Source organism: Rhinolophus hipposideros (genome assembly GCF_964194185.1).
Source record: "Rhinolophus hipposideros genome assembly, chromosome: 6".
Classification (NCBI taxonomy): Eukaryota; Metazoa; Chordata; class Mammalia; order Chiroptera; family Rhinolophidae; genus Rhinolophus; species Rhinolophus hipposideros.
Window position 1 is genome coordinate 36,425,836 of NC_138052.1, and position 124,059 is coordinate 36,549,894.

The window sequence follows — 124,059 nt, forward strand, 5'->3', positions numbered from 1 at the left end:
CAACTCAACCTCATTTGACTATGGATTTTTTGTTGTTGTGGACTATGATACCTAGTGAGACTGGTATTCCCTGAGAGGCACTTCTTAAAATCTTGTCTAGCCTCTCATGGGTGGATATATACAAAATAAATATTTGGACCTATATTTTACCACATACACACACACACACTCACATGTTCCTCAAGGAAAATTATAAAAATATCTTACAGGGTAAAAAAGGCTTCCTTCCAACAATGACTTCTACATCTGGTCATGCTCAGAGTAGCACAGTCAGTATTTGTCACCAAGCTTTTCAAAGTTGTCCTAATGTATCATGTGTAGACGGAGGAGCAGGGGACCACAGATGGTCAGGAGTCATGAGCCGGGATAACTAAAGCACCAGGCCCACCATAGCACACACAATATAAACTAACATCTGACATTAACTCCTAGAGAGTCAAGATTTAAAAATAATGTCATATCTACATAGTACTCGATTAGCCTACAATTTTAGACATTTCCCAAATGACAACTAATTAACTCAAATTGTTTGGTACCATGTAATGACTTTTAAAAGGCTTAATTCATTGCAAATTTCACTTTTCAAACAGATCATACTGTGTTTCCCCGAAAATAAGACCTAGCCGGACAATTAGCTCTAATGTATTTTTTGGAGCAAAAATTAATATTAGACCCTTATTTATAGTAAAATAAGACTGGGTCTATATAATATAACATAACATAACATAATATAACATAACATAACATAACAACATAACATAATATAATAAATATAATATAAATATAATTATATACTGGGTCTTATATTAATTTTTGCTCCAAAAGATGCGTTATAACTGGTTGTCCAGCTAGGTCTTATTTTCGGGGAAATACGGTTTCATCATATATATCCTCAACAGTATTTATTGAGCTCTCTAAAAGGAATTAATTATAAGAGAGAAAAGGTTGTTCTCTGGGATTTCACCCCTAGAAGACTTCTGTAGGAAGCTTCAATCTATAATACCCATGATTCAGAAATATGGGTTGTGTCCCTTGTCAGGCCTGGGTTCTCTATTCCCTTTCAGCACCATAACAATCTTAAATTAGAGTGAGAGATGATGTTCCTCCTTGTTCATCCCTTCCACAATTTTCTACTTTCACTGAAAGATGCTCACAAGTTTATTTCAATCAAAGATTTTTCATTCTTTTTATTTTGATTTTCCCAACTATAGGAATCAGATTGTAAACTTACAAAAAGAGATAGAATTAAAGATGGATTATCACTTCTATATAGTTGTACACAATTCCCATCAGGTCATTGGTGCCTAGTCAATGTACTTTATATTATACATTAATATGTATTAGAACGTTTGCTATCATCTTGAGCTTTATTTTGTTTCCTTTTTTTTTCTGCAAGAACCAAAGAAACTGATCTTTTTGCTCATATTCATGACTAGGGTATGGAGTTTTCATGTATGAAATTACTTCTTGAATTTAAATTATAGTTTTTCCTAAATAATTTTAGCATCTTCCTATTTTTCAACGCAGGAGTATTCTCTCTGGAGACCCTTTACCATTGTAAAAGTAAAAGACAATAACATGTGTACCTCTATACTATAGGAAAACATACATTCCATCAAACACAAAAGAAATCATTCAGGGAAAATTCACCCTGAGACCATCTACTTTAGAAATCCAAACTGCTCTTGTTCTCTATTTGGCAAAAAAAAAAGAAAGAAAAGAAAAGAAAAGAAAAGAAAAAGTAAAGAAAAGAAAAGAAAAGAAGAGAAAAGAAAAGAAAAGAAAAGAAAAGAAAAGAAAAGAAAAGAAAAGAAAAAAGAAAAGAAAAGAAAAAAGAAAAGATCCTAGAAAACTCTTGTCTCCATTGGACTTCCTGATTTAGAAATTTGAAAGGGGCTCTAGATGGAAGATTGAGACCCCTGCGTCTGAGAGCTTGCTACATTGGAAGCAGAAAGACTAGATCAAAGAGGTTAGTTAGTTCATTTCATAGGATCGTCAGTCTTATAAATTATTTGTGATACTGTAAGAAACTTGACAATGGCTGTTGCTTTCTATATTCTTCCTTAACTGTCTACACAGTGGACTACTTCATATGGTCAGCAGACAGCCTGAGTGGTGTTAAGGCAAAATGGAACCACACAGGAAACTCAATTATATTCATGTCTTCCTTGATATCTACTATTTTATGTGATATTCTAATATTTCAACCAACAATCTCTTAAATATTTTGCCGGTTAAGGTCCTAACTAAACTGAATTGCTTAGGTCTAACAAGTTGACTTCAATTTTCAGATAAGATGTTTATGGCTGCAAGAGAGGTATTAAATGATTAATTGATTTTTATCCTTCACTTTCTTTGGAAATCACTTGAATGTTAATGTCTCCTTAGAGAAGTCTAAAAGACTGTGCAACTCTTAGTCTCGAGTTTACTTGAAATATAATATAGTCACTTAAAAGTCAGTGTTCGTTTTATTCTCCCATTTTCTGAAACAACACAATTAAAAATTAACTTCATCACCTGGGAGATTTTTTGACAAGAATTTGGTAACCATTTTGTGCTTGAGTCAGAGGCCTAGAATTTTTTTATATATCAAATAAATTTATAAGATTAGTTTAAGTTATATATCAATGGTAAACATTTAGAATAAACCCATTTTTGAAACATTTACGTATTGCACAGATTTGGAGACAATAAATCAAGAAAGGTTGATTCAGCGGACTAACTTATTAAGAGGCAGATATATCGTCAGGTCAAAATGTGCCAATCAGTTACACCAATCCATGTAGGCTCATTCTGGAAGCTTCTAGAGTACTTTCTAAATAGTCAAGACAAATAGTCAAGACTCCTTTATTTGCCTATATATAGCAGCTTTGAGCATTTAAAGGCATTGCCTGAATAACTCTTTCAACACCACACTCAAGCACATCCCATGCAAAAACTGTCATCCATATCCAGTCAAATAATTTCTGTGTATAATACAGAGGTTCCTCTTACCTTCTCTGAATGTCATTTCATCAACACTTGTTTCTTGTAGAGAAAGATCCGTGATAGCCTTATGAACAATAAAGAGATTCTCTTCTGGTTTTTCTGATAAAAAAACCAACAAGATTACTATTTTAATATTTAAGTAATTCAAGGTTAAATAAATTTTCAATTTAGACTCTAACTAGGTAGAGTCTTTGATTTTTAATTATGATCACTAAAAATAACTCACTCTCCCAGCTCATTTTTCATTGGTTCCTTTTATTTATAAATATAATGATAACTCTCTTTTAATACCTATATAAGGTATGGAACCATGAATTCAGATACTTTCAGGTATATTTAGGAGGAAAAGTTGAAATTTTGAATTCCTTTTGCTCAATTGATAAAGAGGCTATCGATAATAATAATAATAAATAAATAACAGTAGCTAACATTTAAGCAACATTTACTTAGTAACCTTTGCAACAACCCTACAAATGTTGGTACTATTATTCCGTTTTCTTCTACTGAGAAAATTAAGTCTTTAGGAGAATAGGAATGTTGCTAGGGTCACAGAGCTATCAAATAAATAAGCCTGTATTTGACCCGAGGCAGAGGTTTAGTCTTCATGCTCTGTAGTAGAAGAAGAGGTCACATTTGAACAGGAACAGGGGTGGGAAGATATAGAGCTCATTCCTATCATAAGTTTATCAAAAGATTCTGAGTTTATAAATCAAATTAAGCAAACTGAAGAGAAGAAAAATGTTTTACCTTTTAGACTTTTCTTATCCAAGGACCAGTTGAGCATCATGTTCCCTTGCAATTTTTCACTTTTCTTCTGATTTCCTTCTGTGGGTAAATCTTCAAGATTAGGTTCTATCCGGTAGAATGGTGGGGTGTCAGTCACATCACTGGCTTCCTCATTGGTTTTAGTGATTGGTTGTTGACCATTTTCAGGTGGTGTATCCCCATTACACTCAACCTGACTGAATGTCCCTGGGACATCTGTCATGATGAACACTTGAGTCCAATTTAGAGAGAGCTTTGGGGAAAGTGAGTGAACAGATCTTTGATAAGATATGCTCTCTTGTCTTCAAGTCCTATAGTTCCAACTCCAAGTCCAAGAATACAAACGATTGATTTTAGTACTTAGTAACAAGCTTATTTCCCTAAAAGTGCCCAGATAGAGCTTAGAACAAAAGCAGTAGGATTTGTCAGATTTGCCACCAGCCCATGAACAAGAATCGGGCCAATCACCACCTTCTTTGTTGCTTAGCTGTCCTCCTTGCAGAATTAATGGCAGCATTTTGATTTACATAAACAAACAATCTGAGGCAATCAGGCTTTTGTGTTAGCCTATAGAGGGGGACTTTCAGCTTGTCAGTCCCCCTCTGGGAACAGAGATTTTTGTCCCTTTTCATAATGGCCCTTTGTCATTTTCCTTGTAACAGGAGCCACAATTGTTCCACAGCTTTAATCCAGAGAGAATGACTACCTTGAGCCATATTAGTTCTGCATAACCAGCTTAACATTTCAAAACAGATTTTGTTCAAGTAAAACCTCAGCTATTTTTTAGGGGACAATGGCTTCGTTTCTTATTTATTAAAGAATAAAAACAGCTTATCAAAAACCTGTAAAGAGAACAACTTTATTGTAAGTGGTTCTGGCAGCAGATTCTATGGTGTGCTTTCAGGAGACCAGAGAAGGAACCTAAGAAAAAACAAAAAAGAATATTCTGCCATCTTGCTAATACTAAAAACATTAGAGTAATGCATTTGGTATATAGCTTCTTATCCTCTAGTTGACTTACATCTATTGAAGCCCAATCCATCCTTTAAAACCCTAATATAATTTCCTTCATGAAGCTTTGCCTCTCCCAATCAGAATTATTCTCTATATTCCCCACTGATATTGCATGATGCTAGTAAAATTATACAGGACCAACACAGTCTACCCTTGGGAGAAACAGGTGATTATGTAAAACATCTGTTACCTACCACACATTCCATTTTAAAGAAGATATCAATTCTTTTTATTTTTTGGATCTCATAGGTACAAAATGAACCCAGAGCCTTTGTCCATGCTGCTTCCCTGCTCAAAATGCCTTTCTTTTCCACAAGGCTAAACTCCTGGCCTAACCAGATCCTTTATGTCCTCAGTTCTGAGGCTGAAAATTCATTTTTTTAATGACATTTTCCCTGACCCACAGGATTAAGACAGGAATCCTGATAAACATTATCTTTGTCCTTTAGAATATTCTTCACAGTTGTGATTAAAGAAGTAATCGCATAATTATAATATCTGTGTAATGTCTCTTTTGCCAACTAGAATCTAAGCTTTACCTGGGCAAGGACCTTAGCTAATTTATTACATGTGTCCCCACCTTGTAGCATCTGCCTTGAACTAGGTAGGTACTCAATATAAATATATATATTTATTACTATTATTAAATGTATATATTATTAAATAAATTAATCAATTTTACTTCCAAGATAACACATTTTAGATCTTTTCTAAAGAGAAGAAGAGAAGTGGGACAGTAATTGTAAATTTATCACCTTTAAAATTGTAGCTAGGGCTGAGTTCATTAAGGTGTATATCAGAAATGACAAATAATAACACTGGTCTCAACCTTCTCTCAAGCACTTGGAAGACATCTCTCTTTAATAGATCCTAGAATTTTCTCCCTTGTCATCACTAGCTCTTCACTACCCGACATACTAATTATTTGTTGGGGTAGGAGAGGAAAAATAATTTTCACTCTACCCTTCTGAGTTCTTGGCTGAGACTTTGTAATGAAAGACAGATTGACAAAAGCAAAAGGAACAGACGTTTTTTTAACATGTGTACCTCTATACATAGAATATACCCAGGTAAACTTAGTAACTCTGAGATGGCCCAAGCTATGGACTTAAATACCACCTATATTTAGACAAAAGAAAGACAAAAGAAAGAAAGGTATGTATGGTGGGTGGGAGGCCCCTTGTGAGGGGTTATAAGGAAAAGCACAATAAACAAGGGTAAGCAGATTTGTTATGCTGATTTATTATGCAGATTTAAGTGAGTTCCTTCTCCACTGGTAAGATTCTCTTGTGATTTAGAGTTATCCTTTTCTTCCTGGTGCAGAGAGGGACACACACTTACAAATGGAGATTTTCTTTATAAATGTCAATTTCTTTTACAAAAGGGAAATTTCCCTACATCCTCAACTCTGTTTTCAGAGCTTCTCCAGTGTCTATTGTTTCTCACAAATAATTGGCTCATTGTAATCATTGTGCCAAAGAGATATATTTTGGGGTGGCATATTCTGTTACCCTTCGTTTGTTTGTTCTTAATTTCTTTAACAAACATTTGTAAAGCACCTATTATATGCCAGGCACTATTCAAATTGCTTCACAAATAGTAACACATTTGATCTTCATAACAGCCCTGTAAGGTAGGTGCCACTATTTATCCCCTTTTCACAGACTAGAAAAGCGAAGCACAGAAAGATTAAAGAACTTGTTCAAGGTCACACAGCTAGTAAGCCTACTAATGAAAGTTTGCATCATAGATCAAACTGAGTGCCATCCCTGGGATGTTTCCTCCAACCCTAGGTCCCCCTGGGTTCCAGCCTGATGAATTAACCACCGTGCCAGCAAGGTGTACAATAAGTAGTTATAGCCAGGAAAGGTCAGCAACGTGTCTGAGGTGGTATCAAGGCCTTCCCAAGACACCAGCTGCTAAGGACAGGATTGGGAAGGCCAGGGGGCCACCTTCCACCAGGAACAACAGGATTCATCCCTTAATTCAAACATCAGAATCTCGAGCTTGAAGGCCAGGTCAGTCAACCCACCAACCTGAAGTGAGAACAGCCCAAAATCTGGGGCAAGAAGAAAATATTGCATGGTATCAGATCGGAGGATGCAGAAACCAAGGCCAAAGTAGGAACACATGGGGGCATACTAGATTGTGAGATACTCAAGAGCAGGAAGTGGCACTAGCTCTACCAAATATCCAGCAATAAACATACAAATGTAGAAACGCTCACATTAGCCTTAAAGACCTGTCTTCAATCACTCTCAGTTCCCTTCAGACTTCTAAGCATTTCAATTCAGGGGCACAGCAGAGTTTAGAGAGTTTAATTTATCTCTCCTACACATAGATTTCTATGACCCTATAGCAACTTGCAATGTATACCTCTGGCTTCGTTTCTACAGGAGTTTAACTTTTTTTATTATCATTATCTTCTTTCTCACGCCATGCTTTGACATTTTTTCCTGTCACTAGAATTATTTCGGATTTTGAAAGATAGAAAAAGGATCCAGAGTTCCATCAGCATCAGCTAACCACTGTGTTCACCTCTATAAAAAGCAGTATTTTTATGCTGTCCTACAAAATAATGGAGGTCAGGTAAACGGTTTATAATGTGTATTATTTTTTGTACAAGTAGTTGCCAATGCAAGATACATTTAGCATCAAGATGAGTCTATCCAACTATATAAATAAAACATGGGGTATTTTATCCATAAAGAGGTAAATTGCCATTGTTTGTAACAGCCTATTACTTTTAAAGTATGTTATAATTTGTACTAATGATCCTTAATTCAAATACTATTACATAATCTCTACTCCATGAAACATGGCTTTTTTTTTAGATGATTTACTGGATTCGTTGTCTTTTTCCATAGTAAAAAGATATTTTTACTATTTACTAAAAAGACACTTTAGTATTTTTCTTAATAGTAAAGAACATTGTATAATTGTAGCCATTATCAAATCTATAACAAAATATGATAATGATAAGATCTTCACATGGGAATGTAAAGTATCAAAATAAAATTATGTAAATATCCACATTCCATTTGTCAAACGCCAAATGATTCATGTTAAGGCTATATTAGGTCCAGAAATAAGATTTAGAGAAATGTCATAATCACTTGACCTTTAATAATATCTGAAAAGACAAGCCACAAGTTAATGTTACAGTTCAGACAGCCAATGAGCACTGATTAAAAGCTAGAAATAAATTTACAAGATCAGTTTTTGATCCTGGCAGCTTGGAGTCAATATATAAACAGAGATTTCCATAGTTGAGACAGGCGTATTGCATCAATCAGGGTTGAAACAGAAAGATAGAACCACTAAGAGAACTATTAATAGATACATCGATCTATCTATCTATCATCTGTTTATCTATATCTATCTATCTATCTGAAGGGATTTGACCTTACAATATTGTGGGTGCTGCTTTAACTGTCGCTATAAGTCTATTGTCAAGTAAGGTGTCGCTTGAGTCTCTAGGGCAGGAAGTTGGAAGGGAAAACGGACATATGGGGCAAGAACAAGCTGGAACATACAAAGACAAACTGAAACCTGTGTTAGTTTTCACTGCCTCTGACCTTAGTGGTATGAGCATCCCCCAGAAGAAGTTGGGCCCCTCATCATGAGTCAGGAATCAAGAGGAACTGAAGGAGGATCCACGAGAAAGTGGACCACTTGCAGGCCCAGTGCTGCTCCATGCAGTGAGCCAGCAGATCAGCAACAGGGTGTGCGAACTATAAACCAGCTGCTGCTTCACTTCTGCCCTACAAATCTCACTCTTTTAGTCCACCTTTCTATTTTCTGAAAATATTGAGGAACGAGAATTCTGGGAAATGTAGTTTAGACTAGTCAAGTGGACAAATAACCTCATAACTCAGGACTTTCAACACCTCTCCGAGCCAGTCTGGCAACATATGCAAACTTTCAGCTCAAAATCCCACCAAATACCCATAGAATCTTCTGTAGGGAATAGAGGGTGTAACACTGAATGACCCTGAAAAGACAGAATAATCTGAAATGGTTCACTTAAGGGATTAACATTTAAATTGAAAGGACACCCCAGCAAAAATGAATCGTTACAGAAATGTAAAATGTTATAACAATAAAATCAATCAGTACCCATGTATTTTACTTCAAACAAACAGTAACTGCTTGCCACCTGGTATAAATTAGATTAAGTTGATTACCTTGTGCTATCTTAGTACCTTATGTTTATATTTATGCCTAGTGTGAAACAACAGCTGTCATTTTAGCAATATAAGATCTCAAAATAAAGGATGGTTTCTCTCAGGAAGCCAAAAATAAAGTCTATGGATAGTACATGACTTTTAAGAATTTACTGTAACAGAATTTGAAAATTCAACTACATCTAACAAGAAGCATGCTTTCCAACAATGGAGGTGAGTTGGGGGTGGCGGGGTGGGCTTGTCCATTGTCTCTCTAAAGACAAAGAGTTTCTTATACTCCCAGGAAAGCTATATCTTTTTGTGGTCCTAGAATATGGGGCCTAGTACTGGAAGAGAGGCTGAGAATTTGGTGAGGATTAGAGGGGAGTGTACTGCGAAAGAAGCCACAAAGTAAGTGGCTGTGGCCCCGACAGGCAGGGTTGGGGGATGGGGAGGACGAACACTAGCCGAGAATTAAGAGATCCCCTTAAATGGAGCATCAATGAGCATTATCAATGAGCTATAATGGTGAAGAGGATGGACTCAGGCATCAGATGACCGGGAATAAAATCCTTGTTCTGCTGGTTTGTGACCCTAGGCAAGTGTTTGAATCAGGGCTCTGTGGGTTGCAGATTACAGAAACTCAATTCAAAGAATCTTAAACTCTGTGAATTTAACACAGATCATTTAACCAGAAAGTCCAGAGTTGGCTTCATGCTTCTTTGGATCTATGGCTTTAAACAATGTTACAGGTAACCTTGCTATCTTGATTGTGAGGAAGGTAAATATTAGGAGGTACTCGGGTAGACCTGAGGGTTTAGTCTTTTTCTGGGTCCCATATCTCCAGCTGAGTGTCTTAGGCTGAATCATGACCACCCCCAAAGGTGTCCAAGTCCTAATTCCCCTAACCTGAGAATTGTTACCTTACATGTTAAAAGGGACTATGCAGATGTGATTAAATTAAGGATTTTAAAACGGGGAAATTATCCTGCATTATGGATCAAATCTATTGTAATAATGACAAGGGTCCTGATAAAAGGGAGGCAAGAAGGTCCAAGGGAGTAGACGTGACTTGACAGCAAGAAGTTGAAGTGATACAAGGAAGAGATCGTGAACTAAGAAACATGAGCAACCTGTAAAACCTGGAAAAGATGTGGGAACGGATTCTCCCCTGAAGCCTCTGAATGGCATACAGCCCTGCCTTGATTTGATTTTAAACTTCAAACCTCCAGAACTAAAAGGATAAATGTGTACTGTTTTAAGTCACTAAATTTGTGGTAGTTTGTAACAGCGGTAATTGGAAACTAATACACTAAGTTTCTTGCTTCTCTGTTTTCATTTTCTTTGACTGGCTAAAGACGGAAAATTCACTGTTTCCCACATTTGTGTGATAATGTAGTTTTGAATCTTAACTATCTCATATTGCTTCTTACTGGCCAAAAAGACCGCTCATAATAAGATTGTGTTGTCTTCTCTCTCATCTTTCCGACAGTACAAGTTTGACTGAAACATGTAACAGTTTCCTAAAAATTATAATAAAATTATAAACCATCATCCTGATATTTTTTCTACCAAGTGCTTTAAAATTCAGTTTTCAATAGGAAATGGTCTGAATCAAGATTCAAGGAGACAGTTTATAGCAACGGTGGTCAGCTTCACAATTAAGGATGAGCATATTCACACTGTGATTGCTCCTCCAGTGATCCAATCCCACATTTTAAGGTCTATAATCTGCATCTCACTCCTGGTGTCTATTTGGTATAAAATGTTTCACTAGTTGAAAGTGAAAGATATTCAATTCAAAACAAATTCCACAGACATTGGAATTATTCTGGCTTTCAGAAAGCTCTCTCTCTCTCTCTCTCTCTCTCTCTCTCTCTCTCTCTCTCTCTCTCTCTCTCTCTCTCTCCTATTCTATTTTCCTTTTATATATTGGCTTTTTTCACAGGCAATTCTCCCTAGGCCATAGCAAATATTCCTCTGGCAACCTTAATCTTGTGTTACCAAGATAAGTAGTGATGTAAAGGGAAGGAGCGTTTCTTTCCCATTAATTCCAGCTGAAGTCCTTGGGATGGCCTTCATTAGGCCAGTTTGGGACATGGGTAAATTCCTGAGCTATTTGTTGTGACTAGGGGAATAGACTCCTTCAACTGCCCCAGTCTGGAACACATGTCCACTACTGAGCAGAAAAATGGGCATAGAAATTTAGGACTGTGGAATGAACAAACCAACAAAAAGCTTAAGATAGCCTCCATACAAAGAGACTCAGATCCCTCATCTATAATAGGCATATTCTCATATATTATTCCTCTTAGAATTTTGCAAAAACTAAATGAGTTAATCCAGGGAAACTGCATAGATTGTTTCCAAGCCAAACTCTGAAATTTGACTTCTGAGATGGATGGAGTTAAATCACCAAAGGCTCTTGTTTACTCACTAGGAGTCAATGTGGGGCTGCGACATGCCTGCTCCCAAGACTGCACACGTACGTGGGGTTCAGATCTAATTTGGCTTCAGTCCTGTCTCTTCTGTAGTCTAGGGTGGTGGAAACCTTCAGTCATTGACACCCTTTAGAATGGCTTCTTGTAAGGGTCATTGCAAATAATGGTGGCATGTGTTCCATCTAATAACACACACCTGGGTGAGTACCATGGCTCCACCCTCCTTACCTTAGATTGGGATTAGTGTGTGAGCACAAGCCTATGGCTACCCCAGGGTACTGACTTGTTGGAAACTGATCCTAAAGGAGTACGAAATAATAGGGTGACTCTGTAGACCTTGACCCGTAGATCTATCTCTCACATGAATCCATGGAGCAGAGAATGAATCATGTTCATGAGACCATTGCAGAACAATGGCCCAGGTAAGAAAGAGAGGAGCCCCACAAAGTAAAATCATTTCACTCTCTTGGCCATCATTTTAAAAATACACTATCCTGGATACAGGAGGAAGTGTTCCCCACGGGCTGGGCTCTCGAGAGCTTTAAGCCAAGCAATTATAATTCTCTTATATACAATAGGATTTTCCTTAACATATTTTAATGGAAAAAAATTGTTTCTCTGTTCACAGAGACTTCATAAGTGTTACCTAGATAGAAGTGGAATTTGTGCAGGTGTTTATAAAACCACAGAAAGAGAATTTTGAACGGTATATGCATACGCACTCTGGTAATTTGAAAGCATTTTATAATCCTCCTTAAGAAGCAGAGCTGCATGAAAGTAATAATCACTGTCAGCAGCCTTCCTCCAAAATTATTTTGAATGTCACTAGGAGTTTAAGGTAACATGTTGTTTTTCAGAGAAGAGGAGAAAGGCAACATAATAATTAAACACATTTTTTCTTGAAGAAAAAAAAAGTTGTCTGATTTTGTAAGAAGATGAGAGTGATGTGACCATGAACGGATACAATTTATTCTAAGATGCCTCTGATCATTTAGCTCAGTAAACTTTGTCTTGGGGAAAGCAGGAAAGTTCACATGCTCTTAATGAGCGAAATGTATCTGCAGGTATATTAAAATCTCTTGTAAAGCCTTTGTATTGAATCCAAGAAAAGAATATTGGACAGCTGTACTCCTGACCTTTAGATGAGGAGAGCAATATCTTTAAAACTCCGTTTTTTTATTAGCTTACTCACCGCCAAGTACTTGAAGTCAGACAGGAAATGTACTTCAGGTGCTGTGCAAGTCAGAGAAACATGGGCAGCAGAGCAGCACACCCACTCAATGGGGTCTACACAATAAAGTAAATTTAGGCTCTCAAGTGGTTCATATAGGCCATTGTTAATAGTCTTCAAACCAATCTCCCACCTCCAGTCTCCAATCCTGTGTCCCCCACCTCCAAATTGAGAAAATATTGTAAATCCCATAGTACATTTTCTGGTTCGTAATACATGTTCAAATAAATGAATTTTGAAAAGATTCTCTATTTGCCACAATCTCCTACACACACACACACACACACACACACACACACACTCAGCTTTTGCCCATTGTTCCATTGTTGTCATATTAAATACAAACGCCTTACATGATCCAGCTACTTTTCAGGTTTATCACCCAAAAATGCCCACTTTTTCCTTTTTTTTTTTTTTTGGCTTTTGCCACAGAGACATGATTTCACAATGTCCATGTTTGGTTTATTCTTGCTCGCATGTCTGAAATACCTGCCTCCTCCCATCCTAGCATCCTCCTCACTCCCTCTACAAAAGTCAGAGCCACGTTTCAAGTAAGCCCCATCTCAAACATTATGTCCTCTACAAAGTATCGCATGGCACTTTTATCCAAAGGTTCTACTTGCCTTTCTCTTTTAGCCCCCTAAGCAATTGACCTTTTTGTTGTTTTAATGATAACTCATTATTTTGCCTGCACTATTACTTGTACAATTGCCGAACCTCACTGCCAGAAAACCTTATGTTGTAATTGAAGATTTCAATTCAACTCTCAGTTCTGCCACTGAAACGCTATATGAACTTGGGCGAATTACTTAATTTTCAGAAACTCAGGGAGTCTGGAGAATGCCTATTTCATGGAGGATTTGAAAAGACTAAATTGCATGACAAAATTTATGTGGATCACTTAGTACAGTGCCTGACACATTGTGAGAGCTGAGCAATAGCAATAATGCAATTTAAGAATATATTTTCAGGTCCTTGCAAGCCTTGTGTAATTCATTTTTGTACTTCTGTAGGAGTAAGCATAGCACCTGATTCATGGTCTGTGTTATGTACATATGCTTTTTGTTGGCACTAGAGGTTTCTGGCATTAGAATATGACAGGAAAATTCATGTGAACATATCCCTGATCCATTTTCCATCCTTCTTTTATAAATCTGTTTTTATCTGTTTAAATTAAATGTTAGGGATTCACTATCTAAGTATTGGGTTTCCTACAGTGTACAATTGTGGTATGAATTAACAAGACGCCACCTACTGGCAGATAGGCGTAGTTTAAGTTAGAAAATGAAGTGAACACAGCTCTATGGCCCCACAGCAGACTGTTCTTGAAGTGTTCTGATCTTCACCCATCCTCCTGGCTGTTCACTGGACAGATCTTCTCAGTAGAATACACACTTGCCCATACATTTTTCATATAGAGGGGTTTCCATGTCAGCCCTGACTAATTTGAAGATGAATATTCTGGGTCAGATTTGCCAAAACAGAAAGCCTCAGCAGGGGAGGAGCCTGTGCTCAGACAGGATGTGACTTGTTTGACCTGTTTAGAAACTCCAGATTCAGGACAGGTAGACCTCACTGCCCCCAGGTGGGCCCCTCACCAGCCTGTCTTGGAGAAATCACTGAACCCATAAAAGTCACAATTTCTGACCTGAAAAACTTAAATCATGATGGAAGCTATTCTCAGAGGCCTCTTCTGAGGATTAAATAAGATCCTATCCAGAGAGCTCGGTGGTTGGTGTCCAATATATGCTCTAGAAATGGACTCATTGCTGTGATTAGCAAAAGCAGGCTATGCTTGCTTTATTCAGTTGTCTTCAAATTAAATGTTGGGAATTGGTCTCAATTCTTCTGGGCACCTCATTTAAAAAACAGGTTTCTAGACCATACTTACAGATATTCTGATTTGGTCGAGGCCTGGAATATGCACTATAAAGAAGAACCTGCATGATTCTGGTACACATCCTCATAAGCAATACTATGCTTCCTAACCTCCAGCACACACCCAAACAAGGGAAAATAAAGGGTAGCAACTCTCCTGGAGGACAAAACTTTTTTTTCATTATTCATACTGCTTAAGAACTTAAAGCCTTAGGACAAATAAACTTCTGGGAATAACAGTAATGATAACAATAATCAACACACTCTAGCATTCATTATGCATCAAGATTGGTCAAAGAGCTGGTAATAGCCCTTCAGTACTCACAACAGTCCTTTGAGATAGGTGCTCTTGTTGTCGTCGTCTTACAGCTAAGAAAACTGAAGGACAGAAAGTTTAAGTAACTTGCCAAAGTCACTACCAAGGAAGTCTGGCTCCAGAGCCTATGCCCTTAAACATGAGGACCCTTAAACACCCTCTATTAAAACCAATCACATGGAATAAAGAGTTGTCCTTGAAAGCAAAGCCCAAGTTTCCCAGATAGCTTTTCTATTTAACGGAGACCCCAGGGGAGTAGGTGGCTAATATTGTAGTCACGGGCCATCTTTTAATGCATTCAAGCATCATATTTTTTTAGGTTTATTCTAAATAGGTTGGTCTCCACTTCTTTTGCTATTCAATATCCCAGTGTTCAATTTCACACATTCTTAATATTCTTTAGTCTTCTGTTCATGGATAAACTTTCGACAACCTTTACACTTGTTTGCATTTTTAATGTAGAAAACAAACTGCCTGATAAAGTCAACCCATCCTTATTAAAAGTCAAGATTCACAGAGACTGAAGGGATGAAGAGATCCTAGTAATATCTATCAAGGCTTGTTTTGAGAGAAAGAGCTAATGTGCACTGAAAAGCCTGAAGATTACAACTAGTTTTTACCATTTACACTAAAAAGTAATTTCATGGGTAGAATCTCCCAGGCTATGTTCTCATGAGATTCTCTAGCTGAATATAAAATGTATGCTAAGGGCTGACATTTGTGACCAATTTTATGGTGTCACTTGCCACTTCTTCCATCCAAAATCCGAGGGAGATGAGGAAAACAAGTAAGAGAATGACAGGAATCAGAACTTATAGTCATCCTTAAGGAGAAATTAGTGGAAGTTCAACAGTTATTTGTTACTTTTCTCACTTCTGAACCCTAATGCTCTCTGCACAGGCTTTTGGATAATAATAATATGTGTACAGATGGAACATTCCAGTGTTCACAGTCATTCACAAGCATTTGATGATTGAAGCAAACCATTTCAGACTGAGTCTAGTTATGAACTTTCAAAGGCAATACCAGCAGCCCAGGATCACAGACATCTTGTCACTGACTTGACATAGGCTTAGATAACCTAGAGTGAGCAAGGAACTGCCTCTTTGCATCACACACAGAGAACTAGCATGGTGCCTGATAACAAGCATGCATTTCATAAATGTTTGTTGAACGAATAAATAAAAAATCTTACTCACATCCCATTTTTTATAGATAAAAAATTTGAACCTCATAAAAGGGGAGTTTTATGAAGTAGAAATTAAAGCATGAGAGAGGCAAAGGAGTCAGGAAATAAAATAGAACTTTTTTTCTGCCAATTACCCTTGTATTTTTCCAGCTCTCTCTCATCCTTTCTCTGTATGTCGCTGAATCATTCTTATCCTCCCTTGATTCCTTATTCAATAAATTAACTGGCATTAATATATAAATAAAACATTTGTTTATATATTGAGTTGAGGAAAATTGGAATATTTAAACACGCTTCTTAAAAAAATAGGCTGACCTCAGTTAGGTTTGAGTGATTCTGTACGTCTCTATGATACTGAACTGTTTTTATTTGTCTCTCTTTGAGTTAGTAGTCCTCAGGAGTGAAGAGGTTCTCAACTCATAGTTTAACTGACCAGCAGTTTACCTTGCTAGTTAATTTACCTAGTTCTCTTCTCTAAAGAAGGAATAAACTTGACAAAATGTATATAAGTAGTTAATGGAAATGCCAGGATTACTACTGAGAGCTCCTGCCTCTTGATCATACAACCAAAGATGCTCAGGGATGAAGGTATCTTTGAGTTGAATAGTCCAATAGTTGAATCTCCTCTATAGCATCCACTCTAGGCATTTAACTATTCTTGTTTTGAACATCTTTAAATAATGAATAAGAAAAAAAAAACCACAGTCTGAAGAAACAAAAAGATCATGAGAACAAGACTTGGATATGACATATATTGAAATAAACAAAGATTTAATGATGTAATATCATCATTAATATGAGTATGTTAAGGGCTTTAATGGGAAAAGTATGCAACATGCAAGAACAGATGAGTGATAAAGCAGAGATATGGAAACTCTGAAAAAGAATATTTTTTTTTTCAAAAGAGAGAAAATAATAGAAATACAAATGAGGAATACCTTTAATGGGCTCTTCAATAGACATAGTATAGCTGAAGAAAGAATCAGCACACTTAAAGACAGGGCAAAAGAAACTTCCCAGACTGAAATGCAAAAAGTAAAAAATAATGAGAAAAAAAAAATAACACAACATCTAAGGACTGTGGAACAATTTTAAAAGTCATAACTTATGTGTTATTGAAATGCCAGGAGAAAAAAGAGAGAATCAATGAAACAGAAGAAATATTTGAAGTAATATAGCCAAGAACTTTCCAAAATTAATGACAGATACTGAACCATAGCTCCAGGAAGATCAGAAAATACCAAGCAGGATAAATAAAAAAAACAAAACAGAAACCTAGTTATATCTTATTCAAGCTTCAGAAAACAGAAAAAGAGAAAATTATGAAAGAAGTCAGAGGGAAAAAAACAACACCTTACCTATAGAGGAATAAGAATTACAGCAGACTTCTCATCAGAAACCATGCAAGTGAAGGGGACCACAGTTCTGCCACCCTAAAATTGCCTTTTGGGATATTGATTTTAAGTTGGCTATTAAGAAACAAAAGACTCAGAAAGGGCCGGCCCAGTGGCTCAGGTGGTTAGAGCTCAATGCTCCTAAGTCCTAAGGCTGCCAGTTCAATTCCCACATGGGCCAGTGGGCTCTCAACCACAAGGTTGCCAGTTCAATTCCTCGAGTCCCGCAACAGATGGTGGGCAGCGCCCCCTGCAACTAAAATTTGAACACGGCACCTTGAGCTGAGCTGCCGCTGAGCTCCCAGATGGCTCAGTTGGTTGGAATGCATCCTCTCAACTACAAGGTTGCCAGTTCGACTCCCTCAAGGGATGGTGGGCTGTGCTCCCTGCAACTAGAAAACGGCAACTGGACCTGGAGCTGAGCTGTGCCCTCCACAACTAAGATTGAAAAGACAACAACTTGAAGCTGAACGGCACCCTCCACAACTAAGATTGAAAGGACAACATACTTGACTTGGAAAAAAGGCCTGGAAGTACACACTGTTCCCCAATAAAGTCCTGTTTCCCTTACCCAATAAAATCTAAAAAAAAAAAAAAAAAAAAAAAAAGACTCAGAAAGACATTTGACCCTCCCCCTTTCTTGCCCAAGAGATTCAGATGGAAAGACCTGCTCCACGAAGAATATTTTATCATATCTCCCTTAGACTAATTGAATTAGGTATGATAGGAGGACTCCAAGCAGGGTCCTGTTGATTAGATTCCCCCTCGGGTTCCATTGTTTTCTGAGTTGCCTAGCACTCAGAGAGTGTTTTCCACTATCAGCTATCTGTAAATCACCCATTTTCACTTTTGAAATCTAAGCTCCCATTACTTCCTTTTCTCTTTCATCAAAAATGACATATATATATATATATATATATGATTTCATCAAAATTATATATATATATATATATATATATATATATATATATATATATATATATATATACCTAATTTTGCCTCACAGTATTTGGAATTTTCAGGCTTATGTGAATTCCTCGTGCACACGTATTAAAATTTGACTTTCTCCTGTTAATCTGCTGTCTGTCATTTGAATTATTAACCCAGCTAAAAGAACTTAGATGGTGGGAGGAAAAGTTGGGGTTTTTTTTAGCCTTCACCCAAGCAAGAAGAGAGTAAAGTAAAATATTAAGATTGTTGAAAGAAAAAAAATCCACCAAACTAGAATTCTGTATCCTGTGAAATTACCTTTCAAAAGTGAAGATTAAATAGAGACTTTTCTCACACAAACAAAAACCAAAGTACACCTGAAGCCTATGTAACTTTACTAACAATTGTTACCCCAATAAACTTTAAGAAAAAAGAAGAAAAAAACCTGAAGGACTTTATCACCAGCAGACATGTCCTATAAAAAATGTTAAACATGGAAGAATCTTGTGAAACAACATTAAGAAACTCCTCTTTGGATGACATTATTGTATTAAGCAGCCCTCATTCAGACACCTGTTCATCTTGCAATGGGGTACTTATCACCACATCAAATCCATTCTTCTCCATTCTTACCTTAGAAATTTTATGAAAGAAATTCCAATATGCCTAAAGAATATCAGACATACTCATAAAACAAAGTTTCTTGCTCAAGAATGAAATGATGTTCTTCTGTCATGAACTGATCATAGAAAACTTGCTGAATCTCCTTTTAGGATTTTATGAATCATCTCTTTAATAATTCATTCTGGAACCTTGTCCAACATTAATTTAGAGCTCACTCATCTGGAATGACAGAATATACCCTTTTTTTGTTTCTCTTTTTAAAATGTGAATTGACATTTGCATTTTCCTATCTTCCATTTTCCCTTTACTCTTGAAATTTCTTCACATATCACTGTTCTCATTTGCACCCTAGAATATCACACCCTAGGGTTTTATTTGCCCACAGCAGGAAACTTGAACTCATTTTTAGCAGCAAGATTATCTCTTATTTTATTCCATCTTCATATTTTATTCTTCCTTACCCATGTTTATTCTGTACAGTTTAGTGTAGAAGTCTGTCTCTTCCACAGAAAAGACAAAGCAAAGTAGGAATTAAGAGTTCTACTCTCCTACATCATCCATCATCCGCTTTACACACTTACTGTGAAATACTCCCGTTTTTCTTGATGATCATATTCTTGTCCTAAATGTAACTAAGATATTTTTGTCATCCTTGATTTTATCATAAGTTGCAACCCATTTCGGACCTTAGCCTTTCGAAACCTGATCTTCAGATCTGTGCTTCTCTTTCTGCTGTCACTTTACAGTTTTCAGCATTAGGAGCCCTTATTTCCATTTCTAAATCTGAGCTCATTGGAGAATCCAGTACACTTTCCATACTGCCACCCAGGTCAAATCTCTTTTTCCTCTATACAATGCAGATGAATGAAATTTACTTATGAATCTAGATCCCTCTTGAAAGAAAATCACTAGCAGAAGTTGAATATCTCTCTATTTAATAAAATGCCTATCATCAGGGTATTGAATTAAGGAAAAGCAGTGTCCTATTTCTTGTTAAAAAAAGGTGTGAAAATTTCTATTGCTATTCACTTATTTGAGATATTTAATAATAAAAAAAAGCCTAGAGAAATAAGTCAGACAGAAAAAGACAGAAGCTAGATGAAATCACATTTGTGGAATCTTAAAAAAAACAAACTCATAGAAACAGAGAGTAGAGTGGTAGGGAAAATGTGTTGATGTTAGTCAAACAGTTCAAACTTCCAGTTGTAAAATGAATATGTCCTGGGGATCTAATATACAGCATAGTAATTATAGTTAATAATATTTTATTACATACTTGAAAATTGGTAAGAGAGTAAATCTTAAGTGTCCTCATCACATACAAAAAAGGTAATTTTTTATGTGACATGATGCAGGTGATAGCTAGCGCTATGGTGGTAATCATTTTGTGATATATCAGTGTATCAAATGAACATGTTGTACACCTTAAACTTACACGATAAGCCAATTATATTTCAATAATGCTGGAGGGGCAAAGGGCTTGAAATAATAGTTGTACAATGTATAATACAATAATAGCATGTAACATAATAATATAACACATTCATTGTACTTTGGAAAAAGGCTTTGTTTTTCAAAAATCTGGGTTTGTATCAAACACTGACTAAACACAGGGGGAGTCTTTTAGTGGCTTTGTGACTTTGCTTTCATATCTGTAAAATTGGATTAGTAAATGAATATGCTGTTAATGCCAACCTCATCGTGTTCTTGTAAAAGTAAATAAAATACAATAGATGAAGTTGACCTTGGAGCCTCAAGGCAGTGAATCCCAAAACGTGGGACATGATGATTTTAGTTGGCAGTTAGGCATGCATATATTAAGTAACATTAAATCTCATAGTAAGAAAATTATTTCAATTATCTCTTAATACTTCTAATTTTGTAAAGAAAATCTCTGTTTGGTGCTAATATGGTTTCATGTCTTTCTAGCCCTTTCTAATCAAAGGGAGACTAGGTCACAGGCCTCCAGCACCCAACAGCATTAATTTAGAATTTAATTATATTATTTTGTTTTACTTTACTTATTTTTATGATTACCTTCTATTTATAACAAGCAATATTTGTTTTCAATTTCCCACTTCCTGTTCACATAAACTAATTTAAATAAAAATAAAAGTGATTTATATTAAATAACAAGTAAAAACTAGTACAAATGAGATGAGATGTGGCAAAAAATCACAAATCTAGTACATAAAAGGTAGAAAATGCTCTACAGTGCAAGATATATATTTTAATGTATTGTAATGTATTGTCCTGATACTGTCAATGATGTTATATTTATACTAATTATTACTAAGAAAAAACAAATTTTTGAAAAATTGGTGCATGGTACAAGTTCCTAAGCCTGCTTCCCAAAGCTTCTTATACAGAATTTTCAAAGGACTCATCAACAAATAATAAAGATGTGCTTGCATTTGATATCTGTTTTTATCTCTTTTAAGTTAGAGATAATATCGTACCTCCTTCACATGTCCTACAATAACTATTAGAGTGCTGAGTATACGAGTGTGCTAAGTAAATATTCAAATGTGTTGAACTGACTTATAAGTATCAGAACGTTTCTGTGTAAGACATCAGTGCCTCCCCAACTCTTCTTAAAGTGCTTCCAGATGTTAACTACCAGGGCAGTTTCCATACTTGATTCCCACTCTCAAATTTGAAGTTATAACTCAGTTAACGTAGAGATAAAAGAAACCTGTCTGGCTCACAGAATCTATAGCTACTTGTTGATTTAATAATGTCTGACAGTAAGCGTCCTGTAAGCAGGCTGTGTGATGTCCAAGACCAGATCAAAGAAATGTACTTTTCTCCATAGTTTACATATACTAAACCCTTTTACCACAGTATAATCTCATTTCTAATCCCTTCCCAATTCAGTCTCTGCTCCCAATCACCATGACAACGCAGGTCTCATAAAAAGAGCTTTTATCAAAAGAAGGTGAGACCTTTTGACTGATCTCATCTACATCCATATTTTCTAATTGTGGGATCCTGACATTTTAATATCGGTAATACCTAAATCCTATGTAACCAATAAGAAAAGGAAAATAATGTCTCAACATTCTAATCACAAAGAAAGTTTCTCACAGTCCTAAGCCAAAAAGGAATGCAAATGCTTCCAGGAACCTCATCCCAGAAGATATCTCAATATTCATGAGAAGCATTATTTACCATTAAAACATCTGAACAGGAAAATCTAAGGCTGCAGAGGAAGGCTAGCCAAAGGTAGATTTAAAATCCTCTGCCCTTGAAGCTGGGTTAGTAGAGCTCATACCAATCTCATTTGATTCACTTCTTCTTTAAGCCTTTGTAATCCTCTCAACTGTTTTCCTTTTTTTCTGACTCTTGGTCTTCAGGCCCTTAATAGAATGTGACATGGATGACAGACAGAATAACACATTGGGCTAGACTCCAAAATTCTGAAGTTTGTCTGGCGTGCCAGGTGGTTCATGGGAGCCTAGATATCTGAATCTTCTGAACGCTGGGCTGGCTGACGGCTAGCCAATAACAGCATTCTATCAATCTGCCATCTGCCCTCAAGAAGGAATCTGGTGTAACTTCTTTGTGAAAGACCAAGCTTCGTTTTGCCCTGTGTATATGATTTCTCCCACCATCCTCCCAACAACCCACCGAGATAGTCGTGCTATCTGCATTGCATCGAGTAGGAAACCTGAGCTTTGAAAGTTAACTATGTTACCCAAGGTTATGGAACTTGTCAAGGGCAGAGCAAGGTTAAAATCCAGAATTGTCTGACTATAAAATCTGTTCTCTTTCTATTCTGCCAGCCAGCTCTATAATAGTGTTATTCATAATGTCAATCTTAAGAATGTTTTAGAATGTTAAAAGAAGTATTTCAATTAACTTACTTCCAATATTAGCTTATCACTTGCCTTAAGAAGGAACTATTCTTCCTCATCAATCCAATCAGAAATTTAACTCTCAACAGATATTTAGTACCCTTTCTGGCAACTTTTGATGATAAAAGAGCTCCTCTGTTCAAATGCTGTTACTTGTTACTTCATACACACGTGGTTAGAATAAAAAATGGCTACTGTGCCCTTGTCCCCGCTGCAGAAAACACAGAAAATAAATGGACTCCCACATCTTCCTAATACATATAATCGGTCCATCATTCAGACTCCCAAGTTTTTGCTTACCTTCTGTTTTTCTATCTACCTTCTATCTTTTTTTCTTTATTACCACTAATAACTTTTGACTATTGCTTTTTTATCAAATTCAAGAAAGTTCTACCTTCTGGAGCTCATTAGCAGCACTTTCTACAGCACTTGGAAATGGAATAAGCATGTGCAGTCTGCAAATAACACCCCTTCTGTGTATGGGTAGCCAAGCCTTGGGGAAATATTCTATGTTCCCTTTAGCTTTCTCAAAGAAGACAAGCTTTCATCTAGATAAAAACAAAGGATGGGACAATTGGCTACCTGCTAAAAGCTTCTACATGGAAATCTGTGATTCCCAAATTTTCTGACCAGTAATGCAAGTTGGCATCTGTTTATAGCATACAGAGGCAGTATGGGGTATATGAATTTTATACCCATATTTTTTGTTTGTTTGTTTCTAAATAGTGTTTTCTTCCTTTATCATATCTTTAGGTAAAAACACTTTTTGTTTACTCTTTCCAGAACATACCTTCTTCTACATTTGTGCCACCCTTCCATGAATTCTTTCAACAAATCAATTGTTAGAACAGACCCCCAACAGGATTTCCAACCCCAAGAATGCTTTTATGAAGTTCTAGACATCATTTACTACAGTTTTCAGAAATGTAAACAAAATAATAAAAAGAAAGAAAGCCCACTGTTACTTTCATTTAGTAGGACAGCTTATTGCACCACTTTTCAGTTCCCTCAGAGAACAGACTTCCACATTTCTCTAAAGAGACAGCAATATGTGCTATTAGGTTGGTGCAAAAGTAATTTTGTTTAAAAGTTTAAAAATAATTGCAAAATCCGCAATTAGTTTTGCACCAACCTAATAAGCCATAAGCAGCCCACTGTATCCCCCACAGTGGTTTCTATTTTCCTGGTTGAACCTTGACCAATATAATAATATAATTTAATAAGAAGTGCGATTGAGAACCTAGGCTATCTGGCTTTGAGTCCCATGTTCTTCTACCAAGTAATGAATGACACACCTATGAGGGTAAGACCTTTCTGTCACCTTGGACATGCTGTGGGGACAAAGCCCCAAAAAGCAGTTTCCAGGCTCTCGGCCTCACATAGAAAGGTGCTGGCTCGGGTAGTAAACGGCCATTAACTGTAATCAGATGGCCATCAGCTGTGGCTAGTTGGCTGTCAGCTGTAACCCGTAAGCCATTGGCCACTAGTATAACTGCTTTGGCTACGCTAGCAGAAGAGAATGGGGGCTAGCAAGAGCGGATTGCAGAGAGGCAGATGCCGCCGGTGACAATATAGTGATATGACTCCCCTACTTATGGCTCTGTGGGTGTTCCTTTTTGGCCTTACCGTGTCCTGCGTTCTTATGTGGGGAGCAGGACCAGAGACCCTGCTGGACGTCCCACACGACACATGCATACTAAAATTTAGCTTAGTACTGGATGGCACCTGAGAAGTTATTCCAGTCCAGTGACCTCCTTTTATAGATGAGAAAACTGAGGCCCAGAATTTTTAAGAGACTTGCCGGAATCACTTACATAGAAAGTGGCATTTGACAACATGAATACAAATCTTTGAGTCACATAAGAAGAAATTACTTGATTAACCCAGTAAGTTCCATGTCTCCACACAGAAAGAAAGACTCCTGGGACTAAATGCAAGAGAACAAGTTAGGGTGCTACAAAAGGGAGGAGAAATCTGGATGTGCCTACGCATTATGGAGGAAATTAGGAGTAGAAGGGAGTTTTAAAGATTAATGCTGTCTCCTCCAAATTTTGCCAACATAATTCACACACACCACCACCACCACCACCACCATCACCACCACCACCAGTTGTTAATCTAAACCATGTCTATTTATGGGAATGAAATTATGGGTCTAACAAAGCTTCCTCCTTTAGAATTGAGAAAACAATCTGCTTTGAAGTGGTAAAGGAAACTGTGAGGCATGAAAAGGTGGGGATAATTCCCCATCTATGCTTAAGTAAGAGCTGGATCTTGCATCTACTACGTATCAGGTAAAGAGCTGATCAGTGTTGTGCACAAATAAAATTTTCCAAAGCAGTGACACTCAGGCGGGGACTACAGATTCTCGAAGGAAAGGGTGGACTCAGAGTAATTCCACGAGTTTTGCCAATTCACATAAGTTCCTAACATAGTACTTTCCATGGAATAATTATTATCAGGGGAGGCAATGAGAAAATAAAGTAAAATGGATCCTAATATTCCAAATGATTAGGAATTATTTTAAAGTGACTGTGCTGGCTTGGCCACATCTTCTCATCAAACTGGCTCCCTTCCCTTTACCACCTACCTCTTTTCTGGGTCACTGCATATCACAGCTGAAAGAGGCAGCTCTGGGGCCTCCTCTGGGACTGCCCCAGGCACCTGGGTGGGGAGACACAGAGGAGGCACTGCTACTTCTATATGAAACAGAGAAGTTGCAAATATGGTTCTGATCCCCATCTCACTTCTGTATGTGTCTTTAATTCTTTCAATTTCTACCACAAACAAAATAGAAAGAAAGAAACAAACAAAAAACTGAAAAAGCTTTGCAAACATCAGCCAAAATCACTTTGAGATTGAATTCTCAATTGAAGTAATTACTTTATTGCAAACAGCTATGCATTTTAGTAGGCAAGAGCTATGTGTCTGATTTAGAGATTGGGTTGAAAATCAAAGAAAATCTGGAAACCTCTACACCCAATGTGATGGTACTCAGAGAAGTGAGAAAGGGGATGGAGAGTCAGCGTAATGACTCATGATGCATGACAAAGAAGGCCAGGGTCCACATGGTTGGCAAGAATTCCCAAGAAACAGCTGTTGAATTGAACTTAAAACTAGCTAATAAGTGGAATTTCAATTTAATATTTAAATAGATGACTAAAATAATTCTAGGTAAAAGTGCATACTGTGAATAGAAAAAGAATTATAGAAGAGAAGAAGTCTGGAAATTCCACTGAAAAATTAAAGACAAACATAAACATTTTTGTGGAGTTAGATGACTAACTAAAACAAAATATCAATAAAAGTCATAAAGAGTGAAAAACCTTAGCAAAAAACAATAAAAAGGAGGACATATTGCACACTTTCAATGGGTCTCAGACATCACCCCTTTTACTACTCATAATAACCCGATGAGATAAATATTGTTATCTCTACTTTATGAATTAGGAGGCCATGTTTCTAGAAGATTCAGAATGTCCCTGAGGTCACAAAGATACTTAATGTTTCTGCAAATGTTGATGAGTATTCTACAAAAATAGTTCCATGGCAAATAATTTTTGAAAAACAGCTAGTACTATTTCTTTCTTCTAGAGATTAGGCTCTGAGAGCTCATGCAGAGATAAATATTTTAGCATCTCTTTAACACAAAACTTCTCTAATTTATAACATTAATGGAAATGTGTGTGTGTGTACATGTGTCTGTTCTTGCTACCTTCATAAGCACATGAAAGTTCCATAGGAAGCACTTTGGGAAAGATTGCAAAAGACCACAATAAAGCTAAACCAATAAGACTAAATTTAGTAGAAATCAATTTAAATCTGGTATTGGGTATTTTAAAAGTCTGATTACTCAAGAACAAAATTTAGTCCAACATTGTCTTTTAAAATGCCCAAGAGCAGGCCCACAAGTCAAAAGATGATGACCAAGTTAAAAGGTAATGAAATCCTAGTCTACATTAATAGAAGCATGCTGTCTATATCAAGGGAGAGTAAGGTGTATAACTGACTCAAGGTGAACACAAAATAGAATGTTGAAGGACAAACAGACACTGACAATGAAGTTGAAAGTCTGTGAATTATGTTACATGCGTGACATTACTGGGAAATTTGGGAATATTTTACTTGATGTAATTATTTGACTGAAGGTTTGGGGGTATTAAGATATGGTGATTATCTGCTTGTAGTTAACATATTGTCATAAAGATAATGGTGTAGATTTAACTGGTGCTTTTTTTCACAGTCTTGAACTGGGACTAAAAATGCATAGTTCTGAGGGATTACGTTTAGGTGTAACATAATAAAATGATTCGATAAGGTGTCTCATAAGAAAATGGGCTGATGAAAGATTAAACTTGCTAGATGGTCTCTTAGAAGTTGCCAAGGAACACTTAATAGGGGTTCATTCTGAAAATTCATTAGTGAAAAAAAGAAAAAAAATCTCAGAAATCTCATAGCTGTGTTTAAATAAAAAAAAATAGAAGTTTACTTACTGATGCTCAGAATTTAATAGAATTATCAAAGTACTGTTCTATTGACCCAGCACAGCGACTTCAGTCATTGATGACGCTGTGACTTGTGCTTCTCCTCTTTGCTGCTCTAATTGCTCTAGCCTGTCCCACAACTGACTTCTTTCCTTCTGATGGCTTCTTGTGCTTCAAGGAAGTATTAGTAGAACTTGTTTCATGGCTTCTCCTCACTGGTTTCTTTCTCTGTTGTTTGGCTTCTGACATCTCTGCTACCTGATGATTTTCTCTGTAACTTACTTTAAAACCTCCTAGGAGATCATCTTATTGGATTAGTCTGTCAATATCCAGTACGGTTAGATTTCTCTCCCAAGGCTGTTCGTCTCACAGATTGCTTTCTCCAGATAGCTGCCATTAGGAGAGCTACCCACTCACAGTCTACTCACCTATGACCAGAGTGATGTTGTCACATGATAGCAAACACAGCAACCTCTATGAAAGAAGTTCATAGGAGGAGATAGAAATGGCAGACCCTTTAAATAACCTATTCAATACCACCATCTCATAGGAAGGTTTTAGAAGGTGCTTCTCTTTTAAATGAGAGGTTAAATAAGATCTCCTCTATAGTCCTTTCCAATACTGGTATTCTATTGCATTAGAGCAGGTGTGTCCAAACTGTGGCCCACGGGCTAATGATCCATTGTTAATTGGCCCGCAGCAAATTCCAAAAATATATTTAGTTTACTTCAATAAACCAGGTGAGGCAATAGGTACTTCACCTCGAGTGAGTGGCCCGGCTGTTTGTGTATTTTACCATGTATGGCTCTTGGTGAAAAATGTTGAGAAAAGTTTGGATACCTCTGCATTAGAGCATAACTCGAAGCCATTATATTTTTTTCATATTGACAAACTAAATCTTAGGTCTTATGGAAATAATAGGGTGATTGGCACCATATTTAATACAGAGCATAATTGAATATAATATTACTTCTTCCAGTAAGTGACACAAAAAAGAGAAATGAGAATAAGGTGTAAATATACACAGACACAACAATCCATTCTACATGTTCCACCATGGCTCTTACTAGCTGAATTTAAGTAAATTTTAATCTCTCCAAAACTAAGTTTTCTCATCTGAAAAATAGAGATACTATCACCTGTCTTTCAGGGAGCAGGAATCAAATTTTATAACATAAGTATGATGATTCTTTATAAACTGAAAATAATTCTGTAATACCCTTAACCAATAATCCAGAAATGAGTAAAATCACAGACTCTCAGTATCTCTTGTTAGCAAAGTAGTTTCTGTCAAGATAACTGGAGAATACTTGTTTGGTGTTCAGAAGAAAATTGGGTATTTGAAATCTTCAAAGGGGCACAAACTTCAGGCGTCCACCAGCAGTGCTGCCTTGATTCTCACCTTCCTTTCTCCACATTCTACCATTGGATTTCCCTTAATGATTCATAAGTATAGAACCACAAATTATTCTATATTTTCTATTAATCTCTGCAAGCCAAATTGAGTCACAATTTAGACAATACATCCTAGGAGAACTACCCTAGAGACTGTCATGACACATTTGTTGCTCTCTGGCATAAGCAGAGATAATAATTAAGATCACATGACATATCTCTAAAAATAGATTTCCTGTGTGGTTTTTGTCACACACACACATCTAAGCTTTCCTTAATGTTTATTTTAGTGTAGTATATAGTATTTAGTCGCTGGGAATCAGTTCACTGTGTAGCTGGGAAGCTGCAGTACATTCTTGGTTAGTAAAATGACAAGTGAATGGGTTATTTAAATACATTTATGTTCATAACAATAACTTTGTTTGAGACCAATCTTCCTGTTGTGGCTAACTCATAAGGAACTTGTGATCTGAGTATGAGATGTCATGCATCTTGTTTTTCCCTCAGTGCATGATTCTCTTTAGATATTCACTCATTCATTTAGCATGTATTGAAGATCTACAATGTGCCAGGCACTATTCCTAAGCCTGAGGATACTACAGTCAACAAGACAGGTAAGTATCCTGCTCTCACCATTCTGTTTTAGGAAGGTAGACAGTAAACAAAACAACACATTAATAGGTAAATCTAGATGGAAATACATGTGACAAAGAAAAGAAGCTGGGTAAAATAATAAAGAAAAGCAACAGATTCAGGGACTAGGAAGAACTTATTTAGCTTGGATGATTATGGTAGGCTCTGAGAAGTGAAGAACTGAGTGACAAGAAGCCTGCCACTTGAATAATGGAAGAAGTTTACAGCAAAGGGAACCACAGTGGTAAGTAGGACATGTTTAAGGAAGAGAGGCCAGTGTGGCTGAAGCACGAGTATCAGACTGTGGTTGGAGCTGTGGTCAGTGTGATAGACAGGAGTCAGATTCTGCAAGGACATGTGCGGCTGTGATGAAGAGTTATTATTTAATCGAAGTTGAATGGGAAGCAACTGGAGAGTTTTTGGCAGTGAAGTGATAGGATCTAATTTACATTTTTAAGAAGCTACTCTGGTTATTTGGCAGATGGGAAAAGGAGTGGGGAAATCATTTAGTTTTTTTAAAATATTCAGTAATACAGATAAAAACATTGACAGCTTTGACTATTGTTGTGGGCAGGTGGGGAGAAGAAATGGTGACTGTGAGAGGTGGTCATATTCAGGATATATTTTGGAGGTGAAGCCAATGGGTTGTTTGTAATTGATGTGACATGTGAAACAAAAATGAGGAATCAAGGTAGCAATTTTTGTACGGGTTTCTGCGTTGCATCGGAGGAGTTCAAAATTGATATTAAAAATAAAGAGTATCCATGTAGCAGCACGTTTGAGAATGAGGAAGTGTCTACTACTTAGTAGAGAATTACAGAACAATGCAGTGGGAGACTCCTGCAGAAATAAAAGTAAATACTGTATCTGGTTCTATGATCATTGTTGGAAGACCAGGAATTCTGGTTTGTGGAATTTTCCAACTCCTCCTGTATTACAAAAGGTTATCATATTTTTGTCTTTACATTTTACACAATGTTTCAGGAAACACCATAACACTATAACCTAATTTCAATAAAATTTGGTAAGCATAGATGTGGACAATGAAAAGAGAAAAAAAGGTGGGGGGGAAGTATGTAAAGACAAAGAAGATGAAAGAAATAAGGGGGAAAAGCATGAAATATGCAGAAAAATACAAAGAAATTTCATTTCTAATCATCAGCTCCTGCGTACTTTTGAACTGAGGAAGTTTTGAACAGAGTGAGTTCAAAAGGTGGCCAAGACTGATAAAGTGTCTTTGTTAATAGAAAAATTTAAGCTCAGTCTACTCAAGGGAGGCATATTTAGAAGTCCTCTAATGAGCTTCTCAGTGAATCTGAACCTAATCTTTTGGTTCAATAAGTTAGTTCTCTTAGTGAAAGAGGAATCTAGTGAACTGCCTTATAAAATGCTGAAAGAAAAACTGCAGAGAATTAAGGCTCCAAAACACTGCATTTCAAGCCTTTCCTTTCTATTTGTTTCATCTTTGTTGGCTAATCTAAGAAGCATGCATCAAGCCAGGCAATGCAAAGTTCTGAATTCTTTGTGATGGGAATTTGAAATAATCACGTTGTGTCTGCCAAAGCTTTGTATATTTATGGCGGTGAACAGTAACCACCAAGAGAAAAAGTCTGCAACCGGTATATGTGTTACAGACATAATGCCAAGGACCCTTTGTACTTAGTGGAAGAACAGCATGGGATCTTAAGCTAAGTCCTTGAAGCACAAATATGATTACACAAGGTTTCCCTTGGAAAGCTTCTGCCTTGAACTTCATGGACCTTGGTATTTTGGTAAACCTAGTTTCATAGCCTTATAAATGATGCAAGGAAAAATTTCAATAAGAGCATCATGAAAGTGGACTTGGATTGCAGAAAATTTTATGAAGTTTTACTTCTATAAATCGCAAGATAACTGTGAGCATCTGACTTTACCAGCTCATTATATCTGAGAAATAGTGAGCTCTTTTTAGCCATGGAGTAAAGAGCAGAAGAAATTTAAATGTTCAAAACTCTAAACTCTGTTAACTCATTTTAAAACAGTTCCAGAAGATATTTTGTCAACATGAATAAATAAAACAAAGTGGTATTTGAGTTAAAATTTGGAGGTATTGCTTCACTAACTATTTATATAGAACTTTTCATGGTACATGGCCAAGGTAAATTGGATAATGGGGTCCGGGGGAGGGACTCATTATTTTTTGTGGTATCAAAACAGGGAACATCTTTTCCTTTTTTACTGGTATCAGCAAGCACCAGTGAGCTCCTCTAGAAACAATAGTTTCCATCAACGGAGGAAAAAGAACTAGTACATGTCGATGGTTAAGGGAAATCTATAAAAAAATAATAATAATGTCAAAAGCAAGATAATGCAGGATAGCTTAATTTATTTATGTATTTAGGTTACTATATTGGAAAGCCATATGGTATTGCAAAAAAGAAAAAAGAAAAAAAAAGCATAGAGATTCTTAGTAAAAAAGACATATTTGCAGCCATTCTCCATCACTTACCAGCCAGGTGCACTCTGGTCTGTTACTTCACCTTTCTCAGCCTCAGTGTCTGTAAGTGTAAAGTTAAGATTTAAAAATTAATCTCCTGAATTTTTTGGAAGACATAAATGAAATATCATCTTAGAAGCACCTGACACATGATAGGCAATACCTAGAAGACCTTCACATCAAATTCACAGTATCTTCACTAATATAGGTAGAAAAGTTTATCAATTTGTATTTAAAGGAACAACATCTATTTAAAAAATATAAGAACTAAAAGAATTCCATATTATTATTTTCCTTTAAAATATTCATCATCTGTAATTATACTGAGGCATTTTATTAGTGGCAATGAATAAAACACATCTTTATACAAGTGCATTTCTTGTTGCCTTAAAAGTTCAGGACAGAAGATAGTGGGAAACTTGCCCTTTTTTACAGACTCGGGGATAAAGGGAATGAGATAGAGGCTAACAAGACAGGGAATTTCTTCTCTCTCTCTAAGGCAGTTTTAGAGAAGAGATCAGAAATTCTACAGAAGAGCAACAAATACGGATTTATTTAAGGTGAAGTTTATTAGTTGGAAAGTAACAATTTTTGTATAGTAACACAATATTTTATTAGTAATTAATAATACAATATTGTATGTCAACTGTAATTGAAATTTTTTTTAATTAAAAAGAAGAAAGCAATGATCTGAGTTACAGGAACTCAAGCAGGCTTATTTATAAATAAAGAGAAATTTTAGAACAAGAAAATAATTTCTCAACTTTTACCCTGTTGAAAGAGTTGTGGAAATAGATGATGAAGGGTGGCAGTTTAAAATATAATTAACACTTATTAAATCTTTATTATGGACCAGGCGTTATACTGAGAGTTTATGTTAATGATCTCATTTCATCATCCAACAACTCTGTGAGGTATGTAACATCTTGATCTCCAATTTAAAGATAAGGAAATAGACCAGAATCATACAATTATTAGACAGGAAACACCATCACTGGATTCCAAAGTCCCAGCTCTGAACTATTTCACTCCACTTGTTGACAACACTGATAAATCTCATGAACTTCTGCTCTAACATTTCCACTTGCTAATCATGACCTCCTGGTGTTTAGCCATTTTTGATAAGACAGGATTCTTCAAAAGGAGCAGTATGACAAGGGATGCAGTCTGACAATTTATTGTCATTTTCTGAAAGAGCCCGTGAAAGTCTCCATTTGGGCTTCCTATTATTTTTAAGTGAATTTATGAAAAAAACTATTCCATTTTCTTTTCCTTTTGCAAATATCCCTAGGTATGAATTTCAGTAAACTGTCCAATTGATTTGCAGGAATTCCTTTTGCAAATGTAATCTCTTGCTTTCGATGAAGATATTAACTATTTTTTTATAGTTAGCATTTGTTAATGTTTACTGTGTGGCAGGCATTGTGCTAAGCTCTGTACATAATGTATACCATTTAATCCTCACAAATCTCTACAGGTAGATGCTACTATTATCTCCATGGCTGAAGAAACTGAGGCTCAGAGAAATCAAGTGTCTTATACAACATCACAAAGTTAGAAAAAAATAGGGACAGGATTTGATCCAGAGCTCTTTGATTGTAAACCCAGACTCTTAATCATTGTAAAATTGGATTCATGTCACATTTTATTAGCTATGTGCACATTGGGCAAGACAAATAACCTCCATAAACCATTGTCTCCTCATATGAAAAACAGGACTAATAATGTAACTAGCTCTCAGAGTTAGATGAGCAGATATTGGATAATGTTTGGATAATGAGCAGATATCAGATAGAGTTTGAACAGAGCTAGAACATACATAATAAGCATTAAATAAATGCTAAATAAAATTGTAATTCTACCCAACAATGTTATTTGAATAGAAATGATAAACTCTATATAAATGTGTTTAAGTATATCTTGGGTCCCATGAAGCACAAAGTTGCAATAATGACAGGACAGAGAAGCCTCCTGGAAAGACATCAATCGATCACACACTGTTAAAAAGCTACAATTGGTGGGGATTAATCTTGCTTGGATTTGTGCAGTGGCTTTAACCCTACTCTCCATGTGAACTGGTGTCTGAGTTCTATGGAAAGAGGGGTGTAAGAGTAAAAGTTCAGATAGTGTTTTTGTGCCCAAAAATATCTATTAGATTTTGTTGGATAGAAATGTGAATGCAAGGTATCACTTCTGTATGATCAAAGTAACATAGGAAGCAAAGAGATTCTCCCAAAAGTGTTTTTCTGGAAAGAAGTTAATAACGTGTGCACTCTTTCTCTTGCTTTGCTGTTTGGGTTGGCCACCTTATCAAACCACATCAAAGGACTGTCCTGGAGGTTTACACTGAGGGGAAAAAAAGGCAGGCCTTTCATTTAGCCCTACCCTTCTAAAATTGTTTGGTTTGGAATTTCTGGAAAAGATGTCAGATTAAAGCCATATTTATTCTATACTTTTTCTTAGAATCTACCAAATGTTCCAAAATTTTTTTAAATGAGGGACAACAGTACATCTGTAGATTCAGAAAAGAGCTACAAAACAAACAAGCAAAATTACAAACAAAAAATCATAAAGACACATTTACACAAAATCTACCAATTCCGTAAAATGTGGGCGAAATGAGAGAGAAAGCTATAAATTTATACATCTTAAAGTAAGCTAGACGATAGCTAATGACTCCTCCAATGACATTTTATATAAAATAAGGAGGAATAAGAGCATGGAAGGCCATTAAATCTTGGGGTATAGCCCTAGAAAAGTCAAAGTCAACATTAAATAAATAGCATAGGAAGAAATGCCACGGAGGCTAAACTATTTGAATTTGAAAAAACCATCTGGCAGTACCATGAGGAGAAGAATAAAAGGGGAACAAAGCCCAGATTTGCAGCTAAAAATGAATGAAACTGAGCAGAAATAAATCTAAAATGATCAATATTAAAACCATAATAAGCCAAGAGGCTCTATTGAATCCAAGATGACCAATGACAAGTTCATCTGCTCACCCTGAAAGGAAACGTGCTGCGAAGTCAGTAAACAATGTAGAGTCGATGAGAACTTATGAGGCAACATTCATCATTCAAAGCTGTCCATGGCCCCAGCTGCAGCCAGTGGTGCTTGTCTACACTGCTTTTAAAAGTACAAGTGCCCATTCATTTTCTCATTCAAGAGGAGTAATAAACATAAAGATGCCAAGATGAGACCCTTCAACCAGAAGCTACATTTTTTTTTAATGAATGAAAGGACAAGAACAGCAAAAAGTCAAGTTAAATACTATATACTAAGAAGTAGAAGAAGATTAAGCCATACTTCTCTATGCTCTTATGAAATTAATGGGATTATGAACTCGGAAAAGGGATTCAATGAGGGCTACAAGTGATTAAGAACACACCAAGGACACAAGTCACCTTGGGTAAGAGTCACTAGAAGCAACAAATTGTATCATTAAGACCTTTAGATACTGGAACTATCAGATAAAGAATAGAAAATAGCTGTGTACTAGGTATTTTTAAAAATAAAAGATTGAGATCACAATAGGAGATCCAAGATGGTGGAGTAGATAAATACTATGTGTGCTTCCTTCTGTGAACACATTAAAATTACAACTAAACTAGATATATTCTTAATAAAAACTTTTTATAAAGCCTCTCTAAGCCTGAAAAAATTAATTAATTAAAATTTATTAAAAATTAATTAATTAAAATTACAACTAAGTTATAGAGCAATCAACCTAAAAACCATCTGAACTCTGGCTGAACAGAAGTTTTCAAACTAAGGATGTAAAGAAGAAGCCATGTTGAGACTGGTAGGAGGGGTAGAGATATTAAACAACCCTAAACCCATGGCAGATGAAAACTGCGAGGGATATCTGGGCCACAGAGGTTCTCCCCACAGGAGCACCCCACACTAGCCTCTCCAGCCTGGAGTACTGGTGCCGGGAAGAGGAGCCCCCACAACATCTATGAAAAACACGGGATTCTGATGAGTGGGTGGAACTAAAGGCTGCAGGAAACCCAGACATCCTTTTAAACTCCCTGAGCAAAAACTTTCTCATTCCCAGGTACTCACCCTGGGCTCTGGCAGAGGAACAGTGTCTCAGAGGTTGGGTGGAGTGTCGGAGGCATACAGGGGAGCAGACTAAGTTGTATGACCTCAGAGAAAGGTCTGAAAGACATTTGCCAATTTTCCTGTGTGAGGTCTTCTTCCCGTGCAGCCAGCAGGCAGGCACCACCTTTCTTGTGACGAGCTTGCCCCCACCATAGCCAAATCTGAATCTGATTGGTCTGGTGAGCTCTGCTAGGACCCTGCCCCACCCAACTTTCCCAACTCCAGAAGCACTCTCTTGCAAGCAGCCAGCCCGTGAACACTGCACTCTTTCTTGGAAAACTATCAGAGTCTTCAGGCTTTAGGGAGGTGGTGACTAGCCTTGGTGTGCTCTCAAGCTTTTGCTGAGTAGCTCCAGGCTCAGCACTGGCACCAAAATAGAATCTACAGTTGTGGTGACCACAACTCTTCCCACTCTAGACTCTCTGAGATTCTGCCTCACCCAACTCCAGAATCCCATGAGGCTTAATCAGTGGCTGAATCTTAAGGGAGCTGGCCAGTGGCCACAGGCCTCAGGGTATCCTGGCTTTTTCAGAATAACCCCAGGCCCAGTACTAGTGGCAGTCATCCTTGGTTCACAGCGTGACCTCTCCCATGTGCCACCAATTTTATCACTGGCAGCTAGCAACTGTGGATCAATTTGTTTCTCTTTCCAGGTACTCCCCAGCTGGTCACAGGCAGTGGCTGACCTGGGCCTGCACAAGATCACCTCCCCTGAGGCCCCAGAATCAACATACTTGGAGGTTGGCTTCACAGCAAAACACTGCCTAATTGGTCAACAGGCACCAGAGCTCACTGGGGCAGTCCCACTCAGTGGGATAATCCACTGAACACAGCAGCCCATAAGCTGTGGATGTGGCTAAACTCCACAGCCAATCATCCTGAAGGCCAATGCCACTTACTGATGTGCCAATAGCAATCAAGGCTTAACTATAACAGGACAGCAAACACAACCCACACAAGAGACATGCCTGAAGCACCCAAAGCAGGAGACCAGACTGTGTCACAGCCCCACAAGGCACCTATTACATAAGGTCACCCGGCCAAGAGCGGGAGACATAGGAGATTTACTTGATACGTAGAAACAAACACAGAGAGGCAGCCAAAATGAGAAAACAAAGAAATACCTCCTGGATGAAAGAACAGGAGAAAACTCTAAAAAAAAGAGAACAAAACAAAATGAAGGTAAGCAACCTACCAGATACAGAGTTCAAAATAATGGTTAAAAGGATACTCAAGGAACTTAGTGAGAACTTCAACAGACAGATAGCAAGCATAGATAGCAGCAGTGAAGAAGTCATTAACTGAAATGAAGAATGCACTAGAAGGAATTACCAGCAGACTAGATGAAGCAGAGGATTGAATCAGTGATTTGGAAGACAAGGTAGCCCAAACCACCCAATCAGAACAGCAAAAAGAATTAAAAAAAAAAAAAAAGGATAATTTAAGAGACCTCTGGGATCAAGCATAACAATATTCGCATCACAGGTGTACCAGAAGGAGAAGAGAAAAAGCAAGGAATTGAGAATCTACTTGAAGAAATAAGGATTGAAAACTTTCCTAACCTAGCAAAAATAAACATACAAGTTCAGAAAGCTCAGAGAGACCCAAACAAGATGAACCCAAACAGGCCTAAATCAAGACACATTATGATTAAAATGGCAAAAGTTAAAGACGTAGAAAGAATCTAAAAGCAGCAAGAGAAAAGCAACTAGTAACTTATAAGGCAGCCCCCATAAGATTGTCAGCTGATTTCTCAACAGAATCTTTGCAGGACAGAATAGATTGACACAAAATATTCAACGTGATGAAAATCAAAGATCTAAAACAAAGAGTATTCTATCCAGCAAGGCTATCATTTAAAATAAAGACACAGAAAGAGCTTCCTAGACAGGAAAAAAGCTAAAGGATTACAAACCAGTATTACAAGGAAAGTTAGAGGGTCTTCTTTACAATGGGGGGAAAAAATCAAAATTATGAATAATAAAATGGCAATAACTACTTATCTATCAACAATTACTTTAAATGTAAATACATTAAACACTCCAATTGAAAGACATAGGAGGGCTGAATGGATAAGAAAACAAAACCCTTACATATGCTGCCTACGAGAGACTCATTTCAGATTAAAAGACACACACCAATGGTAAACAAAGGGATGAAAAAAGTTATTTCATGAAAATGGAAACAACAAGAACAAGAACAACAACAACAACAACAGAACAAGCTGAGATAGCAATGCTTATACCAGACAAAATAGACTTTAAAACAAAGCTATAACAAGAGACAAAGAAGACCCAATGATCTCACTTCTTAGCCAAAGAAACCCAAAACGCTACTTTGAGGGGACATGTGTATCCATATGTTCATTACAGCATTTTTTACAATTGCCAAGATGTGCAGGCAGCTTGTTGTCAATGTAGGAATGAATAAAGAGAAGATAGTACATATATACAATGGAATATTGCTCAGCCATGGAAGGAAATGGGTTCTTGCCATCTGTGGTGGCATGGATGGATCTGGAAGGTACGGGAGTGAGTGGAGTGTCAGACAGAGAAAGACAGATGCAATGTGATTTAGTTTACATGTGGAATCTAAAGAACACAATAAACAAACAACAAAAAAAAAAACAGAAACAAACTCATAGATACAGAAAACATTTTGATGGTTGCCAGATTTGGGAGGGGCAGGGAGGGCGTGAGGTGTTTGGGTAAAAAAAAAGGAAGGGATTAAGAAGTAGTTATGGGGATGTAGGGTATAGCTAAGGAAAACAGTCAGTAATATTGTAATAACTATGTATGGTGTCAGATGGTTACTAGATTTGTTGGGGTGATAGACGGGAGGGGGTTGGAGGGCAGGATGAAAAAGGTGACGGGATTAAGAAGTACAAACTGATAGTTACAAAATAGTCATGGGGATATAAAGTAAAGCATAGGAAATATAGTCAATGATATGGTAATAACTATGTATAGTGCCAGGTGGGTACTAGTCAGGGGAATCACTTAAATTATATTAATGTCTAACCACTATGCTGTAAACCTGAAATTAATAATTTCAACTGTAATTGAAAATTTTTAAAAGGGGGAAAAGAATAGAAAAAGAGGTCCAGATTTCCAAGTATAAAACAAATATGTCATGGGAATATAATGTACAGTATGGGGCATATAGTCAATAATATTGTGATACCACAGTACAATATCAGATGGTTGCTGAACTTTTCACGGCAATCTCTTCTTTAGGTATGTAAATGTTGAATAATTATGGTGTACCCCTAAAACTAATATAATATTGTATGCTAGCTATACTCATATTTTAATAAAAATCTTAAAAATATAATAAAATAAATTACTAAAAATAATTAATTAAATAAAAATAAAAGATTGATTTTTAAAAATGAGTAAGGAACAAATAAATAATTATGAAATGTTAAAAAGAACCAAGTAGAACATTGAGGGAATATAAGCACTGAAATTAAACATTCTGTGGATGGATTAAATAGGAGATTAGACACAGCTGAAAGGCAACATAAAGAAATGATCACGAATTGGTTAAATGTGAAGAAATCAAGATAAAAATACAGTAAAACTAGGAAATGGGAAATTAAAAAGATAGGTTAAAACACAGAAGCATAATACACAATCATTAAATATTTAGAAGAAAATAAAGAGATTGAATGAAAGGTGACATTCAAGAAATATAGCTGAAAAATTCCCAGAACTGATGAAAGAAGCCTTAGATAAGGAAAGAAAAATACATGCCAACCAGGATAAACAAAAGAAATCAACACCTAGACATATTGTAGTGAAAAGGTAGATTATCAAAGATAACAAGAGGATATTAAAATTATTCACTGAGGGAAAAAAATTGGAAAGAATCACAAGCTAATAGTAGACGTCCCAAGAGCAAAAATTGAATAAAGGAATTCATGAAATAAAGAAATCATGAAATAAAATCTTCATGTGTTGAGAGAAAATGTTACATGCCCATAATTATGAACTCAGAAAATCTTTATTTAAAAAAATATGAAATAAATATTTTCTCATTAAAAAAGAGTTCACCACTAGACTTTCACTAAAGAATCCTCTAAACAATCAATGTTAGGAAGAAAAATGATCTCAGAAAGATTGTTTGAGATGCAAGAAGAAATAGTAAGAAATTAATATAGATAAGGAAATACTGTCTTTATAAAATAATTATTATATTTAATTTGTATGATTAGAAGACAGAATTGAAGTACTACAAACAGTAGCATGCAAGTCAGTAGAAGGGTGATCAGAGTTTATAAGTAATATCTTTGCTTCCTTCAAAAGAGAAGGTTACTGTTTATATTAACTTCAGAACTTCCTAGGTTATTAAGTGCACACAGTATAAGTTTGAGACTGTCCATTAAAAGAATAAAAGTAGGATGTGTACCCTCCACTTCAATACAACAACATGAAAAACAAAAACAAATATCCATTCATTTAAAAAGGAGCATTTTAGAAAGCACAGAAAAATTAAATCAATAGCATAATATAAAATAGTAGGACCAGTACTAATAAATGAATAATCAAATAAATAAAATAAAACTAAAATATCCTAAATAAAAAGTAGACTTTTTAAGAATAGACATTTAAAAAATCCCTCTGTCCATAAGAGGCACCACTAAAAAAGTAAATATCAAAAAACATTGAAAGCATAGAAAATATGTCAGACAAATAATAACAATATAAATTCTTATACTATCTATATTAATATTAGAAATCTGAACATTAACACAAAAAGTATTATAGTGCCAGACATCTCTACATAATGATAAAAGTTTCCAGTCATTAGAAAGATACATAATTCTAACCTTATACATCTAATAAAATAGCTTTAGAACATATAAATCAAAGTTTTATTTAAACATAAGAAATTGATAAATCTTACCCAAAGTGGAAAACTTCAAACATCTGTCTCAATTTAATGGCTGAGGATAAAAAATTGAATTATGTATCATTCTGAGGCTGTAAATTGGAGAATACACATCTATTATCCAATTATATACACATGAAGCAACAACAAAAAATTGACCATGTAGAAAGCTAAAAGCAAATCTCAGGTAATTTTAAATGAGTATCATAAAACCTATTTGCATTGTAATTAATTAAAAGTAAGTAACAAAAAGTTAAATAAAATATATACATTTGGAAATATAAAACACAATTTATACAACTCTTTTGTAAAATAAGTAATCATAATGCAAATTTAAAATATTTAGAATTAAACAATAGTTTAAAAAATACATATCAAATATTTATCAAACCCTGTGAGATGCATCCAAACTAGTAATTAGAAAGAATTCTATGGCCTCAAATGATTACTTTAGAAAGTACAAATTCATTATAAGAAATTAAAAAGAATACAGTACACTAGATTCGAAAAGAGTGGGAGGAATGAGGAAATTTTTTTAAAAGAACAGAAATTAATAAAATCAAAAACAGAATACAATAAATTTAACAAAGATAAAAGGTTATTATTTAATAAAATAGACAGGCCTCTGCCAAGACCGAAGGAAGAAAACGAAAAGAGAAAAATAAACAATGTTAGGATTTTTAAAAGATAACATCACTAAAAATTTAGCAGAGATTAAAAATAAAATAAAATGATACTATGAACAATAATATGCTAAAAGCTTTGAAAACTTATGTAACATGAACAAAGTCCTAGAAATACATAAACTGTTAAAAATGTCTCAACAAACAATTATTGAATGATCCTATAATAAGTAGAGAAAATAAAATAAAAATTTAGAAATTTTCCTGCAAAGTAAATAGCAGAAACAGGTGATTTTACAGTTGAGTTCTACCAAGCCTTCAAGGAACACATCTTGACAATTGTTTTATTAAATTTATTGGGGTGACATTGGTTAGTAAAATTATATAGGTTTCAAGTGTACAATTCTATAACACATCATCTGTATATTACATTGTGTGCTCACCACCCGAGTCAGTTTTCCTTCTGTCACCATATATTTGACCCCTTTTACCTTCTTCCACCACCTCCCTCTTTGAAAAACTTCTCAGAAGAGAAAAAGAGCAAACAATCTTCAATTAATTCCTTTGACTAATATTACCCTGATTGTCCTTAGGGCTACAATGAAGAAAATGAGGACGATCAGATCAATACAAGAGCCAGTACTAGAAAGTCTGGAAAACCTTAAACCTCAAATGTGAGAGGGAGGATCCAGTGAGGATGGGGTGATTGGATATCTGCAACTAACATGGGCAAGTAATAAGAAAATCAACAAATCATTAATATGAGCAAGGACAACCATAATGAACAGAGACTCTCAAGAACGAGTGAATACGCTAATTAGGAGAAAAAATTAAGTATAATAAATAACTTCAAGGTGACATAATTAAATTTTTAAAGGCTTTTGATGTTAAAAACTTGATTCTGAATTTTACAAAAATAAGTGGATTGCTAAATAGAAAAATAGACCTTGATTTGTAAAGGAACACCTTTATAAACAAAGCAAAAATGAAGAATAAATAGGAATCAGGAGAAACAAAGAAAAAAAGACTTGGAGAAGAGAATACTCAGATTTTTAAACTATAAAAAGTGGGAATATAAGAAAAAGGAAAAAAGAGATAGAGCGGAGGCAATGAGCACAGAAAAAAAATAGAAGGAAACCATCACTGAGATGAAAAAGAATTTTTAAGATCGAAAGATCAATCTAGACAAGTTTAACAAAAACACCACTCACAATTCCAATCTGATTTATAGGCAAACATTTTTAATTTCAAGAATAAGTTATTCAAAAAATACTTCACAAGAGAAACGAACGACCTTTGGTTTGTTTATGCGCAAAACCAGAAACCAAAAGAGCAAATATTTATTACCATCTCGAGACAACACTGCAATCCTAAAATGCACTACTAGTACAGCGTTCATCTGAGATAGCAGAGACATTGTCATATACCAAAGGCTCAGAAAATATACCTCTGAAGAAATTTCAAACATCAAGTTGTGGAGCATTATATCTAGTATAATTCAGTTTATAAAAGTACATTAAATGTTGGGGTTTTTAGATATTAAAAACTACAACTTAATATATAAATTATAAATGTTTTTAAAATTTGTACAACTGAATATAAAAATGGCCAGATAAAGTCCTGTAAGAAAATTCACTAAAGTGTTAACAACAATACCTCTGAGGAAGTAAGAGTTAAGTGGGAACATTCTTAATTTGATTTAATAAAAACGTGAAAATGGTGTTGTCACTGCCAGGCTCTTAAACATTCTCATTTGAGGACATTCAGTAATCCATGCTTGACTCCTATCAAGCATGTTCCCCATTCTGGCACCTCACAAGGGGATTCTGCTCTTGTAAACCTGACATTTTCAAAAGCTTCTTTGTTTCCAAAATAAGCCCAAAGGCCACACATATTTCTATTGCTTTCAAAAATAACAGCTAAATTTTTGTCTCTTCCATGTTAGTGATGCATACACGACATTTTAAAAATTATTTTTAAGGCAAAATGTCATTAAGTATCTTTTGGACCATTTTGAATGTGAAATTCTGCCCCCTAAAATAGTAACAATCAAAAACCTCCAGTTACACAGAAGTAAAGCACATGGACTCTTTTTTTATATATATAATCCCTTGAATTATAAAATCAGCATAGATACTGCAAACATGAATACACATTAAAATACAAAGATTTTGCTAAAAGCGATGAACATCAACTCAGCACTAGCCTGGCAATAAACCGTTTCTAAATTCAATGTATCTTTTTAATAAGGGTTGGTTCATGTGCCATCTCTGATGACAGAGAGAGGGAAGCAACTCGTTCGTTATAACTGGCCTGCAAATTCTGAAAGAGATTCTAAATCTCTTGAATACAGTACAGTAACTCCTCCCTTAATGTGTCAATAGGTTCTTGGAAACTTGGACTTGAAGTGACCCGACTTACAACAAAACAAATTTTACCGTGGACCAATTGATATAAATAAGAGTCAAGTTCCTACACTATATTTCTTATCATAAAAATATCACCAAAGACCCAAAACACTTCCAATATTAAATATTGAAATAAATGTGAGCTATACATACATTTAAGAAAGATTAATGAAAACAAGTAAGATAATAATTTCTCAACTTGCTTATTCTAGTTCAAGGTCTATGCTAGCAGCTCAGGGCACAAGGCAGGAACCCACCCTGGACTGCATACCCTTCCATCACAGCACCACTTACTCAGACTGGGACAATTTAGACACACCAACTCTACTCATGTGCACAGCTTTGGGATGTGGGAGAGAATCTGGAGAAAATCCATGCAGATGGGGAGACTGTGTACACTCCACACAGACAGCTGGGAATCAATTATTTTTCATCAACATTATAATCTAAAGGACATTGAATGAAATGACATTATTCAAGGACCTACTCAAAACCCTCTGATTACCAACAGGTTTGGGCACTTGTTGGAGGCCCAGGTGAACCTGCCAGTTAGCATTATTTGATCCCAAGTGAGAGGAGAGAGAAGAGTTTCAGGCCACAAGAAACCAAGTGGGTCTCAATACTTGCTATGTACATGTACACTGGTAGGTACAGTGGGAAATAGAAATGAATAAATAAACAAATCTGCCTTCAAAGAATGTAACATTTTTAGAGGTATAAGATAACACAAATAACTATATAGCATAACAACGAGGAATATAATCAGTGCTAATAAGAAAGAGAAACATAAAGACCAAGAATGGGTAAAAGATGGAGAGCTCACACCCAATTGGAGAAATCAAGGCGAAAAGTGTAGGTATGGGTATGGTTGTGTATGCACAGGTATATTTGCACATGTGCAAAGTGATGGGGAAGGTGGCATCTGAGCCAATTTATAAATAATGGATTAAATTTCAGAAAATTAGAAATAAAAGGACCTACAGTCTGAGGGAAGAGCATAAACAAAACAATACTGTCAAGAAAGTTTGGGGGTGGAATAAGGGTGAAAAATTAAATATAATCCAAGATAATTTTGACTTTTAATTGATCAATCTACAAAGTATGTTAAAGCAGATAATCTTAAAATGATATATCTGAATACATTTTATTTTAACCTGAAATACACAGGTTTAAATTCATTCACCAACATTTTGGTTTAAGGCCAAGTACTCTTCTTTGACTACGGTTCCACTAATTGGAATTCCAATGTCATCATATTTGTATAAAGTGTTATCCAGAATAGCCAGTCCCAGTTTCTGTGAAAGGAGAAATAAAAGACTCTTGCAGAGAAATCTAAGGCCAGAATTTTGGATTTTCACTATTTTCTTCCACTCTTTTATATTGTCCTCCCCAATTTCAGCAACAATTTTAATTAACAAGTACAATTGGGAACAAAAAGCCAAAACTTGGATAGGATACACCTCAACTAGAGTGAGCAGAAGTTCATGAGCAGCACCAAATGTGAATTAACAAGGGAATAGAGAGCTCGAGTTAGTCTGGTGAGGCAGATAAGCAGAGGTCTGTTAAGAAAGCTTTCACCCCAGCTCAAAGACATGAAATGCATGTAGGGAAGCAGGGGAAAATAAGGCTGGAGAAGAAAATTACAACTGTGGAGGAGAGCATTTAGAGCTCTGCTTTATGCTCCATTTGATCAACAATGGAATATATTGGAAATGACGTGATCTGCAGTTCACTTTAGCCTTAGAAAGGTTAATCTAGCAATTGTGTAGGGTGAGTGGGAGTAGACAGTGTCTGAAAGAAGAGCATGGATTCTGCATGTAGGTCAGAAGTTGCAAACCAGTTGTCACTGAGCTAAATATGACTGACAAATGTATTTTCTTTGGCTTGCACTATGTTTCCTAAAATTCAAAATTTAGTTGTCTACATTTAGACCATGTACTAGTAGACCACGTACAACTCAAATAAACGAGTAGACCATGTGCAACTCAATTAAAACCAAAAAAATAAAAACAGATAAACTGGGAAACAATTCACTGGAGCTGAGTAGCAGCTGGCTCTCTGGCCAGGAACTCTTCAGTGAAACCTCTCATAGTTGTCCTTCCACTGAGGCTGAGTGTAATGCTTTTGTTTTTACCTGACCCACACAATTCATTTCTGTATTCTCCTTAACCTTTGTAGTCATAGAGACAGGAACGTTTGTTCATTCAAAACAGTTAAAATACAGAATATATAGGAGAGACTGGGAGAGATGGGATCAGAAAGTTAGATCAGGAGCAAGGCATTCTGGTTTGGGAAAACAGCTGAGTTATACAGACGTGATATTTGAAATTGTGACAGAAAGTGAGACTCACAAGGAAAAGAGTATGGGGGGGGAGTAGATATCAGGGGATTAAACTTTGGAATGGTTCCATTTAGGTGGCTGAATGAAGAATTAGAAAAGGAATAATCAAAAAGGAAGGAGTAGAGTATTTCAATAAAGAGTTTATCACAGATATCAAATGTTATAAAGAAGTTGAGGAAGGCACGGTTTAATAAAAAGCCACAGCATTTGTCTTTAGAAGGTTGTTAATGACAAGAATGTTTTATGTTTGAGTGATGAGTCAACAAATAGATCACAGAGGGTGAAGCAACTAGTAATTGGGTTAGACGAAAGTGGAGACAATGTATAGGTAGACCACTTTTCCAAGAAGACTGGTTGTCAAGAGAAGAAAAAAGATAACAGCCGCAGATTCAAGAAATCAGTGAAGAGAACATGTATATATACAGATGTACATACATATATGCATGTATGCTTATTTATATGTACATTATGTTAATATATATTACATATATACATATTATATACATATATGTAGATTTACACACATAGAGGTATATAAAATTATGACAAATTTCTCTAAGTCTGGAAATGGAGACTACAAGTTTTCTTGGAGTATGATTTTGTTGTTAAGGGAAGAATCACTAGAGTGGCTCTTCAATTAGCTAAATGTTAACACTTGTTACAATCTACTGTCCTAGGTGTAAAAACATAACAAAACTTTTCATCAGCTAATAATTACTGTTTGTTGTATGCAAAGTTGGACATTATTGGAAGAGAGGCAAGAAGCTGGGAATGAAACACTGATCTTTCTCTTTAGACTCTAAAATTAGCTATTTAATACCTCCAATGAATTGAGATTGCCCTTAATGACGCCCACTAACAGGGAAAGGTAATAAAGGAGATTTCACCGCAAGGAAAGTAGTCTCAACTGGTGGTCTTTGCTTAATACCAGAATCTTGCTAAACATGCAAAGAGGGGTTGCTTTAGTGTGAAAATTAGACCATAGCTCCTTCCAATTTAACCATCCAATCACAAAAGGGGTCTTGAAGACAAAATGAGCATATGAATGAAAACTAAGAAAAAAAAGAACCCCCCCCAAAAAAAAAACAAACAAAAAAATCCCTGCCACTTTGAGAGCTTACATTCTCTTGGCTAAATTAAATGGCAGATGACCTAACTGACTTCTTTCCAAGAAATACCAAGATTTTGAAGGCTTGGAAACTAGGAACTGTGTTAGTGCCTGGAATTCTACAGGGCAGGATTTCAGTAATGACATTTAAAGACAGCAACAGAAGCAGTGGTAACTAAACCTGGTCCTACTCATGGCTTTTTAAATTCGCCATTTCTCTTTTCAAGAAGTTTGGAAGCACAACCAAAGAAGGCCCTAAAGTCCTCAAGAATTTAGGAAGGAAGATGGAACAGGATCCCTGAATGACAGTCTCCTCCTACTTATTAAGTTGAATAAATCAGGGGCTCATAAAATTAATTTAAATATTTAAGAGACATAATCTTCCTTTTATTTTATGATGGTAAAGTAGACCTAACTGGTTACATTCAGAATAAAGGAAAAATGGAAAATATTTACAAGCCTGGAAGAAGAATCTGTAGGTAAGTAAAAAAGATGTGAGAGGTGTGGAAAACATGGATTTACTGCAGTCAATACCTTTCTCAGAAACAGAGCAAAGGTAAAGAGACACAGAAATTACTGGGGATAAAGGGATAAAGGAAACTCTTTTCAGGTGGTTTCCATTTCAATAGAGTAGAAGTCAGTGTTATTCGTTGAAAATGAAATGTTTAAGTTTGGATAGAGTGAAGATTTTACACAGCCACGATGGGAAATCTAATAAGAAGTTATTGGTAGGTAGCTATCTTCTAAAGACACTTAATATTTTTGACATTTCTCAATTTTTCTTGTCACTCAGAGTTCAACCCTTTACCCATACCAGGAAATAGCAGAAAATAGTGAGCGTCTATGGCAGTGTTTCTCAAGGAGTGGTTCCGTGGCTGTTTGTGTGAGAATTTCTTGTAGAGATTCTTTAAAAGAAAGATTCCTGAACCCTGCCCAGACTTATTCAACAGATTCTTTGGGATGTGATGACGGGGAACCTGCATTTTAATAAGTGTCTTAGGTGATTCTAGTGCATCAAGCCAGCAGTTGTCAGACAACTGTTATTTCTGAGCCACTGTCTTAGCTCATGTCTAGTCCAGTGAGGTTTATGCATGACTATTCACCCACATCCTGTTTTTAGTCACTGGCTCTGTCTATAGTTTTAAAGCTGAAATAAAAGTGTCACACACTGTGGAGAGGAAATGACAACGGTGTCTTCAAGCACTGTTGGTAAGAATCAGACACATACGCATTATCATCTCCCATGTTTTACCAATGTTTTGTTTTTTTTTAAAAAAAAACTACTTTAAAATTTACTTATGCATATTTCTAGATGGTCAAGAATGAGAGAGCTACTGTAATGAAGTAATTTTATAACACTAAACTGCCTTGTCTCGTCAATTAGTTTCTGTCTCATTTTCTCCACTATTTAGCTGATGTAGTGGTGAGATTTGAAGATTTATCAATGTATTAATTCTGGGCATTTGAGAGTAAGGCAATTACAGAATTTCACCCTCAAACCAGTGCAAATACTGTCCCTCTTCTCAATTCCTCTCTGGTATTACTGGTTCATTAGTGTTTGGAGATTTCAGGCAGGAAAAAGAAATGTGGTAAGAATGGAAGACATTTTTCTCAAATGGCCGCAAAGAAGGAAAATGATACTATCCAGACTTTTTTGCTCTTTAATGTGAGCACGAACAGTTTCATCAGTAATGAATTTGTAATCTGACTAGAATGTTCTCAGGTCATAATCACCAAATTTACACTTTTTTGTTTGTTTGTTTGTTTGTTTGTTTTTTAGTGTAGACGATCTTTATGGGCAAGGGTTACGAACCAAACTGACACTGTTGTAAAGAAAAGGCAAGCTTACTTCAAATTGAAGTGATTTGCTTAGATTAACAATTTTGTAATTTATCAAATGTCTGATTTAATGTCATAACATAAGTGAAGTTCTTTGTACTTCTTTACTGCAGGGTTTATGAACAATAATGATCACATTTCTAACTACAGTCTTAATTAGGTAGCCCTTATAGGGTCGTAAAGTATATTGCGTATCTTTACCTTAGAATTTATCATACCATAATATAAATATATGTATTCTAACAAAACTTTAAGTATTGAGATGAGGGACTTTTATTTGTTTTGAGTTTCTAACACAGTTTTCACTGATTAGAATTGGCTCAGAAATTGTTCATTGATTTTTTTAAATGATTAAAGAAACAAATAAAAATTGAATATATGTACTTTTTTGCCAACCAAAAGTCTTGTCTCTTTAATAAATACTTTATTTAGTAACTGCAGAAATATAAGAAAGAAGGAAAATTGTACATGCCATCAATGGTAAATTAAATTGTACACCTAGGAAAGACTATTAGACAACCTCACAAAAAATATCACACAGTGGTATTCTTTATCAAGGGAAATGTACTAGTAGTAGAGCTCTTCTTCACTGTTAGACAGATTTAAAAACTTGATTCTGTCAACATCATTATTGTTACTTGTAATCTGTCTTTTCTCTTTGGTTGGTTTTAAGATTTTTTTCACTGACTTAAGTGTTTCATGATTCTACTATAATGTGTGAGTGTCAGTTTATTTTCATTTACTCTGCTCAAGACATACATTTTCTGACTCATTAATTCATGGGTTTTTATCAATTCTGCTTAATTCTCAATCATCAGCTCCTCAAATATTACCTCCCTCTCATTTTCTCTTTCTCCCACTCATCTTTCATCTTTTAAGAATGTCCATTAGATGTGTGTTGGGTCTTTTCATTCCCTCTCCTTGTCTTTGACCTGTATATAATATTTTCATTCTCTCTCTCTCTCTCTCTCTTCAAGGTAATTTCCTATATCTTTCAGTTCACAAATTATCTCTGTATCTATGTGTGATATGCTATTCTACCCATCATGAAGATTTACTTTAAATGACAGTGTTTTTAAAATAAAATGTGTTTAAAGATCAAGATGGCAGAGTAAATAAACACTGTGCATGCTTCCTTCCATGAACACGATAAAATTACACCTAAATTATAGAATAATCAACCTGGAGAACCATCTGAAGTCTTACTGAACAGAAGTTTTATAACTACAGATATATAGAAGACATGATCAGACTGGTAGGAGAAATGTGGAAGCAGAGCGGTCTAGCCCCAAACTTCCGTGCGGTGGTTGAGAATCAGGACAGATACCTCAGCCTCAGAGGTTCCCCACAGAGAAGTGAAGGACCCCAGCCCCACACCAGCCTCCCCAGCCCAGGTATTGGTGCCGAGGAAAGGAGCTTCCAAAACATCTTGCTTTGAAAAACAGTGGGGATTCCGACCACTCAAATGGGACAGAAGGCTGCAGAAAACCCAGATATCCTCTTAAATGGACAGCACACAAACTCACACTCAGACACTCACCTTCTGCTCCAGCAGAGGGACGGTAACTCGGTGGGTGTAGGAGACATACCGGATGCAGACTGAGGTGTGTAACTTCAGAGCAAAGGTTGGAGGACAGTTGCCATTTTCCCTGTGTGGGGTCATGCTCCTGTGAGCCGGCAGGCAGGGCGCCATCTTTCTTGTGATGAGCCCATCCCCCCACAGGCCAATTCTAAATCTGATTGGTCTGGTAAACTCTGCTGGCAACACCCCCAACGCCAGAGGCACTTTCTTGCAAACAGCCAGCCATGCCCACATTGCAGTTTTTCTGAAAAACTGTCAGAGTCTATGAGCCCCAGGCCGGTAGCAACTGATCTTGGTGCGCTCTGAAACTTTTGCTGAGTAGCTTCAGGCTCAGCACTGGCACCAAACCAGAGTCTACATTAACCTGGTGAGCACAACTCTTCCCCCTCTAGTGACTCCTTGAGAGTCTGCCTCATCCAACTCTGTACTGCACAAGGCTTTATCAGTGGATGAACCTTAAGGGAGCCAGCAGGTGGCAGTAGGCCTCAGGGTGTCCTGGCTTTTTGTGGAGCTACCCCAGGCCTGGTACTAGTGGCAGCTGTCTTCAGTTCGCAGCGTGACCTCTCTCACGTGCCTTCAATTTTAGCTCAGGCAGCAATCAAGTGTGGATAACTTTGTGGATCTTTCCAGGTAGTTATACAATCTTGACCAGGTTCTTTAATTTCAAAGATCTTTAATATTACCATTTCTTTATATGAACATTTTAAATGGTAACATTCAGCATTTATTTTTACTGAGTTTAGAGAAAACTCAGTATCTTTATATTATCAAATTTGTGAGCTCCTCGATTGGTGCTATGAACAGACTCTAAGGTAGCACCCTGACCCCCACCTCTTAATGTTCATGTCTTTGTGCAATCCCTACTTCTTAAATGTGGGTGGTTCCCCTGACTTTTGTCTAACAAACAGAATATGACATAGTCGATAAAATGACACTCTGCAATTATGTTCTGCTATATGGCAAAAGTGATAGGATGCCAATCCTGGGGTTATACTGCATAATTTAAGACTCTGTCTTGCTTTCAGTCTCTCTTTGTATTGCCAGTTTTCAATAAGTAAGCTGTTATGAATCTTGTGCCCACAAGAAAATGACTCTGACAATAACCTGAGAGAGCTTAGTAGTAAATCTTTTTCCAGTCCGGCCTCCAGGCAAGAACTCAATCCTGGTAGACACCTTGATTGCAGCTTTGTGAAATACTGAGCAGACCCAGCTAAGCTTTGCCCATACTCCTGACCCACAGAAACTTTGAAACAATAAATACTTCTAAGCCCCTAAATTTGTAGTAATATCTTAAATAAAAACAGAAAACTGATACAAGTGCAAAGCCTCATTTAGTATAGGTAATGCTTTTGAAGAACCTCAAAGAGGGTTAAAGAGGAGTCAAGAAGTCACCCCAGATTTTAATTTTTTTTTTTTTAAACAACCATTTCATTTAAGGTTGGTAGGGAAAGAGACAGAGAAATAGAGACAGAAGGGGAGAAAAGAGAAAACATTTTGACAATAAATAATAACATACTTTTTTCAGAAAAGTATCAAATTTTTATTTTATTGCCCATAGTTCTGTTAGGTAATGGATATAAAATACAAATAATTTTGTGATCTGACGGATTCAACATAGTTATGATTTGTTTACTGTACATAGATTATATACATCCATAAATACTTATACTTTATGATCATACAAACTGTGTCCACATTTGATTTCTTCAGTTCAAACCAGGATTTTTCATACTGTTTGCATCATATAACTAAGACATAAAAGTAGAATGTTGTAAATAAAAGTTCGTTTCAAAAATAAAATAACAACTTGTTTGACATGGTGGTGTTCCTTTAGATACATGACAGAGTAATTCCCAATATGCTTGATTCAAATTTGGTTTATCAATGCTATACTAGAAAATGAATTTCATAACAAATTTTAAATGAATGCAATTCATCAATATTACATATTTGACAATTTAGGGGTTAAAAGAACTTCCCTTTTCAATTATTTTCTTAGTATATTGCATCAAAGTGCTGTGCATGCAGTCGCTGTGTACCAGATTAGAGAAATGAAATCTTCTCAAACCCCACTGAGGTTATACTCAGTGTGAAAAATTATGCTGTAAGAAATTTACCCACATTTCCACTAACAACAGCTAGTTTTCTTATAGCTTGACCTACCTTTGCTTCCTGTACTTTGGTTAATAGAGCTTTTCTTTTTTTCTAGAACATATATAACCCTTGAGTCTAATTCTTCATATCATTACAGTGGAATTTGCTATATCCCTGCCCTGTGCTTTTTTGGGTTTGATGTTTACTGTAAGAAAGAAATATTTCACTATATTTAACACTTAAGGTCACAAGAAATGCAAATGGCGTATGGTCTACTTTCCGAAATGATCTGGAGTAGTTCTCAAAACATTGCTCACATTGCAGAAGACTTTAAAGTCATCTCTACTCAGATAAATGTGATAGTTCTTTCTGCTGGACTCCGTGAAATAGTATTAACAGGAAATGCTGCATTCATGTAAGCAGATCTTTACCATGATAACTCTAGTCTACAATGCGAAATAAGCACTATTAGTCAAATCACAACTGGTTTGCAAGCCCTTGCTGAAAATAAATGTATTGTTAACCATGCATTTATTAATGTATCTATATCTGAAAAGTTGCTTATGGAGACCAGGAAAAAAAATGTTGCCTTAAATGTGTGTTTGTTTTCCTATTTACCAAAGACAATATCCTTATCCATGCAGTATCTACAATTGTATTTTAAGTAGTGGTGGTGGGCAAGGGGGAGGGGGAGTCCTGTGGTGATAACTCAGCAAAAGAGTAAACAATATCTAGAGAGACTATGAGGGTTGGCAAGAGCCAGGAAGAACTGGCTTCCAGTTTCAGCCCTGCTATTCACTGACCATGGGAACTTCTCCAGATTCCAGCTTCCTTATCTGTATGCCTAATACCTATTTCAGGGAACACAAGAAAAGAATCTTTAACCTACTAAGCATTCAGCAAATGGTAGACAGATTGCTACTGTTTCTGTGAAATGCACTGCCCACTGCTTTCCATATGAATGATTCTCAAGCAGAGACAACTGGATGCTTTTGAGTTCAAAAAATTAATAGAAAGCAAATCTCAATTAGAATTTTTTTATATTTAATTGTATCATTTATTTCTTACCCTACAGGCTTCCTTACCCTCTCCTCTTCTTTTTCCCTGAAAATTACTTGTTCTTTATTCTCTTTATTTAAGTGTAACAGTTCCATTCAAAGTTAACTATCAATTTCTCCCAAACACTCAGATAGAGAGAGAGAGAGAGCGCTTAAAATCAGTAAGGGCTAATTATTGTCCGGATTAGCTATTCTAGAATACAGGTAATGAGCATCTATATCACCAGAACAGAATAATCATGGACATTAATGGGTACTGAATAAAAATGTTATTGAATGGCTAAAAGTAATGTTACACTAACATAACAGGCAAACAAGTGGTGACGCAATAACTATTTGAAATATATAATATAAAGTGAAGAGTAATGTGAAAAGAATCTACAGGAGGAAAATCCTTTTTCTGACTCTCATTTTTCAAATTTTAGACATCTGTTTAAAAAAAATCACAAAGCTGTAAGATCTCGAGACTTCTAGACTTGTCATCAATGTTTAAACAGAAGAAAATATGAACTGAGTAAGAAAGACATTTCCACCCATTTTGTTTAGGCTGCCTATTAAAACAAACAAACAAACAAACAAAAATACTTTGTAATCTTCCTCAGCACCCATCTTAGACAATTATTTTTCCATGGATCTCATGAAGTGTATACCATCATACGAAATCTTATACTTTCTGCTTTATTATGACTATAGATGTGAAGAATGGCTTATGATCATCTTTGTTTATAATCCTTCATAGATTTTAACAGAAACATTCAAAACTGCCTATTATTATTAAGCCTCTTCAGAGGTTACTAAACTTAAGCTAACATAAACTTTTGAAACCTTCCAATTAACCTACAGAATATATTCCAAATAATTACATTATGTCACTTTTATTTAAACTTTTATTTATTTGATCCCAACAGTTCTCAATATTTTACATGGATTACCTAGAAAATAAATATTACTCTTGCCTTCACAAGGAGCATTAGTATGAGCAGGCACTTTTGTTAATTTGTTATATTATCTAACTTATAACTTTATGTCCCTAATGTCGGTTTAGAATTTGAGGGTAAGGGGGATCAAATATATGGTGATGGAAGGAGGACTGACTCTGGGTGGTGAACACACAATGGGATTTATAGATGATGTAATACAGAATTGTGCACCTGAAATCTACGTAATTTTACTAACAATTGTCACCCCAATAAATTTAAAAAAAAAGAATTTGAGATGTTCTGGTTAAAAAATGATTGAATATGCAAAAATAATGATAGAAAAATTTAAATAAAGGTCACTATTGCTATGAAATGGGATGTCAGATTTGCAATCCATCTGCATTTTCCCACTAAGCTGGGTGGAGTTGATCTAAACAAGTCTAGCGACTTTTATGAAATCAGCTCATACAAAAGGGCACCACAACCCATCAAAAGCGACTTTCTTCCTCTTCCACAGGGTGATGAAGGCCAGGGATGAATTTTAAGAGTTGTTTCCGGACACTGCCCCTTCTGCTTTTCCGAGGCAGGGTCCCAAACATGCTTGAGAAGTTGCTTTCCCACAAGGGAGACATGGACCCACTGCTGGCGGTACTAATGCTCCGGTTTCTCCTTGAAGATGACCTTTTCAGAAACTCATCCCCATCCTTGAGGACAAAGCACTCATCATCTGTGCTTGTCTGCCGGCTGAAAGCTCCCCTGCTCGAGTCCTCAGACACACATGTCTGGTAGCCGTCCTCACTGTCCATCGTCATGGAGCTCAGCCAGCTCTTACAGCTACTTTCACTGGATAATCGATTTCGTTCCAGGAGGGCTGGGCCTGGCCCAGGTAGGGTTCCAAACAACGCTGATTCATCTATGTCCATGTTTTCCAAACTTGGGCCATTAGCTGCGTCACCTAAAATACAGAAAATAAAGTCTACTGTGAAATGGATCTGGGCATCAACTCCTACAAGTACATACACCAAAATGTATCTTCAAAGGGCACAAGAAAGAGTGAGTGTGAATAATATTTTTCACTGAGCTTTGACTTGCATGGATAATGAGTGTGTGTATGAGTCCATTTGATACCTTGTAATAGGATTTTTCAAACTATTGTTCATGGACTACTTTCCATGTAAAAGGGTTTCCATGGTCATGAAAATGGAATAAATTGAATAAATGTAAACAAGATTGCTCATATGAGACCAGTTGAACTCATCTGACAGTATGCCAGTGTGACTTGTAAATTTCCAAAAATATCATTTCTTAAACTGAAGTGTCCCTGCAATCTTTTATTAAAATACTCACAGAAATGGGATTCTAAAGAATATTGTTGGGAAAATGTTGCCTTATGGATTCTCTCTATTTAGTTGCTCTGATTTTAAATTACTGTCTTTTTAAAATAATTCTAAAATTATTATAACATTTTTTGAAATGCATGAGAAACACAGTTATAAATCCTGTACCTATTGGCTCATTATAGAGAATTCAAAGGTGTTTACAGCAGAAAGGATATCTTCCAGCCTCAATATTCCAACTTTCTTTTAGAATACTTTTAATATTAAATGCTCTGGAATGGTATTGTACCCAGAAAACAGCCCTGTCCTCAAATTAGTAATAATTCATTTGAAAAAAAAATGAATTTTATCTTAGCTGAATTTTTCATCAACCTTTTATAACCTATATCTGAGCTCTCCAAATTCAAATTTTAATCACACACCAACATCCTGTCCATGCCCCACTTGCTTCTGTACTGAGTTGATTGGTATGCTGCTAAACGAAAGGAGAGTATTTGTAATACCGGACTGAGATGGACATACGGTTGGCTCTCATATCAACGGGTTTCGCATCTGCAGATTCAACCAACCTCGGACTGAAAATATTGAGGGGGGAAAAATCCCAGAAAGTTCCAAAAAAGCGAAACTTGAGTTTGCCACACCGCCCAGCACAACACTAAATCCACATGAATGAAGCAATGTATAGGCATACTCTGCTGTAGCCTATATGTAAATATAGGCTATCTGCAAATACTACAGCATTTTATTTAAAGGACTTAAACATCCTCAGATTTGGGTATCCACAGGAATCCTGGAACCAATCCCTCAAGGATGCCAAGGGAACTACTGTAATTAGAAGGTGACTCTGCTTCAGGAAAAGTAATAGAACATTGAACACTCAGAAATGATTTTACTTTGTGCTGACCATCTCTACTGCTGCTTTCCTCTGTCCTTGGTTGACAATATAAAAAGACTGTTTATTTTTCCATTTGATCTGCAAGGTTGATTATGGCCAGCCCTGCAGTGACTAATCATAATTTTTGCTAATACAACCGACTTTATTTCATCTGGAAACAAGTTGATTGAACATCAATTGCTTTGTGGAATCTCATGCCCTGAATATTTATTTAAGCCTAGAAAAAGTAAACTAAAAAATTATTTAACTCTCTCAGAAAATGTATCCAACAATGGCTTTATGAGGAGTCAGTTGCCTTGATCCTGAGCCAAGGACCTTGTCTATACAAGGGTTCATTCCCATAAAATCCCAGGACTGCTTACACTTATCAGGCCAAACCCCATCTGCACGCAAGAATGCTCCAAAAGTGGAGGCAAAGGTTTCCCAAACATCTTCAAGTCTAGAGAAATCCAAAAGATAGCTGGATTTTGAACCTCTGTCTTGCTAGCTATGCTCAGATTCCCAAAAAATCTATTATGAATGTTTAAAAATATTAACTTAAAAACATAAAAAGAGAAGCAACTCATACATAAGTTTTATTAAACAAACAAACAAAAAACAGGACCTCAACACAAACCTGTGAGCCATAAATTAGTGTCTAATTAAAAGTTAAATGTATCTTTTTTCTGTAAACAGATTATCACTTTTGACAAATATTTAGTTATAAATAGAGATGTTAGCTTGGTATTACCTGAAGATAATATATCTATATTTCATACCTACATAGCTAGTGGTTTCAGTGAATTATTTGTACAATAAGTTAATTCCACATAGCAAATGTCACATCAATAAATTTTAACTTAGTCCTTCCCTTTATAATGCACTCAATGGCAAGAGCCATGAATTTACCATTAAAATGATCACTCACATTTATGTCCTGGGTTTGGAGGCCACAAAAGAGATTTCTCTGCATTAATTAATGTAACTTACACAATTTGAACAAATGAGAAGAGCTCTACACAGGAAGCATGCTACTAAGCAGGCTAGTCTTAATACTTTCTGAGAACTACGCAGACCCTGAGCTATAAATATGCTCAGGGATGTCATTCATCAGCTAAAATCAGGCAATCATTCCTACTGCTCTTCTAAAATCTCAGGGTGCCACTTGCAAGTATGTGCACGCAGGTGCGTGTATGTGTATTTTCATGTGCATATGTGTTATGTGTGTGGAGGAGGGGATGTGACTTGACTTATCCCGCCTAGCAATACATAGGTCACTTCAAAGCTCACACCAAAGAAACACAGACTAGTATTCCTTATCCATGCTAGACAATTTTTCTTGTAATGATGATAATCTCAAAGGAACTTATAGGCAGAAATACTGAAAGGGTAAAATGTTAGTGTGGTTTCTAAACAGGAAATCACATTTACCATGAAGCAAGCGCTGTTCCTGTAACTGCAAAGATCTGAACTCCACCCATTTCTTCTTCAAGGTTTGCTGAGAAAAAAGAAAACAGTGTTAATTATTAGGAAACCCCAGTGAAGATAAAAATTTGTTTCTAGCTGTTAAGGTTTGTCATTAATTTTTTTTCTTTTCTTTCTAGCACTAACAACCCTACCATTCATTTGAAAGTTGTTTTTTTTTTCTTTTTCCTGTATGAAAGGAGGATACTGGAAATAAATACTACTTTCTCAAGAAATAATCTTGTAGCACCAAGAGTTGAAACAATGATATCATTTCAATAGAAACACTAAAAATAGACAATAGAAACCATGGCATTTATATATATATTTTTTTATTTTTAAAAATATTATAGAGCCAGATTGCTTGGATTTGTGTCCATTTACTATCTGTTTAGGCAAGCATTTACTCTGTAGACTTCCCCCATCTGCAAGACGTAGACAATAATAGAACCTAAACTCTGGAATTGTCATGAGGATTAAATGAGTTAGCAGATGTATAATGTTTAGAACAGTAGCTAGAGCTTAGGAAATGTTCAATAAATACTGTCCTCATCCTATAAGCCTGAGTCACTAAAACAGTCTTTTCTACTGGACATCTATTTATTTTCCACACTAAGAAAGGGAAGTCTACCTGCTTTGAATGGCTTCCTTGGAGAGCTAACCTTAGAACACTGCTAAGCACCTTGACTTCTTAACTGCTTCCTTCCTCATATGCTTTCTTTTCTTATATGCTTCCTTTTGCACATGGTGCCCAGCATATGAGAAGAGTGGCTCAGGGTGGGAATGGAGTGGCTGCTGTAATGCTCAAGACAGCACACGAGGCCTGGGTTAGCACATAGACTGGACTGAGGCGATGGGAATCGAAAGCCAGCCAGGCAGAAGGCATCTGACAAGGAACCTCCAAAGGCTCATTCTCCCTCCAGCTCTTTGTCCTCTACTCCACCCATTTCTTTGCCATTTCAGGTCCCCACAGCCAGCCCAGCAGGCAGACACAGCTCAGATTTGTCTGTGGACACTTATGCCAGAGGAAAAGCAGCCTAATTGGAAACAAGGAGTCCTTTGTATGAAATAATCTGGGAAGGGCTGACGAAAGCTAAGAAAGGGAGGAGGGGAAGTACATTTGGAAGAAGAAGGCCTAAAGAAAAGAAAATAATAAAATTACAAGAATGTTATTAAATGATTAAGGGAAAAAATGACTGGTTTCTCAATTCAGGGACTAAACAATCACTGGGCAGGGTTTTCTAATCATTGATAACAGGAACATTTAGCAGGAATCCTCATGGTTCTCAATATACTATACAAGCAATAAATCAAAACCATAAAATACTTGGCTCCATTAATTTCTTGTTCTTTCTCTACTTTAATATTGTCTATATGGCTATAAGACTGCTGGGTTACCTGAATCACAGTTCTTGTTATCTGTGTAAATCTGTGATCATGTGAAGTTCAAAGTTAGGGAACCCAAGGAGTATAGAACTAACAAGCATCTGGTCTTTATTCCAAGCCCATTTTTCTTTCTTAAAGAGGTTTACTTCCTACAAGACTATAGAGTCCAACAAGGGAGCATAAAGATAGGTTAACAGTCAAAACTAAATATAGTGAGGAGAGAAAGTTGCATTTCTGCACTTATCCAGAAATACAAAGGCAGGGCTTGGCAAATAGTTCATTTTTGTAAAAATAAAGGCTTTAAAATATCTGTTGATTTGGCCCATTCATCTAAGTATGTCGTCACTTAAACCAAGAAAACACCAGTGCAAAGAGCAGATGTGTCAGTGACTAAGAGTTTTCAGAGTAATATGTAAGCTTCCCTATTTTTCTCAGTGTTCTGTTTCTGCCTGTTAGTAACATCACAGTTGTGTATTTGGACAAATTTAATCCTACAAATTTAATGCCTACAGCAGTGCCTGGTACATAGCAGCTGCTCAGTAAATACTGGTAGAGTGAATATATGAAAGAACGGCTTCCTGAAACAACACTCAACTATCACAGATTGGATATTTTAGATTGGACATATTTCCAACATTTTTAATCTACACAAGACAGGCATCTAGCTAACCATTTCCATGGCACTTTACTACCTTTACAGTGCTTTCATGGATAATATGCTGTTTAATTTTCCTAACTGTCCTAAAAGATTCAGGTTAGAAAATAAAGGTTCAATGTAGCAAAATATTTCCCAAGGGCTACAAACCCAGTAAATAACAGAGCTAAATTAAAAAGTAACTCTCCCAGCTAGCCCATTGGATGGACAGTGTTCGTATTAAACATTTGAATCATAGGTCATGAGAAAGGGAATCCCTGAAAACACATGAGTCTTTTGAGGGACAGAATACACACTTATAGGACGCCAAACTAAATATCATTGTGTGAAGGGGAAGCCAGTCTAACCCTAGTTATAGGTCAGACCCAGTCATTTCAGACTCAAGAGATGAACTAGAAATCTCACAATTTCAAGATAAAAAAAAAGAACAGAAATGTAAGAAGGTAAGCAGAAATAAACCCAATGGTCTGCTAGACCAGGAGAAGCAGAAAGAGGTAGCTAGGAATTTGGATCCTATGAAGATACATAGTTTAAAGGCACTCAAGCAGCACAGGATAGAGATAAGTTTCCTACTTGAGAAAAGAGGCTTAGCTGAAGCTACCCCACCATGAAAAGGAGGAGGGAGAAAGAGGCTGATAGTGGCTATGACTCATGCAGAGCTTGTACTTAGAGGGGCAGCAGTATATAAACGCAGCCTTGTGACCTGAGCCAAGCTCCACACTGACCCTCCAGGGAAGGCAGCCAAGCTTCCAGGGCTGCTCTTGATTGGGAGCCTTGAAGTGAAGAAGGCAACTGCCCAACTATCACACTAAGTAGAAGGGAGAGGTCACAATCAAGGGAAGTGGGCAAATTATACTCCAAAACACCCACATAGTGACAAGAAAGACAATAAAATTGATCATCAGTACTTGGATTCTCTCCAAATAAAAGGAAAATAGAAAAGTGTCCAAAGAAGACTTTAAAACAATAATGTTTACCATCTTCTGAGAGAGAATGAGATCAATGCTAATAAGAACAAGAAATTTGAAACAGAAAAATAAAACAAGAACAGATAAACATGAAAAAGAGCTATTTGAAAATTTAAAAATTAACTTTTACAATTCAATAGAAAGAACACATTCTATATAGGGCACAGACAACATTATTGAATATATACTAAGAAATTCAAAAAGAACATAAAAAGATAAAGTAATAACAAAATATGAAAGAGCAGATAGGAAGCACAGAAGATAAATCAAGGGACTCTAAGATATGTCTCACTGGAACTCCAGAAGATAATTTAGGGATTGGAGAAGAAGGTATAGGTGATCTTTGAACAATGCAGAGGTTAGGTACACTGACCCCACTCTCCACAGTTGAAAATCTGCATATAACTTTTCTCCCCAAAACCTAACTGCTAATAACCTACTGTTGACTGGAAGCTTTACCGATAACATAGTCAATTAACACATATTTTGTTTTTTATATGTCTTATGAATTGTATTCTCAAAATAAAGTAAGCTAGAGAAAAGAAAATGTTATTAAGAAAATCATAACAGAAAATACATTTACAGTACTGTATTTATCGATGCCATAAATTTACATCATGTTTGCAAGATGAAAAAAATCTGTGTATAGTAGACCCATGCAGTTCAAATCCATGCTGTCCAAGGGTCAATTGTATATTCAGAGAGCAAGATGATGGTTTTCCAAAAACTAAAGAAAGTTACAAGTCTTTAGCTTGAAAGGGCAGTGCAAATGCTAAGTTCCAAGCAGTACAAATTTAAAAATGAATCGAGAGCTATCACATTGTGGTGAAACTAGAGATCAGTAAAGACAAAAGAACATCTTAAAAGCAACCAGCAAAAGATTAAAGATTGCCATAAACTATAAAGTACTGATTTTTTTAAAGACCCCAAAGTACAAAATCCTCTAGATAGAATTACCAAGAAAAAAAAGAAGAGAAGGCATGAAAAGTAATAGAAATAAAAATGGGGACATAATCACAGTTACGATAGAAAACAAAAAGCTGAGAATATAATTTTTATTATCAACTTCATGCAATAAATCTGAAAATTGAAAAGCTTTATTAACAAAAACACAATTCAATAAAACTGATTCAAAAAAATAAAACATAAAATAAAATAAAACCACAAAGCCTGAGCAATCTTATAACTAATAAAGAAACTGGAACAGAATTTAGAAGTATTCCCACCGAAAAAAGAACCTCAAACCCTGATGATTCAGATAGTGTTACAAGTATTCTACCAGAGAACAAAAAGGGGAAAATACTCTCCAGCTCATGCTAAAGTCCAGTAAACGTGATAAAGATAGTCTGAGAAAAGAAAAAAAGCACAGGCCATGTTACCTTTAAAATAAAGCTACCCTCAAAAATCCTAAAGAAAATGCGAGCAAATCAAAGCTACAAGTATATGAAAAATGATTATAAATTGTGAATAGGTTAGGCTTATTTTAAAAATGCAAAGGTGGTTTTACTTTAGAAAATGTTCAAATGTCACTCACCATATTGCAGATTTTTTTTAAATAAAAAAATGATAGGATAATCTTAACACGTGCAAAAAAAAAAAGTCTTTGGTAAAATTTAATACACAAGCACTATAAAGACACCAGCAAACTTAATATACAGAAGGGAGCCTCTTTAACCTGAAAAGTATATTCATATAGATAACTCAGTCCTAATAGGAAAAAATCAAAATCATTCCCTTTAAAGTCAAGAACAACACAAGAATGCCTATGATTATAGTTTCTATTCATCATTGTACTGTAAGCTCCAGCCAGTGAAGTAAGAAAAAAGAACTGAATGTCATTCTTAACAGGAGGTTATAATCTTTATAGAAAACTTAAATAATAAATAATTTATTAGAAATTATATAGTTGAGCAAGGTGTTTGAATATAACAGCATAGAAAATTTTATTTTACATATCTTTACATTAATCTCAAAGTATTAATTTTAACAAACTATAATAAGAACAAAAATCCTAAATTACAAAAGAATAAATCTAACAAAAGATTTATAGGCTCTATTTGCATATAAGCATAAGAATTTATTTCAAGACATAAAGAAAACAAAAACTGGTGAGATCATGTATTAATAAGAAAACTCAATACCATATGGATATCAAGTCTCCTCAAGTTGATCTATCTATATAAAATGTAATTATCAAACAAATCTCTATCATTTATTTATGGAACTTGACAATCTGATTCCAAAATTTATATAAGCAACCCAAAGACCAACAGTAACCTGGAAGGCTTGCCCAATCAGATATCAATATTTACCACAATTGTGTAATAACTAACTTTAAGATAAACAATTTGATAAATGGATCAGAACAGGGATCCTGTAAGAAAATCCACACATATGTAGAACTTGCTTAAAAATAGAGGTATCACTGCAGGTTAAGTGGAGAAAAGAAAGACTACATGGTACTAGAAGAACTAAGTATTCATATGGAAAGAATAAAAATAAAATTGGAATCCTTATCTCACACTAACACAAAAATTCTGGATGAATTAAAGACTTAAATGTAAAAATAAAAACTTCAAAACTTTTAGAAGAATATATAGAAAAAGCAGATTACTTACAAAAGATAAACAACAGCTCGCTCATAAGCAAAAATATCAAAAGAGCAATATATTCAAAGTGCTAAGGGAATAAAACATCAACTTAGCATAATTAAATTACCTAGCAATTATCTACTTTCAACAGTAACAGTGAAATAAAATATATCTTATTTGGCAAATAAAGACCCTCACTGAGGGATGTACTAAAACAAGGAAAGTAAACCCGGAGTTAAAGAACTAAGTACAAGAAAAACAGAGAGCATATCAATTCAACATGTTAGTATATTTGTGCACTACCAGCTAGTTAGAACAAAACCTATATTTTTTTTCATTTTACAATTTGATGAAAGTCTCTAAGTAAGCAATAATAAGGAAGACTGGAGCCTTAAGTAGATATGTAAAGCATGCCAAGGTCATTATGATGTCTGGGAGAGGATGGAGATATTGAAAGATGTATGAGTCTTGTGTATTTCACGGGAGATCCCAGGTGCATGAATGAAAAGTTATTCAAGTGATGGCCTTCCTCTACCCTTTCTGAGCCTCATAGACACATAGAAGGAGGAAGGGGAAAAGCCATTTGCATTGGTTTGTGGGATTTTATATACCTGCAAAGGTCATTGTGTGGCTCTTTGATACTTCAGCAGTTCAGATTCATCATGACATTTCATCTTCACAGGCTGTCTCAATGCCTCAAATAGATATTTATTCTACAGCTCACATGTTCAAGGATAAAAAATGTGCCTCACTGTATTAAATTAAATTACCTTTAAAACTTGCAGCTTTGCTTCAAGCTCTGTTCTTTTGAGAATCGTTGTTCCGTTAAGAGTCTCTATCCTGTTTTAAGAAAAAGAAAGGAAGGGAGGGAGATAGCATGAGTGACTCAGTCAAACAAGTACCATCCTTGTGGAGCACTAAAATCTGAGTACAGACTAGCCTTAAAAGCAACAAAAATGTTGTGATTTTCATGGCACTTCAAGTATCTGGACCTAGGCCAAATCTTCTGACAAGATTCAGAGAAAGAAAATGGAAAACAACAAACAAACAAAAAACTCCCCTTGGGAGGGTGACTGAAAGAAATGATTCTGGTTAATTTGTGAACTGTAGCTTATTTTATAGAAGCCACGTATGGTAATGATGGTTGTCCTCTGCTAGAATCTATTTTTGTGGGGTCTGCCTGAATCCCCTTTCATTTGGTGAATATTTATTGGGCATCCACCGGGTGCCAGACTGCAGACCTTGTGCTAAGCAGCAGGGTACAGCCATAAGAATAACAAGCACGAGGACTTTCAGACAGTGGAATCAACATGCTATTTCCTGAAACGGGAAAATCCTTTCCTCTGTAGGATTCCAGGAGTTTTACCTCTGCACATTGCCTTAATTTTGGAACTAGAACAAATAAAACCAGAACTCCTATGAGATAATCTTCATATGACTCTCTCATCTCAAAACCTTTTAAGTTCACAAACTTTAATCTTAGAATTATCAATTTAGTAGTGTTCTTTCTCCCTATACCAAATATCTTGCGAAAAATAAAAAAAATAAATAAAAAACTTGTTCTATCCTGAGTGATTTGATTTGTGTTGTGGGCACAAGTTAGAAGCCTTTATTTTGATTACTAAGCCATAAATCTGAATAAGATAAATTTCATGTGTGAGTCACACACCTAAGCATTTTTAAAATACTGGTTCAAATTCCTTCTGATAAATAAGCTGTCACTCTATTTATAAAGATGCAAGAATTTCTGAAGGCATGGTAAAAATAATAGCATTAAATTTTCCTCTATTTTTATTAGCATCATAGCCAAGATAACAAGATGACAGCAAGCAAAGCCATTATCTGTTTCTTCATTAGAGCGGTCTTGATTCTGAGCAATAGTGAGGATCCCTGTGAATTTGTTCCTTTGAGACTTTTCATGTTGACCTGACCAGTGCAAGCAATAGATGCGTATTGGCCAAATGGCAGGCCTAGATTGGCTGTTCTCTTCAGTATTTGTATACACTGTCTCCCATTTTCCTGATCTCTGGCTTTCCAACTATCTCCACCCATTGCCCCATGATTATCCAGCTGAGGTCTGCCTAGATGAAGGGACTGAGACTTAGTTAAGATCAACCATCTGGAAGTGATGGAGTACTGAGTCCAGCTCTATGGATCCTATGAATTCAGGGTAAAGAGAAGCTTCAATCTATAATATAAGAACCATATAGAATCCAAGAGAAAATGCCAGTAGTTAGACTCAGTCCTCAATTAACCCCAGTCATCTTTCAAAACTACACACACACACACACACACACACACACTTTGTAGTTTTAGACTAGAATCACTGAAGAGTGTGCAGCAGATTTTCTATTGGCAGCTAGCAATGAGCAGCTGTGGTATAACAGCTGAAGAAAAGAAATCCTGGCCTCCTAGCTCTGTCACTTACTAGACAGTTGATCTTAACTAAGTCTCATTTAAGCCTTGGTCACTTCAACTATAAATAGGAAGAAAATGAATCTCACGAGGTGGCTGTGAAGAATAAATGAGGTAATATAGGACTCACCTTAATCAGGGTACATTCTAAACTACCTAGCCTGGCTGATAGACCCATAATATGCCCCTGGCCAACTCTGTCTTCGTTCCTTATTATATTCCATCTAACTCACCAACCACTGATCACACTGCCTTCCTCTCTAACCCTTGGATGTCCAAGCCCATTTTGAGAAGAGAGTCTTCTCTCTTTATTTGAAATGTTCTCACCAAGGATTGATATAACTATCCTTCTCTTCATTTAGGCCTCAGCTCAAAGTTCACTTCTTCAGAGAGGACCACTTTAAATACACTAAAGTAGCAGCCCTCTTATTCAGTGTTCTATACCATTATTCCTTATGTTACTTTCTTCATAGCAGTTTTAAATAATTGAAATATCAAAATTATATTTTCAGGATCTTTTTTTTTTTGATAGTTGGTACATTTTCTGTGGGTTAATTCTTTTTTTTAATTTATTTATTGGGGTGACAATTGTTAATGAAATTACATAATTTCAGGTGTACAATTCTGTATTACATCATCTATAAATCCCATTGTGTGTTCACCACCCAGAGTCAGTTTTCCTTCCATCACCATATATTTGATCCCCCTTACCCTCATCTCCTTCCCCCCACCCCCCTTACCCTCTATGGCCATATCAGCCCGAACACGCCCGATCTCGTCAGGATCTTTTTTAAATCCATCTCCTTCTATGAATTAAGCACTCCAAGATTCGTCTCCCCTGAGCCTATCACAGTGCTGGAAACATAGTATTTGCTCAATAAATAGCATTTCAACGAATGAGTGAATTCCATCTTTTAACTAATTACTCAAGTCTTATTAGGTTCTAGAGATTATATAGTGGAAAAGTCAGTCAACTCTCCAATTGGGGAGATCAATGTCCCACTAGTAAGTTTGGAATAGTAGCAAGTGTGAGTGTATGTTTACAGGGTGGGGAGGGTTGGCAGACTTTGTTCTTTCTTCCAAATGGAAGACTAGAAGAGAACAACAATTGACTTGTGGTATAAGATGAAAAAACTCAGCCTTTTTGACCTTTTATTTGTTCTAACCACAAGATTAGATCACCCATGGAAATTGGACCAGTTTCTCTCAGTCCAAAGAGAATGTGTGCCAATTTAATTGAATTAAACATTAAATAATTTTTTAAAAATGCTCTCCCTCCCACTCAGACATTTGGACTCTTGATGTCCTCTAACTTCAGATGTTGACAACATGTTCAAGTTTGAGGAAACCTTGAGAAACAAAAGGAACTGATAAAAACGTCTGTACCCAATCCCAAAGCTATGCTGCACCACCTCCTTTCTTGTGATGCTGAACAAAAAGTCTATTCATTCACTCAACAGGCATTATGAGAGACCGTAACATTTTGTGAAGCCCCACGGAAAGCAGATGGATAGTTACGTTAGCAGGTTTCCTGATGATCTGATCAGGTCAACAACTTGCTTGTGGGTAAAGCCTTCTGTGCTCACACCATTGATATTTGCAAGGACATCACCTGGGAGATGCCAAGAAAAAATGAGTGTTAAAGCAATTGGTTAAATAATCCTTCCTGACATGCAAACAAAGGAAAACAAGCAAGCCTCAAAACTTAACAACATAAAGGTGCTAATAAAATTCAAAGCAGCAACCACACACATCCTGACCTTCATTATCAAAGAGTTTTATTTTTCTTGCTATTTAAATCATTTCTAACATGAGCAGAGTTGTAAGTTACCAGCTTGCAGGCCAGCGCAGTGTGCTGGGCTGTCCTCCTGGATTTTGCAGATCAGCGTGCACAGCTCTGAGGAGCAAGTGTTCTGGTTCTGGAGCCTGTAAGTCTGTAAAAATTAAAGTGGTACAGAATTACTATTCAAAAAACTCAAAATCTATTTGTCAAAAAATTAAATGGCATCAGTTACCTTAAATGGTATAACATTAAATGCAAACAACAATTTGCAAAGGCTTTCCTGAGTAGAAACTGAATCAAAGGTACCAATTTTGTAATCCTACCAGACAATCAGCAGCCAATCTCATTCATTAAAAAAAAAAAAAAAAAAAAAAAATCTGGCTTGAGAACAAAAGTAGGATGAGACTGGCTAAATATTTTATATTTTCAAGGCTTAGAAACCACCCGATGCTATCACGATTGCATGTTTATTAAGAATAATTAAGTTTTCCATTTCCCAATGGGATAAAATAATAGTGACCAAGAGTAAAGGGAAAGATCTCCATGAGGTTCTCTCACCCTCAAGGACTTATTACAGGAGAGTAGAAAACAGTACACTCCCGGCAATGGAGATATGCCAACAATAATTATTTTAAATCAGAGTTTTACAAATAATGACAATCTGCCCTGCATTGATTCAAAAGTACTATAATTGACTCAATTACCTTCATTTCTGAGCACTTGCTGGTATGCCTGCCCCGAATAACCCCTGGTTCATTAGCTACCCAACTAAATTAGAAGAAGTTATGCTTTGCCTCTTGCCTCAATTTGGCAAAATCAGTTTGTTTTTGTTCCTCAAATTGTACCAAGAGCACTGGATAAGTATTTGCTAGGTATAGGGCCCAATGACCTATAGCAAGCATATGTTGCTTTTTCACACATTTATGAGGTCTAGTTCCATTTGGAGTCAAAATCAGCATTCTGATTTGAAACATCTGATTCCTAAAATTAAACCCCATTCAAGTACTGCTTTCTTGTGGAGAAATTAATGTCTGGTGACCATTCCTTCCTATTTTACAGACTTGCAGGCTCCAGAACTAGAAGTCAGTCAAGTACAGCAACTTCTGGAAACTAGATTTTGTTAATCTGTAAGTGATTTCTATTTACTTTAGAAGACATTTAGAATCCCCATATCTTAAAAGTAAAAAGGACTTTTAAAGATCATGTACTATATTTCCCACCTATGTCAAAGACCCTTTTTAACAGCTTTTCTGTCAGGAAGTCTTCTTGCCACAGCCCAGACCTTTCCTGAGATGGAAGGGTGTTCTAGTTCATGTGGTACATGAACCAAAGCTATAACAGACACTCCTTTGGGAAACCACTGTTACAACAACTCTCATTAGCAGTGAAAATCTACCCTCCATGTCCAGTGATCAAAGTGAGTACAGTGAAGGATTTATGTACCCAGTATCTGAATAAGTGTTTGCAATGGGTGTAAAATTTGTGGGTTAGAGATAGAGAAGAAAAGGCAGAAGTTCCAAAGTTATGGAAAGAAATAATTAGTTGAATCAATTTCTCTCTCTCTCTCTCTGTCTCTCTCTCTCTCTCTCTCTCAATCTCTCTCTCTCTCCCAGTCTTCTAGCTCCCATTTTTTAATGACAGAACAATCCTTAGAGACACAAAAGTCACAATGCCCTTTCCCATGCCCAGTGAGCTTTATTCTAACATTTATCATTTGCTGATCTACTGGTACCAGGCACATTACTAAGTACTTTCTCTGTGTTATTATGTGAGATTCCTAAAATCCCATAAGGCAGCATCGAGAGGACGTGAACTCAGATGTGCATGAATCTAGAGTCTGTATTCTTATCACTCTGCATGATTCTCATTAGCAGCATAAAAGCAGCACCCAGGAAAAACCAGAAAGGACGGTGAACTTGTTCTCTTCCAGTGTACCCTTCACCTGATAGACCAGGACGCAAATACATTTAACAATGGGTGCATGATGTGGGTACATGAGGTTCTATCTGGTCTTCAAAATGCTCCCATAGCATCGCCTCCATTTGATGACTACTGCAAATCTTATGAGTACTAGAGGAGATTACGACATGGAGATGGTATTGGAAAGCATGCACCAAAAGGCGTTGTGTAGAGAGGAGAGGGTTCCTGCATTGCTGAGATAACACACACATGCTCCAGTTTAGAGGTGAAGCCTTTAGCTCATGTTGCTCTCCAAATGTGCATGGTGCTGTGGCCTGTGTCTACTAACGGTAGCTTTGACGCTTCCACGTAGAATAAGTGTTTATGGCATGGGGGAGAAATATGAGGAAGTAGTGACATATGTCATGGAAGAGTGAGAAAAAAATCCAAATTTGTCACTTTAAATAAGGGTACGTGAGTTGTCACAATTGTGTTTTCACTAGCAATGACTGTATCTCCTTGTGAATAATTCTCATTTAAAAAGAAGCAATCACAAAAAGTACAGTGTGTCTACAACAGAATAGGGAGTGCTTAATGTGAATGGATAATAATAAAGAGCACTATGCTCCTAAAACTTGATGGAAGAATTATAGATTACACCAAATTTAAAAGTAGAAGAGTTCAGAAAGTTGACGATATCTTCTTTTCTCCTGCAGCCTTCTCCCTGTTCATTGCAGATAGAGTTCCATTTTGTTTCTTTAAACATGAAGCATGTTTTACTTAGCTTCCTGTTCCTTATCTTAAAATACACTGTGACTTTCCAATTGTGGGGCTGATATGTAGAGACCAAAGTTTTCTGAAAGCAGCACCAAAGCTAGGATCTAAAAGCTGATGTGCAGTATAAGAATATGATCACATAAAATACATCTAAAAGAAACCCAAAAATGTCGTGAAAAAAACCAACAGTTAACACTACTGTTGCACTTAATTGTATTAGGCTTCATTGGACCTACCTCACCATCTTTACAAATACAGCCATGAAAAAGCAGACAGCAAGTAAGAAATGAAATTCTTGGGCTATTACATAGAAATCTATAAAGACTGTTAAAATTTTTCCTAGAGCATGAGTGACTATGAAAGTAGAGCAATGTTCTGAAATGTTTCAAGTAATAATTACAAAGTGCTGTCATTAATTAAAAAAGTACAAATTTCTCATTATATCCTATATGAAACCTTCAGTATTTTCAAAATGATCAGGAGTTATACATGAATACATACAGTCCTTACATACAAATACATACAAATTTTTTTAGAGGGTGCTAAAAAATGTATACACATTTTAAGAAAGGAAAACTGTATTAAAATTGTTATACTCAACATACACCGATAACAAAAGATGAATACAAGTCACGTTTGACTTCTGCAGTTACAAGAGGTGCTCAAAGTGGTTACCATCAGCATCCAGACACTTCTGAGTACAGCAAACTACTGCTTGGGCAACGTTGACCAAAGTGTCCACTTGTGTACATTTTTTGGCACCCCCGGTATATATGCTTTCAAGTATTTCTTGAATATCAAACTATAGATTTAAAATCTGACATACAGTATAAAAATAGATCATGCAAACACATCAGAAATGCAAATATATAAAAGGCACATCTATAAAGAAGAGTATCTTACTCTCTTATTTAAGCCCTGGCTAATATCAAGCATTACTGATCAATCTGAGACTGAAGCAACTAAGAACAAGGAGCTAAGCAAGTCTCAGGGGTTTTATTTTATGTGTTTTTTTTCCCTTGATGGTACCCAACACAATAAAAGACTAGCAAAACAACCACACATGGAATAAAAAGTCCCAGTCTCCACTGTTCTCTAATCTTGACTTCATTCTTTCTTTGCACATATAGTGACATTACCAGTGCCACTTTCTTTATTAAAAGTCTGGAAACATTTGAAACTGCCCACCTGAATTTCAAATCCAAATGTTCCATTATCCTGCTTTTCCACAGTAACAAGCTTTCTGCAATAAAAAAAAAAAAAAAGTTAAAAAACAAAATTAAAAAACTATAAATTAAGGTCAAAGTATTTGGCACAAACTTATTAAAATACCTATCCCAGATAAAAAGAGCTGACATTTATGTAAATTGTAGTATTAGGACTCTGTATGTGTGTGAGTGTGTGTGTATGTGTGTGTATTATCTACCAACAGTCTGGAGAGCTGTGTTCCTAAATATCTTTGTGAGAGACCAAAAAAAATAAATGAATCTTTACCTTTGAGACCAGGAAAAGTCACCTAAAGAACTTGATCTCGTCAAAGCAAGCTGAAAAATACAACAAGTACACAGTTATCCAAAGGTCCTTAAGACACATTTGTAAAATATTCTAAATCACAAAGGACTTTGCTTTTCATCACCTTCTTTGGCCCGTCTCCTGGGAAATAGTTACATAAGGGCAGTAATTTCCATTCTTTAGCAATAATAGCAAAGGAAAGCTGGCAAAGGGAATTTCAGGCATTCTGTTTAGAAGATTAAAAGAGGCTCTGATAATATACTGTAGCAAAAGAGTTAATGTAACGTAGCAAAATTCCAAAGCTTCCCAAAAGAACTACATATCTAATCTGTATTTAAAAGAGCCTCTGGGATTAACCATAGCAATTTAGAATCACACTGAAATACAAAGAAAAATACCACCTATGGAATGGCAGATAAAATCCAAATACTTGATAGCTGTTGAAGATGCTGATGAGATGACTATGCTTATTTTAGTAGTTCAATATGTTACTATTTTTAGCAGGCTAAAACAACCGCTAAAGAACCAACTCACATGCAGAAATGCAATTCAAGTGAAACCAAAGACTCAAAACCTCAGTTCTCTTTATAATTTATTTTTGTAATACTTTTGGAAAAGTGCAGTGAGAGTTCCAGCCAAGAAAAGAAAGGAACCTCACAATGGTATAAATGGTATAAATAATATTGCCTTCACTCCTTTCAATGTTTTGGAAAAGATCATACAAACATAAGTTTCTGCTATACATTCTATCACTGTAAATTGAGGTAGAGTTAACTGAAGGTGGCATCTTGTCTTTTAGGTAATTGCTGTGCATTTTTGTGTGTTGTGCTTTGTTTATTCATCTAGCAATTAACAAATGTTAATTAACCTTTCCTCAAGTGTTGGTCCAGGGGCCCAAAACATAGGCTTATGCCCATGGTGTTTACCTGTCAACCTAATATGCTTGTCATAGATCAGTGAATACATAAAATGTCACATCAGTGCAGTCAGTCCAAACAAATAAAAACAAAATAGAGGATGAAAACCAGAAGGAGAAAAACACGTAGAAGAAATTAATACACAAAAGAAATCCTCATTAAGGCATTTATTAGGAGAAAAGCCTACAACACTGTAAAAAATTTGAATTCACAAATTCCAAATGACAGCATTCTAACAAATTTTCTGGAATGGCTCAGTGTTCAGAATTCGGCTAACGGTCAGCTCAAGTAATGGAGAGCTGAACTCTTCCCACTAAGTTGATGTAAATTAATTACATTTTCATTTCTTGTCAGTTCTGGACCTTAAATCATTTATATCAACCTGAAGATAGCAATAGGAAGGCTCAGATCCAAAAAGATTCTCTAAAATTGCTAAAAAGCATTTATTTTTAACTTATAAGGACTGATCATGAAAGACCTACAGCAATTTGTATGATTGGTTTCAGCCTGATTTAGTCCTGATAAGTACCATTAACAAGGATGAGGATCACTCAGCTGTGCAGTAGGTTGCCTGCTGGGGGAAGGGAGCAATAAACTTGACATTCCCATGCATTCTCAATCTTTCCCTTATATTGTACTCACATTTTCTTAACCTATTTTCATGTTTTGCATTGCTTGGCTTTTATGCTCATTTCAGATTATAAAGTACATAGGTAGGTCATATCTAATTATGTTGTTTGTAATCATAACTAGGATTTGTATTTAAAAATATTACTCCTGCTATCAATATTCATCAGGTTATTCATATATTCATATATGTGGAGGCACATATGTATATTTAGATGAAAGGCATACTGGATCAAATACCTCACTTCTATACATAATTATCCATATCCTTGGGGCCTTTGGGGGAATGTATTTGTTTTACTTTCTACCCCAATGTCTAACATAGGGCCTGGAATAGAGCGGAAACTTAAAAATAGCTAAACAGAAAAACAGAAGCAAACTACTAGATAACAATACCAGCAAGTAAGTGGTGGTAGGAGACCCAAAGTAAAACATGCAAATTCAGAAGGAATATGTTAAGATATTCAACTTTGTCCTTCATTAAATTAAACATTCATAGTAAAAACTCAAGGGTAATTTTTAAGATTGTAAAATAAAATTTAGGCATCTTAAACATGTAGCGAGATTAAAAATGAAAACAAACAAGAACGAAAAAAAAAAATTTCAATCCAGAAAGAGCAAGAACCATAAAAAAAAGATTAATAGAAAACAGAGTTAGTAATGCCTTAATACATAACTGCTAAATGAGTGAATGGTAGTAAGAATTAATGAATTATTACAAGTCCGAGCTTGTTCTCAGCAATTTAAAATGCACTTTTGCTAGGCAAATAAGCATAACATTGATGGGCACCTCAAGATTTCACCTGGTGCGTCCTCAACCTACCTTCTAAATCAGGCATTAATATTCAAAACATAATTTTTGTAGCTATATCAAATCTAAAATATTTTAAATTCACAAGACAAACCCAAGACCTCTATAGAGAGGGAAATTCCCCCACCTCTCTCCTACTTACCTTTCTATCTATCTAATTAATTGACTAGTTGAAAATGAAAATATTTGCCTAGCACAATGTGAGACGCATAGCAGATAATGCCGATGGACTGACTGATTTGGGTCGTCAGTGACACACACACAAATTAGACTAAGTAAAATTATGAATTAGTTTTATAATTTATAAATGAGCAGTGGCCTGTCTTAGGCACCTAACATTTAAAAAAAAAACAATTTAAATAAATTAGGCACCATCAAAGTCTCTGACACGTGCCACATCTTGACACAAAGCCTACTTGTTTTTGGTCTGGGCTGTCAAGCAGGCAATGTGGAAAGGAATGTTCTCAGGGTTCCCGCCTTGCTTGCACCAAACTAGTTGCCTCAGTGAAGAGAAGTACGTCTAAGGTCTTACCAAAGGTCTTACACTTTGGAAAAAAAGTTTTTCTTGCAGCCCTTTCCCTAAAGTGAGCAGCCCTATTCTAGGATCTAACCAGGGGAGACTCTGCTCCCCGAGCCTTTAGTGGCGGCACCAAAACTCATGAATGAGGAACTGGTGTGCAATGACTAGCATATGCTGGCAACAGCTGTCTTTTATGACACATTATCTAATATGAGAAATTTGGGTTTAGCAATTTGGCAGGCCTGCAAACTACACATTTAGTTATGACTGTTGAGTACACAAGTCTCCTTAACCCCTTGCAAGCCACTAACATAAAGATGCCTGTTGTTTATGATGCCTCTTCTTTTGTTTTTAGTCAGATGACGTTATAATCAAGTATTAATATTCAAAACATATTTTTCCTGCTATGCAGTGATTCACAGTGTCCCTCTTTAGAGGGAAACCAAGACTAAATACTTCATCTGTCAGTTTGCAAAATATCGTGATAATCTGCAGCTCAGCCATATAGCCTGCCTGGCTCAGAGGAGCTCAAAGGTCAATACTGTAGCCACTTCTGCTGTTAAGTAACAGATTGACACTTCCTGGTCCCCCCTCTGTGTATGCATTTCCTGAAAGTATTGGGGAAGAGGGAAGAGATACTTAGGCAGGGGTGAGGTTTTTTTTTCGTTTTTGTTTCCAAAGTTTCCAAAGTCCCCAAATCATGTCCTCTACTCCCCTTCCAGTCCTTTGCCTCACTCTCCCCAGTTGTTTCATGAATACAGCTTTTTTCCTTTTCCCTTTTATATCAGGATTCTTAGCAGGGCTGCATAGGTGATTGTAAGACACAATAAAATAAAGGAGCTGAACTCAATTGCTTAATTTGTCAGTGCCCTTAAGGAACGTAAAGAGGGTTGCTGCTTCCCAGGGAAGTCGCACTGTGGGCTCATGAACTTCTTTTCCAAAAAAATTGTTGGAGATTGACTCCTAGCATGCCACAATATGGATTAGAGGATATTTTTCAAATTCTTTTGTGGTGAAATTAACACAATTTTCTGTCTAAAAGTAGTCATTAAATTAGCAAAACACCTTGTAGTTAGGAGCACTTAAGAGTTTTGGTAACAGATGGGTACATGGCCAGAAATAATAGAAAGGCTCCTGAAGGGCAGATTCCATCCCAGAAATACATGCATTACAGAGTTAAACACAATATTCCATAGCTGAGATTTTAAGTAATATTACCCTTCCAGAAATTGTCTATTTAGTAATACAGTTGACCCTTGAACAACATGAGTTTGAACTGTGCAGTTTCACTTATGTGGATTTTTTAAAAATAAATACACTGCACTGTAAACGTTTTTTCTCTTCCTTAAGATTTTCTAATTATTTTCTTTCCTCTAGCTTATTTTATTGTGAGAATCCAGTACATAATACATATAACATATTACAAAACCTGTTAATTGACTGTTTATGTTATTGGTAATGCTACTGATCAACAGCAGGCTATTAGTAGTTGTTTTGGAGGAGCCAAACTTTACCCATGGATTTTCAACTGCATGGGGTGTCAGCACCCCTAACCCCTGTGTTGTTCAAGGGTCAAAGGTATTTTGATGCCCAAAATGAAATCAGGCAAATGGAGTCCGTTTGTGCTGCCCCTGATGCACATTCAGGCTTCACACCTGTCAGGTCCCTGGTCTCATTACAGCATTTGGTAAAAACTTTTCCAAGAGCAACTTGCTGCCCTCAGAAGAGTGGGCAGGCAGTAGGGTACAGCCACTAGACCTTGGACATTACAACGTTTATAAAGACGATCTTTATTTTCCCCAGTCTCCTTCCTAGAGTGTTTTCCATTGCAGCTATTTTTTTTTTTATTCTAAAACTATGTTCAGAAGCAGGAGCTGTACTCAGTGTCTGTCACCTCCTACAAATGCAGGTATTTTGATAATATGCTCACACACAAATCTATTTTTAAATAATTCTTAGTGTGAACATCCAAATGATTCTGAAGATTAATCTGAAACTACTGGCTAACCAGATACAGCTTTGCAGAAACCAAAGCCAACAATAACAAGAAGTATGAATTGTTGACGTCAGCCCTGAAAGGGTTGAAAATAACAGTGGGCAGAGAAACACCTGCTCATGTGTTTGCCTTACACAGATCTTGTTGCCTGCAGTGCATTCAGTGCCAAATGACTGATTATTCTCTAAAAACCTGTCAAAAGAAATGAACATCCATTTGGAAAATTGTGAAATGTTGGGATAGACTTTCCCTCAAGTTTCGTTGATGATAATTGTATAGAATCAGAAGTATCACAAAAAAAGAGGTTTCATTTTGCCTTTTTTTCTTAAAGTAATTCTCATAATAGTAAGAAAAACCTGTCTGAATAGGAGGAGTCTACCGTAGGGAAGAATATGAGAAAAGGGGGGAAGAGAAGACCTAGAAAAGATGAGAACATTCAAATAATTAATTGCTGTGGGAATGTGTGTGTATATATGTGTTTATATATATGTATATATATATACATATATATATATATACATATACACATATATATATATTATGCACAGGTATAACACACACACACGTGTGTATGCATTTCATATGCCTAAAGCCCTCTCATTACCTTCTTCCAAAAACCTCCTAATGATTGCCTTTTTTCAGTTCATGCTATTTTCACTTGGGCTTAAAAACCAGGTGTCACTCCTGTGTCTTCATTGCCTTTCATATTGACGTCTTTTGGTCTCCTCTCCATTCTCTCTTTTTCCTCTTTCTCCAAGTACTGCAAAAGTTGCTCCCTCACCATAGTCTCTACCCACTTGCAGACACACCACATTTCTAGAATAAGTTTCCTAAAACCTGCTACTGCTCAAACATGCTCAGTCACTCCCTGTGCTGGACAAATTACTGCTTCCTTAGGGGAAATGTCCAAATGTTTCATAAAGCAGCCTGGCTCTGAGGCCTCCCCTCACTTCTCACACAGACACTGGTTCTTCTGATGCAATAATGTGCTATTACCTAAACCTTCCCGAACGGTCCCAAGATCTGTGCTTCAGCATTTATTAATTCCCTTGTTCTAGAATACCTTTCAATATCTGGAATCTCTCTCCAAGGTTGCATCCAAAGACATGTACTTGGATTCAAGCATTTATGTTTTTTACTTTGTATAACATCTATTCATTCTGCCTACTTAATTGTAAACCCAGTTAGGGCAGGAAGTGTGTTCTCATCTTTGTACCTCCTGCACTGCTCTACACCTGCACTGCTCTGAATAAAGATTTTGGTGCTTTCCAGAGTTGCTTTATTTTCATATTGGTAGTAAATTGATAGACAAATTCATCACTACATTAAACTTAACATCATAAAAGCAGTTTGGGATTGAAAAAGATTGATGATACAAACCATGGCAAATTATGGCCTTATCTTCATTATGAAAAATACCAAGGAATTAGCTATGCACATCACTGAGAAAATACCACAACTCTCCCACTATGCTCTAAGTGTCTAATCCTGAAATTAGAAGGCTTAAGTGGAGCACGAGGTATATGCAAGGTTTAAGAGCAAAAATTCATGCTTCAACGCAATTGTAAATATTTTCTGTACAAGTTCTGTATCTACATTCACATATGTATTAAGGCGTTATAGGAAGTTATATATAACTGAAGAGGTGTTACAGTTTTTTTGTTTGTTGTTTGGGGTTGTTTTTTGTTTTTTACAAATTGGAAGTCAAAGAATAAAACAATTCACAATAAACTCAGGTGGGCCTGGGTTTTTCCAAATGAGTTTTCCTCACTAGAGAAATACATTGCAGTAAAAATAATAGCATAATTATTGAGCATATACTACATATCAATCTCTGTGTTAAGCACTGCACAGTTTTCCTCACTTAAGCAGCAAAAGAGCCCCACAGGGTGTTTCTATTACTTTCACTTTAGAAAAAAGAAACCTGAATCTTAGAGAGACCTGCTCAAGATCCCACAGCTATCAAGTGGCCGTGTGGTGTTCAATCAGCACTCACTTATCCAATAAAAGTCTTCTCAATAGCATGAGGTATGGGCCCATGCCCCAAAGCTGAAAATAATTTAGCCCACAAAATTTGTCCTAAAAAAAAAAAAAAAACGTACTCTCAATTGATTATGAACTGAAATGACTATCAAACAGAGAGCGAGGCTGGGAAGGAAAGAATCAATGGGAGACATACTGGGTATGGGGGGGCGGGTAAAAATCAATAATTCTCAAACTGATTGTGTCTAATCACCATCTTCAAGTCTGATGTGCTTAATGATTTTCGTTTTACCTGAACACCTCTCCAAACAAGCAAAACAAGCTTTGTTTAAATTTTGCCTTGACAAATAAGTTTTAGCATGGTCTTAAATCTTTGAACTAGTACACGAGGTCTCTGGGCCCCTCACCTTCTCTCTCACCCATACTCTTCGTAATTAATTCCAAAGCCTCTAAAATAGGATTTGTAGTATGAAGGCAGACAAACGTATCACTCTGCTCTCAAGAGAACATAAACACTCTAAAAGGTACATAATAGCAATCATACCTGCTTTCGTCCCCGAGGCAAAGTAGCCACCGTGTCTGCCAGCATTTGAATCCTTCTATTATCATCCATCGAAAAGCTGCCTGGGAGCATGGAATAAGAGCTGTACGATGGACCAGAGCAGTAGTCCACCAAATTGCCATTGCTGCTCTGTTGCATGAGCCTTTGTAAAGACATGGTGAATAAAGATTACTCCAGCTGCCACATGGCTGAATGGCCTTGCAGGATGGGGGAAGCTAAAAGTATAGCCCTTTGACAAGTAATCAGAAGTAGAAAAGCAGAAAGAGCCCATGTGACTTCTGTGGTTTGAGGTATGTGTTACACAAACGCTATCTTTCAGTTCACTCCCATTTCTCAGTGCTGTTTTTCTTTGAGCCTCTGGGTGAACCTAAAGCTAGTTTTTACCATTAAAAAATAATCGACTTTTTTTTTTTTATTCTCATAAGAGCCAGAACTCTTATGCATTCATGTTCTATGGCAAGTTGTGTTCAAAACACCATCTGCCTTTTTTTTTTGAAAGGAAGAAAGAAAAACTTCCCCAAGTTCTGCCATTTGTTTCCCATCCATTTTCCTACTTAATATGAGCAGTGCTATGTAAAAGCCAGCGGGTGCGAACATTCAGTTCTCATGACTACAAGCAAAAATTACAGGGTCCGGTCACAATGTTCTCTCACAAAGTCCTTGTAATGTACTTTCCCCGAAGTACTCTGAAGCTCATTAATGTTCATCAAAAAGACATTATATCTGCCATTTGGGCTGTAATCATTCAGCATTCTCCTGGTTGCCCTTCTAAGACTTCATCATGGCTAAAATTATCCATCATCTTTACCAGGAACAAGGGGAGGGGAAGACCTACCCATTTAGAACATGAAGTTGGCCATATTTTAGAGTGGACTTTGCTGCGGCATCAGCAAGTGGTCCCAGGGGAGAAATGAAGAGGGCAAGAAGGTAACCAGTTAACCACGGTGGCACAAGAATGTTGCCAGTGGTTTCTGCATGTGAATATGGGCCAAGATCACCGTCATGAAGTACTCAAGATCACAGATGCTTTTTTGGGCAGGTTTGGAGGACATGCTGTTTTCAGAGAACTGGTTTCAGAGGAGGAGCAGGGGACACAAGTAGAAGGAAGAATCAAAACAGATATCAAAAATAATAATCAAAACAAAAATTAAAAAATCAAAAAGAGTTTTACGTGGTATAGAAAGTCAACTGTGATTTTCAAAATCATTTTGAAGGTGACTAGTGGAATTGAAAAGCATTAGAAAGTCTTTGAACTAAAATGGAAGTCAAGGTGAATTCAGCTCAAGCGGAACCTTGCCAAATGTAAAAGTAATAAAATCTTCTGAGTTAACAGTGCTTCCAGAGATGGAGCTACCTCAGGAATTTTTAAAACCCTATCACAGCATGACTCATTACTATTGGCATTGGATTATGACTTTAACAAAATGATATCTCCAAAAACATATAAAGATCCAAATCAGGGATTATAAATACATATGTCTTCAGGGACCAGGTGAGTAAAATAATATAACATAAATGTGTAAAACAAAAGGGAGTGGTAGAGACTTTGGCAACTAAAGAATATGTCAATTATAAAGACATTTGTGTAATACATGTTTATATGTGTGTAGAAAGAGCAAGAGAGAGACACTAATTTTAAAAACATCTCCAGGCTATGAGGTACATGACTTAAATCAACAGTATTAAGGACAGCAGTCTATTTATCCCCTAGGAATTTAATAAAGTTGTATAACATTTTAATATTTCAAAATGCCAAATAGAAATTATAGACTTGCCTGATGTTAAGCCACATAAACCAACTGACAAACAAGTTTTAGAGAAGATTGCTAAAATTGTATGGATTTAGTGCGTCATACTGATCTTAAGCTAATATAAATTATAGAAGTCTATTTTTTAAATAAGAAATTGGAAAACAAATTATTTTTACTTAATTTACAAAATGTGTTTAACAAGTAGAATCTTTCACATCATGAGATACATGACTGTAAAATCAGATATTCAGCCAGTACATACATACCAGCATAATCGCACTTGTTATATATTTATAATCTGGTCTATTTTGATTGGTCAGTTTCCTGTTCTGGTTGTCAGGACCTGTGTCATACCAGTTATTAAATTTTTTGAATAACACCCCCAATCAAAATTATCCTTTGTGATGAAATGTAGGGTAACACTAATCCTTTCATACAAATGTGACTTCAAGCCTCAAACACTTGACTCACAAAGGTGTTCTACTATTTGCAAGTTCTTTTTTCTGTAGAATTTACCTCAGGACAATTATAATAGCCTGAACTCTCTTTCCCTTCATCCTTTCCCTTATTTTATAAAGGTGATTCTGAAAATAAATCAGATCAACCTATGTACATACTCAAAAGATTTCAGGAGTACCTCATTGTCCATAAAATAAAATTAAAAAAAAAAAAAGAATTCCAAGTTCTTATTTAACTTTAGTCTGTGAAATTTCATATCACCTTTTTCAGATCTTTCTTTTTAGACTTAACATACTATGCTTAGATTATAATTAATTGTACACAGTCTGTTTCTACAATGTCTAATTTCCTCTAATTACCTTGAGACCAAGGGCCATCTCTTATCTTTAAATTATACACTCATTTCCTACATATAGAAAGTATCCAATAAATGTTTGTTAATAAAAGAAAGAGGGTGGAGCAGTAGATATTTAACAAAATGAATTGAACAATATTGTTTTAAAGTGTCAAAGAAGAAAAATTAAATTGTAGAAAATTTTTGTACCATGGACCCATACTCCAAAGTGCTATAATCATCTGTAGAGAGTGATGGGAGTGATGAAGACAGAATCTCTTTTAAAATCTGTCTACTGTGTATTTCAAAACTCATTATTGTGTAGCTCATTATTGTGGGGGACGGGATATTCTTCTGATCTGGGGCATTTTGTTCATAAATAAGCAAATACTCTTCTAATTAATTAATCTTTAGTACAAATTAGATGAACTCTGAAGAGTTGAAACATGGGGAATATTTGATGGAAGCAGGTGAGAGAGGTACGCATAGAGTGTGAAACATAGAAAGGTAGGAGAGTCTAGAAGACAACTTTGGCCAACTTTATAATCATCCACAAGACTCTTAGACAGCTGTAAGAAGGTAGATCGCAGGGGTTCTAGTGCCAAACTACTTGGATTCAAATACTGGTTCTGCTGCTTCAATGGCACAACCCTATGAAAGTCACTTAACCTCTCTGCTGTGGAGTGAATGGTTCCCCTCAAAAGTCATATGTCAAAGCCCTAAGCCCCAATGTGACTGTATTTGGAAATAAGGTCTATAAGGAGGTAATTAAGGTTAAATGAAGTCACAGGGTGGAGCCATGATCCAATAGGATTAGTGTCCTTATAAGAGACACTAGAGAGCTAGTGTGCTGGATCATGCTCTCACTCTCTGTCTCTCTGCCATCTGAGGACATAGCAAGAAAGGGCTGTCTGAAAACAAGCAAGAGGGTTCTCACCACGAACCCAATCGGCTAGCATCTTGATCTTGGACTTCCAGCCTCCAGAACTATAAGAAAATAAATGTATATTGTTTAAGTCATCCTGTCTATAGCATTTGTCATTATGGCATTATGGTATTCGTCCGAGTTGACTAATATACTCTCTAAATTTCAGCTTTCACATATCTAAAACAAAAACATATAAGGAGGAATAAATAAAATAGTCCACGCATAGCACTTGGTATAAGTAAACTATTGCTATGGAGTTTTGTTTTAAGTAATAAGAATTCAAAAGGAAAAACTTTAAAGAAAATGACTTTAATTCTATATGAACTGCCCTATCCATTACCATATGTTCATACATGCGACAAGGATGTTCTCACCCACCACAGAGTAGTCTAAAGGTAGAATACATGTGAAAATCTTTGCTGTAATGTACCAAGGCATGCCTGCAAAGCATTGTCAGAGCCAATGTCTGAAGTTTCTGGACTACCATTAGCCCAACCCATCTATTCATTAAAGTAAACACAGGGTAAGTGGTTGCTCAATAAATAAGGAACCATCTGCATCCTTCTGATTTTAAGATAGTTGTTGAGTATTTTGTTTGTTTTATTTTGGCTATTTGCCTTTATTTGCACAAGAACACTTTATTTGGCTTCCTGGAATATTACAGGGTTTTGTTTTGTTTTGTTTTGTTTTATTTTGGCTTTTGCCTTTATTGGCACAGGAAGTCTTTATTTGGTTCCGTAGACTGATGGAGAATATGGGTTAAAGTCACAGAGATAATATTTGAATATTTTATGCTTGAATTCATATAAGGTAAATATAATTTGGTAAGGTTATTCTCACATATGAAAGCCCGTTAACTGTGACAACTGCTGTGTCCTATTCTCACCTTATTCGGGCTGGTGAATGGGTGTCTACATCTTCCTCAAACACTCAGTGTGGGTTATTAGGATTCTGAGAGCATTCCCCAAAAAGAAGTAGTCTTCTTCAGAAAGGGGTAAAGTAAAATGCTACAATCAGGACTGGATCTGAAAAAGTATCAGCTCAGGAAAGGGAAATAAAAGAAACAGAGATCATGAAGTCCCTGTATTAGAAATCCTAATGTGAATACAAACCAAATATTAGCTCACAGTTGTGCCATACATATTTACAACAGCACATACACACAAAACTTTAAACCTAATAAAATAATAGTTAACAATAAATCATATCCATTATGTTTTTAATACAAGGAAACAATTTTCTGAACTGCTGAAGTTTAATTCAATCAAACCAAGAAGGTATGAATGGATTACAATATCACCCAAGAAATTAACCCACTAAATTCACCTGGGGCCTTAAGTAGATTATCTAGATCAGTTTTTCATGAATCCGCTTAGTAAACTATTTTCAAGCCTTCGTTTAAATGCTAAAGTAAATATTTTGATATTAATTTTGTGTATTTATCACATAGAAACATTATTAACTGCATTTTTTAAAAATGTGCTTACTTTTTTATCTACTTTGGGTTCAGGGAGAGTACTCTAAACATGATAGGCATAGGAAAGAGATGGATCTCTAAGAGGGCTGTTGAAGGTTTAAAGTAATAGGTGGGGCCCTTGGAGATGATATGGATGTGAGTAGGTTGTTAAAATGGCTTTTGTCTGTGGACTTGTCAATGTATTTATATTATGCAAAATGCTCTGCAGGTGCACAGGGGTTGTTTGAGACTTTAGGAGACAGTCTCTGCACTAATTTTAAAACTGCACTCCTCAGAATGCAAGGAGATCCTCTGAGTTACCTAGGGAAGAGAAGGAGAAAGAAGGCATGGGAGAAGGATTCTGAGAGCCCAAGCCATGGATTCAGCCACTAGCTCTGCTTTTAATTGTTTTATTGTTTTATATTATATTGTGTTCCTCCTCATACCACATGGTTTCCTTGGACTACAAAGTAAAGATGAATCAGAACAACAGGCTTATAAAAGACAAAAAAGAATCAACAAACCCTGTGAAAGAAAAGCAGCCTACTAAGTCTCTCTGTGGGAAAGCATCACTAATGAGTTCCCTAATCTCCACAGACATGGCTCTCTTTTGGAGGGATAACACCTTAATAGTAAAAATTCTCTTTAAGCATAAACACAAAGTTACTAGTACAATCAGTAGTCAAAGGATCCCTAATTCTGGATTTGTCTAAAACTCTTTTAAAGCAATTTTTCTTCATGAATTTATTAAGACAAAAGTGGAAAAAGTGTAACTGAAGTAAATTTTCACCCTAAGATAATTATTTTACGTTATGGAGATGACTTTCAAAAAAAGATTGAGGCTCTTAGAGAAATATTATTGATTGGCCACTTATTAGCAGAGTATTTTATTTACTTTGCTTGAGGACTATTATCTTACAAAAAAAGAAAGTAGCTATTTTTTTTTAAGTTACTTGATTAGTAAAGTATTTAGGAATATGTCCAACCAAGTATAAACATGAAGATCAAGAAATATATTTTTAGACATGGACAATAGTTTAGTGGTTACCAGAGGGTAAGGGGGTTGGGGGATAGGAGATGAGGGTAAGGGGGATCAAATATATGGTGATGGAAGGAGAACTGACTCTGGGTGGTGAACACACAATGGGATTTATAGATGATGTAATACAGAATTGTACTCCTGAAATTACGTAATTTCATTAATAATTGATACCCCAATAAATTTTTAAAAAGAAAGAAATATATTTTTTTCCATAACAACCATAAAATAAATAAATAATATCAGCCAAGCCTACTAATATAAATTTAATAAAGTGAGTTGTTTCCACTTGAATATAGGGGAACTTATTGAAATGAGTTCATTCAAATCCATTTAAGTCAAAGAGCAGGATCTTAAACATTTGGACAATAAAATAAAATAGTTATCAATAAGTTACTTGTGTGTGAGAGAGAGACAGAGACAGAGACAGATGAAGTAGAAATCATGAAGAGACCAAAAATTATAAAAAAAAATGGAGAAAGTAGTCAAAGGTCATGAGATATCCAGGTGTTTTTATCAGTTTTATATCAAATTTTCAAGATAGGGATGTCTTATACTAATTATCCCACCGCATAAAACACAGTAAAGCTAACTAATCTGATCCTAAACTAAATATAGAGGGAAGGAAGGAAGGAAGGAAGAAAGGAAGGAAGGAAGGAAGGAAGAAAGGAAGGAAAAAAGGAAAGAAGGAAAGAAGGAAAAAAGAAAGGAAGGAAGCAGAAGGAGGGAGGAAATTAAGACAATCTCATTTATTACTTCTGACACAAATGTCTTACTTTAAATAACAAACTGTGTCCATTATTGTATGAAAAATAATGTCTCTCAACCAAGTAGGGTGTATCCCAGGAATACAAAGGTAGTTCAACATTAGAATATAAAATATTAACACAAAGCACTAAATTTCTGAATGAAATAAAAAATTCAGTGCAATAAATGCTAAAGCTATCAAGATTCATCTTTGCTTTGAAAAATCCGAAATTAGCTAGAAATAGACGGAAAACTTTCTTAACATAATGAAGCGTATCTGCCAGAAACACCCACTAAGTATCATCCTTAAAGTTGACACGTGTTTCCATTATAGGAGAAGGAAGGCAGTGATGACAATAACCCTCACCATTTGTTACTGTTTTATTCCACGTCACAAATAGGAAGTATAGAATTTGTTAAGAAAGAGAAAAACATGTAAGGTTTGTTGGTGATATGGTTGCATAACTAGAATATCCAAGACAATCCACTAAATAACAGATTTCATAAAACAGTTTTCCTAAGTATAGGATTCAATGGACACATATAAAAATAAATAAATTTCTCAAATAGCAGCAACGGATGACAAGGACTGGTGATAATGGGGAAAATAAAACTATCAAAATAACCCAAAAGTCATAAAAAAGGAATGAACCTAGCTAGCATTTTTAAGATATTATGAACATTATAAACTCCAGACTAAGGAAAAGAAATACCATGTTCCCACGAGAAGAGTCCTTCTTGTAAAAGATGTCTATTATCCCCAAATTTTCTAAATTATTAATGTACTACGAATCAAAACACCCACAGATTTTATTTATTTGTTTGTCTGTTTGTTGATAAAATTTGAAATACATTCTTACACTCGTCTGAAAAATAAAGGGCACAAGACTAGCCAAGAATAATTTGAAAATAAAAGTGGTAGAGGATGGAGGTGAGGAAGGACATTGAGAAAATTACCTTATTTGGGTGTCAAAAAATATTATGAGAGTTGGAACTGTATTGTCAAATAGAATAGGTCAAGAAAAAGAATATTGTCAAATGAATAGAGAATCCCAAAACATATCCATGTCCAATCCATGGTAACCTGTTTGGAAAAAAAATTAAGTCATAGGCTCTTACTATAATATAATAATAGATTCCAGATGTTAAATGTCAAAATAATTATATATATATATATATATATATATATATATATATATATATATATATATATATATATATATATCAGAAAATACAGAATATTTTAGTATGATTAGGTTGGGAAGGACTTTCCTAACAATACATAAAAATCCAGAGAGCATTAACAACATAATTATTAAAAACTTCTGTTCAATGAAAGCAATATATATATAGGTTAAAGCTAAGTGACATATAGGAAGAAATTATTTGCAACACACATTTGATTAAAGACAATAATATACAGAGTTCTTAAAATTACGCTTTCCATAAAAGTATTTTTAAATGAGCAAAGGCTATGAGAAGATAATTTATAGAAGAAATATTAATCAATACGTTTATTTAAGGATGCTCCAACTTATCAGTAAGCAGGAAAGTAAAACTTGAACCAACAGTTAGATACTAATTTTTGTCCACCAAATGAACAAAAAATAAAAATTGGTGATATGCAGTATTGGTGAAGTTACAAGTAAATGGGCTCTTAGAAGTTTGTAGGAATATAAATCAATAAAGCTTCATTAGTGGATAATTTGACAATGTTGAAATTTAAAACATGCATACCTGGAATTCTACTTTTAAGAATTTACCTCAACTATATCGTGATGGAAGGAGAACTGATTCTGGGTGGTGAACACACAATGGTATTTATAGATGATGTAATACAGAATTGTACACCTGATATCTATGTAATTTTACTAACAAATGTCACCCCAATAAATTAAAAAAAAAGAATTTACCCTGCAGAAGCACTCTTATATGTGCAGAAAACAGTACAAAAATGCTTCTTGTGGCATTTTTTTACGTGTGAAAAATAGGAGTTTTAAATGTATATCAATTGAGAAGTGGCTAAATAATTTATGATAATTTAAGTCAGTTTAATACTCTGTACCCTTTAGAAGGTATAAAATAAACAGTTAGATGCACGAAGATCTTTAAGACAACATAAGGAAAAGATAGAACAAAATGCATAATATGATCCCATTTATGCTTTCTTTTGAAAGAAAGGTCACATATGTATATATACACTAACATGTATAGACATAAAAAAAGAGGACACAGATATATGTCAACCTGATAATAGTGATTGCCTTTGCAGGAGTTGTGGAAAAAAGAGGGAGGGGTGTGAAAGAAGATATTCAAAAATTATTTCATATATGGTTTGAATCTTTTATAATAGTATGCATTCATATATTATTTTATTAACTTTAAAAATACTAGTAATTCACAGAGAATTATTAAAAGCCAATCACATTTTGCTGATAAAAATATCTTATGACTTTATAAGTAGTCATATTTCTGTTCATGCTTACTAATGAAAATTTTCAGTCTATCCACTGGACATTTGGTGTTTGTTTATGGCATAAGATTTTTACTTTTTAATGGGATTTTTTTCATCTTTTTAGGTAATTCTTTCATATTTCTTCATTATTTTCTTTCAACCAAGTAAAATTCCTCCTCAAAAAGGACTGCTGAAAGTCTCCACAAAATAGTATAGGAAAGGAGAGTAACACAATCATAGGCTACTAATTTTTATGGAGGTAAAGGGCATTGGTTTGTCCTATTGAATTCCACTGTTTTTCAAAGCAGTTCTCAACTGCCTAATTCAGTTCTCCTTAGTCATTTATTACCCCTCCCTTCCCCCACCACATACCGAGTTCCATTTCAAAATTCAAGTCTCTTATCAAAATTTAAGATAAACAAGTGACGGCACTCTTTCCATTTCCCTTAGCTAATACCCTGTGTCACCCTCAGTGATCAGCTCTTACTTAACTTGCACAATGGGTCTGGGTAATGCCACCCCATAGAATTAGGAAGGGCTTTAAGGCTTTAGAAGGTAACTTCTTAGAAAGTGAGAAACCTGTTTGGGACTGGAATTTTGTGTAAATAGCTGGACCAACAAAACACCCACATGAGATCTAGGTGATTTCCCCCTGGCCTTTGAATCAAATCCAAACTCCTTGGCCTGTTGTTTGACGTCCTGAATGTTCTAGTAGAACCAATGACCTCAAAGTATACCACATCCTGGTCATGCTAGCCTTCCTTCTAAACCTCCAACAGAAAGCAGTTCCTCCTCAGGGCTTTTGTACTCACTTTTCCCTAAGCCGGAAACACTGCTCTCCCATCTTGTTCTCTCTCTCTCTCTCTCTCTCTCTCTCTCTCTCTCTCTCTCTCTCTCTCTCTCTCTCTCTCTCTCTCCATCTCTATCTCTCTTCAAATCTCTTCTCAAATATTACCTACTAGTTAGGTCCCAACTCTTCTTAAATAAACAGATAAAAGTGTTAAACAAGCCACATCCACATGGAACAGCTCAGGAGAGATCTTTTACCTTGGAGTTCCTGGATAGGTGCCCCTCCAATCTGCTCATCACCCAGAGCTGCCTGGATTGTTCCTACAACTTGTATGGGACTTGCCTTTGACAAAGTAAGAGGATCAGCAGAGGAAGATCAGTGGAAAGCAACTAGTGGAATGCTCCTCACCTTCTCCATTTTGTTCTCAGAGTCTAGAAAAGTGTGTGTGTGTGTGTGTGTGTACACAAACAGGTGCACTAGAAAAAACTACAGAGGAGCAATAACTTATTAGAATATTAGAATCCTCTATTTTATTTCTATCCCTACTTAAAATTTTTAAAATGGCACAAAATCTCAGTTTCTTTGAATTCAAATATAATTAATACAGGTAAAAATAGTACATTGGTAATTTCTATGTATCCATAACTTAGCACAGAACCTGACTGACATTGAGCATCAATAAATAGTTCTTAACTTCACTGAATTAAAATTAAAAAGTCAAATAAAGATACAATACAAGTAGTGAGGGTCTTCAGTAATGAATGGAATAAATTATATATAGAACTATCCATACATAACATAAATGTCCTTGAAGTCAGAAGAAGATCTTAGCTGAATTTACATTATTTTAGCCAGAAGGAACTTCAGGGTCCTCTCTTCTAACTTCCTTAATTTTTAGGTGAAAGAACTATGGTCTAGAAATTGTAACAGTTTTGCCATAGACACAGAGTAATTTAATGGCGGAGCTATGACTAGATTACTTGTTCTCCTTCAATTAAATTCTATAAGCATTTACTGAGTATATAATCATAGTAACAGCTAGTCAATGTGCTAAAAGTATTTAATCTCGTAAAACCATGAGAATACTATTCTATTTATCATTGTTTTCCAGATGAGGGTAGTGAGGCTAATATATTTGCTTAACATTACGCCGCTAATTCCTAGGACAGCCAAGATTAGAATCCCCATCATCCATCTCCAAGGATGACAAGTTTAACCACTGTGCAATATTTCCATAATTGTGCTAATACTGTGGACAACCCCTGCCCTCATGGAGATCAGAATCCAGTAGGAAAGATAGAGAGAGAGAGAAAACAAAAAGTCTCAATATGATAGCAATTAAAACAAATATTCTAACAAATACTCTGGATTTACCAAAGAGGGACAAAGTATTTTCTCTACTGTAGTTCAGCTCATACCAATAAGAAGTTTAAAATCCAGAAAAAAAGTGATAATGATCTGCATAAATTTAACCATAATAAAAAGAATAGTGCCAATTATTGCTTTCTATATGTTAAGGCTTTTGTGTCTCCCCAAAAATATGTTGAAGTCCTAACCCCTGGTACCTGTGAGCTTAACCTTACTTGGAAATAGGGTCTTTGCAGATGTAATCAAGTTAAGATGAGGTCTTAGAGTGGGCCTAATCTAAAATTATGACTGGTGTCTTTATAAGAAGAACAAAGTGCCATGTCGAAGACAGACATACAGGAAGAACACAATATGAGGACAGAGGCAGATTTGGGATTGTAAACTTTACTAACGCAAACCAAGAAACATCAAAGATCAGTGGCCACCACCAAGAAAGGAAGGATTCTACCTAAAGTCTCAGATGGAGTGTGGACCTGCTGACAACCTTGATTTCAGACTTCTAGAACTGTGAGGGAAAAAATGCTGTTGTTTTAAGCCACTAAATTTGTGGTAATTTGTCACATCAACCCTAGAAAACCCATACAATATACATTCTTCTTTACATTTAGAGATATTATGACAATAATAAAAGTGTAATGTGCGGTCAATCTCAAGAGCATGTGATTATTCAGCACCTCTTTGGTCTGGATATTGACGCAAAACATAGTGGAAGTTCTTTGAAATAACAAGTATTGAAATTTTATATACAAATACCGTGTTTTCCCGAAAATAAGACCTAGCCAGACAATCAGCTCTAATGCATCTTTTGGAGCAAAAATTAATATAAGACACGGTCTTATAGTAAAATAAGACTGGGTATAGTATAGTATAGTATAGTATAGTATAGTATAGTATAGTATAGTATAGTATAATATAATATAAAACTGGGTCTTGTATTCATTTTTGCTCCAAAAGATGCATTAGAACTGATTGTCCGGATAGGTCTTATTTTGGGGGAAACACGGTATATGACAACGAATATTGCTAAATTTAGAATCAGTGATACTTCCTCTTTAGCAAGCACTGTGAACATTCTATTTTACTAATAAGCTGAGGGGAGGGGCAAAAAGTTGTGAAATGAATTATTTAATCTAAGATAGTTGGACAGCTGGCCTCGTTCCCAAACCAGAAGCCTGGAGAAATTGCCATGAAGTCCAGACACTGTTTCCAGAGGCTGCCAGCTGGAAGTGCTTCCTCCTCACCAATGGAAAAATACCGAAGCTACTGCCTCCCTGGACACCTGACCATGTGGTCCTGACATTGTGAGCCAGAGGATGGCCCATTTCTCTTGTCAGATAAAAATTCTACTTAGGGGTACTTATTTCCAGTGAACAAATCCATCATTTACCATATGTTTGCCCATTTATATTTCTGATTGGAAAAAGCAGACTGTTGAGATAAGACCAAAGAAAAAAAGAGAAGATTGAGTAAAAGCAGCAACGATGTAGACTCCAGAAGTTCTTGTTTCCTTCCCTTGCTCTACCACCTCTAGCCTGAAGGTTTTGGCAAGGTCAGTGCCAGTTTGGGGTACATTTCCCAATATACCCAGTGCAGGGAGAAATGCCACATCATTGTGAATATCAAAATAAATGACATCAAAAATGAAAAAGATCTTTGATAATGTAAAGTCTTATAAAAAGTTAAGGGTTTTTAAAGTCCCCTATAGGATGCTAGAATTTGACACACAACCTATACTCTTCTGGTACCATGTTTCTAAAGACCATTATAATCCAATTCCATTACACACATCAAAACACTGGTGACATCGTGTTCTAAATCCAGAAAACGCTATAATTCCCACTACAGAATAAATTTCAGACTCCTTCCCATGGTTTGCAGCACCTCCCTTGGCCTGTGCCCAGCATTTTATAGCTGCATATCCCTGTGTGCGCTCTTACATGATTCCTGCTTGTGAAAGGAGTAAGGCCAACTGGTTCAGCTTGGGCAAGTCAGTTAACTATCTGTGCTTCATTTTCTTCAGCTACAAAATGGGACAAATTATATTACATATAATATCAACTATATTACATATCAATTATACTACATATAATATATATTGTAAAACATAACAGTACTTAGCACATAGTGATTGCTCAATAAATATTTCCTGCAATCATTCTTATGATCGCTCAGAGTTTGCCCTCAAGCTACCTTGGACTGCTGTGTTCCCTGAATACACATGGTTCTTTCCAACCTCTTCCCTTTGTCCACAACACATTGTTCACCTGTATTTACCGACCCCGTCTCTATCTATAGGAATCCTACCTATTCTCCCGGGCCCTACTTAAGTGTCACGTCCGTCATGAAGCCTTGCCTGATACCTCTAAGCGGATATGAGCATCACCCCCAGAGTATCCAAAGTACATCGTGGGGATCTCTCTTATGATGAATCACATTTGCCTTGCTAAAATTACCTCTCTTTTCTTTCTTAATAAATTGTGAGCTCACCTGCCCCACTCCCACTCCAAGACAGAATTATTTTCTCATTCATCTTTGTATCCCTCTAGCACTTAGAAGAATGACTTTCTCATAAAAGCTCCTCAGTAAGCAGTTGATGAATACATTCATAATCTGCTCAGAGCTCTGGCAGTCGATTTATTCTCCCAGCGATTCTTTACTTTGGGCAATGTAGCTATTTGATGAATAATATTTACTGTGTTTTTAATATTTAAATGTAATTTATGTTTACTGGATTGTTGGGCTTAATTGTAATGAATATGAAATCATTTGTATCTTGAAAGGAAAACCTAATACAATAACAATATACATTTGATACTTTATTTGTTTGATATAAGATGCCATTAATTTCAATATGCACCATTAATTTATTAACTACTTTTCAAGAAAAACTTCCACATTAAATGTACCCGCAGATGGTAAGAGGCATTCTAATTTCAGAAATGTAATGTGTGAAGAAGGTGTGTGTCAGAACTGAAGAAATGCAGGTAGGGCTCTCATCTCCCAAAATAGGCCCCTCTGTGCCCCAATATGTATACACATTAAACTAGACTCACACACCCAGTCCTGTAAGACAGAATGCAACCTCCCATCTCATGTGTCTCAGACTTCTCTTTTTCTATTCAACTGGACCTCACGTTTTGGTACTTCTGCCTCTAGAATGTCCAACATCTGTCTCCTCCTTTCCATGACCAGCTGCATCTTCCAAGCTCAGGCCCCAGGTTCAGCCCTCAAAACAACGCAATAGCAAGCAACTCGTCTCCCTACATACAGTCTCCCCAACCTAATTCTTCCTGTCTAATCATGTCAGACTCCATGCCTCCCGAACTACATTTAAACTTTTTAGCCTTGAATTCAGTCACCCACAATCTAATTCATACCGAACTTTCCAATCTTAACTTTTAATCTAAATAGGTTGATGTAGAGGTTCCAAGATGTAATAGCCTTTCTCCTGAGAATATACCTAGCATTTTCATACCTCTACATCTTTGTTTGACCTAAAACCCCCTTCCCATTTTCATTCACTGCAATGCCCTTTGTTGTTAACAGCTGAGATCAGATGCTACCTCCTCTGTGAAGCATTCTTTCATGACAGCAGCCAGAATGTCTCATTAGCACTACTGAACTCCTATACAATTTGGTGTCTGCCACACTCATACAGCCCGTGACACATCATCATATATCCTCATTATGTATTTGCATGGCCATGTTCCTAGTAGGATGTCAACCCCATTTTATGTATATATGAATATATATGTATATATGATTCCCACCTTTCCCTGACTTAGACAGTCAGTTTACTAGAGCTGGCTTTTAGAGTAGATTTTAAAAAATAGATCCTTTTAAAATAAGTCTTTCTAAAATGTAGAGATAACATGAGCAATGGTGTTCACTAAAATTAACTTTGATTTGTGTGTGTATATATATATATAAAATGACATATATATAATGACAAATACTGTATATATAATAATACACACACAGTCTGACAATTAAGTTCGTGAACTCATCCTAGGAAAAGAGCTACATATTTCATTGCTGAATATCACTATGGTCATCATCGAAGTACTCCTCTTGGGAAGCTATACATCAATGCCAGTGCCTAGTCCACCCTTCAAAGTAATTTTGGAACTCTTTCTGGAATGGCCATCAGAGCTGTCATCCTATTACCCTTGATGTCATCAAAATGTCTTCCTTTCAGTATTTCCTTTATCTTCAGGTAAAGAAAGAAGTCATTGGGAGCCAGATCAGGTGAGTAGGGAGGGTTTTCCAATACAGTTATTTGTTTACTGGCTAAAAACTCCCTCATAGACAGTGCCGTGTGAGCTGGTGCATTGTCGTGACGCAAGAGCCATGAATTGTTGGTGAAAAGTCAGGTCGTCCAACTTTTTCACGCAGCCTTTTCAGCACTTCCAAATAGTAAACTCGGTTAACTGTTTGTCCAGTTGGTACAAATTCATAATGAATAATCCCTCTGATATCAAAAAAGATTAGCAACATTGTTCAAAAAGCTTGCAAACTTAATTGTCAGAGCTTAATTGTCGTATGTATTTGTCACCTTCATAGGCTTAAGCAACATGTTGGCTTAGTAAAAAATATATATGTCAAATAAATAAGTATGATATTTGGAGCAGATATTTCAATTGATTGGATGTCACGTGGAGGTTTCTGAGTAACATAGAGGGAATCAAAGAAGATAAAAATTACTGATATTAAGAATTTTGTTTCAAGTTACTGCATGTGCTCATTTGCTGGGATACTCAGAATGGTGGCGAAGGAACACTGGGAATGGTTAGGGGTGCACTAGAAGGCAAACTAGCCATTGCCCCTGACCAATTTGTTTTGTTTAGAACAACTATAACAAGTAAAAAGTGGAAATGATAAAATGTTAAATATTCTTGGGGTTGGGGAAGGGGCACGCTAAAGTATATACAATCACCAAAATACCTGTGTTTTCAGTTAGCAGTGTCAGAGAAAGATGTCATTACCATTTTACAGGAAAGAGAGAAGGAAGGAAAACAATGCCATTTTACAGAGAGGGAACAGGAAGCATTTTAAGTCTTGCCTGCTGGTGGTACAACTTGAATAGATATGCTCTGTAACAAGAATTTCAGCACCACCCGGTGTTCTCCATAACACTGGAGAAAATTAAAATGATTGATGAGAGGTATGAGAGATGCCTCTGGAAATAAAAAGTAATCACTGACCAAGACTGATTAACATTTTCACTACCGACTTAAAGAAACCCACTGATCGTGGCCAAGCAATGGAAGAAAAACGTAACTGCTTCCCAGAGCAGGTATGGAGTGAAAAACAGACACAGGAAAATATATCACTGGCGTCTAACCACAAGCTAAGGAACTAAATGAAGGAAAATCCAGATTGTATCGATCTGTTGCTCCTACCTATGATACCATATTCAATTCCATTATCAGCGTGTAGGACAATATTTTCACTGCCTGGGAAGCAGATTGTTAATATTCCCTAGTCTTACTCATGCTGCTATATTTCATCTTTCTGAATAATAGCAATCATGAGGCAAAACGTGTTTGTATCATATATTTTGTTTCACTCATACACCTGGCAAAATATTCTGTACATACTAAACACTGGTACATAACCAAATAGAAAATGTTTCTTTCTCTCTTCACTCCAAAAAACAGACCCAAGGTGTAACTCCCAGAAACAGCAGTTGCAAGGTGTTTTTTGTCAAGCTATGGACTCCCACCTTCCCCTGACTTAGAGAGTCAGTTTACTAGCTGGCTTTTAGAGTAGATTTTTAAAAATAGATGCTTTTTAAATAAGTTTCTAAAATGTAGGGATAAAATGAGCAATGGTGTTCATTACAATTAACTTTGATTTGCATTCCAATTACTACTAACTGATGACTTTATTATACATGTGTCTCTGAATTTTTCAAAAAGCAACAATTTCCTTAAATAGTAAATGGTTCACAAGAGCATACCATTATAGATTTGTCACTCTCCACTGTATCCCTTGCTTGCTGATCACTATCCTTTACTTGTTTAGCTTTTGGAACATGGTTCACTCTCCCAAGCAATTGGAAAACAAAAATCACCTCAATCAGTGGACTCCCCAAGAAAAACAAGAGTGCTTGTATATAATGTTTACTGACACACAAGGAGGTATAAATAACTTTTGTAATTTTCAAGTGAACCACCTTGGCTTTGTGTAAATTTCCCTTTTCCTCCACTTTTGAAATGTGATTTCCCTGAGGGTAGGAATCATGTCAGGGAGCCATTGGACTACTTGTGACTTTAAAGATCATCTAGTCCTTGCTGAACAAACCCTGAAGCCCTCTTTGTCATTCTCCAAGTGAGTCGTAGTTAATTATTTACTTGATTATTTACTTGATTTCCTGGACTCCTTAAGGATTTAGGCAATTCTGTGTTATTTTCCTTTTAAGTACTGGTAGTCTGTTAATTTCATTTAGTTATAACTGTTTTACTTTTCCTTCATCTTTTCTCTACATTTTTGCAAAAACTCAAACAGGATTTACAAAGAAACACACAAAATTGGCATTCAAATCAAACTAAAAAAAGAAAAAAAAAAGAGTAGGGCAGCCTGAGAGGAAACCAGTGGACTCCCCAACTCCCCAGAAGAAATTGTGCTTGGCACTGATTTTTCTATTTACATTCCTGTTTTTCTCTTTTTACAGCTGGTATTTGAACACTGCTAAGAATAAACAAGACACAATGGGCTTTGCAAAGAAAAAGAAAGAAAGATAAGCATTGAACCCAAATGCCAACATCATAGATTGAATAAATGTCCTTAAATTCTGTGTTTTATTCCTAGTTGTAAAAATGCTTTTTTTTTCCTTACCAAGACAAACTGCACATTTCTTCTCATTCTATATTCCTGCTCTATGAGAAGTCATCATAATGTTTGAGCTGAGAGACCTTAATAATCACCCAATATAATGTCTTCGTTTTACTCATGAGGACAATTTGACACAAAGAGCTGAGGCAACTTGTCTGGAGACATATGAGCACTGAGAGCAGCTGTAGAATAAGGCACAGGCCTTCTACTTCCCAGACCAGTGCTCTTCCTGCCAAACCACATTTCCTTTTACTGAAAGGTCATCATCAGAAACCACTTTGCCTTTTTTTCATCTTTTCTCATAAATTCAGACTTCTAAACTTTCAATCATTTTATAGTCCTTCAACTAAGCTCTAAGATTTCAACATGGCATAAAACAGCAGGTAACTTTTTAATAAAACTGAAGATAATCAGCTTTTTTGTTCATTAAGGTATCAAAAATTCCAGCTTTTTAACCTTACTACTTTTCTATTCCTCCTAGTAAAAATAATTCTTTGCTACTATTTTCTGACTTAAGATCAAATTCTCATACATATTTCTAGTTTTGCTCTTTTCCTACTCCTTTTCATTGCTACAGATCGTAATGCTAAGATTTCTGAAGCCTGACACAAGAATCGTTCAGTACTCAATCCTGCTGCGTACTGCCTGTCATCCATCCATCAATTCAAAAATGAATATGTAGGAATGTATTTCAGTCTTGGCAGGACAAATTTTTTAAAGACTCTGACTGATTTACAACATTTTACCGAATTGCTAGAAATATACTCTGACAAGAAAAAAAAATCCTCAATACTAAAATATAGTTTTAGGAAAGCTAAAGAAAAAAGAAATTTATCCTTTCGGTACCTAGGAAAAGTCCAAGATAAAAAAAACACTAAATGAAATACTTGGGACAATCCCCGTCATCTGCTCTGTTCTACAGAGAAAGAATTCAGGTAGAATCAGGGCTTTTGATTTTCCCAAGAACACACAAAAAAATATTCAAAATATATTTGAAGAAATAAATTGATTCTGAAATAAAATTACTTTCAGCAAAGGGTGGGGGGAATACTCCTTTACATCAGTTTATCAGAAATTTATAACTGAATATTTAGGAGAGATATATTATCTGTCCTCAAGTGTTCAATCTCATGCATATGAAAACATTCAAGTTGAAGGACTAAGAATGTCCTTTTATTAAAAGTTGTCACAGGAGTATCTCTTCCTGGTCCTTGATTTTAACTAGAAAAGCTAGAGCTTAACTAACTGGTGAAAAGCAAACTTCCCTTACTGGATTGATTTCATGTAGAAAAAACTTAAATATGAAAAATAACTTTAGCATAAAGAAAGCCCCAATTTTAGACTTTCAAAGGTTGTGGACATCTGGAAGAAGATTCAGAGAAAAAATCAGGAAGAAGATTCAGAGAAGAAATCAGGAAAAAGCTAAGAATCAAATGGAGGGTTTGGCTAGAGCCTGAGGACTAAACTGAAATGGGTCTTTAGATTATCTAAAAGAGGACATAACTGACATCCTCAGATGTCCAGACAAAAACAACCTGTTTGTTACTCTTCAGGTGACTGACTGAGGTGGCACTTTCCAGAAAGGGAAAACCATTCAGCTTTAGCATGTGTTGTCAGGGGAATTTGTGGAGTGTCTTTTTCTGAAGTTTTACAAAGTAAGGCAAAACATCTAGGGAAAAGGGTGGGATAAAATCCAGTGACTACACGTAAGAACTGAGTATCATCAAGCAGCTGTCTAGCCCTAACAAGTCAAGCCAAGGACCATGAATGTGGAGGGATAAAAGAAAATAAATCGTATTCTCAAAAAAAAAGAAAAAAAAAAGAGGTGAAAAGAAAATTACCTTAATCTGTCTCTTAGCATTTGCAGAAGAGAACAAATTGTTTGCATCTATAGGGACTGGAAGATACTATGAAAAATGATCGGTTTGTGGGGTCACAGCTCCTGCCAGAGTAACCTAATTGTCTTTGACTCACTTTTTATCTGGGTGGATGTGGTGAGAATGGCTGATGTTGCTTAACAGAATTTAGTGTTGATGTTAAATATAGAATTTCAAAAAAAAGATTCTTATCTATAGAGGAGTGGAAAACGTTACACATGATGAAAGAGTCAGAGAGAGAAGAAGGTAGAAAACGGTTCCCTTCCACATATTTTATCTTTGAACAAAGCTCCCACTGGCTTCAAAGGCATATCTGTGCCCAAAAGAAGTAGTTAAATGGGTGATGAGGACTGAAAAGTAGGTCCATTATGAATAACATTACAAAAAAAAAGAGTATATATTACCTCAAAGTAGTGATGGAAAAATGACACATACTATACAAAACTGAAAACAGGATAACTAAATATTGTTACAAGGGGCAAAAAGAATCAATTCTGAACATTATAGCATTTAATACAAGAGAAGAACAATTTGGAACAACACATCACAAGAAAAGAGATTTTCTTTAAATATAGCACTTTTATGACTTTACTACTCAATCTTCTGTGACCCTAGTTCTCAGACTAGCTGACCCATCAGTTAGATCTTGTTAATATAGTTGAAGATGGAAAGACACATTGGTGGTCTCACTTCTCATTAACATACTATACGATAGAGCTCACCTCTAAAAAGAGATGAAGCTAATGAAGGCATAAATAGTTAAAGACTTCCCATGTCAGCCATTGGTGTTACCATACATTAAGAGTTTGTATCTATAAGAGTTGTTAGACTTTTTCTATCTGACTTATTTCACTCTGTATAATAATCTCAAGATCCAGCCATGCTGTTGCAAATGGTACTATTCCATCTTTTCTTACTAACGGATAGTATTCCATTGTGTATATATACCACAACTTCTTTTTCCAATCATCTATCGAAGGACACTTTGGTTGTTTCCATGTCTTGGGCACTGTAAACAATACTGCAATGAACATTGGAACATGTATATCTTTATGGATAAATGTTTTCTGATTTTTTGGGTAGATACCCAGGAGAGGGATGGCTGGATCATATGGTAATTCTATTCTTAATTTTTTGAGGAACCTCCACACTGCCTTCCATAGCGGCTGCACCAGTCTGCATTCCCACCAACATTGTAGGAGGGTTCCTTTTTCTCCACAGCCTCTCCAACACTTGTTATTATTTGTCTTGGTGGTGATATGTGGAAATTAAAACTGAAAACAACAAAAGAACAAGATAAAGAAATGAAGAAACAAAAAGTCACAGACACAGACAATCGTTTAGTGGTTACCAGAGAGTAAGCGGGGAGAGGGGTGGTAGATGAGGGTAAAAGGGATCCAATATATGATGATGGAAGGGGAACTGACTCTGGGTGGTGAGCATACAATATGATATATAGATGATGTATTACAGAATTATACACCTGAAATCTATGTAACTTTGTAAATCTATGTTACCCCAATGAACTTTAATTAAAGAAAAAAAGAGTTGTTAGAGTTGATTAGCTCGAACACATGAGAGCAATCGCTGTACATCTAATGTTTGAAGAAACAGTCCCTAATGTCCTTTGACAACAATATCTCTTAAACATCCTTTAGTAAATCACTTTTAAAAATTTGGACTTAGAAAATGTAATCAGAGTAATTAGTCACCAAACCAATTATACATTTTCACCACAGTAGCTTTAAATACATTATATACATAAAAACTGAGTTTATGGTTTGGATTAAATTCTACTTTTTTCCAGAGAGAATCTATGAAAATAAAATTCAAAATAACAACTCTTAGCAAAGGCCAACTACATATCTAGCTTTAAGCTAAAGGAAAGTGATGCCAAAGTTATTAAAACCTCATTCTGCCCTGTATGAGGTTCAAGTCTAGTAAGAGATCAACAAGCCCACTTCCACAGGGTAAAGAGAGAAATGGTACAAAGTACTTCAAGAAGACAGAATACAGAGATTAATTTCTCCTTGGGGTGGGGGCAGGAGTTGCATTTGAAGGAGGAAGACAAGTTTAGAGAATCAGTATAATTTTAACAGTTAGATATGGCAGCCGGAGAAGAATCTATATTTCACATGTGAATGAAAGTATAAGGAGAGTCATCAAGAGGAGAAAACACAGAGAGAACTGATCAGAGATTGATAATGAAGCTGGTGTTTCAAGAGCGTGGGCTGCGTAGTAAGGCATAACTATAAAGTACCGTATTGGGGCTGGGTGGGTAAGGGCCATTATCTTCTATGCTGAATGATTTGGACTTAGATTCAACAATCAAAGGGGGATCACTATTTTTTCTTAACAGAGGCATAAGCTAACTATATGGAAAATTAAGGAAAATTGACTTGGCAGTGTATTATAAGATAATTGTAGGGGAGAGAGGTAATGACCAGTTCGACTAATGCCATAATCTTAGAAATAGTCAATAAAGGCTTAAACTAAAGCAAAGTCAGTGAGGGGAAAAGGGAAAGAGTAGAAGCCAGAAGGATAAGCAATCAGACTTTGAGACTCCTAGATATAGGGCAATGGGAGAGGGAGTTGATAACTCTGAACCATCCTGGGGAACAGGAAAGATGATGGTATCACGGACAGTGATGGCAAGGAGCCTACGTGATTTTGATCCATTTTCTGACCCTAATTTCCTTGCCATGACTGCAGTCAAGATCCAGCAAACAGTATTCAACTTGATGTCCAAATATTAAATCACATCAGGAAATCTTATACTCTCTTTATCCCACCCTACAGAAGCCATTTGCAATGGCAGGTCAACAAATACCAAGATTCTGTAGCTTTCCAAAAACGGTAATTCTGAAAGTCACACAAAATGTACACCTTAAACTAAACTAGATACTTAAGTGTCTGATCATCCCTTCAGACCAATGTCCAGTAAGATAATGCGACCTCACCATCAAAGTCTGTCATGCAATTCGTATTTCAGTTGCTTTCTCTTCCTACACCAGGCGAACCCCAGTGGTTACCATGAAGTCATACTCTACCTGTGAAGCATATCTGTAGGGGGAAATTGAGGATAGAGATGGGTAGAAACCTAGAGGTTGGCTTTTAATGATCTCCTCAAAAGTAATGATTTAAAGTGGTTTTAATGTTAAAAGTAATGATAAATTAAAGGGAAAATGAAGTCAACTAACACTGTGGATACCAACTTGTGTGGAGAAGTAAGAGTAGGCAACATGACAGAAAGCTCCTACACGTAGCCAAAAATATTTATCCAAAGATATTGACCTAGTTTCTCTGATAAAAGTTTTTCAAATACCCTTAAATATGAGCACACAAGCTTTTTTTGAATTGTACCTCTGATTCTAAGCCCTTATAAACACATCATCACTGAATCTTAATGATTGTTTGCTCTAACTCTATCGAAGCTCAACTGAGAACAGCCCTTGGAGCTTGAATGTTCCAATTAAGACCCCTGTGAGGGAAGGTCACACGTATGTGCATTGCAGATATATATGCGAATGCTGTGTGGGGGTGGGAGTGGAGATTATCTCCAGGGCCAGGTTGGTCTGATTCAGGATTATCAGGTTCAAGTGGTGTGGCACCCAGAGAGAACAAACGTGTCAAATAATTTCCTGTGAGCAGAAGAGCTTGAGAGCTGACTGAGAAATCCAAGTATGAGAGTATGAAGGACAGTATAGAGGAGAAGACAGAGAAACAAAAAGAAAGACACATAACAAGAATGGGTTCTGAAACAAAATCTGTGAACAGGGCCTTCCATCCTGTCTCCACATCTCTCATGCATAGCTTACTTTGCTTTGCTTGGTCAGGAGACGGGTTTCTTCAATACCAGACCTCAGCTGGTGTTATATACCTAGTCTCAATACAGAGGAGCAGCATAGATGTTACCAGTTGTTCAGTCCCTGCTCTGATAGGTACCTATAATATTTATTACCACAAAATCTAAGAGCAAACAAGGTTCAGCCTTCACACTCCGCCTTCATCTTTTCTACCCAGAGTTTCACCTTCATACTAATTTAAGTAGTGCCAAACACGCAATAAAGGCTTTTGAGCCATTCAGGTGAGCCTCACCAGAAAGGGGTAGGGCTTTATGCGCTGACTGTAATTTCTAGAGGATGCAGTTTCGATGCACCTGTTCACATGAAACTCAGCATCACACTCACCTCTTTCCCCTTCACAATCAAAATAGCATTTGTAAGAAATCTTCTGGACAAAGAAGAAAGCTCAAGGCATCTACTAGTTGCCCCAAGGGAATCATTCTATCAGCACCTTTTCTAATTACCTCCAGCAATTGTCCCTGATGAGATTTCATACCCTGAATCCTGCTTTTGAGATAACGGACAGCATCTTCACAAACATGAGCCACTACCACCCCTCCTTTTTTAGCCTAGCACAGTGCAGATAGCTGCCTCCTCTCAACCCTAATGCAACAATTTAATTTCCTGGACATTAAGTGAGCATCTATTGCATAACAAAGCTGTGAGATAAAGATCTAGACAATAGGGGGATGAGCCGAAGATGAAAAGATACTTGTGGCAAATTGTATTTTCCAAAGGTGACCTTATCAATATAGCCCATCCCACCTGCTCTCCACACAGTGATTTTTGAGAGGTGTCATGTACATTCTCCCCCTGGAGTCTGGATAAGCCTCTGACCACTGCAGAAATGCAACTAGTGATGTCCAAGTGTAAGTTATAAGAAGCAATGCAGCTTCTGCCCAGTTCTCTTGGGATATTTGGAATCCAACCACCACACTCTGACGAAGCCAAACAGCTATGTGGAAGACCCTGTATAGGTGTTCTAACTACTGTCTCACTCAGCTGAGAGCAGCATCAAACACCGCACATGTGAGTGACTGAGCCTTCAGATGACTCCAGCCCCAGCCTCTGAGCCACCAGCTGAGGACCAAGGGAGCAAAGATGAGATGTTCACACTGAGCCCTGTGCATATTGCAGATCTGTGAGCCGATAAATGTTGTCGCTAGTTTAAGCCACTATGTCTTGGGATCATTTGTTATGTAACAACAGATAACCAGAACATACACACAGCATGACCTCAGAGACCTTATCATCAATTCAGGAAAATAAGCATGTTCACAAATGACTATATGTCAAGGTATAATACAACTACTTTAAGAGATCCACAAACTAAAATAAATATGTACACGTATGTGAATATGTCCCGCTTTATACATAGACTATTTCTAAACACATTATAACTTAATACTTACACCTCTGTGAGTAGTTCTTGGGTTTAAAGGAAGAAAGACTTCATTTTGTGTACCCTTTGTATGTTTTAATCCTTACCTTATAGATGTACTTCTATAACTTCAAAAACAGTTTAAGCTTCTAAAATAATTGTAAATTAAGAGGTAAAGAGCTAAACAAGTGCTGTAGGTACCACATGAGAACTGTACTGCTGATTCCCCTTGAGGACAGTATGTCACCAACCTATTGGAAATAGCTGCATTTTCTCCCTCTCTGCCTGAGTTTTCATATCTACAGAGATAACATTGCTTAAAATGTGTATACATTTTTTTTGGCATCCCCAGTACATAAATATTGCACCAACCTCATTGGGTTTTTGTGAAAATTAAAGAGCTGTAGAAGAACCTGACACAATACTAAGCACTCAATAAAGATTAAGAAAAATATCTAAGAAATCCTAAGTTGCTGAACACTGGTATGGCATGAAGACATCTCAGGGTCCCAAGTGGCAAAATCAGACTATTGCTTTAGGGAGAGAAATATTCTCTCTCCTCTCTAGATTAAAGGATTAAAAGGATTCAGCATTTTTAGGTGCAGTTGCAAGAGAGGGTATAGGATGTTTTTGATAACAATGTGAGAACTGCAGACACCACATTGACTTACATTTTCCAAAATGTTACAAGACCACTAAGTCAAAACCTTCTCTCCCACTTCCCCATTCTGCTTCCCTTTCACGGTTTTCAGTGGGTGTGACAAGTTGTCTGCATATTATAGATGACTGCCATCCATCCGTAAGAGGCCAAGGAGATTAGTGTTCATAATACTTTTGCATCTAACGTTTAGTTTCTCCCTGAATTTTGAGAAACTGGGCATTGTCTCAATTATGTTAAAGGAACACTGATCTTTACATTTGTTCTCATGTATAGTTTTTCCATTCAAGTTATAGAATGGCAGGTCACCCAAAAGATGGAGTGGGGTTGTGTTATCTTCCCCAAAGGGCCCCATAATCTAAAAAGTTTGTGAAAACATGATCTATTTCTAGAGGTATGAAGGGCTGGAGTAGTCAGTCTAAAGGAAATGGATAAGGTTACAGTGCTCACAGGATTCACGACGCGAGAGCATAACCATAGCACTTTCATAATTGTCAATGAGTTAGCTTAAGTTCCGTAGATTTCAGGGTAATGGCATCATAATTTGGCTTGCAAAGTCCAATGAGTAATGAGCAGTTCCTCTCTGACTCAAGAACTTCTATTTTTTCCTGTTTGGTTTAACTTACCCCAGTGTCTTAGAAACAGATGAAATATCATTTTAGCTCCTTAAAGGTGGCTTGAATTGATGTTTGTTATTATTGTTGTTGCTGTTGTTATTTTTGTTTTTTTATGAATCAGATGTTTCACCTCATCAAAATTTCTGGCATTTCAGGAAAAAATGTTTATCTCCATTTTCTTTTCTTTAACTTAGAGATGATAGCTTCTCAAATGCTAGAGAACTCACAATTAATTAAACAAATAAACAAAAAGTAAAATCCTTCCAAAAAAAAAAGAGAAATCATGCTAAATGTGGTCAAAAGCCAACCTGCTGAATTTTACTAAAATTTAGCCACTTTAAATCCCTTTTAGTATAAACTGGGTGAAACTGAATAAACCAAGAGGTTGACTAAATAACAAACAAAATCTCACTGATTCCATCACTATGTAGTGAATATGAACAAATGTGTATGTGAATTGTAATGAATATGAAACATGAACTATACAAATTGGATACTTGAAATTTTCTATGATACATTGAGTGGAATTGCATAGGGGCATGAAGCATTCCTAATTAGCTCTATAGGAAGTTCTTGAAGGGGAAAAAATTAACTTAAAAAAAAAATTACGGAAGATTTATATGATGCAACTGTCAGCCCCAGCTTTTTTCCAGACCACTTTTCCCTCCTTTTCATTGTCTCTGCCTATGGCAACATTCTGGAAAAGGAAGGGAAGTCCATATTTAGATAACAATGAGCCAATGATTCTCTTTGATATCTTCTAAGTACCCTTTCATCACTAAGCCTTGAGCAAAAGGGTCTCTTCCACAAGAAAGCTACTCAGCATAAGATGAGGAGCTAATGGTCTGAGGAGCTAATGTATAACATGGGGATATACTTGAGAACACTGTATTGGATAACTGAAATTTGCTCAGAGAGTAGAACTTAAATGTTCTCACCAGAAAAAGAAAAAGTTAAATATTTGAGGTGCTGGATGTGTTAATTAACTCGATGAGGGGAATCCTTTCACAATGTATACATATATCAAATCAACACACTGTACACTTGAAATATCTTACAATTGTATTTGTCAATTATACCTCAGTAAATCTGAAGGGTAAAAAAGAACTCTACTGAGGTTGATATTACTTTACTTCAAACCCAAAAAAATAGAGTCCCACTAAACCATGGTTTTTGGCTAAATACATTTTCTGTTCTTAGCCTCCTAGTCCATACCTCTTTCTCCACCACTGAAAGTGCTTCTTCAGTGATCTGATTAGACCAAATTGAACCCACTCTAACTTCATTCTATCTAGGTAAGGAATGTCTACATTATCTTATCCATCTGTCAAAGTGCGCAGGTGCGTGCGTACACCCCCTCCCCACCCCCACACACAGCCCCATACTTAGCATAGAGAGTAAAAATTGAAATTTGTTCCTTATGTGTTCTTTCTTATTTTATGTATTGTTATAATGAGTTAAAAAATTGTCATAAAAGGTGTTTTCTTAATATTAATAAAACTTTTAGATCACGCCAAAGAATCAGCATATTTGCAGGGTTACATAGGAATCACTGAGGTTAATAATGTTGATCTAATAACTCAAGCACCTCTCTCTCTGTCCCCAAGAGGGATGATTTCAACTACATTACTTCATGTTATTATTTTTTTTTTTGCCAAGAATTAACAACTCTAAGCCCATAACAACCAACACTCAGCAGATAGTACAAACAAAAATGAAATAGAACAGAAAACTAATGCCTAGTGACATTTCTGCCCCAGGATGGACTATTCAGACTTCCTCACTGATTGGGACTCTGGAGGCTGACTGTGTTTCTCCTTAGATGGGGCTGACTTTCCCTCGAGAAAACACTTTGTTTGCCTTGCATTATGGACTGCACGTTCTTCCCCTCAAAAAAAATGTGTATTTTGATACCTCAATACGTAATGTGATGGTATTTGGAAATGAGGCTTTTCAGAAATAATTAGGTCATAAAGTGGAGCCCCAAGGATGAGATTCGTGCCCTTAGAAGATAAGGGAGCTTGCCTCTCTCTCTGCTCTCTCCACCATGTGAGAATACAGCAAGAAGGAAGCAAGCTCTCATCAGAACTTGACCATGCTGGCACCATGATCATGACCTTCCCACTCTCCAGAACTGTGAGACATAAAAGTCTGTTGTTTAAGCCACCCAATCAATGGCATTTTTTATTGCAGCCCAAGACTAAGACTTCTTGAAACCTCTGATAACTGTCAAAACCAACAGGCCCAAAAGGTTGTTCTAGTCATGTTGCCGCCAGTGTGTTCCATACTAGGAAGAACTCTGGGACACACCTGTCTCAGAACCAAGGGAACTATAAACAGAGCTCAATAGCAACTATGTGTCAAATATTGTATTAATTTTTAATGTGTTCCATAAGTTGAGAATAATATCCAATGAACCAAAGTTTCCTAAATTCTCTCAGTCACAGTAATTTCAAATGCAAAATGTAAATAATGTATTTGTTTTTGCAGGCTTGTTCTGAAGATATGAAAAAAAAATGCCTACAACAGTGCCTAGAATATAGTCACTCAAAAATAAAAAAATAAGAAGAGGAGGAGGAGGAGGGTATTAGTAAAAGTAGTAGTTATAATAGTCATAGAAGTAGTAGTAGCTATAGCAGAAGTGGCAGTAGTGGAACAACAACAAATAGCATAAATAGTGGTAGTAGTAATAGCAACAGCAATAGAAGTAGTAGAACTAGTGACACTAGTAGTAGTAGTAACACTACAAGTAGTAGTAGGAGTAGAAGTAGGATTAGTAGTAGGCCTACCAGTGATAACATTGATGAAGTTACTTGGAATGCTATTGAAGAATGATGAGAAGAGAGAAGAAAGATGAGACCTGAGACATTACAGGCTGATCAAGTTAAGGAGCAATCGATGGTGGCGGGTGTTAGGATACTAAGGTTCAAGAAATCTGAATCAGTGAAGTCTGCTTCTGAGCAGAACAAAGAAGAATCTACAGAAGGCACCAGGCAGAAATGGCAGCAGCGCTTCATGCAAATCCTCTCTAATGAGTCTATTCACAGGGTGGGTCCATTCTCAGTCAGAGGTCACTCTAGGGGCCTCCAAGCAACCTCCAGGAATGTTAGATCTGAAATCAGATACTGAAAGAATCCTTGGATCTAGCAAGGCACATTCATGATTTTTGTTCATGAAAAGAACTCACTGTTTATATATTTTACTTTTTAACCTGTATTAAGTAACACTGAGAAAACACCCCAAAATTTTAACGAACCAAAAACATAGATTAATGATTTTCATTTCCCCATTGCTTGACAGAGCCTGGCCAAGCTTGGTTTGGATGGTTTACTGCTCTGTCATCCCAGTGCTTGTGGAATACCAGTGTGTGCTGTGTCACACGCATCATGCACGTGTTCCCCGCATCATGCACATGTCCCCCATGGCAAAGGGCCCTGGAAGCAAAGGACCCACAAGATTCAGGCCCTTCTCTTACAGGTTGTAGATTGTTTCGCTAGGAAACTTTCCCTGATCATCCTCTTTGAAGGCCAATCTGAGTGTCCCTGTTGCGTACTGTATTCTGCCACAGTATGGGGGATTTTTCTTGCCACACCATACTGTAATTGGCTCTCTCTTTTCTGCATATCCAATAAATGTAAGCTTCCTTGGGGCAGGGACTCTTGCCTTTATAAGGGACTTTTTCCCCTTATATTTCTAGCACCTAGAAGAGTATGTGGCAATGGTTGGTGCCCTCTCTATTTGCTAAATGAATGACTGAATGCTGAAGGTAGAAGCAATGGTGGCAAGATTACATCAGAGGTTAATAGCAACAGGGAACAGCAAGAGGAAACAGAAGAGCTATGTGACATGGAGTAAAATCCCAGGCTGATACAGCTCCATACTCCTACCAAGCCTCAGTGACTCTAGTGACATTTGAGCCTACCTATCGAACTTCCTATTTTAAATTAGCATTTTACATTTCTGGTGTGGCTTTTATATTCACAAAGCAGCAGCCAAAGTCATAGTTGCACTACCAGTTTGTGTGTACCCATGGAAAGATCAACTGGTCCAAGTGCGAGATGTTCCTGTAAAGAGGCGCAACACCATTTGCATTTGACAATTTGGCACTTGGGACAGAGTATTTGGTGGCAGCCAAAACTGCCTTCAGAGAAAAAGTGGAGATGGGAGACAAAAGGTGAGAGTGGAGGAGTGTGAATTCATATACATCATCTCCTTGGCTCCGCAGAGCAAAGCAGCAAAACAATGCATACGCCATGCTGATTAATGCCCTGGGACTAGGTGACATCATGCTTTGTGGATCCAACAACCAGAATCTCATCTCCTGGGCTGACGGAGAACCTCCATGGAATCTTACTGAGACTGAGGGGAAAGAAATTGCTCTATATAAAACAGTCCAATGACAACTCAATGGAAAATGAGGTTTAATTATGCTTTGTTTCTGTTCAAGTTTATTAGACATAAAAAAATCATGTTTATGCTTTCACCAAAATACGCTGATACTTCCTAAAACAGATTGAAAGAAAACAATGTTCTTTTCTGCCATGCTTACCTAAGAGGTCACTCACTGTTAGAATATGGGATTAGGTGGTGGTAGGCAAGCTAGTGTGTCAAGGAGGCCCAGGAGAGAGTCCAGAGTAATTACAAGAGACCGAAACTGAAAGTATGAACTTATTTGGACCAGGGATCCGGTATGCTGAGAACAAGCACGTAAGGGCCTGACCCTGGAAGGGTTTGACTAGAAACAAGAGGTCCAGGTGAGAACTAAAAATGTGGGGAAATAAATTCTCCTGACCATGAAGCAGTACCTACAAGCAGGAGAAAAATGCATCCAACAACCCAGGAGAGAAAAGTATCTGAAGAAAACAGAACTTCAAACTCCTCTAAGACATATTAGAAAAGTCTAATTCAAATGAGGGTAGGGAAAGTTGAAAACTTCTGCATATTTAGACTACAGAAAAATACAAGCAACAGCTAATTGACAAATTATATCTGCTTTTGCTGCTCCTTCCCCCATGCCTGGAAATTTATAATATAGCATGAATTGAAAAGTTCACAGACTTAAAGAGAAAATGCTGGAGACTGAATTGCAAGACTCATCCCTTTGAAAATGTCTTAACCAGACATTTTAGAGGTAATGCTGAAAATCTATGTGACATCTATAAAAATGGGAGTTTGGACAGGGAACTGGTTTGTTTTAGGAAAACAGTGACTTTTATCAGCATATCCCAGGGGATGGTTTGGCTGTTCTTTTCAAGTGTAGACAAAGAAGTAGAGGTCTGTCCTTTCAGTTGTTCTGTTGGCTCCAATGCTTTGAAGGTGCTAGCCAAAAGCACTAATTGTTCTAATATTTTTTTATTTGCTCTAAGATCCATTCCAGCTCTGCCATCACTTCAGATATGAAAGCACATGCATGTGCTTCTCATCATTTTCAATAATCTGCCTTTTTAAATTTTGTTTCTGTATTACCCCCTATATTTCTTTCTTTATTTTCTTATTTGAAATAAGTCTCCCCATTATCTCTATTTCTTTTAGGCAGTTTGTAAAATATAGAGGTTCCTGCACCACCAATAGCTATTGAGAACATTTGTCTTTACTCTTCTAGTCCTTTTTTATTGTTATTAATTTTAACTAGATGAGACAATTATGCTTAAATAATTACGTATCCTCTCTTGTTCCACTTCAACTGCTATCTAATTTTCTTTTCTCACTAATAAATACTCACAACGTGATTTTAATTGGATAGTCCATCCTATAGCTGTACCATATTTTCCAGTTATTGCCAACTAATCCAATTTTATTAAATATTAAGTTGTTTCTAATATTTCAGTATTAGAAATAATGGTGTGATAAAAATTTGGACATAAATCTTTGTTCACATATCCATATCCTTAGGATAAATCTTTCCATAAAAATTTTTTGGTTTGAAAAATATGGCTGTTTTTGATTCTCAATGGAATTGCTAAATTATTGGCAGAAAGGTTGTACGTGAAATCATTGCTCCTACAGAATTCCTGACAACCTTGATAGTTACCAGTTAAAAAATCTTCGCTAATATGTGCTCTGTGAAAAATGCCACCTAATTTTTGTTTCAATTTGAATTTTTGAAAATTTGTTTTTCTTGTGTTACAAAAGAGGGTATTTTTCATATTTTTTTAACCATTTCTGTTTCCTCTTTTGTGATTTTATTACAAGTATGTATTTAAAAATCACTTTTTCTTAAATGTGTTAGCTGTTATCTTTTCATTTTGTTTGACATACAGAATTTTAAAATTTTATCCATTAATCTTTTCCTCTCCAATTTCCTTAATAGCTTTCATTCAAGTTATTTTGGTTTAATTATTTAAATTTAACTCTTTAATCTATTTGGAGTGACATGGGTAACTATTTTTACAGGGGAGTGCACTAACCTAATTTTTTTTAAATCTGAATAATCAATTTCATCAAACAGCATCGTAAAATTACCCATCCCCTGTCTCACTGATCTATGGTGCTTCATTTATCCTATTGAAATTTTCTATATTCTAGTTTGTATTGTCAGCCTATTTGTTTTTATTACATTAATAGCTCTGATATTTAGATAACTAGTACTATGTTGTTCTTACAATTGTGGCTTTTTGCAACCTGGTAGAGTAATTAAGAATCCCAACCCTACTCTGGAACCAGGGTGCTTGTTCTCACATTTTAATGCTGCCCATTACTAGCTAACAATGGGCTAGTTACGGCCTCTGTGACGCTGTCAAATGGGTATACCAACAGTATTTCCATCGTGAGATTGTGATGAAGATTAAATTGGTTAATCAATCAAGAGCTTAGAAGAGGCCTTGGCACATAGAAAGTACCACAGACGTGTTAGCTATTATTGTTGTTATTATTCTACGTTAGTATATTAAGTCCTTCTTATAACCTCATCTTTCAAAATGTTCATGGATATTTCGTCTGTTTTTCTTTCAGGCAACCTTCATTTTTCAAATGAAACAAGATTTCTTTATTTTTTCTGATGACAAAAAGTACATGTCCATTATAAGAACACTTTCAGAAACTGCATAAATATAATTTAAAATCACTTATAATCCCATCACCCAGTGATACATGTCCTTAGCAGTTACCTAGAAAATTACCAAATATTAACCCTTTGCTAGTTGTGCAAAGCCTCTTATCAGATAGAAGGTAGTCTTAGAGACCAAGGTCCAGAATGGGTGTTTGCTGCTAAATGTGAAAGAATAACACATCAAGCAAATGCCACTTTTGAACAAGTGGCTAAATTTCTCAGAGCTATACCGTGTCTAACTTGCCAGCTACAATACTGTCTTTCTCTGCTTCTTATTCCTGGTTTAAAGACCAACTAAAGTTGTGAACACAGAAGAGTGTTCTAAGAAAACAGAATCACAACTTTAGGGGACTGCCGTTTTTTAGGTTACAATGAGTCACTGCAGAATTACATCTTTCAAACAGTAACTGTGATGCAGAGTTCTGTGGCAGCCCTGAGGTGGCTGCACTTTCATGACACAGCTTCCAGGAAGAGGTCCTCTATTCCCCAAGTGTGCTGCTGCCTAGGCGTAGCAGGGTCAGTATCTACGAGTATAAAAGCAGAGAGGAGGCAGAAGATGGAACCGTGTCTACTATTTGTTAGACATTCTCTGTCCAAGGGATGGAGTCATATCACAGAACATTACTTGGTCCCATAAAAAAGTGAAGAAATCTTAAAATGTTATCCATTTGGAAAGCAGATTTTTCTATTTTGGCCACCTGTGACTCTTATAATTATATTTTAATATAAGTTAGTTTTTAATAGACTATTTTTTAAAGCAGTTTTAGGTTCACAGCAAAATGTAACAGAAAGCATGGAGTTTTCATACACCTCTTGCCGACCCCCCCCAACACACACACATACACACACACAAACACACTCAACCTCTTCTACTAGCAACATCCCCCATCAGGAGATTTGTTATAATTGATGAACCTATACTGACACATCATTAGTACCCAAGTCCCTAGTTTATATTAGGGTTCACTTTTGGTGTTGCACATTCTATGGGGTTTGATAAGTATATTATGACACATATCCATTGTGTAATATCACAAAGACTAGTTTCACTGCCCTAACAATTCTCTGTGCTCTGCCTACTTATTTCTCTCTTCCTCCAACCCACTAGAAACTACTGATCTTTTTACTGTCTCCATAGTTTTGTCTTTTCTAGAATGTTATATAGTTAGAATCATATAGAATGTAGGCTTTTCACATTGGCTTCTTTCATTTACTAATACACATTTAAGTTTCTTCCATGTCTTTTCATGGCTTGATAGCACATTCATTTTTAGTACTGAATAATATTCCATTGTCTGGAGGCACCACAGCTTAATCTGTTTACCTCCTGAAGGACACCTTGGTTGCTTCCAAGGTTTAGCAAATACATTTTGGATAATAGTCTTTTATTAGATACGTCTTTTGCAAGCATTTTCTTCCAGTCCAGGGCTTGTTTTCTCATTATCCTGACACTGCCTCTCACAAATAGTCATAACTTTATATCAATTAATTTGTGCCCCCAAAAGTACACAAATGTTAATAGGCTACTACGTGCATTGTTTCCTCTTACCCCAAAATTGGCCATTAGGACCCCAATTTGGGACTGAGAAGCTGGAGAACTAACAACTGAAGCCACTGTCTCCCTCAAAGGTTACTAAGGGACAGGTAAATGGCTCCGCTGCTCTCAACTGTCAACCAGACTGTGCCCTCCCATTTCCCAGTGGCGTCTAAAAGGAAGACTGGAGTGGGAAGAAAACACTGTGAGGAGGCCTTGGTGAGGGTGGGAAGGAGTGATGCTGCAGGTTTTCCATCAGCTCCCCCAAGGCCGTGCCTGTCACCACTGAACCAAGTGCAGGTGCTGCCAACAGAGCCACTCTTAAAGCTGGGAAGGTGGCCTTGTAGGAAGAAGGTAAGGGCACAATCTCACTTCCAGCGTAGACACCTGCATATGCAGTGGCCTTGCTAGTCTACCCCCTGTACAGATCTGAACGAAAGGGGGAAAGGAAATGTGAAGAAGAGATAGGGCACAGTCCTGGCACAACTTGCAAGCTGTATCTGTGGGCCAAGTGAACTCGAGGGCAGTGGTCAGCTGTGTGTTATCTTGCCACATTCTGTGCATGAGGCCTCCTGCTGAATGAACAGACCAAAGAGCAGGAGGCTGTGGTGTTCATGGCTAAGAGCTTCCTGGTCTGGATTTCCCATGTCAGTGACTATGCCGTGGGGAGGCCCCACGGGCACTAAAAACTCTCATGTGGATGCCGACCACACAGAGGGCCTCAGCCTTCCATTCCACCCGAACCAGGAAAGAGTCAAAATCTTATGCAAATGACTATTAAATATGAGAGACTTGTCATTTTCTTCTCCTTCCTCCTTGCCCCAAATCTCCCCAAATTGTAGTAGCCTAGAAAAGGGAGATAGGGATGGTGTCCCAGAGACATGTCACACCCCTATTCCTCTGTTCCCGAAACCTTATATCTAACCTATCATGTCGGAGGGGACAGTTTTCAATCGGTCAAAGTTGAATTTTCATAACACTGATTTCAAAAATGAGTTGTGTTTTTCTTTTTGCTTTCTACATAAAAATAAACTAACCAAAAGATCATTGTATCAGCCCAAGGAAAAGTGAAATTTGACAACGCTTAATTGGAATAGAAAAAACTGTTACTTTCATTACAAGCCCCAGGCAAGTTCCGACTAGTTAGTAAACTCATTACTCAAAGTTAAACAAAATATGATATCGCTGTTAGGAAAAAATGCTCCAGTAAAGTGGTCACACATGGAAAGTGAAGGAGGACACCAAATATATACTTTATATTGTATCTTTGATTAATAGTTAGAAGACCCTGAATCAAAGAGCAAACTATACAGGAAGCTATGAATGCACTGAGCATAGCAGGTTGGTGGTATATTAAAGGAAGAGAGAAACATGGATTTTAGAATTGGAAAGACCTGGATTCGAATCCCAACTTTGCTGTTTACTACCTCTGTGACCACTCAGAATCCTCATGGAAAAGGGCCACAGTAATGCTTCCTAACAAGGTTGGCATAAGGATTAAGGAGGAAAGGTGATAAGCATAACACCTAGCAGATGATAGGTGCTCAAAAAAATGGTGGCTATTGTTATCAGCAGTTTTTTTCTTCACCATTTATTATCATTATGATCTATTATCATGGGAATTTATCTAGAGAAGTAACAGCAGCACTGGGGAAAAAAAAACCCACATCATATTTAACTTGCAATTTGCATATTTAAGTTTGCAATTATCTTAAAAAAAAAAAATGAAAAATTCCTAGGTCAGGGTAGACAAAATTACTCAAAATAACTAGCAACTGACATTAACTTAGGTACCCTAGTTTAGGAACTACTTTCCAGGTGGGAAAATATTAAAGGGTTGGGATTCAGCTTACCTTCTGTGCCTTATCACAGTCTATCAGTACTACAAGGAGACTTGGGAAATTAAGGCCCAAAGAAGCTAAATGAGATAGTCTGATCCCACCTTACCCCCACCCATCCTTCATATCCCCCATCTATTTATTCACTTATTGGCTCTTTCAGTCATAGCATACATTTAAATGCCACTCAATTACATCTTTGTCTTTTAAGAAAGGCACCTAACTCAGGTGTCAGTCCCGTTTCCTCTGCTCTTCATGTTTCATCTTGGGAGAGAGTTTGGCAACAGCCACATGTGAGCCAGCCAGCCGACTCAGTACAACCTGACATTGCACTGAATTACCAGACATAATGTAATGTCATTTAATTACAGTCTATTTGATTGGTGGTCTCTGTGCCCTTCCTCCCTTGACCATTTTTCTCTTCATTCATCACTCCTTCCATTTAGAGTGGGTGGTAGACATGAAGAAATCATCGAATTTGATGCATTCCACTTTGTTCCCTTTCAGAATTTCTTATAATGGTTTTCCTGAGGAAAATCAATTAAACCATTGACTTAAATACTATTTGGGGATCAATTATAATTCCAATTAACTGTGCCATCTGGGCTGGCACATTACCAACCACTCTTGGGAAATATTTGTAATGATGAGAAAGTGTGTCTACCATCCTCATGTTTACTCATCTTCTATTCTAGAATCTAACTTCAGACACTAGCCCTAGACCCCCTCCATTCTAGAACTAACTTGCTGGTTGGTCACACCTTGGCTCTGTTTGTTCCAAACCATTTTGCTGGCCACAGAGGGCTTATCACTAACATTCCTCTTCTCTTCCCATCATAAGAGCTAACATTTACTAATCGCTTTATGTGCTAGTCACTCTGCTAAGTGCTTTGCACACATTATTGCTTTAAATCCCAAGAAGTAGACAATGTGGTCCTCCTCCTTAAAAAAGAGGAACCTGAACCTTAGAGGAGAAAAGAACTTTGTGCAAAGTCACAGGGGATTCAACCCAGGTCTGTGTGACGGCACTACCTCTTCATCTAAGCTGCTCTGAGTCTCTTCCAGAGCCAGGCTCTTTGATTCTGAACCAACAGTCCTCAATGAGATAAACAAGCTAGAGAAACCCCACATATTTTTCTCAAAAGTGAGGTCCTACACCTTCAGCTTATACAAAATAAAGACTTTAGGGACAGCACTCCCCTCCCCAACTTCCTGAATCAGAATCACTAGAGGTAATACCCAGAAGCAATCCTTGAACACTCTTCATACTTAAAAGTTTGAGATCTACTGCCCTGCGTTTTTCTTCTATGACACCCAAAGTGTTCTTCAACAAAGCTTTCTTGGAAATAATGCCCTGACCCCTGGTGGTCGAACCCCAAAGTGTGATTCTGCCATGATGGGAATTTGAGGAAATATTTTGTGATAGGTTCAAAGCTCACCTTTTGGCAGAAATTTATTTGATTAAGTTTCAGCTGCTTCTGGCTGAGCTCTGACTACCTTATTCAGGCCTGTCTCACAGAAAGCACATCAAAGCAACTAGTTTGCTGACCTTTTTGATAGCAGCTACAAAAAGATACCCTCGCGATCCATAATCAATAAATATCTATCAATTGTCTATTAGCAGATGATACACAGTTGAAAGAACAGGATTCCTGTTTTTAGAAAGGTTAGTGTGGATATAGATAAGAAAATAATCAATTCTCTCTCTTTTTCTTACACACACACACACACACATACACACACGCACACACACACAGTAAATTTCCATGAGCTGCCTTACTCTACCTCCATCAATAGAATATCATGTTTGAGCTCTACTGCTTAGCCAATTTAAACTTGGCTTCTCACCAGCTCACTCTTTTCTTTCCTTTTGATAAGAACATTTAACTTTCTTGACCAGTCTTTTCATCATTTCTTCTTGCAATGATATCACACTCCTGCATTTATTAGAACTTTCTGGTTATTACCAAAATTTGTCTGAATGTCACAAACTCAACATTTGACCTGATAGAAGACATGCCCATTGTGAAATCCACTGACCATCTAATATAAGAAAAAAATAGAAGTGGCCTGGTAGCAAGAATAACAGCAACAAAAACACAAATAGCAGTCCAGAATATTTAGGGGCAAAAAACCCTAAGCGCCAACCAGCTTTCTCATTAAACACTTGAATAAAGAATTCCCAGCAATAATTCCCTCAATATTTTATTTGCCTTCACATATAATACTACATTAAAATGTGCTCACATCCTCTCCTCCCCCACACCAAAGAAAATAACAATAACGTATAATAATAATCAACCTGCACATTTCACACTTACTTACCATAGAACTTCAATTCACAAATGAACTTTAGGTGGCAAATTGCTGACAGTGATTTCTGGTCACCACGCCAGAGCATATGAAGTTCTGTCTCTTCTGCTGTAAATGAATTCACAGCCCCCTGAAATAAAACAGGATACTGACCTTCTGAAAAGGAAATTCGATCTCCCCCTAATTCACTCTGCCCTCCTCCTCTTTTGTAAAGGGGGTTCCCTCCCATCTATTTATTGCAAGACATGGACAATACCTTACAGATAAAAGAAAAAAGCAACAAAAATTCAGTAATGCCTATGTGATTCTCAAACCCTGTACAAATGGAAAATCAGGGTTCTTTATTCTATAATGAAACAAGTGGAAAAACAAACCATTGCTTATCTGGAGTTGCTCCCAAATAAATGTTTCACATGTGGCTTTTATGGGGAAACTAAGCTTTCAGAGTTTCAAATGCAGCTTACTATAATCTAACTACAAATTTTACTTCATTTGCTTTTGTTTTCAGATTAATAATAAGTGCAATTTAATTGGGGGGAAGGTTCCTTCAATAACTTTTTTAAAAACAAAACCTAAGACTTGCTTAACTTCATGATATTGAACTAAAGCTACACTGACTTGAGTTTTTTCTTTGAAGTGAAACAGACATCATTTCTGTGGTCTGTCTTTTTAACAGAAAACCATGTTAGTTTTTGTCCACATAACATTCATTTCCAGGCCCTAGAAATAATTTGTAGAGAGAGCAAATTTGCCATATGTACAGCAAGTAGCATATAAATATGTATCATGGAAAACTTTCTGCATATAGAGAAAACCTTAGGATTTGGTTTGGAAAACAAGTCACTTCAAAGTTGTGGGAAATAGGACTTATTGCTGCCTTACAGGCAAGATCTGCCACCGATAGTCATTCCAGTTATTCTGCACCTGTAACAGGCACTTAGTGCATTACTTCGAGGTACATTTATTATGCGTGATCAGTTGAAAGTTAATATAACCTCAAAAGAAAAAATACTTTTTTCTTGAATTTTTTCATAAGGGACAGCCATTCTTAATAGAAAACAGCTTTTGTTTTCCAAATCACATTTAAACTGCTTACTTTTTGAGTTCCTAAAAATAAAGGAAATTCTAAGGTAATAAATACAATCGAAAACATTGCAGCCTATGATTGTCTATTGTGAGATAGAACCCCTTTATTTGCCATCATCAAATATTTAAAAACTTAGGGGGATAGTAATCATAGTAGTTAAACTTTTTACCCATATGAAAGAAATCTAGCTCATTTTATGAGTTCCTGCTTAAAAAAAAAGGAAAAGAAAAGAAAAGAAAACTGCAATAGTTTCTGCCAGGTATAGCCAAGGTTTTGTGTCATGGGTATAAATCTATACTCATTTTAGAAACCAGCAGCTTTGGTACATACTCCCAATTGCCTACATAACACCCTCCACCTCCCTTTCAGGATGGGTCCTCACGGATCAGTCTGTCTGTCCCAATAGCTTCTTCCACGTCTGGCCGAGAACTTGCATTCCTCTATTTACCAGGCGCTCTAAAAGTCATTAAGTTCAACCCAAATTCCATTTCCCCAGAGTCTCTTGAAAAGCCTTAAAGAAATCTGTCCAGTGTTTGCTTTTTGCCTACCTCTCTCTTGCAGGGCTGGAGGTGACTGAAAGAAGGCAGGAAGGGCTGTGTTCCTGCCCTTTGGGAGATCCTGGCCCGGCACAGAGCTGGGGGAGGGCACAGCTCAGGCAGCTGGAGGAAGAAAAGGAGGAGTAATTTGTGCGCCACTGCAAACATGATACGGTGCCAACAAAAGCACCATTCTTTTTCCCAAGAAGTTCGAAGTGCTTTGCAAAAATTAACTCATGAGACCAAGTAGTCATTGAGCAATTCTTACTTTTTTATGCCCTTCAGATAATTGCCACAAGCGAAGTCACTAGGAAAGAGAGTCTACTAATTGTCTCATGATTCCTTAGATATTTATTGAGCACCTATTATGTTTTGGGTACTGGATAGAGGTAGAGAAGCAAGCAAGACAGACAAAGCCCATGCACCTACAGGCTCTCACATTAGTCCACGCCCACTTGCTTGCTCAGCCAGGGCACCAAGCACCTGGTTGCAATATTTATTGCACTTATTTACACTGTATTTTGGCCCAAATTGTTTAATGGAATTCACTCCGTTCTTTAGAATGTGCTAAGTGCTGAGCAAACACACAAAAGAAAATAATTTTAGATTACCTATAATCTTCATGATGATGACAGAAATTGGGGAATATCAATTCAAAGAGCTTTCTTTTAAGATGCCATAAACAAAACTTTATTGTGAGCAATCCTGTCTCTTGAAATGTTTGTGGAAATACTCTAGGTGGACAAGGAGAGTTAATATCGGTAATAACATGCCAAGCAGTTTATATAAATAATCGGGCTTTTTGAAAATGATAAATCAGATGAGCGAGCATGTTTGGTGAAGTAGAGAGCTTTTATCCAGGGGTCTTTTCCTGACCTTTTTATTTCACATGACAACATGGCAGGTCAGATATAGCAAGTGACTTGTGCCATTTCTAAATCCTTCTCCTTAGGCAATGGACTCCAGATATTTTAGAGTATTTACAACCAACTGGACCAGAGAGGCTGGTGACTGCTTTTTCAAAAATGCATGACTTTCTGATTAATCAGAAGGGATTTAAGCTGTTGTGTTTTAAAGACACCAGATAAGAATTCTAATCTGTCCTGAGAGTTAATAACCCAACCCAGTTTGGGCTGAACATAGAGGCTATTACTGTTTTTCACTCATAAATTTGCACATATTTTAAAAATTGTACGGAATTACATTACCACCTAAAGCCCAACTTCTCTCCTTAGTAAAAACTTTCATGACTAAACAGAATACAATAGAAGTATAATATTGATCCACCACTCAAGTGTATTGGTTAATGCACATACCCACTGAAATTTAAGTTCCACATCTTAGCAGTTAAATAGCATCTTCATTTGGCTCCAAATTACCTTTTCAACCTCAGCCTCACCCTACCTATTACTCTAGCCATGGTAGATTTTCATAATTTTCACTATATCATACATATCTGGTACCCTCGCCTTTAAGGCTGCTCCCTGCTCACTCCAACATGCGCACACACAAACAAACACATGTGGGCGCGCGCACACACACACACACACACACACACACACTTTGTCTACCTGAAAAATTATTCATTCTTCAAGGTCAGATGACATCTTCTGGTTATTTCTTTCCCAATTCCCACACTACTATCTTACCATCTACTTATTTATATAGGTATCTATAAATACATAAATAAAAGCCTGAATATGTCATGTAAAAGATCATATCTTATTCCTTTGTATCTTTGGCAATTAGTTTTCAATCTTTGTTGAAGATGAGTTTTCTACAAAACATCAATATAGCACTTAGTGAGGTTGGCACAGTGATTGATTACTCTTGGGTTTACTCTGCAGCTGAGAGCACAAATGGGCTGTTTAAAACCTTTTATTAAGCAGAGCTGCTAATGAAGAGAATAAAATCAATTAAATTATTAAGTTAAAAACATCTATGTTTTTATTAAAGAGCTACTACGTTGATATCAATACCATTGTCATTCAATTTTTCACCCCTTAGATTGCTAGTGACTCGAGAGCTGGGACCACATTCTACTCCAATTATATAATGATAACAGCAGTGAACACAGTAGACTTAACGAATTGCTAAAGGAGGTAAGAAACAGCTAACCATCGACAGCAATGACAATGCTAATTGAAACTACTTATTTCTGGGTTCAAATCAAACAGGAGGCGAACAGAATAGAGGGACAGAGAATAACCCAGAACAAAAGAGGAAAAGAGGAAAAGGAAGGATTGGATTGCTGTAAAAAATTATCTTTAGAATTCATTTTTGCCATTTTTATCTTTTAAAAAGTGAAAAACATAGACACTCTTATAGGTTGTACAGAACATAATAGACAGTTGAAGATAAATACTACTCAGTAAAAGAGTTGTTCTGTCTCGAGAGCATTTCACAAAAATCACTTTAAAGGCATCCTACTTTCTTTCAATGTGCTCAGGAAGTTTCCTTTCATTCTCTAAATTTGAAATGTTGATAGCTATTTCCTAGATTTACCCAAAGTAAATTTCAGGAAGTCAATAATTGAACAATGTTTTTCTATACTTTTGTGTGAACTTCTTGTGTGTACTGTGTGTGAGTGTGTGTGTGTGTGTGTATACTCTTGTGTGAACCTGTACATAGCACCTGTGTAAAACTTCACACTTTTAATGGGCTTTCATGTCTATTATTAGCTCATTTCATCCTCACAGCAACCTTTTAGTGTGGGTATGACACCGTACAGATGAAGAAACTGAGACTCAGGCAGATTTACTATCTTGCAGAATTAATATATAAACACAAGCAGTCTGACAGTCCCCAAGAGGTTCTTTCTATCACATCATACTATGTGAACATTTAAAAAATTATCAGAGAGGCAGCTTTGATTCTTACATGTCTTTAAAAATGCTGGCACTGTATATTTTGCACCCCTGTTTACTGAACAAGACGTATACATGAGAAACAAAAATATTTTTTCCTGGACACTGGAAATCCCTTAAGAATCCACATGTCTTTTCGGGGATACATTCCCTGATTAGTTAGACGGGATCAACGTGCAAGCAAATACTTATGTTCAGATAAAACCCCAAACTTTCAACCTTTCAATTAATTCTTTAGCAAGCAATGCAAAGCCATATTTTCTGCCAAATCCAGCAGAGGGCAGGATGGTCCCACCAACAGCCAGCTGGCGAGACCCGCCCACCAAACCAGCGCAACTCTTTGGTGGAGAGTGTTCTGACATAGAAGCAATCATCATTCTCTCACCTGGATCTGAAAAGAGGTGTGGGCTTGAGCTGAGCATAAGGTCTGTGTGATGTGGCCTGGGAAATGTCAGGAAAAGTTTTG

The 124,059-nt window shown here is 36.4% G+C and overlaps 2 protein-coding genes across 8 annotated transcripts in view; both read right to left on the reverse strand.

Annotated features, from left to right (window-relative positions):
- ERMN (ermin) overlaps positions 1 to 4,231 on the reverse strand; it is a 5,497-nt gene extending 1,266 nt beyond the window's left edge. Inside the window, exons 1-2 of the mRNA XM_081051607.1 lie at positions 3,736 to 4,231; positions 2,995 to 3,087 (exon numbers count right to left, since the gene is read on the reverse strand). Coding sequence (XP_080907733.1) covers positions 2,995 to 3,087; positions 3,736 to 3,976 — 334 coding nt within the window. The 5' untranslated portion in view covers positions 3,977 to 4,231. The remainder of the gene's footprint in view (positions 1 to 2,994; positions 3,088 to 3,735) is intronic.
- Positions 4,232 to 52,201: 47,970 nt separating this feature from the next.
- Positions 52,202 to 120,823, reverse strand: CYTIP (cytohesin 1 interacting protein). Of its 7 annotated transcripts, none has more exons than XM_081051565.1 (10): positions 120,739 to 120,815; positions 119,116 to 119,233; positions 79,811 to 79,970; positions 72,395 to 72,444; positions 72,089 to 72,143; positions 68,273 to 68,375; positions 67,960 to 68,053; positions 64,797 to 64,866; positions 58,394 to 58,460; positions 52,202 to 55,706 (listed from the first exon to the last, which is right to left on the reverse strand). In XM_081051565.1, the coding sequence occupies exons 3-10, from the start codon at positions 79,964 to 79,966 to the stop codon at positions 55,240 to 55,242; spliced, it is 1,062 nt and encodes a 353-aa protein (XP_080907691.1). In that variant the 5' UTR covers positions 79,967 to 79,970; positions 119,116 to 119,233; positions 120,739 to 120,815; the 3' UTR covers positions 52,202 to 55,239. The 7 variants fall into 7 exon arrangements, with proteins under 7 accessions (XP_080907691.1, XP_080907692.1, XP_080907693.1 ...); XM_081051566.1 differs by having other exon boundaries at positions 120,549 to 120,749; XM_081051567.1 differs by lacking the exon at positions 120,739 to 120,815 and adding an exon at positions 120,573 to 120,610.
- Positions 120,824 to 124,059: the final 3,236 nt, after the last annotated feature.

Bases quoted from the DNA above. Each gene is read 5' to 3' on its own strand.
- CYTIP (XM_081051564.1), bottom strand. From the start codon at position 79,984: ATGTCTTTACAAAGGCTCATGCAACAGAGCAGCAATGGCAATTTGGTG. The intron at 72,144-72,394 runs GTAAAGATTCAT...TTTTTATTGCAG, and splicing joins GACTTTTCCTGGTCTCAAAG to AAAGCTTGTTACTGTGGAAA. The intron at 58,461-64,796 runs GTAATTTAATTT...CTTTTTTCTCAG, and splicing joins CAAAGCTGCAAGTTTTAAAG to CAAACCTTGAAGAAGAAATG.